The following is a 144179-nucleotide window of genomic DNA, read 5'->3' as shown; positions in this document are numbered from 1 at the left end:
TGAAACATGTATAATTGGTCATGCTTTTACCTACATCAGACATGTGAGTAGGTTATCTATATGTCTTAACAAAATTTCCAATATTAAATACACCTGCTACGCTCAGAAGGCGCTGCATTGTGTCTCCTTTTTTGTTGTTCTACAGATTGCTTCATCTGTCAGCTGGCAGCCATCTAAGCAAGGCATCTTTTGGTTATTTAGTGCTGTGGACATTTTATGGATGGACTATAGTAATTCCATATGAGCACTATATTTCACTTTTGGATACTAACTCAAAACTTGTTTGAGAGTTCTATAGTTCCCATCTCCTATCCTTTGTTTATTGTTTAAAGAGACATTTATAGGGAGTGCGCTTGATATTATGTTTTTTATATTCCTACGGATAAACTTTTTTGAATGGTATATAGATGCACTTTATGATTGATGAATTATAAATTGAAGCACTTTGTGATTGATGAATTATATATGAATGCACATTTTATATTTATTTATTGGTAAACAGGTAGCACTGTCTTATTATTTTCCTTTTATTTTTTGATTATTTTATCCTGTAGATAGCGGCTGCACTGAGTTAAAATGTTTATTTTTCTTGTTTTATTGGATTGTGGAGCAGTTCTAAAATATCTTTCAATACACTAGAATGTTAAGGTTTTGATTAAAAGTTGGCTGTTGTCTTTCCCGTTTAAAATGCAGCCAAGTACAAGTGCTTAAATACTGTGCACAAATTCACTATAATATTTCGTTTTTTTTCCTACTGAAATAAATACACTCTAATTTTTTTTTTATTAAAAGCTGACTAGTAATGCTTTTGTTTAAAATTGAGCCTTTTAAAAGTGCTTCAATACTATATGTACACATAGTCTGTTCAATATTTAAATTTTTTTTGTGAAGAAATATTTTATAATCTTGAATCATTAATTAAAGGTTGAGTGGTGCCCTATTCAAAACATGACCTACTACCTTTTTAATGGGAAATATAACTGTTCGTTTTTACACTGGAAACCTGCATGCTGTTTGCAATTTAGAAAATGTGACCTACGCCATGAGTTTAACCACTTGTCCACCGGGCCTATTTTGGCACTTCTCTCCTTCATGTAAAAATCAATTTTTTTTGCTAGAAAATTAATCAGAACCCCCAAATATTGTATATTGTTTTTTAGCAGACACCCTAGGGAATAAAATGGCGGTCATTGCAACTTTTTTTCTCGCACGGTATTTGCGCAATCATTTTTCAAACGTCTTTTTTGGGGAAGAAAAACGGTTTTATGAATTAAAAAATAACAAAACAGTAAAGTTAGCCCAATTTTTTTGTATAATGTGAAAGATGATGTTACGCCGAGTAAATAGATACCTAACATGTCACGCTTTAAAATTGCACACACTCATGGAATTGCACCAAACTTCGATACTTAAAAATCTCCATAGGTGACGCTTTAATGTTTTTTACAGGTTACTATTTTCTAGTTACAGAGAAGGTCTAGTGCTAGAATTGTTGCACACGCTCTAACACACGTGACAGTGCCTCACATGTGGGGTTTTAACTGCGTTTACATATTTGGGCGGGACTTGCATGCGTGTTCGCTTCTGCGCGCGAGATAACAGGGACATTTTTTTTTTTATCACTTTTATTCCTATAACAAGGAATGTAAACATCCCTTGTAATAGGAATCAGTGTGACAGGTCCTCTTTATGGAGAGATGTGGGGTCCATAAGACCCCACATCTCTCCTCCAGGCTTCCATGCATGAAATCGGTGAAAAAAAAATCACTGATCACATGCCAACAGCCGCGATTTCGGCTTTGTTTACTTCTGGGTACCGGGCGTGAGCCGACCGATTCGCTCTCCGGGCCCCCGATGGCACAGGAGACCCGGAGAAGCACCGGATAGCGGCGGGAGGGGGGACGTCCCATCCCGCTGCCTATAAGAACGATCAAGCGGTGGAACTGCCGCTTTGATCATTCTTATTGTGCACAGAATCGACAGGTGAAGACAGCGGTATCTGAATGATGCCTGTAGCTGCAGGCATCATTCAGATATCACCGCACAAATTCGAGGACGTCATATGGCGTCCTCCCATGGACAAGTGGTTAAATACTGTTTATGGAGTCTGTATAATATACCTTCCTTTTTTGCTGAGAAATACAGTGCCTTGAAAAAGTATTCATACCCCTTAATTTTCTACATTTTCTATGTAAATGTATTTTATGTAATAGACCAACACAGTGGCACATAATTGTGAAGTGGAAGGAAAATGATAAATAGTTTTCAATTTTTTTGACAAATAATAATATCTGAAAAGTGTGGCGTGCATTTGTTTTCAGCTCCCTTTTCTCTGCTACCCCTAACTAAAATCTAGTGGAACCAATTGCCTTCAGAAGTCACCTAATCAGTAAATAGAGTCCACCTGCATGCAATTAAATGTCAATATGTTCTGTGAGGTTTGTTAGAGAACCTTAGTGAACCATCATCATGAAGACCAAGGAATACACCAGACAGGTCAGGGATAAAGTTGTGGATAAGTTTAAAGCAGGGCTCGATTATAAAAATCCCAAGCTTTGAACATATCATGGAGCAATATTCAATCCATCATCTGAAAATGGAAAGAGTATGGCACAACTGCAAACCTACCAAGACATGGCTGTCCACCTAAACTGACAAGCCGGGCAAGGAGAACATTAATCAGAGAATCAGCCAAGAGGTGACTCTGGAGGAGCTGCAGAGATCCACAGCTCAGGTGGGAGAATATGTCCACAGGACAACTATTAGTCATGTATTAGTCATGTACTCCACAAATCTGGCCTTTATGGAAGAGTGGCAAGAAGAAAGCCATTGTTGAAAGAAGGTGCTCTGGTCAGTCGAGACCGAAACGTAATTTTTTGGCCTAAAAGCAAAATGCTATGTGTGAGGAAAACTAACACTGCATCACCCTGAACAAACCATCCCCACTATGAAACATGGTGGTGGTAGCATCATGTTATGGGGATGCTTTTCTTTAGCAGGAGAGCTGGTCAGAGTTGATGGGAAGATGGAGCCAAATACAGGGCAATCTTAGAAGAAAACCTGTTAGGCCTCGTACACACGACAGAGGAACTCGACGTGCCAAACACATCGAGTTCCTCGTCGAGTTCAGGGATGAAGCCGCCGAGGAGCTCGGCGGGCCGCCTTCTCCCATAGAACAACGCGAAAATAGAGAACATGTTCTCTATTTTCTCGACGAGTTCCTCGGCGGCTCCATCGGGCCAAAAGTGTACAGACGACAGAGTTTCTCGGCAGAATCCGGCTCTGACCGAGTTTCTCGCTGAATTCTGCCGAGAAACTCTGTTGTGTGTACGAGGCCTCAAGAGTCTGCAAAAGACTTGAGATGGAGGTTCACCTTCCAGCAGGACAGCGACCCTAAACATACAGCCAGAGCCACAATGAAATGGTTTAGATCAAAGCATATTTATGTGTTAGAATAGCCCAGTCAAAGTCCAGACCTAAATCCAATTGGGGATCTGTGGCAAGACTTGAAAATTGCTTGAAAATCGACTTGAAAAGACTTGAAAATCGCTCTCCATCCAATCTGACAGAGCTTGAGCTATTTTTACATTCCTTTCTACAGTATGTTCTAATGCTAGCAGAAAAAGGATTACGAATATTTAAACAGTAACTCCACTTTCGTTGGGGAAAAAAAACATTCCCCTCTAGGTGATCTATGTGCAAACTTTGTTGCAGATTACTACCTTTTGTCATTCGGAAGAAATATCTGTTTGCATGTATCCATGTGCTAAATCAAAATGCATGGGAGCGATTTTATAATTATCAATCAGTTGCTGCACCTAATGAGAAAAATTGTAGGGTCTGCATCCCTTTAGATGTGATTTTTCTATGGAAGTATGTTACAAAAAATGACATTTTTGTTGCAGGGGGTGTCAAAAATCTGACTTGTACCTTAGTGCAGATGTCAATATTCAATTACAATATGACTTGCAATTGTATATGCTATATTATTCTTTTTTTATTTGCTAGTGCTAGTGTTTAATCACTTGCTGACCTGCCACAGTATATTTACAGGTATGGAAAAATTGAGCTTTGGGTGTTGGTGGTGCCTTCACACCGTAACCCTATAGAGGTACTGTTGATGAAAGCAAGAATTGACTTTTTTGTAAAAAAATTCAATTATGTGCACCTGTCAAACAGGTGTGGAAAAATTGGTCCTTGGGTGTCAATTGTGCCCATGAAACCTATACCAAAAAATGTCTTCCAGATAAAATCAACACGCACAAAAGCTAGGCAGCCTAGACCGTCTTGCAGAGAGATTTCACATCACAAAACCACTTAATTGGCAACATCTGAATCAGGGGCATGATAGCGGCTGCTAATCCAGGAATCATTCATTTTGATAAATGTCAGAGGGTCAATGGAGTCTGTTGATGCGCTCTTTAATCTGACATCAAACCTCTGGCAGCAGTGAATGCCCTTTCGGAAAGCACGCTGGATGCAGGGCAATTCGGTAGCTCAATTGCATACTGGGCACGTTCTGGCCAGTGGTCTATTCTCATGACCCAGTAACCTAGTGGATCATTGACTGGAAAGCTCTCCGTGTCTGTTTTCGCCCCTAATAATCTCCCACCATTTGATGCAGATGCTGTCGATGGGATGTAGAAGCTGACAGCCCTGGGCGCAGAGGACTAAAAAAACATTGAGATGCCCCTCCTTAGACCAACAGAAGCCTCAAAGCTAGCTTTTCCACGAGACTGTAACTTACCAGAGTCTGGAAAAGCATTACAAACTCCTCTTTAAGGTGTCCTCAAGATATTTAATTCTCTGCTACCTTTGTGGGTATGGGATGAGTTCCGAGACATTCTCCTTGTAACGGTGGCCAAGGAGGGTTGCCAACCAATAATGATCCTTCTCCTTAATGCCATGATTTCTCAGGTCCTTTCGCAGGCTTTAAAGAATAAGGGAGGCCATGCACCGCAAGTTTGCGGAGGCATGAGAAGCAAAGTCGTCCTTGTGGTCACTGGGGACTACAATATCTGGAACTGTCTCCTCCCAGCCATGTATTACTCCCAAGGGTTCTGGAAAACCATCTCATAAGGATGATCCTATGAGTAAGTGGCGTGTGCGGCCACATAACGCGTAAGGAGGAAAGCCGGTGGTGACGTAATCTCTGCTCGCGGCCGAGAGCGGAGATATCTATACTACACGCTACATGCTATCTTTATCTAAGCCTGCTGTAAGTGTAATTGCTTTTATTTATTAAACATATCAATCAGTTTTACGCTATGGAGCTTTTATGTGTTTAATTGAGAGCCATCTACCCTGAGATCTTGACGTGGGAAATTAGGCTGACCGAGAGCCTTCCATCAGAAACGGAATCTGCTGTGCTATCAAGCCAGCAGCATTGGATATCTATAGGCTTTTTTTAAGCCTTTCTGAGGTGAGAGGCTTGGGGAAATGGAGCACTGGTTTTGCACATTATGCACCGTGGGACCTGCTGTGGAGTCAAGCACCTTATTGGAGCACATATGCACTTTGGAAAATACTGTTGATTGAAGCACCTTATTGTGATTTATTTTTGGACACTTGATTGTATTTTACATTTATGCACATATCTTGGAGTGTGGAGTGTGCACAGAGACTCACAATTTTGTTTATATAGAGAATATTTTTTATATATATTTCTTTTTATATACATCATTTTACTTATTAAGTCATCTTGTCATACACTTTATTTAGTGCACGTCTTGTCACTTTTATATCTTATTCTTAAGCACCTGAATTATTATTGGTTCACGGTGTTATATTATTTCACTTCACCTTGAACAGTGTTATTTTACATTATTTATCTGGTGGTTTCCTTCACACCACCTATTGGTTCACGTTTACATCAAACGTCACTCAGCCGTACCCCCCTCATCATCCCTTTGATTGGTGTTGGGTATTAATTGGGAGTGATACATCTTCCTTTGGCCCAGTTGGCTCGTTTTATTTGGATTTGGATTGCGATTTAAGCAATATTTTAGACCCTAGTTTTATTTATTATAATATTTTATTAAATCTTTGTCTAGTAGCAAGCGCCATTACTCCTCCCTTATTATCATCTCATAAGGATTGACGTATGTCTTCCTCTGCTTCAATGCTTCCAAAACTGCCAAAATCCTCCTCCTCCTCCCTCTCCTCTTGTGTGTTTTGTGGTGTCGCAAGAATTGTGTCTGCATAAAGCAGGCCTTGAGAGGAAAGGAAGTCCTCTTCTTCCTCCCGCTGCTTTGCCTCGAATGCCCTGTCCATAATACCATGTAGTGTCTGCTCCAGCAGGAACAGAAGAAGGATTGTGTCACTGATGCATGCATTGCCACAGCTCATCATCTTTGTCGCCTCCTGAAATGGTGACAGTACAGTGCATGCATACTTTATGAGAAGCCATTGGCGTGGGGAAAAAGGCCATGCCGCATTGAGCCTATGGTTTACAAAGTTGAGATCCACCTGGTGGGCATGTCACAAATCAGGCGGTTTATGGACAGGTGGAATTCTCGCAAAATTTTAGCCAATCGAACACTGTCTGTGTATGACCGCCTGAAATGCATAAAGACTCTTCTGGCCTGCTTCAGAAGATCTTGCAACCCTGGGTACTAGACATGTGCAATTCGTTTTTCGACGAAATTCAACAAATTTGTTAATTCAGAAATATTCAACAAAATATAGCCTCCTTGACCATGCTTTCTGGACCACAAGTCAGCAGTAAGGTGGACCTTGCGGCTGACTGTTTTGCCCAACCATGCCACAACATTGCCTCCCACGTGATGGTACCGAGCTGGAATGGCCTTAAAAATGTTAAAAATAAATTTTTAACATTACATTCAGCCGAGTTGTCCTAATGACAATCGGCTGTTTTTTTGTATTTTTTCCCCGTACATACCGTATTTTCACTGCCGCTTCCGGGTATGTCTTTTGCGGGACTGGGCGTTCCTAATTGATTGACAGGCTTCCGACCGTCGCATACAGTGCGTCACAAGTTGCCAAAAGAAGCCGGACTGCGAGTCGGCTCTATACGGCGCCTGCGCACCGACGTTCGGCTTTTTTAGGCAACTCGTGACGCGATGTATGCGACAGTCGGAAGCTGGTATTGTGGTACAGCCCATTCTGAAAATTCTTGCAAGGGGGTAGAATGCACCAGATGGAAAGGCAGGATTTGTAAAGCCAACAGCTTATACAAGCTGGAATTTAGATGCTGGGTATGTGGGTGACAGTGACTGTATTTTTTTTTTCCGATGCAGCAGCTGGGGCAGAAGATTTGCCTGCTAAACTCTGAAGCTGGTGGTGTGTTGCTGGCAGACGTGCTGCAAGGACTTGTGACACCCTTTTGCTATACCATCATCCCCGTCAGTCTAGGCTGCTGAGCGGTCATGAGATATAGCGGAGGGTAGACCTGAAAGGTGAGGAGCAAGCTGCAAGGTGAGGAAAAGAATTGCATCCCTTTTGTGTGGCCTTCAGATGCTCTTGCAAACAGGCTGAGTGGTGGGAGGTTAAATGCCTTGTCAAGCATGTGGTACCCAAATGGCTGGTGTTTTTGCACTGCTTAATCTGCTTGAGGCAAAGTTTGCAGTTTGCAATAGTGCGATCGTCTGCACATGTGCTAAAAAAGGCCCAGACAGCTGAACTGTGGGAAGTCGGTCGGGAGATAACAGCTCCACAATCTGATGGTATAGGATGGCTGCCCCCTGCTCTTCCATGATGGCTGCCACTGGAGGACACACTGCCTCATTGGGGTTGTGCCTCACCCTCACTCTCCTCCTCTGCTCTATTTGGCACCCAATTTGCATCAGTGACCTCATCATCCCCTCTATCTTCATCATCACTGGAGTCAACTTGGCAATACACTGCAGCTGGTTAAACATGACTGCCAATTTGTTGTTTATCAGTGTTCTCCCCTCTCTGTAGGGTCTTGTTTCTACATTCCTCAACCTCAGAGTCAGAACCAACATCAGAATCAAGTAATGGCTGTGCATCATCAAGGAGCAAGTGGCTGACGTTGTGTTCAAATAATTCAGCTGACTCCTCCATGCATGGTGTAAAACTGCCCAGACACACTACACTGACACACTTCAATATAATGCAGTAAAACTACTCTGACACACTTCAATATACTGCAGTAAAACTGCCCTGACTCACTCCACTGACACTAAAGTAAAAAAGGAAGGTCGCACTACACTGATGCTGTACTATCATTATATTTACACTGCACTAAAACTCTATACTCACAACAGAATTAAAATAGCAACCTATGATAGACTTACTCACTTGTAGCAATGAACAGAGCCCTGTTCTATCTATCTCCACATCACGCTGCAAATGGCTCCTCTGGGAAGGAACTTTATAATATCATTACTTTTTCATTTCAAATGCATTTTAATGAGTGAAATAAGTATTTGACCCCTTTGCAAAAAATTACTTTCTACTTCGTGGCAAAACCCTTGTTGGCAATCTACAGAGGTCAGATGTTTCTTGTAGTTGGCCATCAGGTTTGCACACATCTCAGGAGGGATTTTGTACCACTCCTCTTTGCAGATCCTCTCCAAGTCATTAAGGTTTTGAGGCTGACGTTTGGTAACTCGAACCTTCAGCTCCCTCCACATATTTTCTATGGGATTAAGGTCTGGAGACTGGCTAGGCCACTCCGGGACCTTAATGTGCTTCTTCTTGAGCCACTCCTTTGTTGCCTTGGACATGTTTTTTTGGCCATTGTCATGCTGGAATACCCATCCACGACCCATTTTTAATGCCCTGGCTGGGGGAAGGAGGTTCTCACCCAAGATTTTCATTCCAAGCCTCACTTTGGTATACAATGCTATACATGTAAGGTGAACCAAGCCTCTTTTTGAATCTGGCCGGAAATAGTGAATACTTCCTGTTCACCCTAATGAGAGCCAGATCCATGGTCGCCAAAATTACAATCAGTTCACTTCCTGTTTCCAAAGATGGCGCCTTGGTTTGCATTCCAAGCCTCACTTTGGTATACAATGCTTAACCATTTTATGGTGAACCAAGCCTCTTTTTGAATCTCTGGAAATAGTGATTGCTTCCTGTTCATCCTATATGGAACTAGCTTCCATAGACACCGAGTGTTAGAAAGTGCACAGTATTAAACAATAAAAAAATATAAAAAAATGTAAACTAAAGTCCAACTGAATCTTGGACTTATTTCCATAAAAAGCCCTGTGATCAAAAGAAAAGAAAAACTCATACCGAGGGACTTAGTGGCACTGGGCGTCAACAAAATGGCACTCAGAGCAGGAAAGACGGTTCTTTAGATGCAGCCACAGCAAATATGGCGCTTGGGCTGATAAATAGCGCGGTACAAGCCTCGCTTTGAGCGCAAGTCTAGTAGTTTCTGGGTGTCCGCATCATAATACTGAAACCGGAAGTGTCTCCAATCGGACCATCACAAATTTGACAGTGTCACGAACGTGACAGGAAAACTTTGAAGTGCCACAATCTTGAGAAAACCTTAATAGGGCCAAATGTAATGATAAATAAATAAAATTACCTAAAGGGTAAAGAAGTTATATATGACTATATACTTTGAAATGTTTAATAGGTATTTCTAGAACTACACAAATGAAAAGGAACTCGCCCTCACATTAAGAGTCTAGATATGAGATTGTATTATATATAACAAAGTGCAGCGCTAGAATACAATGGTCAATGACAATAATCGTGACCAATAGTGTGAAATAATGAAAAAAATTGAAGTCCAAATATTCAATCTCCAAACAAATTGATGGATCGCTCCAGCTGGTGAGTGGTGCACAGTTCAAATCAATGAAAGTGAGTGGATAATGATCTCATATGTCTGAAGTCATCATCCAAAACATCAAAGAAATAACTGGGTACTCTTACCGACAGGTGTGGACTCACATGTTAATATAAACAGTAAGTCTAGAAGGCATGATGGTCTCAACAGACCTGGAACTCTGCAATGATGGTCACTCCGGGCGGTGGTGGCTGTATCAATCCTTGTAGAATGAATACCTCCAATCCAGGAACCAGGCGGATGTGATTGAGTAATGCGGATCAGATGGCCTGCCTCAATGAACAGGCAGGACAAGTGTGGACATGGAAATGAAAAAGAGAGTGCTCCAGATGGTGCAAATCAAACTAAACCTTGGAAGGTTTCATTTGAAAAATAAACGATACATAAAATCACGTGAAAGTAAATAAAAACCAGGTAAGGATGCTCACATAGCAGTACCCGACGCGTTTCGGCTAAAAAAGCCATCAACAGGGGCATATCTTTGCACCCCCATACTGCTGGCTTTTAAATAGAACATAGCCTCCGGCCACACCTCCATGTGGGAGTGGACAGGAAGTTGTATAATAAAGCATGTATAAATAACATACACGATTATAATATTAAAATACAAACAATATACATATGATGCACAGTATAAAAATGCACAGCTCCATATATTGCAATAAATTAGTGGACTATATACATTTAACTTGAGTATACATATGTGCTGTTGTATGAGAGCTGTACCCGGAAGTTGCTACTGAAAGTGTATCCAGGGGACACCCTTATTGTATCAAGGCATCACACATGTGTAATAACCTATATATTATTGACATAGCTCTAAACGTCTCTAATGGGGGGAATGGAATGCAGTAATAAGGGGAAAGGATCACACGGGTTGCGCATAAATAGATGGGCAGAGGAGACACCGGGCCGAGTCAAGGCTTAATGTGTGCCGCGGGGACACTGGATTATTCATATGGCTACGTATGAGCCACAAAGAGCTGGGCGGCATAGATGTGATGGGCAGGCGGCGGACATCCAATGCGAGTGGTTCGTGACCATTACCCCTCCCGCAGACACGCCTGCACCTCTCAGTATGAGATTGTATTGCATAAACATACAAAGATCACATGAACCCTATCTTGTATAGCAAGATATAGAAGGTAAAATAAATAATATAAAAATTATAATGAATTATGGTGAACTTAAATTAAGTAAAACCAGAACAATTTGCACCTAAGCCTAGATTGCAAGCCCCCAAATTGAATATGTCCTATGAGGGGCGTTGGGGGGCTTGCAATCTAGGCTTAGGTGCAAATTTTTCTGGTTTTACTTAATTTAAGTTCATCATAATTCATTATAATTTTTTAGTTCATTTAGTTTTTTAGGCCATTCGTTTATGTGCTGACAAAAAGGTATGCTCATAGGAAGAGAAAACACAGTAACAAAAAAATTAGCTCATCACTATGCTCTTTGTACTTTCACTTGCCAGTAACAAGCTGGCACAGGACAACCTGGGCTCAGAGAAGTGGGATAAATGTTACTGGCCATCAGAAGACATATAGTTGAAGAAAAAAGACTGCAGTTGCATATTGCAGCAAAAGCTGTTTTTTCTGCTCTCTTTTTATTATTATTATTATTATTATTATTATTATTATTATTATTATTATTATTATTATCTGTTTATTTATTTGTTGGCTGGAGCTCTGCTTTAATTTGATCACATCTATATATTTTTTTATTGCAATGCTGATTTTTTTTATTCTGCTTGGAAACATTGTAAAAGCTGTAATTTCCCTTTAGATTACCAGGATTTCCCCCTAGCCTCCTGCCAGCAGTTAAATGCTATGGGGCAGCAGAAGCAATGTGCAGTGTCTGACGGTATCAGAAATGAACAGTTCAATGAAGACTGAGCTTTCATAGACTTGAATAATCCCGCTGTCATAAAACAATGAAAGCAATGGTGTGCAGCCACACACCTTGCAAGCAGCTCAATTGTTTGGCTATATGAGGAAAATGATGGCAGTTGTTTCTCAGAATAATATCATGAAAATAAACGATTGAAGAACTCAAAATAAGATTCCATGCAAGCTGGACACAATGGAGCTGATTCATACAAACTCGTGGAAAGAAAATAAGAACAAAGTTGAAATTTCAACCCATAAGGACCAATCAGATTTTGTGTAATGTTTCCAGAAAATGAAAAGTGAAACCTAATTGGTCACTATGGGAAATAACTCCAGTTTGTTTCTAATTTTGTTGAATCAGCCCCACATGATGATGTTCAAAAAGTTATAATTTTTGGCGTTAAGAAGACAGATTTGTGTTATACATTTAAACACACTTTTATCAAATTCTTGCCACATCAGTTTTTCCTCCAATGTTATCTGATTTTTATCCATGTTAAAGTGGAGGTTCAACCAAAAAATCATTTTTTACATTAGATTGAGGCTAAGTATGCGAAGCAGAATCGGGTGTTTATTTTAAAATCAATGCTGTACTTACCGTTTTAGAGATCGAAGTTCTCCCGCCACTTCCGGGTATGGGCTGCGGGACTGGGCATTCCTACTTGATTGACAGCCTTCCGACGGTCGCATACAGCGCGTCACGAGTTCCCGAAAGTAGCCGAACGTCGGTGCGCAGGCGCCGTATAGAGCCGCACCGACGTTCGGCTTCTTTCGGCAACTGGTGACGCTCTGTATGCGACCGTCGGAAGGCTGTCAATCAAATAGGAACGCCCATTCCCGAAGATCATACCCGGAAGCCACGGAGATCATCTATCTCTAAAACGGTAAGTACTGAATTTATTTTAAAATAAAAACCCGATTCTGCTTCGCATAATTAGCCTAAATCTAATGTTAAAAAAAAATTTCGGGTGAACTCCCGCTTTAATCACTGTTTGCTTGTTTTATTATTGCTAAAAAGAGTGATGGAGCAAAGAAGTTTAAGCATGGGTTGTCCTGCTTCTGCAATCTAAACACTGAAAGTATGATCTCTAAAACAGATCCCGTTGATAGCTTAAAGTGTTACTAAACCCACAACAGTAAAATATGACTGTATATGCAGAAAAAGCATGCTTGTTATACTCACTGGCCAGATAAGATACAGTGAGGGTAGTAAAGCTGCCCATGCTCAGTCTGGTCTCTATTGCTGGAGAGAACATTTCCTTGTTGGGCTTAGCTTTTCAGGTCACATGATATGACATCACACATTTGGGCATGCATACAGATCTTAAATGACAGCTCAGTCCCTCCCTCCTCCTTCACGCCCAGTAACTAAAAAAGAACACAGTGGGTGGGATGTCACATTTTGATTCATGGAAGCTCTGCCTCCCTTAACAGCATGAGTACACAGGCTGTAGTGGAAATCTCCTTCTACCTGAACACTCAGCACTCGGGCAAACCCTGCTGTTTATCACGTGACCGTGGTATACAGATCAGCGCAAAAGATATACAGTGGCCGTATTTTAATGTAAAAATAATATTTCTAAGTTAACGGCACTGCGGGGGCAGATAAACAATTTTCATATTACTGAGTTTAGTAACACTTTAACTTATATACAGTCTCAGTAGCTTGGCAGACAGTGGCTGGAGTTCCCAGGGCAAGGGATAATCTACAGGAAATACTTCAATACATCTCAGTCTTGACTTCAGTCTGATATTTTCAAGCCCTATTTAGAATTTAGAAGTTCTTTCTAAATCCCACGATAACTCGTGGCAGACCTCCGCAATGTCTCCTGGGAACAATGACAAAAGCTCCCAGGAGACATTGCGGCATCGAGGAAGTGACGGAATACCCGCACACTACCCAATGAATCCATATACAGGAAGCGGCCAGTAACATAAAGGATTACTAAGGTTCGCCTGCCCCTGACAGTGACTCAAGCTGGGCATCGCTGCTTAGTGAAGGATTGGCTCGGGCGGCTCGGCTGCTCTAGTCCTGCAAAGGGAACTGAGTTCCTACTGTGAAAAAAGTGCAGGAACTCCGTTCCCACTTGTTCCCGCAGGACTTGAGCCCTTGTTGAGATATTGAAATACCTAGGTATACATATAACAAGAGACCCAAATACATATATAAACAACAATATAGTCCCCCTTCTGGCTAAATTTAAAAGTAAAATCAAAATCTGGCGGCGTCTCCCACTATCGCTTGCAGGGAGATGCAACTTGATTAAAATGCTGTGGATGCCACAATTACTATATTTATTGCATAATTCCCCGATATGGATACACAAGAAATGATTTAAAAAAAAATGGTACACTGTTTAGAGAACATATATGGAAAGGAGGCCAGTCCAGGATAAGTTTACAAACCTTACAGTTATTAACAAGGGAGGGGAGTATGGCAGTGCTGCACCGACGGAGCTACTTTTTGACAGCCCAATTGCAACACTTAGGAGTGAGTAAGGACTCAGGAGGAGGTATAAATGGGGGATTAATGATATCAGGGGCACCCCGTAAGACAGTAGTGGAGGTATTGGAGGTGAACTCTTTTGTGAATAGAACCCCCACGGTAAGGCTAGCCTTGGAGGTATGGAAAGCAGTAAAGTCACTAAGGTGACAAGGTGGTGTGACAGAATATACCCCCCTTTGGAATAACAGGAACTTTCGGGAGCTGGAGACAATAGGAAAGATCAAAGAATGGGAAAAAAAGGGATATAGATAGGCTGGTCCAGCTGTACGAGGAAAGTATGTTAAAAACATTTACAGCATTGAGAGAGGAATATGACATACCCAAACACTCATTTTATAAATACCTACAAATTAGACAAGCTTTAAATGCTCAGTTTGAGAAACAAGGCCCGGTTTGGTGTAATACCCCTATTTACCAAAGAATAGGTAGCCTGAGTAGGACTGGGGGATTTATATCAGAAATGTACTCACATATATGAGGAGGAAGCATTAACCCCCCTGACGGTAAACCCGAGCGTGACTCGGGGTTGGTTTTACATGTTAGGATCGGCAAACCCGAGTCACGCTCGGGCTGGACGGGCTTACCTTTCGCTGGATCCACAGGCTTGGTTTACTCACCTTGTCCCTGGATCCAGCGATGCCACCCGCTGTGTGAGCGAGCGGGACCTCCTCGCTCGATTCACAGTCTCCCCGTGTGCCGCCGATCTCCGTTCCCTGCGACGTTACGACGCACGGGGACGGAGAACGGCGCCAAATTCAAAAAAGTAAACAAACACATTACATACAGTATACTGTAATCTTATAGATTACAGCACTGTATGTAAAAAATACACACCCCCCTTGTCCCTAGTGGTCTGCCCAGTGTCCTACATGTACTTTTATATAATAAAAAATGTCATTTCTGCCTAAAAACTGTAGATTGTCCAAAAGTGTCCCTTTATGTCAAAAATGGTTTTAGATCAGCTAGAAAACAGCGATAATAAATTATAATCACTTGCAGAAATGTGCGATAGCGATTTGCGGGGAAATTCGTCATAAAAAAAATAAAATAATGACAGCGACAATTCTGCAACTGCAAATTTCAGTGATTTTGAGTTGATTACATTATTGAATATTTTTTATTATAATTATATTATTATTTGTTATAATTATTTATAATTATTTATTATATTATAATTTATAATTTTGTTTTAAAAAAAAAATCATACCCGGGATGCCTACAAGACTCTTGCTTGGTCAGATTTAAGTGAGTTATTTCTAAAAATTACAGGCCTACAGTATAAAACGCCAATTTCCTTGCAAAATAAATGTACCGCTTTTGGTACGTAATTCCAGACAGAATCATACCGCCAGGGAGGTTAAGGGTCGGGAGTGGCTTAAAAGTAGGGGAAAATGGGAGGAGGTTCTAGGGACAATGGGCCAGATTCACAAAAGGGATACAACGGCGTTTCTCCTGATACGCCGTCGTATCTCTGTTTCTATCTATGCAACTGATTCATAGAATCAGTTACGCATAGATATCCCTAAGATCCGACAGGTGTAATTGTTTTACACTGTCGGATCTTAGGATGCAGTACCGCGGCCGCCGCTGGGGGGAGTTTGCGTCGTAAACCAGCGTCGGGTATGCAAATTAGGAGTTACGGCGGATCCACAACGGATTTTCGCGTTCGCTACGTCGCCGCTAGTCTAGTTTCCCGTCGCAAAGTTAGTCGTCGTTTTAGGTACCCTAACTTTAGTCAGCAAACATATTGCTGTCTAAAATATGGCTGTCGTTCCCGCGTCGAAATTTAAAAATGAACGTCGTTTGCATAAGCCGTCCAGGAATACGGAATTACGCTATGCGCGTCGCCGTTCGAAAAAATGATGTCACGGTGCGCAAAGCACGACGGGAATTGCGCAACTGAGCATGCGCAGTAGGTCCGGCACATGACGTGCCTAATTTAAATGGCACACGCCCATTTGAATTGGCCCGCCTTGCGCCGTAGGCCGCCGGCGTAGTTTTCATCGCAAGTGCTCTGTGAATCAGGCACTTGCGATGAAAACTTGCGGCGGTGTAACGTATCTACGATACGTTACGCCGCCGCTCCCCTACGTGAATCTGGCCCAATATCGGTTGGGCAATGGAAAAGGATATTAGAAAAAGGACACTTGGTATCGGTTTCACCCGCACAGAAGGTCTCATATTTGATGTTGATACACAGGAAATATTATACACCTACGAGACTGTTCAAGTGTCAGGATACAGGGGACTTGTTACACATGGTATGGAGATGCCCAAAGCTTTACCGATATTGGTCAGAGATCATCGACACCATAATTATGATATATGATAGGCTGGAAATGGACCCCAGATAATGTATTGGGGGAGGGAATAGGTGGAGAGGCTAGCAGTGATGAGGTCTCTTTTCCAGGCCAGAAAATTAATAGCGCAGAGATAGCAAGCAGAGAAGCCCCCCTGTAAGAGATTGGGTTAGTATAGTCGCAGAAATGGTATGGAGGGAAAAAGTAGCCTATACAAAGAGAGGAAACTGAAAAAATGTGGAAACTGTGGTTGGCGAAGATGGGATACCCTATGTAAAGCACAAAAAAGGGAGTAATAAGGAAGGCCCCATAGAAATAAATTCAACAAGGAAGAGAGCGAAGTTTAAAACATACACTAGGACAAAGGATGGGGGGAAGGGGGGAGGAGGGATAAGAAAGAAAAGAGTTATGGCGATAAAAGAGATAATAGAAAATTGTGAGAAAATGTCTTTCTTTTACTGGTTTCGTGATATATATTTATATGTATATAATTTTTATAAATATGAAGAAAATAGATTATATAAATAAAATAAAAAAAAGTATAAAAGAGAAGAGAGGCGCCTCTAAGTGTAGCAATATGGTTACATTTAATAAAGGTACAACATTTAGCAACATTTTGCTACACTTAGAGGCGCCTCTCTTCTCTTTTATACTCTGTAGCTCCTGCTGGATTTTGCTTCTAATCCCCTTGTGGATGGACATTTTATGGTTACACAACCCGGTCACATTGCTTTAGTCTTTTTATATGAACTATAAGCTGAAGGACTTATGAATAAATGGTTGTGGAACGAATCAATTGAGTTTCCATTATTTACTATGGGGAAATGTGCTTTGATATACAAGTGCTTTGGATTACAAACATGTTTCTGGAACGATTTATGCTTGCATTCCAAGGTCTTACTGTACCGGCGTAAAACACACTTTTTTACCCTGAAAACAGAGGGTAAACTGTGCCTGCGTCGATATCTGTTTTTTTTTTTTACCAAAGGGGGGGCGGGGAATCGGGTGGTGCGCCCACTGGGTGCCACCTATTGGGAGGGTGTCAGGCCAGTCGCATCTCCTGGCCCTGGGACAGCGCTGCCAGCATATTTTAAACTCCAGAAAACATTACTGCCAGTCCTTTCTCATATTTCCTGTTCCTCCTGTGTCACTATCAATGTAAATCTAAGATCTACATCTTTCTCTGTGACGCCGCAATGCGAGGACGGTCTTTCTCCATCTAACACCACAGCTAAAACGGGAGGGTATCCGCTGCGGTCGCACATACCGTAAGTGGGCTAGTTTCCTCCCCGTCTGTCTTTCGCTGTATGACATTCAGGCATGACGTTGGCGAGGACCCGTCCTGGACCGGTGGTATTTCAGCCAGGGCTAACTGACCGATCACTCCACATGATCCCACCGTGAGAAAGGTTCTCCACTCACGTCCAGATTTTTTGACTGTTTATCCCCATGCACACGGGATAAAAAAGCCTGTTTTGCTGGCTGAATTTCGCAGCGTTTTACCGCGTTTGCGTTTATTAGCGTTTAGTTAAGAAACATCATAAGACCCTCCCTAAGCTCAAAAAACATTTGTGAGACCAGAGTGAGTAGCAGCTGAGAGAGCAGCAGTGTACTTGTATTTAGCGTGTCACTTGCCACATCACCTGCCACAAGCTGCGGATTTTCCACTTGCCACGTCACCTGCCACAAGCTGTGAATTGTCCACTTGCCACGTCATCTGCCACGTCACCTGGCCACGCCACCTGCCAAAGGTTGTGGATTGTCCACCGGCCACGTCACCTGGCCACGTCACCTGCCATGTCACCTGGCCATGTCACCTACCACAAGTTGTGGATTGTCCACTGGCCACGCACCTGCCATGTCACCTGGCCACGTCACCTGCCACAAGTTGTGGATTGTCCACTGGCCACGTCACCTGCCACGTCAACTGGCCAAGTCACCTGCCACAAGTTGTGGATTGTCCACTTGCCATGTCACCTGACCACGACACCTGCCACAAGTTGTGGATTGTCCACTTGCCTTGTCACCTGGCCATGTCACCTGGTCACGTCACCTGCCACAAGTTGTGGATTATCCACTTGTCAAATCACCTGGCCACATCACCTGCCACAAGTTGTGGATTGTCCACTTGCCACGTCACCTGCCACAAGTTGCGGATTGTCCACTTGCCACGTCACCTGGCCATGCCACCTGCCACATCACCTGTTCACATCACCTGGCACGTCACCTGGCCACAAGTTGTTGATTGTCCACTGACCACGTCACCTGGCCACATCACCTGCCACAAGTTGTGGATTGTTTACTTGCTACATCACCTGGCCACGTTACTTGCCACGTCACCTGCCACAAGTTGTGGATTGTCCACTTGGCACATCACCAGGCCATATCACCTGCCCAGTCACCTGCCACGTCACCTGGCCACGTCACCTGACACAAGTTGTGGATTGTTCACTTGCCACATCACCTGGCCATGTCAGGTGCCACATCACCTGCCACAAGTTGTGGATTGTCCACTTGGCACATCACCAGGCCATGTCACCTGGCCACGTCACCTGTCCACGTCACCTGCCACAAGTTGTGGATTGTTCACTTGCCACATCACCTGGCCACGTCACTTGCCACGTCACCTGCCACAAGTTGTGGATTGTCCACTTGGAACATCACCAGGCCATGTCACCTGGCCACGTCACCTGCCACGTCACCTGCCACAAGTTGTGGATTGTCCACTTGCCACATCACCTAGCCACGTCACCTGGCCACAAGTTGTGGATTGTCCACTGGCCACGTCACCTGGCAATGTCATCTGGCCACGTCACCTGCCACAAGTTGTGGATTGGCCACTGACCACATCACCTGGCCATGTCACCTGCTCACAAGTTGTGGATTGTTCACTTGCCACATCACCTGGCCACATTACTTGCCACGTCACCTGCCACAAGTTGTGGATTGTCCACTTGCCACGTCACCAGGCCATGTCACCTGTCCACGTCACCTGGCCACATCGCCTACCACAAGCTGTGGATTGTCCACTTGTCACATGACCTGGCCACGTCACCTGCCACGTCACCTGGCCATGTCACCTGCTACAAGTTGTGGATTGTCTACTGGCCACGTCACCTGCCACGTCACCTGGCCACGTCACCTACCACAAGTTGTGGATTGTCCACTTGCCACGTCACCTGGCCATGTCACCTTTTACAAGTTGTGGATTGTCCATTGGCCACGTCACCTGGTCACGTCATCTGCCACAAGTTGTGGATTGTCCACAATGCAATTACAGGTTTTTTTATGTTTTTTTAATGGTTTTTCATCATTTGCCATAATTTTTGAGATTTCTAATGTAAAAAAATAGGTCACCTTTAAAAACGCCTATAAACTAAATCGCGGCAAAACGCCAGTACCGCGTTTTGCGTCTGAAACGCGAAAACTTTTGTGTCTGAACCCATTTTTTTGCTTCTGGAAAAACGAGGTTAAACGCAACTGCCTAAAAACGGCAATAAACGGGACTGTGTGCATGGACACATAGAATAACATTGCATGTGTTCAGGGGCAGTTGAAAAATCTGTCCAACTGCCTCTGAACACGCGTTTACCAGCGTCTCGTGTGCATGGGGCCTAAATTGTAAAGCCAGACAAATTACTTGTTATAGATATTGTTAATGTTTAATATTGTTTTTTATGTCATAAGTCATTGGGGGTTGGCAACTTTGGTTACAATTAGGGATAAACAAATTGATCTGCGCAAGTCCGTTTTTTCAGGGAATCTTCCCAGATCAAGTGTCCTGGAAAGTTGTGATATACTATGCTGAACCTGATTCCCTAGTGAATTGGTAATTTATATAGTAATCTGGGTGTATCCCTGTAAATAGGGATGAGCAAGTGATGGAAAATCTGTTCCACTGGAGAAGAAGGGTTGTGCTTCCCCGTCAGGTGCTATCCAGAGACGACACATAGGGAGAGCGGATTTTCTATTATTAGTTTATTCCTTCCTTCCTGCATTTACGTGTGCTGTGCAGTAACAATTTCTAAGTACCACTATACTCCAGGTATCACTACACTCACAGGGACTCCGAATGACACTGACTTGACAACTCAAACCTGACGTCAACAGTGTGTGCTCTATGGAAAAATAAACCAGAACATTTCATATAGACTTTTTTGGCAAGGAAAAGGTTAGTTGAACGTCTCCCTCACTCTCTGCCTGTCACTACTGCATTCTGGGAATGTATTCTTTGCCGTGCCTGGCACCGATTGTTGTGGAATAGGTATGATCAGAGTCCTCAGGGATCTGCTTTGTGCCAGATCTGTAAGGACTCTGAACTTACACCTCAATTGCAGACATGAGACCGGAAGAAGAAAAGGGATGTCTCCCTGGGACAAGTTAAAGGAAACCTGTCGTGAGAACAAACGTTGGCTGCCATTGCTATCCTTTTGAAAAATATTTGTTTAAAAAAAGGAGTCAGATCAGGAGTTCAATATCTGCATGCTTGTTACAGTTCTAGGATTCAGACAGTACTGAAACCGGAGAGTTAGCATTTAAAAATGAAAGGTCAGCAGTGGTAGCCCTATATGAATTCCATAGGACAGCATTCGGTTTCATGAAAAATCCCTCCCATGTTTTGGTGGACACCTCGCATATTTTAAGGCCTGAGTCGATGGACTTTTGTTTGTTTCTAATGCCGCGTACACACGATCAGTTCAACCAATGGGAATGGTCTGATGGACCGTTTTCATCGGTCAAAACCGATCGTGTGTGGGCGCCATCAGTTAGTTAACCATCGGTTAAAAAAAAGGCAACTTGTCTTAAAATTAACCGATGGATTCCTAACCGATAGGACAAAACCGATCGTTAGTAGGCACAACCATCGGTTAAAAATCCACGCATGCTCAGAATCAAGTCAACGCATGCTTTGAAGTATTGAACTTAGGTTTTTTCAGCACGTCGTGTGTTTTACGTCACCACGTTCTGACACGATCGTTTTTTTAACCGATGGTGTGTAGGCGTGACAGACCATCAGTCAGCTTCATCGGTTAACCGATGATAACGGTCCATCGGTCCGTTCTCATCGGATGGACTGATCGTGTGTACGCAGCATAAGAGGTTTTGCATTCGCATACATTTCTTGCAAAATATGTTTTTATTAATAAAGACAGTGAAAGTAATCACAAAACATCAATCAAAAGAAATAAAGATTGAATCTGCAATCCACGTGTACAGTTGAGAACTTGACAGTATTGTATGGTGTACAAAATAGTGCTCCCATGGGCCCACCATCGGCAAACATGACTGGACATTCCCCACACCCTGTCGCCCGCCGGCACCGGCGCAAGCGGAGGGGGGCCAAATAAGCCTCCAACAAACCTCCGCCCGCTCCTCCTCCAGCGAGCAACATACCCCAGCGCGAAGGCCGCGCCGGGGCGGGGCCGAGACGCCCGCACAGTCATGCCGTCCCTCTCAACATTCTCTGGACACTACAGCAGTGGGTCCGAGGTGAGCAAACCAGTAACTATAGCGTATTCTAAAACCCAACCTCCATACATTTATACAAAAAACATGAAAGTTTGTGGAGGGCAGAGACTAGGAGAGAACCACAGAGAGAGTAGTGGTGGAAAAGAAAAGAGAAGAAGAAGAAATAGGAAAAGAGAGGGGTGTCGGAGCATACCTGTTGTTCAGGTGATATATTGCGGGTCTGCATCGAGCGAGCCGAGTCCGAGGCCAGGTCTCTCCCCCAACCCAAGGCTTCAGGGCTTCCCCTTCAACCGCGATCTAAGGGATGGTTCAGCTAATTCTAGTATGGCCAGGTCTAAACTCGAGGACAGTTCCCCGTGGTCGTTCGTATGTGCCACCCACGGTGCCCACACTACATCAAAGCGGTCTAGGGTATCCTTACAAGTCGCTATCCAATGTTCAGCTTCCCTGATGTCATTTACCTTGGCCACCCATTCTTCCCTTGTCGGAATCTGCGGACGTTTCCAGTAGATGGGGATCACACGTCTAGCCGCGTTAAGGAGATGCGGCAGTGCACTTTTTTTATATTTACTGATTGGAATTTGAGGTACATGAAGGAAGAAATGTGTCGGGTCAAGGGGGATGTCAAGGTCCAGGACCTCTTTTATTTGGAGCTTAATGTCCTCCCAGAAAGGACGGATTCGGGGACAGTCCCACCATATGTGCAGGAGTGTGCCCCCGTGTCCGCAAGCTCGCCAACATTGGTCCGAAACGGAGGGGTAAATCCGCACCAAGTCAGCCGGCACCCTGTACCAGCGCGTCAAAACTTTATAATTTGTTTCTTGGGTTCTAGATTCCATCGAGCTGGAATGAGTGAGCCGGTACAGGCATACATTTCTATGTTGCGAAACGCCCGTGAATCGGGTTAAATGCAGGTCAGAATGCACCTGTCAATGAATTCTGAATGGTCTCAAAAGCATCTAAACCTGCTGTCAAACTGATGGCGTTGACACAAGCACAAAACCTGTCGACACAGACCCTTACTGAATCTTTACAAATATACTAAACCATGCTACAGCAGTACCATTGATTTTCTACTGTACATAGTGCACCCCCATAGGCGTGCGCACAGGGTGTGCTGGGTGTGCCTGGGCACACCATAATCACCCTGTGCAATGCAGATCCTCCCTGCTGAACCCTATGGCAGCTAATGCTACTGAGAAAGGGATTGGTGTATCTCTGTTCTCAGTTCCTTTCTCTGCTATTCCACCAAAGCCCCTCAATGGGGCTCCTAACAAATAAAAAAAAAATAATAAACCAAAATAATATTATAAAAAAAGAATAAGAAAATAAAATTTCAAAAACAAAATAACATAATAAAAACATAAAAACCATTGACACCAATCGCATCCCTACTGACACCGTCCTCTGCGCTGCTGACACCATCCACTGCTCTATTGATACCTTCCATTGCTTTACTGCGCATGTGTGTTTGAACGTTGAGGTGCACACCCTAATGCAATAGGCTGCACACACCTATGTGCACCCCATGTAGGAGCAGCTGGTGAAAAGGGATCCCCCACCCTGCACAGCCAGGCACACTGAATTTTCACAGGTTCACTTAAAGTCAGTGAACAGTCCAGCAGTTTGTTTTTGTATTGATTGAGGGGATAACATGTGGATAGAGATAAGGAAAATTATGGGATGCCCACTTGACTTAGAACAGTTCTTCAGGGACAATTCTTCCTATGTACAGCTATATACACTCCTCTTCCTCCAGGATTTACTTGCTTGCAGAAAACACAAACTCATCTGGGACACTTTAGTAAATCTGGCAAAAAACACTCAACCAGATTAGCAAAAGCTTTTTACAGGCAGGAACAGCAGGCCCCTTTGGTGTGTAGAGAAAAGTCCAGTGCCCAGCTACATCCCTGTGGCTACTGATCCAAATACCACCTCTTTAGGCATTGCCAACCCGCCTCATTGCAGCTACCTCCTTCACTAGCCTACCTGCCTACTTTCCAACGTCCTCCCAGACTGCACACTCACCAGCCACCTGGCTGTCTTCTCCCTGGAAATCTCCTGGATGAGCTGACTCTCTCCCGGTGTCCTCACACCTGATCCCTTGCACCCAGGACAGGACTCGTCCGTGTGTCATAAGAGTATCCCTCCAGCACCCAAGCCCCAGGCCCGAGGTCATCCCCCCCCCCCCCAGACTAGGGGGTTACCCTCAAGGGCCACCGACAGCCTCCTCAGCACTCTATCTCCAGCTTCCACCCAACTGCCGCTGCTGACCTGACTCAGAGCATTTAAAAGGTGCCCTCCCCCTGACAGCCCATTTGGCTGGGGATTGGTTGGGGCCCTCAACAACACTCCAGACAGCTCCTCCTAACCTCCCTCACATTCTTCTGGAAGCTTCTCCAAGGTTCCAGAAAGTAGGGGGAGGTACCAGAGGTGCTGCTTGATGAGTCATCCAGACTCCCTGAGTCACTCAGGGATTATTGCTAGCGGCTATAGAAATCGATCAATCACCTTGGTACATTCAGCCTGCCCACACACCATTTGAATATCGTCTATTGCCGGCCTAAGTATATTATAGACTGCAGAGGTCTAGACTATGCAACTTATAGAGTACAGCAGTCAAGACTATAAAGTGCATAGAGTGCAGAGGTCAGGAATAAGTAGAATATAGGGTGCAGAGGTCTAGATTATGTACAGTATAAAGTACAGTAGTCAGGTCTATATAGTGTATAGAGTGCAGAGCTCAGGACTATGTAGATTACCGTATTTATTGGGGTATAGCGCGCTCCTGCATATAGCGAGCACCCCTAAATTTGGCCAGAAATTCCTGTGAAAAAAAGACTTTTGTACTTACAGTTTGGTGTCTTGCACAGCGTCCATCGGCGGCCTCGTCGGGTTTGGCGTCCGTCTGCGGCTTCGGGTGTCCTCTACGTCGGGTCCGGCGTCCTTCTGCGGCGTCCTCCCCGCTCGTTTCCCCCTTTCCCGCGGCGAGTTTGAATACTGCGCCGGCATATACCAAACGCGCAGTACACTCGCGTATAGTCGGCAATGCTCGGCTACTCTCGCGCTGACGTCCTGGACGTACAGGACGTGAGCGCGAGTGTAGCCGAGACTGCCCGACTATACACGAGTGTACTGCGCTCGGTATATGCCGGCGCAGTATTCAAACTCGGCGCTGGAAAGCGGGTATCGGCGTATATCGCGCACCCACGATTTTGCCCTGATTTTCAGGGCAAAATAGTGCGCGGTATACGCCGATAAATACTGTATAAAGTGCAGAGGTCAGAACAATGTAGAGAAGCCATTCTCAATCACAATTCCATGGAATCCTAGGATCCCTCCAGAGGTTGCGAAGGATTCCTTGAACTGTGGCTGATAGACCTCTCGTTTGATGGTGCCTGCATAGCTCTAGAACCAATGTCACTTGGCAAAGCCAGCACCATGAAAGCAATGGTAAATGTAAGGGTTCCCCAAAATCTGAAAATTATTTTAGAAGCTCCTCTGGGGTAAAAAGGTTGAGAACGGTTGATACAGTATAGCAGTGGTCATCAACCCTGTCCTCAGGGCCCACTAACAGGCCAGGTTTGCAAGATAACTGAAATACATCACAGGTGATATCATTTGCTGCTCAGTGATTGCAGTATTCTAGTCTGCATCTCCCCAATGTAATGCATAAAACCTGGCCTGTTAAGCCCCATACACACTATCAGTTTTCCTGCAGGTTTTCTCTTCAGGTTTACCAAAACCATCTAATATGAGGTCAAACCTCAAGAGTTTCAATTTGTATGCAATCAGGCAGGCCCTTGCACTACATGGTTTTGGTAAACCTGAAGAGAAAACCTGCAGGAAAACTGATAGTGTGTATGGGGCTTGAGTGGGCCCTGAGGACAGGGTTGATGACCGCTGCAGTATAGAGTACAGTATTCAGGACTATATAGTGTAAAGGGTGTAGAGGTCAGGACTGAGTAGATTATACACTCACCGGACACTTTATTAGGTACACCTGGCTAGTACCGGGTTGGACCCCCTTTTGCCTTTTAGAACTGCCTTAATTCTTTGTGGCATAGATTCGACAAGGCGTTGGAAACATTACTCCGAGATTTTGGTCCATATTGATATGATAGCATCAAGCAGTTGCTGCAGAATTGTTGGCTGCACATCCATAATGCGAATCTCCCATTTCACCACATCACCAATCTATTGGATTTAGAATTTGGTGACTGTGGAGGCCATTGGAGTATTTTATGTTTGTAGCACTACCCCCGAAGGAGCTGCTGGTTTGTTTTGGGTGGCACATTTACCTCGTGGCTCTCCGAATTCCTAGGGGTGTATGGTGCATATAGCAGTAGTAAAGGAATGTCCACGACAGGTGTCTTTTTTGCTGTGCTCTTTATTACCCAGCCGGGTAAAAACAATAAAACTTTTGGTGAAGAAGGTAGAGTTGAAAGGAGAAGAATAGCAAATTCAGGCGTAGCAATAGGGAAACAGTCCTGCTCCCATGTGTAACACTTCTTGTGCCACTCCTGCTTGAGTGGCAATAGCGTACCCGGACAGGCCTCTTTCACTGACCTGGCAGCCAGAGTATCGCTCGAACCTTTAAGGAAAAGTCTCTGCCACAGACCCTACTGGAATGAACTGGAACCGTTTGGGAGAAGTCTCTGCCACAGACCCTCCTGGAATGGATTCCGTGAGAAACCTCTGCCACAGACCCTCCTGATTGTGATTACGGAGATAAACCTCCTTGGTAGAATTACGCCTGACTCTCCTTCAAGTTGCTTTCAGGTACCGACTGACAGGTGACCAGTCTCCCAGTGTCCGGATACCTCGATCCCCGGTGGTTTGTCGAGACCCTATTGGATCGCGAGCCTCTCATTGGCTCTCCTCAGATGGACTCCCCACAGAACAGCTATACCGCTTGAGATCTTCAGGATTGGGAACCCAGTCAACCACTGGATTCCCTGCCACAGCTCAAATGTTCCGGACCAACTTGGTCCCGGAACCAGGAACTCCGCGTGGCACGCGTGCCCCGGCCCGGTAGGCCATAATGCTGGGGCGCCGTGGTGCAGACACCCTAAAGGTGGATGCCGCACTTGAAGAAGAAGACCCAGAACTAATGGCATCTGCCCCATAAATACCCTCCCCCAGCATGCACAGCAAGGCTCAACCCTCCTGATTGGCTGCTGGGGAAGAGCACCCAAACCTTGACTCCACTGCTGCCACCTACTGTCCTGGGGTGGGAAGAGCACCCCAGCAACAACAGAGTGAGCCCACATCACAGACAAGCTGAGACAGAGACTCAATTTGAACACATTAACCAGATTAGAGTTTAATTAACACCCTGATCTTTCTCTAAATTGAAATAGCACCGGTACTTTGAAGTAACCATCTGAATGTCGCAGCTGAAAGCAAGACTCATCAGAGAAGGAAACGTTTTTCCAGTCTTCTATTGTCTAATTTTGGTGAGTCTGTGTGAATTGTAGCCTCAGTTTCCTTTTCTTAGCTGACAGGAGTGGCACTCGGTGTGGTCTTCTGCTGTAACCCATCTGCTTCAAGGTTCGATGTGTTGTGCATTCAGAGATGGAATTCTGCATACCTTGGTGGTAAAGAGTGGTTATTGTTACTGTTGCCTTTCTATCATGAACCCGTTGAAAGCCCGAGTGCTTTCACACTGGAGCGGTGCGCTTGTGGGACGTTAAAGAAAGTCCTGCAAGCAGCATCCTTGCAGTGCTTTAGGAGTGATGTATACACTGCTCTTAAAGTGCCCCTACCCATTGAAATCAATGGGCAGCGCCACCAAACCACCTGCGAAATGCCTCAGCAGTGGCGCGGGACGTTAAGTGCACTTGAAGTGCAAAGTGGATTTGCCTTTCCTAAATAACCCCCTATGTTATGCTTACCAGACAAAAAGGGAGAAAATAGGAAAAGTTAGTTGTTAGGGTTTAGTTATTTTAATTTAACCCATGAATACTGGGTTACAGCTTTCATTGTATAAATACAATTTAATGTCAGATCTTACTTTTATACATACAGTTGTGTTCAAAATAATAGCAGTCCAACATCACTAACCAGATCCATCACAGTTTTTGGTATGGTGCTGATTCTGTATAATTGAATTAATAATTGTTTCTTGTTTCTTCAGTCTGTGAAGCCAAGCTATCGGCAAGAAGCCCCTGCAAAGTCCCATTGTTGGAAAAAAAACAACATGTGCTGAGGTTACCATTGACTGGTCTATAGAGAAATGGTGCAACATTTTGTGGACTGATGAAAACAAGATTGTTCTTTTTGGGTTTAGGGGCCGCAGACAGTTTGTCAGATGACCCCCAAACCCTAAATTCAAGCCACCGTACACTGTGAAGACAGGGAAGCATGATGGTGCAAGCATCATTATATGGGGATGTTTCTCATACTATGATGTTGGGCCTATTTATCACATACTAGGGATCATGGATCAGTTTGAATACATAAAAATACTTGAAGAGGTCATGTTGCCTTATGTCGAAGAGGAAATGCCCTTAAAATGGGACAACAAGACAACGACTCCAAACACAACCGTAAGCGAGCAGCATCTTGGTTCCAGACCAACAAGGTTAACATTATGGAGTGGGCAGCCCAATCCCCGGACCTTAATCCAATCGAAAACAACTGGGGTGACATCAAAAATGTTGTTTCTGATGTAAAACCAAGTAGTGCAAAGGAATTGTGGAATGTAATGCAATTGTCCTGGGCTTGAATACCTGTTGGTAGGTGCCAGTAGTTGGTAGACTCCATGAAACACAGATGTGGAGCAGTTCTCAGTAACAGTGGTTATACAACTAAATATTAGTTCAGTGATTCACAGGTAAGCTAAATCTTCAAGCATTTTTCAGTTTATACAGTAAATGTTTGAGTTTGTAAAGAAAAATGCAGACTCTGCTAGTCTTTTGGAGAAGCCTGAGAGCCGGTTCACACAGAGGCGACTCAGCCGCTTGGCAAGTCGCGTCCCGTTCTGTTCAATGGAACCGTTCTAATAGGAGCGACTCAAGTCGCTCCGACTTAGAAAAAGGTTCTTGTACGACTTTGGGGGCGACTCGGGCAACTTGCATTGACTTTAATACAGAAGTCATTTTGCAAGTCGCCTCTGAAGTCGCCTTGAGATCGCCTTGCCGAGTCGCCCCCCAAAGTTGTGCCGCCCCTGTGTGAACCGGCTCTAACATTTCTTTTTCTTCGCTTTCTGTTAAGTAATACCAAGTTTGAAACATTTTCCTTCATGTTTTGATTTGGAATAGACTGTGCAGTGTTGCCAATACATTTGTGTGTATGGAAATAAAAACTATTCAAAGGATTTTGAGCTTTACTCACTTTTTTTAAACACACTGATATTATTTTGAACACAACTGTATACAGCAGTGGTCTCCAAACTGCGGCCCAAGGGCCAGATGCGGCCTATTACTTGCCTTTATTTGGCCCTTGGGGCACTATCTGTCCCACTGATTGGAGACACTATTCTGCCATCTGACACCAACAATGAAGCACCATTTTTTCCACTGACACCACGAATGGGCCACTATTCCTCCCTATGATACCAACGATGGGGCAGTATTCCTTCTCCTAATACCAGATGTTTACTCCCACTGATACAAGGACAATTTCCACTCCCGCTGGTCAAAGTCCGGCCCTCCTGGAGTCTAAAGAACAATAAACAGGCTTTTTGTTTAGAATGTTTGGAGACCCCTGTTATACAGTATAGGCACTTCATAGGGGAGGTAAATAGGAATAACAGCCATTTCCTTTCTACTGTAAATGAGAAATAACCAGAAACTGTCTTTTGTGTACATACTTTGATAAATCATGTGTATCTTCTGGATTTTTAAGCCCAAAACCTCCAATGAGATGAGGTATTGATAGGTAGATTCACAAAGAGTTAGGCCGGCTTATCAGTAGATAAGCCGACCTAACTCTGAATCTACGCCGGCGTTTGTTTAAGTGTATTCTCTAACAGAGATACACTTAAACAAAGCTAAGATAGGCCGGCTTGCGCCGTTCTATCTTAGCTTGCAATGTTTCTGTTGGCCGCTAGATGGCGCTTCCATTGCGGCCGGCGTAGATTATGTAAATGAGGGAATACGCCTAATCACGAACGTACGCCAGGCCTACACCGTCGCATTACGTCGTTTCCGTAAGGCCTTAGGCGGCCTAAAGTTATTCCACCTATGAGGTGGAATAACAATGTTAAAGTATGGCCGCCGTTCCCGCCGCGAGGTTCGAATTTTTTGAGGTCGTTTGCGTAAGTCGTCCGAGAATCGGAAGTTATGTCGTTTACGTCCGCGTCTAAATCAATAGGCCCGTACGGCCTACTTAGCCGCAATGCACACTGGGAAATGTAGTCGCCCGGCGCATGCACAGTGTCAAAAAACATCAAAAAATGTGAGGTCAAGCCTCATTTCCATACAACACGCCCCCCTCCAAGTCATTTGAATTAGGCGCCCTTACGCCCGCTCGTTTTAGGCTACACCGCCGTAGATTAGCAGGTAAGTAGATTGTGAATCACTACTAGCCTAACTAATTTACGGCGGTGTAGCCTAAAAAGGCTAGGCTAGGCCGCCCTAAAGTTAGGCCATTGTGTGTGAATCTACCTATGAGCATGCAAGCTATTTATTCTCACAGGTCTCACGACCAGTTACAAGGTCAAGCACCATTGTTATTTCACTCTCCGCTCCACAATACGGTGCTGATTGGTAAACGCCAGCATTACCTAACTTGACTTTGTCCATGACTCGCAGCAAACCGTAGAGTTTCTTATAAAAATGCACATGGCGTGCTGAATTACAAAGCAATTATAAATTGAATGCTGAAATATAAAATTGATGTCAAACAGCTGTGGTGTTACAGCTTTGGTTTGCTCTTTGTCTATATGATAATTTCATCTCTTGCTCATAACGTACCTTTATGTCATCTCTTTATCTTCTGCAGTGTGCATTGCAGAATCAATGTGATGCAGACCTTTCGCGGCAGGAAAAGGTAGGACGCTGTTGTACTGGCGTGTCTTCAGAAGGGATTAACTGCTGTGTCTGGGCTCTTTCAGATTTCTACTCTAAGACAGGAAGAGGATTAAAAAGGAAACATTTTTTGTGCACGTGTCTTTGAAAAATGCGTTAATGTCCTTTATTAGAGTATACATGACTGTTACTACCTGGGATATTATTATAAAATGTGGCAATCCACGTCGTAGCTAACACTACGTGCTTGTTTACATTTTTTTTTTTCTTAAAATAGTTACTCAGGACAAGAAAGTGCAAATTATCTCCACGCTTATATATTGCTAAACAGTGCCTCTTTATAAAAATGTGCCCTCCAAAAATTTGCATAACAATGGCCACTTTTTTTTGGTGCTTCTCTATTGTATAATGCATTCTGAAATGTGCTCTCGATAATAGGAAAAAAAATAGAATGAACAAGCTGCATTCAATATAATCATAGCACAGCTCACTGCTGCCCCCTGTGTTTCACTCTCTAGACTGCAGTTGCCTCTATTTTCCTTTCTCCAATGAATGTGTCTCTTTATAGCAAACCTTGTAGAGCAGGGGTCTTAAAGTGGTGGCCCTCCAGCTGTTGCCTGTGCCTGACAGAGTCATGTTTGTAACTGTCAACCTTGCAATGCCTCATGGGACCTCATGTAAAGGAAAAAGTTTTTTCACCTTAATGCATTCTATGCTGCCCCCCCCCCTCCCGTTATACTTACCTGACCCCTCGAAAGTCCTGTGCTCTGCCCCGACATCCTCTTCGCCGCTCGGCCCTGCCGTTGATTGGCTAGGGCGGATGGATTGAAAGCAGTGCAGCCATTGGCTGGCGCTGCTGTCAATCACATCCAATGACGCTGCGCGCCAAAGGGGCGGGGCCGAGTGATAAAGCGAGCGGCTATGACCTGCAAGGACTCCACACTATGCGAGCTCCCTCGCATAAATGTGTGGAGTTCTTGCAGGGAGGACCAGAGACAGCCACCGAGGAACCCCAGAAGACACGGATCAGGGCCACTCTGTGCAAAACGAGCTGCACAGTGGAGGTAAGTATTACATGTTTGTTATTTAAAAAAAAAAAAAAAAACGGCGAGTTATCAGCTATCAGCTGGGGGGGAGGGCAAGCCGTTTTGTTCACAATTCTTTTTTTTACATTCAGCTGAAAGTGGGGAACCGCCGCTGACAGCTCATCGGTTGTTAAGGATGTGGCAGCCGGCTTACGGCCCGCTCCTTAGCAACCAGCAATGTACAGTGTGTTAACAGTGGGCTAGATTCAGGTAGGGGCGCGCATAGTTACGGCGGCGCAGCGTATCGCATTTACGCTACGCCGCCGCAACTTACAGGAGCAAGTGCAGTATTCACAAAGCACTTGCTCCGTAAGTTGCGGCGGCGTAGCTTAAATGGGGCCGGCGTAAGCGCGCGTAATTCAAATGTGGAAGGGGGGCGTGTTTTATGTAAATCTATGACGACCTGACGTGATTGACGTTTTGTATGAACGGCGCATGCGCCGTCCGTGTACATATCCCAGTATGCATTGCTCCCAAGTACGCCGCAACGACGTATTGGTTTCGACGTGAACGTAAATTACGTCCAGCCCTATTCGCGAACGACGTAAAAAATAAAAAAATAAAAGCGGGAAGGACGTCCATACTTAACATTGCGTGCGCCTCATAGAAGCAGGAGCAACGTTACGCCGAAAAAGCCTTATGCAAACGACGTAAAAAACTACCGCCGGGCGCACGTATGTTTGTGAATCGGTGTATCTAGGTAATTTGCATACTCTACGCCGAAAACGACGGAAGTGCCACCTAGTGGCCAGCGTGAGAATGCACCCTAAGGTACAACGGCGTAAGAGACTTACGCCAGTCGGATCTTAGGCTAATGTCGGCGTATCTTGCTTTCTGAATACAGAAAGAAGATACGCCGGCGCAGCTTTAAATTTACGCAGCGAATCTATGGATACGCCGGCGTAAATCATTGCTGAATCTAGCCCAGTGTGTTTAAAGAGAAAAAAAAATGCATAAAAAATGCAAGGAAAAACACAAGGGTTTGAAAATGCAAAACGCGCCTGAAAAACATCAAGCCCAGCCGCATAAATGTGAACCTAAACTAATGGTATATTTAACAGGCCAAAAGATAGCAAATAAGAGAAATGTATATTTACTCTTAATTGTTATGCCGCGTACACACCATCACTTTATGTGATGAAAAAAAACGACGTTTTTAAAAACGTCACTTTAAATGACTGTGTGTGGGGGAAAATGTCGTTTTATGTCTTGTAAAAAACGACAAAAAAAAATTGAAGCATGCTTCAATTTTATGTGTCGTTTTTCAAAACGTCATTTTTTACTTCACAGAAAATGTCGTTTTTTTTCATCACATAAAGTGATGGTGTGTATGCGGCATTAGAGTTTACATACACTTTTAGGCCTCATTTCCATGGACCTTTTTACAGCCACTTTTTTTTAGCGTTTTTTACAGCTTAAAAACATCTGTCCATGTTATTCTATGGCTTCATAGGCATTTTGAGCTGCAAATGGCATAGGCGTTTTTGAGCTGTAAAAAAAAAACAGGACCAGGGCGTTCTGTGGCACCGATGCCACAGCTGTAAAAACGTCCGACGTTAAAAAACACGCAAAAACGCTTAAAGACACTTAAAAACGCTAAAAACCGCTACCGCAGCGTTTTTGAGCTCCATCGTTTTATCAGCAAAAATTTCATTGGTCACTGTAGCTTCTGTAAACACAGGAAATTCACAGTCGTGTGCTTGTGGGTATAGCACAGAGAAGAGAGAACTAAGATGGCAATGGCAAGTTCTGTATCCCAACTTTCTCTAATCACTGCTGTTCAAGCACATGCTGAACTGTGGGATGTGGCACATGCTCCTCATGAAGATCATATTAGGAAGGTGAAGACATGTGGATAATCCACAACTTGTGGCAGGTGACATGGCAAGTAGACAATTCACAACTTGAGGCAGGTGTCGTGGTCAGGTGACGTGGCAAGTGGACAATCCACAACTTGTGGCAGGTGACGTGGCCAGTTGACGTGGCAGGCAGGTGACGTGGCCAGTGGACAATACACAACTTGTGGCAGGTGATGTGGCTAGGTGATGTGGCCAGTGAACAATCCACAACTTGTGGCAGGTGACGTGGACAGGTGAGTTGGCAAGTGGACAATCCACAACTTGATAGGTGACGTGGCCAGTTGACGTGGCAGGTGACGTGGCCAGTGGACAATCCACAACTTGTGGCAGGTGACGTGGCCAGTTGATGTGGCAGGTGACGTGGCCAGTTGACATGGCAGGTGATGTGGCCAGTGGACAATCCACAACTTGTGGCAGGTGACGTGGCCAGTTGACGTGGCAGGTGACGTGGCAAGTGGACAATCCACAACTTGTGGCAGGTGATGTGGCCAGTTGATGTGGCAGGTGACGTGGCCAGTTGACATGGCAGGTGATGTGGCCAGTGGACAATCCACAACTTGTGGCAGGTGACGTGGCCAGTTGACGTGGCAGGTGACGTGGCAAGTGGACAATCCACAACTTGGAGCAGGTGACGTGGCCAGGTGATTTGGCAAGTGGACAATCCACAACTTGTGACAGGTGATGTGGCCAGTTGACGTGGCAGGTGACGTGGCCAGTGGACAATCCACAACTTGTGGCAGATGACGTGGCAAGTGGACAATCCGCAGCTTGTGGCAGGTGACGTGGCCAGGTGATTTGGCAAGTGGATAATCGACAACTTGTGGCAGGTAACGTGGCAAGGTGACAATCCACAACTTGTGGCAGGTGACGTGGCCAGGTGATTTGGCAAGTGGATAATCGACAACTTGTGGCAGGTGACGTGGCAAGGTGACAATCCACAACTTGTGGCAGGTGTCGTAGTCAGGTAAAGTGGCAAGTGGACAATCTACAACTTGTGACAGGTGACGTGGCCAGTTGATGTGGCAGGTGACGTGGCCAGTGGACAATCCACAACTTGTGGCAGGTGACGTGGCCAGTGGACAATCCACAACTTGTGGCAGGTGACGTGGCCAGGTGATTTGGCAAGTGGACAATCCACAACTTGTGGCAGGTGACGTGGCCAGTTGACGTGGCAGGTGATGTGGCCAGTTGACGTGGCCAGTGGACAATCCACAACTTGTGGCAGGTAACTTGGCCAGTTGACGTAGCAGGTGACATGGCCAGTTGACGTGGCCAGTGGACAATCCACAACTTGTGTCAGGTGACGTGGCCAGTGGACAATCCACAACTTGTGGCGGGTGACGTGGCCAGGTAATTTGGCAAGTGGACAATCCACAACTTGTGACAGGTGACGTGGCAGGTGACATGGCCAGTGGACAATCCACAACTTGTGACAGGTGATGTGGCAGGTGACGTGGCCAGTGGACAATCCACAACTTGTGGCAGGTGACGTGGCAGATGACGTGGCAAGTGGACAATCCGCAGCTTGTGGCAGGTGACGTGGCCAGGTGATTTGGCAAGTGGATAATCGACAACTTGTGGCAGGTGACATGGCAAGTGGACAATCCACAACTTGTGGCAGGTGTCGTAGTGAGGTAACGTGGCAAGTGGACAATCCACAACTTGTGACAGGTGACGTGGTCAGTTGATGTGGCAGGTGACGAGGCCAGTGGACAATCCACAACTTGTGGCAGGTGACGTGGCCAGTGGACAATCCACAACTTGTGGCAGGTGACGTGGCCAGTTGACGTGGCAAGTGGACAATCCACAACTTGTGGCAGGTGACGTGGCCAGTTGATGTGGCAGGTGACGTGGCCAGTTGACATGGCAGGTGATGTGGCCAGTGGACAATCCACAACTTGTGGCAGGTGACGTGGCCAGTTGACGTGGCAGGTGACGTGGCAAGTGGACAATCCACAACTTGTGGCAGGTGACATGGCCAGTGGACAATCCACAACTTGGAGCAGGTGACGTGGCCAGGTGATTTGGCAAGTGGACAATCCACAACTTGTGACAGGTGATGTGGCCAGTTGACGTGGCAGGTGACGTGGCCAGTGGACAATCCACAACTTGTGGCAGATGACGTGGCAGATGACGTGGCAAGTGGACAATCCACAACTTGTGGCAGGTGACGTGGCCAGGTGATTTGGCAAGTGGATAATCGACAACTTGTGGCAGGTGACGTGGCAAGGTGACAATCCACAACTTGTGGCAGGTGTCGTAGTCAGGTAACGTGGCAAGTGGACAATCTACAACTTGTGACAGGTGACGTGGCCAGTTGATGTGGCAGGTGACGTGGCCAGTGGACAATCCACAACTTGTGGCCAGTGGACAATCCACAACTTGTGGCAGGTGAAGTGGCCAGGTGATTTGGCAAGTGGACAATCCACAACTTGTGGCAGGTGACGTGGCCAGTTGACGTGGCAGGTGATGTGGCCAGTTGACGTGGCAGGTGACGTGGCCAGTGGACAATCCACAACTTGTGGCAGGTAACGTGGCCAGTTGACGTAGCAGGTGACATGGCCAGTTGACGTGGCCAGTGGACAATCCACAACTTGTGTCAGGTGACGTGGCCAGTGGACAGTCCACAACTTGTGGCGGGTGACGTGGCCAGGTAATTTGGCAAGTGGACAATCCACAACTTGTGACAGGTCACGTGGCCAGTGGACAATCCACAACTTGTGACAGGTGATGTGGCAGGTGACGTGGCCAGTGGACAATCCACAACTTGTGGCAGGTGACGTGACAGATGACGTGGCAAGTGGACAATCCGCAGCTTGTGGCAGGTGACGTGGCCAGGTGATTTGGCAAGTGGATAATCGACAACTTGTGGCAGGTGACATGGCCAGGTGACGTGGCAAGTGGACAATCCACAACTTGTGGCAGGTGTCGTAGTGAAGTAACGTGGCAAGTGGACAATCCACAACTTGTGACAGGTGACGTGGTCAGTTGATGTGGCAGGTGACGAGGCCAGTGGACAATCCACAACTTGTGGCAGGTGACGTGGCCAGTGGACAATCCACAACTTGTGGCAGGTGACGTGGCCAGTTGACGTGGCAAGTGGACAATCCACAACTTGTGGCAGGTGACGTGGCCAGTTGATGTGGCAGGTGACGTGGCCAGTTGACATGGCAGGTGATGTGGCCAGTGGACAATCCACAACTTGTGGCAGGTGACGTGGCCAGTTGACGTGGCAGGTGACGTGGCAAGTGGACAACCCACAACTTGTGGCAGGTGACATGGCCAGTGGACAATCCACAACTTGGAGCAGGTGACGTGGCCAGGTGATTTGGCAAGTGGACAATCCACAACTTGTGACAGGTGATGTGGCCAGTTGACGTGGCAGGTGACGTGGCCAGTGGACAATCCACAACTTGTGACAGGTGATGTGGCCAGTTGACGTGGCAGGTGACGTGGCAAGTGGACAATCCACAACTTGTGGCAGGTGACGTGGCCAGGTGATTTGGCAAGTGGATAATCGACAACTTGTGGCAGGTGACGTGGCAAGGTGACAATCCACAACTCATGGCAGGTGTCGTAGTCAGGTAACGTGGCAAGTGGACAATCTACAACTTGTGACAGGTGACGTGGCCAGTTGATGTGGCAGGTGACGTGGCCAGTGGACAATCCACAACTTGTGGCAGGTGACGTGGCCAGTGGACAATCCACAACTTGTGGCAGGTGACGTGGCCAGGTGATTTGGCAAGTGGACAATCCACAACTTGTGGCAGGTGACGTGGCCAGTTGACGTGGCAGGTGATGTGGCCAGTTGACGTGGCAGGTGACGTGGCCAGTGGACAATCCACAACTTGTGGCAGGTAACGTGGCCAGTTGACGTAGCAGGTGACATGGCCAGTTGACGTGGCCAGTGGACAATCCACAACTTGTGTCAGGTGACGTGGCCAGTGGACAATCCACAACTTGTGGCGGGTGACGTGGCCAGGTAATTTGGCAAGTGGACAATCCACAACTTGTGACAGGTGACGTGGCAGGTGACATGGCCAGTGGACAATCCACAACTTGTGACAGGTGATGTGGCAGGTGACGTGGCCAGTGGACAATCCACAACTTGTGGCAGGTGACGTGGCAGATGACGTGGCAAGTGGACAATCCGCAGCTTGTGGCAGGTGACGTGGCCAGGTGATTTGGCAAGTGGATAATCGACAACTTGTGGCAGGTGACATGGCCAGGTGACGTGGCAAGTGGACAATCCACAACTTGTGGCAGGTGTCGTAGTGAGGTAACGTGGCAAGTGGACAATCCACAACTTGTGACAGGTGACGTGGTCAGTTGATGTGGCAGGTGACGAGGCCAGTGGACAATCCACAACTTGTGGCAGGTGACGTGGCCAGTGGACAATCCACAACTTGTGGGAGGTGACGTTGGCGGCCAGGTGACGTGGCAAGTGGACAATCCGCAGCTTGTGGCAGGTGATGTGGCAAGTGACACGCTAAATACAAGTACACTGCTGCTCTCTCAGCTGCTACTCACAAAATGGCAGAAATGGTTAAATTATACTGTTTTAGCTTAGGGAGGATCTTATGATGTTTCACTGAAATTTGGGAGTGTATATAGCCTAGAGATGTGTTTTTCTTCAAAAAAATGTGCAAAAACGCTAATGCAAAACTCGGTAAAAAAAATCGAGTTTTTAACGCTGATTTTTCCAGGAGTCCTACTTAGCTTTACAGCTCGTTTTTAAAAACGTCCATGGAAATGAGGCCTAATTGCTGGTGATTTAAAGCTGAATTCCAATTGGATTGGATTTTCCGTGGACAAAGCGTATAACTTTTGTCCGAAGGGCGTTGGCCATGAACTTGTCTTGCATACAAACTGCAAATAATTGTCGGCCAACAAACACGAAACAACATGTTTTTTCAGCTCTTTAGCACCACCCTTTGGGCAACTTCTGCTAATGTTGAGTTATGGTTAGCATTGCTTCTGAGCATGCGTGTTTGTACTTTGGAGCTTTGCCTGGTACACACTAAGGGGGTCATTTACGAAAGGCAAATCCACTTTGTATTACAAGTGCAAACTACAAGTGTGAAGTGCGCTTAAAATTGCACTCAAAGTGCACTTGGAAGTGCAGTCGCTGTAAATCTGAGCGGTAGATCTAAAATGAGGGAAAGCACTGCTGATTTTATCATGCAATCATGTGCACGCCAAAATGCTGTTTTTAATTCTCCTTGCATGTCCTCCTCGGATCTACATCGACTGCACTTTCAGTGCAATTTCAAGTGCACTTTGCACTTGTAGTGCAATGTGGATTTGCCTTTAGTAAATAACCCCTTAAGTTTCTTTTCTTTTAGTCCAGCGGGCTGAAAAAAAAAACTGGAGGCACTCACAAGGAGCTTGCTGTACCAACTATGCCCCCCCCCCCCCCCGCGCCAGAACACACCGTTGGCTGCCAGTGCCGATCACATGCCAATGGGCTGCTGGTTTTCCAGCATGCCAATTCGACAGAAACAGGTCGTTATAGCCTTAAGGAGTTAGATTGGGCAGCTGCCAGGTACACCTGAAACATGCAAATAGTACAGCAGCAACTGTGGTACCATGCGGTTTTGCTGCAGCACTGCGCATGTGTACCCTAGATGCATTTGGGGTGCCATTAACAATTAATGGCACCAGCACATGTCTAACATGGGCAGAGCGTTCCCGTAAGGTGAGGGACGTGCACATGGAAACCCGCCCTTCTGAAACCGTAATTTCTATGAACGGGTCCTTAAAGGGACTACCAAAAGGGGTTGAGAAATCAGAAGTAAAGGGCAGGTGCACAAACTCCCAAAACCTTCCCTTGCACATGTCCAATAAGTACCCAAATCTGCCATAATATGAGCCTCTTGTAATCCCCCCTGCACAGCAGAATTTAGGAACGGGTGAGGGGTCTATATTGCTTGGCAGAGTGTTGTCAGCATCTCCTCCTGAATATCCTTATAACAAGAGAGAGCACAGGAAAGGCTTTACCGCCATGCAGTTTCTTTTTTTATTGTCCAGTTATTAGCTGGGGTTGTGGTAGCATCTCAAAATCCTAGCTGTTCTGTCTGGCAAGGGTACCTGGATCAAAAGTTGGCTCATGAGCATTACAATTTTTGTTGGCATAAATACAGATCTTTAATAAAATGTACCGTAAATATAAGCAGAGTTTTTCAGCACATTTTTTTGTGTGCTGAAAATGCCCCCATTCGGCTTATTCTCGAGTCACCTCTTTGTTCCTGATCTCCCGAACTTTGGGGACCGGGTACTTGGCACATATGTAGCCCCACTCTTCCTCTACAAGTGTGCAAAGTTTGTTGTCCGGGGGACCTACGGCTTTTTCAAAGCCGGGCACCCCTTCCATAGACTCCTATGTTAAATTGTCATTTCTCCTGTCCCGAAACTTGGCATACATTTAGCCCCATTTCTCATCCACAAATGTGTAAGATTTGTTGTCTGGGGAACCTACGGCTGAGAAGCACCGATTTTTCAAAGCCGGGCACCCCTTCCATAGACTCCCATGTTAAACATCAGTCTAGTCATGGACACAGTAAGACATGGGCACAGTGAGGCATGGACACAGTGAGGCATGCATATGGACACAGTGAGGCATGGACACAGTGAGGCATGCATATGGACACTTTGGGCCAGATTCACGTACAAATACGTTACGCTGCGGCGGCGTAACGTATCCCATTTACATTACACCGCCGCAGGTTTACAGCGTAAGTGCCTGATTCACAAAGCTCTTACCTGTAAACTTGCGGCGGTGTAACGTAAATCCGCTCGGCGCAAGCCCGCCTAATTCAAATGACGCGGCCATCATTTAAATTAGGCGCGTTCCCGCGCCGAACGTACTGCACATGCTCCGTCCGTAAAATTACCCGACGTGCATTGCGCTAAATGACGTCGCAAGGACGTCATTGGTTTCGACGTTAACGTAAATGGCGTCCAGCGCCATTCACGGACGACTTACACAAACGACGTGAAATTAAAAATTTCGACGCGGGAACGACGGCCATACTTAACATGGGTTACACCACCTAGAGGGCACCCTTAGTTTTACGCGACGCATCTCTACGGAAACAACGTAAATTTAGATCGACGGGCAAAGCGGACGTTCGTGAATCGGCGTAACTAGTCCTTTGCATATTCTACGCCGACCGCAATGGAATCGCCACCTAGCGGCTGGCCTAGAATTGCAGCCTAAGATCCTACGGTGTAACACAGTTACACCTGTCGGATCTTAGGGCTATCTATGCGTAACTGATTCTATGAATCAGCCGCATAGTTACGACGGGCGGATCACAGAGATACGACGGCGTATCAGGAGATACGCCGTTGTATCTCTTTTGTGAATCTGGCCCAGTGAGGCAAAGTGACGGACAGTGAGGCATGCACATGGACACCCTAGGCTTATACTCGAGTCAATACGTTTTCCCAGTTTTTTTGTGGTAAAATTAGGTACCTCGGCTTATATTCGGGTCGGCTTATACTCGAGTATATACAGTATTTTAGAGGCTTACCTGCACATCAGATTTATACAACCTTTACACATCTCGGTGAATTATAAAAAAACACATTGTCCATTTACCAAATGGTTTTATTGCCTTTTTAAGAAAAAAGTCTTGTAAAATATAAATACAAAGGCAGGTGGTTTACTTACAAAGTTTAGACACAGATCTCAAAACATTGCACACACATCTCAAGAAATGATTCAGTCTATATACAATTTAGCTGGACCTCAACACTTTATAATACAATTTTAATATTTTACATGAGAAAACAAAAATAGCTCAGTCTTCTTTTTTTTTTAAATTAGAGCATAAAACATTTGAACGTATGTATATATTTATATATGTATAGGAGGTGTGTGCACACATATATATAAATGCATACGTATATATACACACATATATGCACACACTCAATTTAAGTGTGAAATCTAACATTTCAGAGATCTTAAATTAGAATACAAAAATCCAAACAAATCTCTATGGATAATATATATATATTTATATTTATAGATTTAGAATTTTGTTTATATTACAAAACATTGGATCATATCCAACATCGCTTACCAAAAAACAGGTAATTTCTGTAAACATAAAAAAACGTCATGAAGTGCCAACAACTCCTCATAATCTGCATGACTTTCGAGTACAAATTATAAAGTATCTTTCGTGCCTTCAGTGCTTTGTAAAAGTCAAAAGTTTTAATAAAAAAAAAAAAATAGATAATATTAAAATAAAAGTAAAAACATAATTACATTTTCCCAAAGCAAATGTGCACTGAACCTTTCAGGACCATAGAAATTTATTTAGAGCTTTTGGGGAAAAAAAAAAAAAAAAAAAACAGTCCAATATAAGCGAATATATAATAATCTTCTTTTTTACACTTATTTATAGAATAGTGTTCTCTCTCTATAGCACATATTCACAAAATAAGCATCCGTTTTATATTACACCGTTAGGTAAGGGCCTGGCTTCTTAACAGCTGGCATACGACGTGTCTCCTTCAGGATCCAAGCACTCCATGAACGATCCAAGTAATGTTTGCAGTTCACTCATAAATTCCACAAGCTCGAGCAGTTCTTTGCTGTCTGGACTGAAGCCTTCAAGATCGTCTGGAGAGGAAAAGAGCTGGCTTAAAGATACTTGCTTGTAGAATTCTGCTTCGGTAATGCTAACTACTTCAAGGTGAGGGTACTCGCTTCGGAATGATTCCGAGGACGTCTTTAAACGCTTGGCCACATCTGACAGAAGCAACCAATTTCTGGGCCTAGAAGAAAAAATAACGTTCAATTATTATATCAATAATGTTTTTCTATATTATTAATATAAACAAGCCTCACAGGCAGACATGTCTACAAATAGTAGGACATAAAAGAGAACCAGTCACAATTAGGCCGATGTACAGAGGGTCAGGGGTCACCAGAAGACCTAGAGTAGCTGTTCTATCAACTGCCTGACCTAACACACTATGCACTCAGGAGACGGGTAGTGTGTGAGGGCGGGCAGTTGACAGGCTGGCATCTGTCAGATTTCAGGTGATCTCTGACACCTGGTAAAGAGGTAAAAGGGCTATCTGAGCCTAGACTATTGGAAAAAGAGTCTAATGGGGAAACGTTTGGCAAAAATTCAAGTTGCGGTATTAGCTAATGGGGTACAGCTGTCAGATCAGTTGATTCAGAAGTAGGCAATCTGTCTAGGTTTTATTTCTGGCACTAATATCTTGGGTATTTTATGCAGCAGCCAAATTGTTGCTAAGAATATATTACAGCATAGTTTATCTCTGGTATAAAAGGTAGTATCTCTGTTACGGTTCAGCTATTATGGTAATATGAGAAATTAATGTTTAGGTTTTGGTTGATGGTTAAAGGAGTTGTAAAGATTTGTTTTTTATTTTCTAAAAAGGTTCCTTTAAGCTAGTGCATTGTTGGTTCACTTACCTTTTCCTTTCTAAATGTTTTTTTCCTTTGTCTTAATTTCTCACTTCCTGTTTCTCCTCGGTAAGCTTGCCCCCATCATCCATGGGGGTTAGGCAGCCAGAATAGCTTACTGAGGAGGAACAGGAAGTGAAAAATTCAGACAAAGAAAAAAAACATTTAGAAGGGAAATCAAAGGAAAAGATGAGTGAACCAACAATGCACTAGCTTAAAGGACAAACCTTTACAACCCCTTTAAGAACTAGAGAAAAAGGGATGACATTTAAAGATGAAGTTCAGTCAAGGCCAAACCTACTCCCACCACCCCCATTGTAAGACTATTCTATCTACCTTGTGAAAGAAAAGATGCTCTACTTATCTATTCAGAAGTCGCTCTAGTTCGGTCACTTGATCTCTCCAGAGGTGGCTTTAGTGAAAAGGAGAGATCACAGACAACAGCTGCAAGTGTCTGTGCAGTGACGCCACCCAAAGGCTTACTATGGGGCATTCTGTGTCAGTTGTCCCTCCGCTAAAAGTGAAGCCTGGTCATGTGACCAGACTGGAGCGGCTTTAGAATAGGTAAGTATAGCATCTTTCCTTTCACAGGGTATATAGGCTTAGAATAGGCTTAGAATGGGGGTGAGAGTAGATTTACCATGAGTGAGTCCGACGGAAAGATAAAGAAAAGGTTCTCTATCTAAGGTCCTTCAGATTTCCGAGAAAAAAAAGTCAGATGGAGGCTACACATGGCCGGACTTTCCTAGAAAAAAAGCTGAATATTTTACTCGGAAAGTCCGACCAAAGTGTTTCCCGACCAAACTGTTTGCACTAGGTATATGTGAAAAAACAAACAAAAAAAATGATTTATGTCCACTAAACAATTTATCAGTGATTACATGATGGCACTATCCATTTGCTCTCACGGCCAAATATTTGTTTTTCAAAAATGGGTTCAAATGATTTTTCGGATAGTGTATTGCCAGCATAACAGAAGAAATCACTATTGAAGTCAGTGGGTAATACAGACCTCTAACCAGCAGAGATTGCTAAAGAAATTGTATGGTTCTGGAACTCCACATTGGAGCTGCCAAGATAGATCCATATATAGAGCCACCTCAATGCACTCCACACAAAACCAATACATTTTTTGTTGCAATTCTGCCCAGACCATCCAGATCCCCACCACCACCAATCCTACACTCGCACTCAGGATGCCTGGGTCCATATAAATGGGGTTATCTTTGTTTAAAAAGAAATCCTGTGGCAAACAACGTTTACTGATCAGGGGTGTGAGAAGTACAGCAAACAAAAGTGTGGCTCCTAAGGTGGCACCCCCCAGCCGTATTTCACCGTCTTTAATGATAGTATCCACGGCTCAAAGTAAATAAGAAACAAAAGTGAAGGGAAAAAGGAGACTGCACACTGAGAAGCCCTTTAGAAAGGCAATTACTAATCAGATTCCACACAAAAGATGACTAATCTTTGCTGCTGGCAAGATGAGATTTGTCTAAGGAAGCCAATTAAAGTATTTAGGATATTGCAAAATGTTTTATAGGGGCTTGAAGACACCGAGAACATTACAAGACAGTCACAGAGATACAGCACTTTCTGCAATCAGGCCTAGTAGGATCCGCAACTAGCAAATTGTGCTAACTAACAAAAATGACTCCCGAGTACCAGAAAGCCATTCACAAACAACTTGGGGAGAAACAAGAACAAAGCTTATACACCACAGACTTTCAATTGATTAACCTTTAATTAGCAGAACAAGGACATCACACTACAAAATGGAAATGGACAACACACCGTAATTACGCAAGGTTGTGAAAGTGAATAGACCTTAATCTAACTAGCAGATAACACAAAGCATCTTAAATGCGTATCTTGCAGCTTATTATACACGGAATATCACAAAAGTGCCATAACATTTTACCCTTAATGAGATAATAAAGCATGAAAGAGGAGCGACTCAAAAATGGTCTCTGCTTAATTGTGCCGTGAACAAGAGGACGGCTATACTATATATAATTTATTCCATCGATGTGTGCAGTCGGCGAGAAATATAGTCATGTTTCATTGCTGCTAAATTGCTGGCAGTAACATAGAACCCTCAGCCATGTGTATTCGAACCTATGGCAACAAACCTGGCTCACGCTGCTATGTGCATTCTATTGTTATATGGAAAGCGTGTCATATGTAGACATGCCAATTTTTCCATGCCATACCTACCTTTGTCTAGTGTGACCCTTGTTGGGACCTAAACAATATTTAGCTGTGCGTGTATGTAAACGCACACCTACAATACTGGTTTAGAAAACACCAAATAAAAAAACCCAAAAGCCCTTTTTCTGAAACCAGAATTATCCTCTTTAAACCTATGAACTACTAAATCTTAAAAATGTTAACTTACCCTTGTGAAAGGGAGACTTGGACGTTGTAGCAAGGCAGAAGAGGATTGTCAGAGAACTCAAATTCAAAGGCATCGACACAGTCATCCTCATCATCTGGACCCGGAGGATTAGCCAGGACATCAAACCCGCTTTCCTCTTTTGGATCTATGAGAGAGAGAATTGCATTAATAGGATCAAACTAAAACATACACATTGGAAATGATTAAAGTGGTCATAACAGGACCCCCATTATAGCTCCACAGATTGCACCTGTTAAATACTGGAGCGCAAAATCTTGTGCAGCTGTGCATGGTAGCCAATCAGATTGTACAATTAGGTTCTAACAAAAAAACTTGAAGCCGATTGGTTTCTATGCAGAGCACTCCCCAGTTTTAGTAAATCTCCCCCACTGTGACAGCATGCAGAATTATGTAAAAATCATTACATGTAGAAACCCTATCCTGTTTTCCTCACACAAACGCCTATGCTTAGGGGTTTCTTTTTGTTGGCGTTAAAGTGCATAGTAGAGCCCAGGGGTAGGCCACCTTAAAGAGGTGGAGATCTACCTGAACAACATGGGAGAAGTCAACGATAACCGGGCACAGTGTTGACTCCTCACACCCGATTTAAACCTCTGATTGCCATACTACCCGGTCGCAATCGCTTGCATTGCACGGCAATTATGGGTTTATATCAGGTGGTGAGAAAGCAACATATTGCCTCCTCACCACCTGTCCAAATGCAATCAAATCGCTTTTCTGAGGAGCTGCAGTGCTTTCTTCACTTGTGAATGAGCCCTTAGGATTCGGGAGCAGCACCCTTGGGGCTCATTCACATGTAAAGTTAAGGGGGGGGGTAAAACCCTGCAGTTGAGTCGCGGTTTTGGTTGGAGTTATGGTGTGCTTTCAGAAAGTCTGTGGCTAAGCACAGCAAACCCGCAGGAAAGCTTCAGGTACACTTCACTGCACCTGCGGTGTGGGTAAACCGCAGCACATCAGTGTGAAAGCAGCCCTATACTATTACACCCAGTGTATTGCCTCACACTGACCTGAAGATCTCTTCTATTCTGCTGCTGGCACCACTCTGGAGTCCGCTAGCTGGGATAAGAGATGGAGTGCAGTTGGTATCACTCCACATGGGACAGGAGCCGGAACTACAAAGGAGACATCGGCTTATGGGGCTCTTGCTCCCTACTACAGCTCCAACTTTACAAGTAGTTGGATCAGCAAGCCCAGACCGCGATCTACCAGTCACCTGTCTGTAGGGCCGCCATCAGGGGGGTACAGGCATTACACCTGTAAGGGGCCCGGCTGGCCTTCCTCCCCCCACAAATGCCTTATAAAAATAAAAGTCTCAAGTGCAAAGTCACAGGAATAAAGAAACTCAACAAAAAAGGAATGTTCTCTTTCCTTCCTCCATCAGTTAAAATTGAATTACAGAAAAGCACTTCAGACCTTCTAAACGTAGGTCAACTAACATGAAGTATATAACGTTCTGGTAATGCCTTTCTAAACGGTGTTCAGTATCTTTGATTTGTTAGTGACTTGGGAGGATTTATCCTCACCGGAAGCCGAGCAGGACAGAGATCGATAGACTACCCATAAATCAGGCACGGCGTATAAACACAGTTTTGTGACACTGGCACTGCAAATATGAAATAGTTAAGAGCTGCTGTTTATACTCACCACAGACAGAGCTGCCATAGAAATCCCAGGAAAGTCCAGGGTCGTCTCCATTTCGCCCTTGTAAGTCTGTGAGATATTCTAGATGAGAAAAAATAAATAAAAGAGTAAATAATCTGAAATTCATTAGCCCAAAAGAAAGCTTGTCACATGTGACTATTATTTCATATCATTATCATTACAGCAATATATATATATATATATATATATATATATATATATATATATATATATACACACATACATACATACACACACACACAAATATATACACTTATTTTTAGAGACAGATCCATATCGTTAGCTATTGTCATATAAACTTTCAATGTTGTAAAAAATTTGCTATTGATCTGCTGAAAACAAATTTTATAGAGACTGTGTAATAATGACACTTGACCAATAGGTATTTAGCATGCTTATGCATGGAGGTGAGTATGTATGTTAAGTAACCCAAACTTTCACTTGATGGTCTAAGCAGAGTATGTACACTACCTGTGCACATAAGCACTGGTGTGTTGCTCCAAGCTGACCCCTTGCTGGCACTAAGCCTGAGAACTGAGCAATCACATGAAGGAAAATCACTCAGTTCTGGGCCTTCTCGAAGCAGAGAGGGGTGACTGTCAGTCACCCCTCTCTGCTCTGCCCCTCCAGCGCTCATTGGAACACTGGGCTGGGGAGGAGGCCGACCCAGCTGGCTTCAGCTCTCAGCCACTTGCTGACAGCCAAAGCCAGCTGTCAATCAGGCAGCTGGGGGAATCCCGACAACATGGTTGGGATTCTCCAGAGCATGGAGCGGCTCTGTGACATCAGAGCTTTAGCTCACTGTCAGCTGATTTGCAGCACAGGAGAGCGAAAGTAAGTGCGCTGCCATTATTTATAAGATAAGAATGGGCAAAAGCGTGACAATACTTCTCTGTTAACACTGTTATTTAACTCGATCTACAAATTGAAATGAGGCAGCGTTTGCTCTATTAATGCAAGTAATAAAATATAGGCAATTAAATAGCTTTTCAGAAGATTTACTAGGAGTACATTAAGTGGTATCACTTTAGCCTGAATGAGTACTGCTAGCATTTATTTTGGTTGCAGGTAGACATTTCAGTGTCAAGTAAGAACCTTAGAAATCAGCATCTATAGCACTTCATAGTCTACAGGCAAGCTTTTGACAGCAGGGGCAGTGCAAGTGTCATGTGACAGCACGAGAGCTTCAGGTTAAACCAGATTTCAATCTGGTCCCTGGGATTTATTTTTTATTATGTGACAGCTAAGATCAGACTCTTGCTACCTAATTTAGCTGTCTTTAGCATGGTAAAAAGGGGGAAAAACAACCATCACATCTGCACAGCAAGGCTGCCAGCAACTGTCTCCTGCTGTCTTATAATCAGAAAATGCCCTTGATAAGAGGTAACATGCAAACCTTTTCTTCTTAGAGAGAAGGCGCTTAAATATACACAAGCCTTCCCTTTGTCACAGCAATCTGCAAATGTGAACCAAGCAAAAGGATGCAAGATTGCCAACTCTCTAAGAATAAAAAGAGCTTTGTCATTCATTCATTCATTAATAACCATTGAAAGCACAGAAGGGCGGCATGCTTTCACTGAAAGGCTGAGATACTTTCCTTTTGCGTAAATAGACATTCATTGTACACACAGTCTAAGAATAAAAGCCTGACCGGCTTGTAAGGACAGATGTAGGTGGTCACCTACATTGGGTTGGTCGGTTTTGATGAGCATACTATAAAGAATCTCAATAGGTCACAACCATAATGAGCCCAATAAACAGCGCTTTTGCTGCATAAACATATTAAGCCAATGTTCACAGGGCTCAATGAACCCAACAGGCCATGGTGGTATGGGTATGGGGGGTGGGTGGTATGGGGGGGGGGAATGGGTATGGGGGGTCTGGCTGCACTGATGTAGAAGGTGCTTGAGCAGCACCTTAAACATCCATCCAGTTTTTTGTTTGCAAACTTTTTTCTTTTTTAATTACTTCATTATGGACAAACATATGTTGATTTCCGATGTGACCAAGTCCAACTTGGGAGCCAGCAGCCTCTTAAGGGGAGCATGTGCTTCCACTTACAACAGAGCAGGCCTCTCTCCCGTGAAGATAAAACTATCTCCTTTCAAGCTTATTTGTGCAGTAAAAGGCTGCTCTCCGCAATCCCACTGCAGCAAAGTCACAATATTCAAAATGCTCGATAATGATAATCATATATGTGTAACACGCTAATGCATGTACATGTCAGAGCACGTAAATATTAACAAGCCTTCCTCACAATGAGGGAGAGTTATTAAATCTGGTGAAGCTGTGCATAGGAACCAATCAGTGACTTCATCTTGTTCAATTAAGCTTTGGCAATAAAAGCTGGAAGCCGATTGGTAACTATGCATAACTGCACCTGATTCTGCGTGCACTAGTTTTAGTAAATCCCCCCCCCCCCCCCCAATGAGTTACACTACAGAATGCCTTTCACTGCAAGAAAGAAAAACGTATTCACATACATGGAAGCAAGATGAAGTATGAAAATCATAAACGTTTGCAATTAATTAAAAAAACAAGAAATTACATAAATCTTTATTTAGCTCTTTTTTTTTTCTACATATTTTCACTTTGGCTACAAGCAGTGCCTGATAATAAAACTCACCAGTTAGGAAGGTTTCCATCACCTCACTGTGCGTCATTTTGGCAATTGTTCTCCCGGAGTAAGTTGCCAGAGTAGGATCAGCGCCATATGACAGTAATAATCGCACAATTTCCAAATGATCGTTCTCTACTGCATCATGGATTGGCCTGAAAGTAAAAAGAAACATTAATAAAATCATCCAGACATGCAGCAGTTATAAACTCTCAGGCTGTTCCCAGCACATGAGCCCCTGTGTAATACTAGGGGGGGGGGGGGAGAAGCACAGCAGATGCCCACCTGGTTCCATCTTGTGCGCTGCAATTAACATCTGCCCCGTGTTCCAGTAGATGCCGGACGATGGTCAACCAGCCTCTAGCACAAGCCTCATGTAATGCGCAGTACCCTGCATTATCTCGGTGGTTAACATCATAGGACTTGCATTCCAAGCAATAAAGGACGACTTCCTGTATAAGAAAGCAATACAGTTAGAGAGGCACAATCATTACTACTATGAGCTAAAAAATGACTGTGTGCACATGTACAACAAATACCGATCCAATGACTGCATACATATTTATATTGGTGCAATATAAACCATACAAAATAATAATAATAAAGCAATTGACATTGTGATACCCCAATTTTTTTTTTTTTCTGATGATACCCAACTGTCTCCTTAAATTCCTATCACATTGGTCAATTTATGACACACCCAGGATGCGGATGAATGCTGGTACCTCACCGTCCAGCACTAGGCATTGTTATCCTCCTGCAGCCTCTGAAACAACACATGAGCCCTAGAGAATACCAGGCATCTCTATCCTGAGCCAATATTCTCTATATCCAGACTATGCACAATATTTCACAGGCCTCTGGTGTGCTGGAGGTAGTAAACACTGCAATCATCTACTGTATATATATCTGTGGAACGTACTTACAATGATGAAATTTGATTAAAGGGGTTGTAAAGGTACAATTTTTTTCCTAAATAGCTTCCTTTACCTTGGCGCAGTCCTCCTTCACTTACCTCATCCTTCCATTTTGCTTTTAAATGTCCTTATTTCTTCTGAGAAATCCTCACTTCCTGTTCTTCTGTCTGTAACTCCACACAATAATGGGAGGCTTTCTCCCTGGTGTGGAGTGTCGCGCTCGCCCCCTCCCTTGGACTACGGGAGAGTCAGGACACTCTCTATGTTGCAGATAGAGAAAGAGTTGTGTGTTAGTGGGCGTCCTGACTCTCCTGTACCCCAAGAGAGGGGGCGAGCACGACACTCCACACCAGGGAGAAAGCCTTGCATTACTGTGTGGAGTTACAGACAGAAGAACAGGAAGTGAGGATTTCTCAGAAGAAATAAGGACATTTAAAAGCAAAATGGAAGGATGAGGTAAGTGAAGGAGGACTGCACTAAGGTACAGGAAGCTATTTAGGAAAACAAAACAAAAAAATTTACCTTTACAACCCCTTTAAAGTAGCAATGCAGTAGGAAATGTGCATTCCTTATGAGCAAAGAGACAAAAAACATATGGAATGGGCTCCTGAAATCTGTGACTTTGAACTGTACATTTGTTTGTATCAATTTGATACGGAAATCCCCCCTGGAGTTATGTAAAAATGATACATTGTATGGCAGCACAAAGCCTGCTTGAGCTGGAACACTCTGCATTTATGCAAAGCCGCCTGCACCAGGTAGGCCAGCACTACCGCAAATTACAGCCATTTGTATCAATATGAAAGGCTGTGCCATCATATCACATTTAATCAATGCAATCATCCGTAATGTCCTTAAATAACTAAATGGCGAGGCAAAGTACCCGCAAAAATGAAAATTAAAGGATTTGTAGATGACCGTCTGAGGTTGCATCAGGACATTAAAATTAATGAAAAGTCAATATCTTAAAACTAGTTACTGTAGGGAGGAAGCAATGTCAACTGCTTAAAAGTGAAAAATGTTCTGACTACATGAAGATTAAATCCCTTCATTTCTTGTTCCCAGTTCAGCATGTTTTTCAACACACTTTAGATATGGCCAATGATCAACACCTAAAGTAAGCACCAGAGACCAGCACTTTGAATTCATGAGCTGTCAGAGTACGGAGCCGACTGCTATACATGCTCTGCTGACGCATACAAAGGGGATTTCCCATTCAACAGGCAGACTCTGATCAAGACTAAAAATGAGCACAGCCATGTCAGCTTTTGTTCTAGAAATGACACCAACCCACTCCACACCTTTTACTTAACATCTTGTAATCTTAAAACCATCTTGTCACCAGTAAAAAAAAAAAAAAAAAAAAAAAAAAAAGACAGAATGTTTGAATCTCGGCCGGTTCAGCAGAGACCATCCGAGATTCCATCCATGCATGGGCAGGCCGATTGGATCCATCGATCAACTTGGGTACAACCAGCATTTGGGATTTCTAGCATGCGATTATTGCCAGCGGCTATGGCCACTAGCAAGTACTGTTTTCCCGGCAGGGACGGCTTTACATAACCCCAAGCCGGAAGAACACAATAGCTCTGCAGGAGGGATTCCCCAGCAACACTAAGAGCCGGTTCACACTGGGGCAGCACGGCTTGCCAAGCGACCCGGCAAGGCGATCTGCACACGGCTTCAGAGGCGACTTGCAAAATACCTTCTGTATTGTCAATGCAAGTCGTCCTGAAGTTGCCCCAAAGTCGTACAGGAACCTTTTTCTAAGTCTGAGCGACTTGAGTCACTCCTAATAGAACGGTTCCATAGTACAGAACGGAGCGCGACTTGTCACTTGACGAGTCGCCCCTGTGTGAACCGGCTCTGACTGTGTTGATGGGGAAATCGAGCAATTTTCTTTTCTGCAACCCACGGTTGCAAGAAAATCACATCATCACCTTATCTCCCCCATTCCCCCCAGTCCTTTTCTACCTATAAATCAAAAGGTTATACAGGCGGCCAAAGCCTCCGGTAGCAGTCATGGGACAAAACGGGTTGTATTATTTCTGACATGATGTTTCGATCATCTACAATCTACAATCCTGTTCTACTGATATTGACTAATGTAATACTTCCCTGTGTAGGATCGAATTAATGACAGATTTTCAATAGGTAGGTTTACAATGCTTACTGACCATACCATGTCGTATTGTGAAGTCTACTGGATTGATTAATTCATAGAGTAATAATAAAAAATAAAAAAAAACGCATAATTTATGGCTGGCCCGTCATCAGATTTTAAACCTGCCTGGGAAGTTTGAATGGGACAGGTAATGCAGGAAGCAGAGACAAGTGAAGGAGTGCTACACAAGAATAAGAATATACAGTAAAACCTTGGTTTGAGAGTAACTTGGTTTGAGAGCGTTTTGCAAGACAAGCAAAATGTTTTAAATACATTTTGCTTGATATACAAGCGATGTCTTGATATAAGAGTAGCGTCATGTCACAACTGAGTATAAAAAAAGAATAGAGGAGCCTCTAAGTGTAGCAATATGGTTACATTTAATAAAGGTACAATATGTATTGCTACACTTAGAGGCGCCTCTCTTCTCTTTTATACCCTGTAAAAAAAATGCTTTGATATACAAGTGCTTTGGATTACAAGCATGTTTCTGAAACAAATTATTCTCACAATCCAAGGTTTTACTGTAATCCTTTTGATTCTCCTTCTGGTGGTCTGTGAAATCTTATAGAAAAGCTGGAATCTTGGTATAATCCACAAGCAAGTATCCTTTATTAAAGTGGAAGTAAACCCTCCTATCATTTTCAGCCAAGGCAGCTGCCATCTTAGCCTCTGTTTCATTTGCAACTGCCATGATGCTGCACATGTACGCGGTTATGACACCAGCCATTGGATTGTTTGACAGTTTGGTTGAGAGCACAACCAATGTGACAGCTAGCATTTCTGGCATGCTGGAAATGTTAACTGTTTTTTTAAACTATCAAGTTTACTTCCGCTTTAAGTGGGACCAGTACACATGGGGTGCTGTTCCCAATTAATAAAGGATACTTGCTTCTGGATTGTACAGGGATGCTGGCTCTTCTTTAGGAGTGTCTCTGTTGGGCTTACAGCGGCTGTATGTTATCAAGCACATTCTGGAGTCGGGGTAGAAGTGCCGTTTGTTTGCATCAGCCTGTGAAATCTGGCAGCAAAGGGATTACTGACATTAAGGTAGACTGTAAGTGAGTGAACTTTCAAATGATTCCACAGTTAATTTTTTACCCAACAGCATTAGTAGCTCACTGACTGCTTTCACCTATTGCCTGGAACCGCTCTTTAACCACGAAATAAAACGTTTGCAAATGCGATCCTTCATACTGTGAAACAGCAAAATAAAATGATATAAAAGAGATGACCTTTTTATGGCTTCATGCTTATGAAAGCTACAGAACACAGCAGGTGTACAGACAGACAGGTAATTCAAAGTTTAGCATCTGCTGAGACGCTGCCATGAGCGACATCAAAGTACTCGTGAACCATCGCTTGGAGGTGGGGTGTATATATAGAACGTTCCAAACAGCCGACACACGCCGCTTGTTTTCAGGCACGAAAATATTTTCGGGTTAAAGCGCAAGGAGTGAAAATCAAGCAACGCTCTGGCTGAACTGTATTTTCTCGCTAGCCCGTCAATCTTCTCACGTAATGTGCAAGCACCGCCGTTGGTTTTCTAAATACGCGTAGCGACTGACATCACAGCGGACATTCTTTGCTTCACACGACTTTTATACACAGCTGTCCCACCAAGAGATGTTCCATTAGCCCGACTCTCTTGAGAAATGGCAACTACAGTAACAGATGTAAACTGCTTTGACTCAGAGGAAAAAAACGGGAGAATTTACGGCAGCCTATTTTCGGAGGCGGAATCTGCGTTTTAGGAATGCAGACAGCAGCGAGGGCTTCCACATGTGTTTGGAGCTAGACGGCAATTGCTTTCAGCAAGTTTTCAAAAGTGTCTCACAGCAACCAAGCAGAACAAAAAAAAAAAGTAGGAAAGTCCCCATAGCAGCAGCTGCATGCGAGTTGGATGATTTGCATGCAAGGCAAAGCGGTATCCAGGCGGCACATAAAGCGTATTGCCATTTCTCAGAAGCTGTAAGATCCAGGAAACCTGCTCTGCCGATCTATAAAGGTTAAGGAGACTGCTCAGAGATGCTGCGCATGTTGATTCACTGCCTGGCGTTCAAGCTTGTTATTAGTCAGCAGGCGGAGGGAGAGGGGGGGGGGGAGGGGGGCGAGGAATAGCTCGAGAGCATTTTATTCATTCTGATTCAAACCAAGCAGGGAGAGAGCACGCTAATCTGTGCTCTGGGCGCGCCTGACCTAAGGAGACGGTCGCTAGGATACAGCATGAAGCCTTTTCGTTTAGTCGGGGCTGCACATATTAGACCAAAGCAAGAGGCTGAAAGCTAATGAGATGCTCGTACAAGCGAGGGAACGATACCCGTGTGTCACGTGGATGGATCAGATGCGGGCAACTGCATGGTACCAGCTTAGAGATCAGCTTTCTGACACGCAGGAGGCCAAGCAAGCATGCTCCAGTAACTCTACAATCTATTGTAAATGGCACAAGCTACCATATAACGTTACAGGTCTGCAGGAAAGCCTGAGATGAACCAGAGAAGTGAACTCCGGGGACATGCAAATAACTCTCGTGCCTTATTAGCCCATTGTACATAAAAACGTATACTTTGATATTTATTTTTGATTTATAGAGGGAGATTTATGGCCAGTTCACACCACGTGCGGGTTTTTTTCTGCATCAAAAATCTACTCTGCACTACAAGTGCACTGCAAGTGCAGTCGCTCTAGATCTGAGGGGTAGATCTGAAATGAGGGGAAGCTCTGCTGATTTTATCATCCAAACGTGTGCAAGCTAAAATACTGTTTATTTTCCTTGCATGTTCCCCTCAGATCTACAGCGACTGCACTTGTAGTGCAAAGTGGATTTTCTTTTAGTAAATTAACCCCATAGAGATGAAACAAATCTCCCTACATCTATTGTACCTGTGTAACTACAGCTGTCTTTCCCTACATCCTTTAAAGTGCAGACTTTATACAGGATCTCTCAGCTCTGAATAGCAGGGGGCGGAGAGTTGAAGTTACAGAGCTCTGAGGGCTGATTGGAGGGGACACCTCCTCCACACAGCACAAAGGAACAGAGCTGAGGCTGTCAATCTGCTGGAGATCCCTCCCCTGTCACCATGTATCTCTTGGTGTAGGTAAAACTTGTCAGAAGTGGCTCATGCTTAAAGCAGAGGAAATGCACAGAAATGACACTTAGTGCTCTGGATTGAGACAAGTACACACTATAGAGGGTTATGCTTTGTTCATATTTAATTTCTGAAGTTTACAACCACTTTAAAATTGAACTTAATGAGCAGAGCCCTCCGAACACTCCTGTATTAAATCGTATTGCAACAGTACAGTCTCCTTTTAGTCAGAAAAGCACTGCACAAACTCTATAAAATGCTATATGAATCTTGTATAATAGTAATAAAAATAAATAATAATAACTTGTTTGTAAAAATACATTGGTACTTCAAGTTGAAGTACATAGGGGTCTGGAACACACCAGAGGAAGAGCTTATGGCAGTTTTCAGAATGAACAGGTATCTGATGGAAATTCTATCCATGGACTTGTTTATCTATAAAGCTTCTCATACACATTGCCTACGAATGACGGAAGTGCTATTGCAGGCAAACTAAATACAGATATGTACATTTCTGCCCAATAGAAGACATCTGTAATGCGGTGAAGCGAGATTACGCCAGCCGATTCCGATTCAAAAACGTTCAAGATAAAGTAGGATTTCAAACTAATGGAAATTTATCTGGAAACTACCTCTGTGTGTATTCTGGGTAATGAAGAAAAACGTCTACATAGCACGCATTTCTCTGAAAATGAAAACCACCAGAAGAGGTTTCACAATGAGGTTTCAGAATGAGAAAGTACAATTTTTTTTAGAACTTACATTAGCAAGGTTAAATAAAAAATGAAAAAAAGTTTTAGGCCACCAAATTTCCACACCACAAACCCAGGAGCCCCAAATGCTAAATTATCACACAAGTAGTTAGTACAAAGGGTATTGATACAGACAAAACAATACAAAGCTCGTACCTCATAGCCTAGTCGAGCTGCCCTCTGTAACAATGTCTCCCCTGCGTTCTTGTTAACAATGAGGCGGCGTGCCTCTGGCGGCATGGGGCGGCAAGGCGTGGAATCTTGAAGGTGGTTGTTCAGTGGAGATAGCTGTGATGAAGTCTGTAGGAAACTTATCTGCTCTGCAATCCTTAATGGAGAGTTCTCTGGCGAGAGTTCAATCTGTTTCCTAAATCCCTTTAGGATGACCTGTAATTAGATAGTTTGGATTAAAGAGGACCTATCATTAGAAGGCAGACCTCACATCAATCTGTAGGACATCTGTCGGCATTAACAATTCATGTTATTTTGAGTGAGAAATGAATTTTTATGGACAGGTAGAGCTTTTATTGCAAAAGAGACATACCGGTACTTTGGGATTGATTTACTAATACTTGAGTGCAAAATCTGGTGCAGCTCTGCATAGAATTCAATCAGCTTCCAGTTTTTTTGTCAAAGCTTAATTGAATGAGGTGAAGTTAGAAGCCGATTGGCTACCATGCACAGCTGCACCACACAACAGTAAAATTATGTTTTAGTGGCAATAATAATTAACCCTAAAGTTTTATATAAAAACATTAAAGTCCTTTATAGTCGGTCACCTATATCATTTTAAAACAAACCTGATATAAATTTGCTAACGCATTCATGTAAGCACAAGCAATCAATACAGTACGGAGGCTATATATAAAGAAAATAAAGGGACAGTGAGCGCAAGCGTAAAGCCAGCAGACTTCGCACAATGCCACTGAATGAATGACTTCAAGATGTCTACACAGAAGCAGGAAATATTAGAAATCTATAAGCTGGTGACCTCTTTGTTGCACCGCAATGTAGTTAGCACAGAACCAGCTATTAATCCTTTCAGTTGTGAAATGATGCCTGTCGCACAGAATAAAATGTTGCGGACCTCTCTGGCGTAATTCTTCAGGCGCTGCATTTCAGGCAATTAAAGATGAGAGAAAATAAACATATAGAGCAAATGGCTCAACATGCACACAATCTCTTTCTGGATTTGCAGAACAATACGCGTTCAGCGACCCAACAAAGCAGAAGGCATCCTTGGTTTATGAGGAGCATGCCGAGGCACATGACACTCCGTGGCAAAACGTATGACCCTGCCAAAGAGTTCTAGGCTGAGAACCGAAATACGTAAACATTACTTCTATCTTCAGGTTTCAATTTCAAAGGGCTGCATTGAGAGCTTCGGTTTCTACCGCATGATCAGCTTGACTGGAGTATCCAAGATACCCAGCTGAGATAAATAGGAAAATCATCTGACATTCCCTTTTCCCTAAAGACAGACACTACTAGTGGTGGGGAGCACGGGGGTTTACCTATTCCCTTTCATCCCAAATGTTTAAAGGAAACTCTGCTGGAGAACAAATCTCTCCTGTGAAAAACAAGATTGCCACTGCTGACCTCTCCTTCTGAAAATGTTAGTTGATTGGCTGCCATGTGGATCCTATGGCTTCAGTATTTTCAGATTAACTTTTCACTGACTCGGAACAAGTAGTTTAGAAGCTCTGACCTCATCTGCCGAATTGCTCATTTCATTGACCTGTTCACAAAGCAAACACAGAATGAACAGGAACAGGAAATGACTGTTCTGTAAACTGCAATGCTTTCTGCAGCCTTCCTCTTCTATACCATGCACCTAATACTGTGCAGTGTATTTACTAAAACTGGAGAGTGCAACATCTGATGCAACTCTGCACAGAAACCAACACGTTTTTGTTACTAAACCCACAACAGTAAAATCAGTCTGTATATGCAGTAAAGCATGCTTGTTATACAAACTGTGGAACCTAAGGGGTTAATCCTCTGCATTGTGTAAAAAGGCTGTTTGATCCTCTCCTCCTTCTACTGTCCCCAACATATTTCCTGATAGCACAGAGCCAGGGGACAGGCTGCACATGCATAGTTTGGTGTGTATTGCTAGTGAGCTTCCCTTTTTTTTTTTTTTATCTCTGGAGGGTTCATGTGATCAGCATAGGGCTAATCAGCACTGTCCAGATAGAGGGTCAGGGGACCTGCATCCTGATAGGAATGAAAAGTCGTCCTACAAGCTTTAACCAGACACTGACAGACGTCACAAGACTGCTATATACTGCTGCTGAGAAAATATATTTAGCAGTTTATATTTACTAAAATAATGGCATTTCCATGTTCTGTGCACTGTGGGAGACCAGATATAGTGAGTGCAGGTTTCGGGGTTTAGTAACACTAACTGAACAAGCTGAAGTTAGAAGCCGATTGACTACCATGCACAGCTGCACGTTCCATACAATGGGGTAGATTTACTAAAGCTTGAGCTGCACGCTCCAGTTTTAGTTAATCTACCCCATTGTATTTTTGGCAAAGCTAGCCCAACAGGGTGTGAACCTGGCATAATACGATGTGGGGATCAAAGTAAACAAAACATGAATGGTTTCTAAAAAGCAATAATTTGCATTTCAGAAAGCAATCCAAGAGTGTTCACATTTTGCTTCCACTTTCCACTTAAATGATAATGCTTGAAAACCTGAAATAAGGCTTGCCGGAATACATGACTGTAGCCACATTAAATAACACAATCCGAAAACAATACCTTCTCGTCTGTGCTTCCTATATCCATGCTGTCATCAAGAGCCAGCAGCAATCTTTTCCTCTTCCTTTCCTGTGGAGTCATGTGCTTTGTCTTGCACTGCCGTTTTCCAGAGGGCTTCTCACAGTCTGTGTAATCCTCAGGCAATGACGTGACTTGGAGACCCCCCTCTTCATCTGTGCTCGGCACGTACGCCTTGCGGCCCTCTCTAATCTTCTGCGGCTTGGCTGCTAACCTGGGGGCTTGGGCGGGGTTTGGCTGACTCTGCCGTTTGCTGCTTGGGCAGCCAGGTGGAAAGCCTTTCACATGCGGAGATGTTGGAACGTCTGAAGACAGGGAACGAGGGAATAAAGGGAAGGAAATGAGGAGGGAGAGAAAAAAAAAATATGTCGAGAAGTTAAATTCCGCACAGCTGGAAAACAGAAATGATTATGGATTCTTACTGAAAAAAAAAAAAACCTTTCCAACCCAGCTAGTCCCATCCTATTAAAAATTAAACAGCAATTATCTCCCTTCAAAAGCATAAATAAATAGACATTAAATCAGTCTGAGATCCCGAAAGGCAGCGCAGTACCTTGTGCAGAATTGCAGTTTTTAACATAGTCAGGGCCTCCTTTGCTTTCACACTTAGTCTTGAGTAGCTCCTCTCGTAAACTTCTCTGTTTGTCCTCAATGTCTGTAATATCGCGGCTATCGCACAGCTCCTTACGATTAAGCTGCCCCAGCTCTCGGAGGTGCTGCAAGTGGCGTTGCTTTTTGGGGTGCAGCCCTGTTAATTCAATGCAGACTTTCAGGTTTGTGACTTCACTACAGTGGGACTCTTCAGTAGACTTTGGAACATCTTTAAGATCCCTTTCTGACCAGTCATCTAAAAAAGAAAAATGTTACCTGTTAAGCTTCCTCCACTCATTCAACGGGGCTGCACAACCCACTGGCTTTATTTAAAGCAGTGTCGTACCCAACTAAGAACCATGTCCCTATTGGTAGCTATTGCTTCTGTCTAAAATAATTTGAAAATGTTTTTTTTTTTGGCATAAAGTACCCTTTTTTCAGAAAACATTCCCGCCACTTCCAGATCCTCATCGCCACACTGATGTAGGTCAACTCTGGTTTCCCATTGACTCCTGGGATACTGGTGTCATCAATCCCAAAAGTCAACGGGTAGCCTCCACTGTGTGAGATCGGACTGTGCATGCTGGGTAACCAGTACAGGAATAGAACGACTAGTGGCTTCAGATGCCAGTAGCTGCCTTGGCCGCTGCCAGCCGTTCAAGAGTACCAGTTCGGGAAGGGATTTAAATATTTGACATTTCAATACTATTAATAACAATACCCAATGTAGGCAGAGTGATAATTAAGAAGAACAAACATGTTTATTTAAAATTCTTCTGGAAGTCTTTAGCTCCTTTTTACTAACACAGACAAATACTGAAGTATTACAGGTCTTGGCAGACAATTAAACATCGAATTTCTGAACTAAAAGAGGAGCTTCAGTCTCCCTCCAAAAAATTTAAGGTCAGCAGCTACAAATACTGTAGCTGCTGACTTTTAATATAAAAAGGACACTTACCTGTCCAGGGATACAGCACTGTCCTCCCCTGTGCCAATTTATCAATAGGCTTTGGGTCCAGGCACCGTTATCTTAACTAAGGGAAACTGGCAGTGAAGCCTTGCGGCTTCTCGCTGCGCATGTGCAAGCCGCAATGAGCTTTGAGAATGGTCCGGCAGTCTTCTGGGACTTGTGATGTGTCCCAGAAGGCTGCGGGTGAGGAGGGGGTAAACTTCCGCTTGGATTGCCGCAGCGATCTGGGTGGAAGTGGGAGCGGGTACCTTTCAAAACCAGAGGAGGCAAACAAGTGGATCTTCCCCTTTTGTCTGGAGAATGAGAATACATTCCTGATTTTACAATAGTAAGCCGCATATGTCTGGTCTTTGTATGTTATCAAAAAAGATAAACTTACTTGCACACCACACATATGTTCTGTTTCTTACTTGCACACCTGCCTGCTTCATTGATGAATTACAGCACTTACATCTTCTAAATCTCTTACTTATACCATAAGTTACATACAGTCTTTGAATTTTGGATTGCAATGAGCCCCATGGAGATTTCCCCTCACTTACTGTACAACTCCTTTCAATGGGGACAGAGACATTATCAGAGGTTCTGACCTTCAAATTTAAAATAAAAAGGCTTAGGATAAAGAGATCACTTTAAAGTGTATGTACAACCAATAAATATACTATCGTTTTGGCTACAGTAGGGAAGAATTAGAACCCCTGCAAGGTTTTTATGCTGTCAAAGGCTCAATTTAAGAGATTCCTTCACTTCCTCTCTGATAAAAAAAGTTGTTCCAAGGACAGTAAATGGGGGAACCTCCCTAACCCCAACATAAAGACAAGTTAAAATCTTTTTTTCTTTCAGATAAGGGAATAAACATCAACTTTTTATTGTTGTCGTTTGCCTGTTGCAAATTTTCTCTTACTTCCTGTCTGGGTAAATGTTGTTCCCAGAACAGTAAGTAAGGGGAAATCTCTCTAGCGGCGCTCTGAATAGCACTGAAACCTGACATGAGTGCCAAGCTTTCCCCAGCCCATCCCCGACTTGGGTATAGATGCAATTTAAACATGTTTGGAAGAAAGCATAACCAGTTCTGAACGGCAGAAAAAACATGCTGCCACAAAAAATGGTTGCCAACGTTTGCTTCCGGATATAGAAAATGCAGTTGGTGCAATGATCAGTTCTCCAAAAGGTCACAGAATTTCAAGAAATGAAATAATGTAAAAAAAGGAAGTGGTATCTTCTGCCGGTTATCTCCTGGTTGCAAAACCTCACCGACGTCTGCTTTGGTCTCCCTCAAAAGACATTACATCTGCCATAATCTGCTGCTACACGTCCCGGAAGCTTACTCACCAGTCTTTTTCCTTTTTATTCTAGTGTCCTCCTGCGTCTCGCTTCTGCAGTTAGACCGTTTGTCTAGATCTTCTGTCAAGGTCTCCCCGGGGTGTTTGCGCTTCAATCCCACGCTGTGCCCTTGGTTGACTGTGTCTGTGGTGTCTTCTGGTATCAGTTTCAAGGCATCGGAGGAAATTAGTTTTTCTGAAGGACAGTCCTCTTTGGGGGCCTCTTTTTCTTGAAAATGTGAGGTTTCAATCACGCTGGCACTACAAAGCGTCACATCACCTGGAAAATACAGATATTGTGATTAAAATTAAATGCATTCATTAATTTTATTCAATAAGCATTTAGGGCAAGGCTGATCAAATTGCAGAAGTCGCGTAAATGGAAATTAAGATTTGAGCTTTCATAGCAATATGAGAACAAGTCTGTGCTGACAATTTTTTTATAGCAAGGAAACCCTATCACATGGGGCAGACCTGCCAAGATCTCTCCGCTGATCCCCACTGAACAGGTGGATGGTGTGTCCGTGTCCGCTTTGCTCATACAGAGCAGACACAGTCCACTGTCCTCTATGCGTGATCAAATGTAAATGGCCCACCTGTCTCATACACACAACAGATAGGGAATTGATCCCCCATCTGTTTTTAGTGGATAGGATCAATTCAGATGTCGGGGTACATTGACATCCGTCGCTCCATATAGGGCAATAGATGGACCGAGTTCGCCTAAAAAAAAACTGACAGGTGGACCGTTTGAAAGGGGCATTAGTAAAAGTCACAGAACATGACATTCATAGGAAATTGGGTTTTAGATACACACCGATGATCAAGCCTGTTGGAAAAGGAACCTTCAATCGTGCACATGAGACAGCCAACAGATTACAACAGTTTTCCTGACTTGGATAGATTTGTATCAAAAGATCATAAAGATCATAGTGCACTAGTTTATATCTAGATCCTAGAAAGAGCAAGATGTCTTGTCCCAAAGTAAAAAAAACACACACACACACACACACACACACTGCAAATCAAATATTGATAAATTTATTATGGAATGTATAGATAGATCAAAGGTGCCAAACACACAGCCCGCGGGCCGAATCGGGCCCTCCAGGCCATTTCATGCGGCCCTCGCACCTCTCCTACAGCTGCAGGAGAGCTCCAGCCCTCCTCCAAACCCCTACTTTCTGCTTTCAAGCAATGCATCCAGCTTCTTCCCAGCAGCAGCATAAGTAAAGGGGGGTTCACTGTGATGTAAGGGAGAGTGGGGGACTCAACTTCTGATGTGGGGTGGCTCTTGACATCTAATGTAAGGTGAGGGGATGCGCTGGACATCTAATCTTACAGATACAACGGGCCCTTTTGAGGGCAATCATTATGCTGATGCGGCCCACAATGAAATTGAGTTTGCCACCCCTGAGATAGATGATCCCCCCCCTCCTTCCAAAAAATGAATCTGTGTTGCTAGTACTAGGTCATAATGTGGGGTCTTATTAAATATTACTCCAGGGGATATAAATTAAGTTCTTAGCCAAAAGGTGGGTCATGGGACGGAGCTGGGCACCCATTTATGAACAATGAACTTTATGTACTGTACTTTCTATAGCCGCAGCCTAAGAAAGCTTTACTCCTGACAACCATTTGTCATCAGGTGCAGATGACACAGATGATTATGGTTTATTCTTTGCTTACTCTGTGATCTGCCTATCTTAAGACAGCAGAATTCCACTGCTTCCTGCTTTAAAAAGCAACACACCAATACATATCATACTCCCTTTCTGTAGGCTGGGGTGGAAAGCATGTTTGTGGTTTTCTTGCTGAATACCGCACTAGACAAGTCCCGCTTCACAAAGCTCTTCTGCTATCTCAGCATTATCTTTTACTGGCAGGGGAGAAAAAAAAAAACAGACACTTTCCACTCGCACACCACATCATATACCAGAAATGCAGAAAGCACACCATCAGTTCCACTCTGACTACAAACAGCTTTCTTCTGTGCCACTAAAAAATATGTGCGCATTACAAGTCCCCTTCGTTACTGAGTGACAAGTCAGGAAACTCCCGGCTGAAGCAACACGTACGCGAAATAATGCTATCAAATCTGTCTCCGGGAAAATAACGCGATGCACAGAAGGCCTGTGCGTCTTCGCTGACTACATTTCTGCGTCGCTGGAGAGAAAACAGAAATGAGATCACACAAAACTCCTCTGCAACTGCAAGTCACTTGCTGGCGTCTCAGGATTTCAAATTTGCCTGTTGCTTCATTATCTCTCTGTGCCGAGCGCTCACGTGACTCGCACAGATGTGATGCTTGCACGCCAGTCGCTTAGATCATTCGATCATTTGATCTGAGAACAATCATATGACTCATGCGGCACATGCATCCCATAATCTCTCGTTCATACCGGGGAACGGCTCCGCACACTCAGTGCCATAGCAACATTTACAAGTCTCCTGGGCAACCAGAAAAGCTGTGCTGCCGCTCTTGCAGTGGCCCCCCCAATCCACAAACTGCCTAGAATAATGTGGAAGCACTTAAGGAGGATGATCCAGTTACATCCCTTATTTGTTTGGGCAAGCTGGGGAACTGGTAGCAGATATAGCAGATATAGCTATATATTCATTCACACACACACACACACACACAAATGCTTGTGAAAAGAAAATATATATAAAAAAAAAATCGAAACTCTTCGCTCTTGCAAAGGGAGGCTGCTCAGCGATTTACTGCTTGCGGCCTGCAGCTCATTAACTTCTGCAAGAGTGATGAGGGCTGTGTGACGTCCGAGTCCGGCTCAAATTAGTCGTGTTGAGACCGTTGGATAGGGGAGGTGCTGCCATGTTTGGAGGACAATCCAGTTCTATGAATATTTATGGCCAGACTTTCCACACTGTTTGAGAAAAATAGCCACAGCCACACTAGTACTGCAATATCCAATGCAAGGATCTTTCCATTCCCTCAAAGCATAATAGGACAATATTCAAACACTGCTATTTTTTTAATACACTGAAATATTTAGCTATAATACAGGTCCAGGACGACAAAGAAATCCCCCTGCGCTGGTTAAAGAAAGGAGACTTTGCTTTGTATCCTGTTGTGTTGTATACTATCCTCCTTTGACATCTTGTCTTACCATCTCCATTGTTTTAGCATTGCCTCCAGCAGAGCCTGGGACTTCACACAGCCCCAAGCTCTATCCTAGAAGTTAATAAGCTGGGAGGTGTGAATCACTAAACAGACCCCTTTATGGACTTTAGCTCCGTCACTAAGAAAGTCTACAATAGAACAGGTTAGACAATAACCATTCAGACAGAAAATATCTATTCATGGCTTCATAACTGCATACCTGGCAGTAATTACCCAGAGAACTTACATCCCCTAAAAAAAGCCCACAGTGTCATATATATATATATATATATATATATATATATATATATACACACACACACACACAACTTATTATAGATTATTCTCCTTTACAACACATATGGGTAATCCTTGACAGTGCCTTTGGGGCTTTCTGCTACCTAATAGAATATAAATGTTTTAATAGTCATTTGTTATTATTCAGAATGCTTTGGCCCCAGAATCAATGCTTAATAGGTACCAGTAAGAAAGATACAGCTTTGGCGTGTGTATATATATATATATATATATATATATATATATATATATATATATATATATATATACACACACACACACACACATACACAGTAAAACCATGGTTTGCAAGCATAATTCTTTCCAGAAACATGCTTGTAATGCAAAGCACTTGTATATCAAAGCATTTTTTTTTTACAGAGTATAAAAGAGAAGAGAGGCACGTAAGTGTAGCGAAAGGTGGTAAATGTTGTACCTTCATTAAATGTAACCATATTGCTACACTTAGAGGCTCCTCTCTTCTTTTTTATACTCGCTACTCTTATATCACAACATCGCTTGTATATCAAGGCACAATTTATTAAAACATTTTGCTTGTCTTGCAAAACACTCTCAAACCAAGGTATTACTGTGTGTGTGTGTGTATATATATATATATATATATATATATATATATATATATATATATATATATATACACACACACACATACACACACACCCACTTTAGGTAGTTATATTTTTTCTTATTAAGGGCACAGAAATAAATATTCGGCCTACAGTAACCACTGAAGAATAGTAGCAGCCTGGTTGTTTAGCCAGGCAAGCATCGCCATAGGACGCCCTTGGGTATAGAAGAAGCAGGATGTATGCACTTTAAAATGTCTTCATACAAACTCCCTTCTCACTTTTGGGAGGGCTGAAGCTAGGCTAAAGGAAGATGAATCAGGGGTTAACAGTGGTGGAATCACAGGGAAAAAAATTTGCATCTATATTAAGCGCCAGGATCTTATTACGCCTCATCCCATGAGGTTTCGCTGCATAAAGCAGCACAGGAAAGAGTTAAAACCTGTGAAGGGAAAACATTGGCAAGCAGCTGTTTCACACTGCAGAGCTGCGAGGTGGTAATGAAACGGAAAATATTCCGCTCTACACATTGAAGCGGCGTACACAGGTTGAGACGATTTCAGCTACAATCGCAAAATAGCACACGGGCTTCTGAATAGGACGCACAGCGGGGATTCGCAGCGCCCAGCGATCCAGGCTCGAGTGGCAATTAACACAGATGGAGCGCCAATACCCATTAACCAGGCATTGTACAGTAACCCTAACCCCTATTGTGCCACTAATGTGCACTCAACATTAATAGACACACCGGAAATTGTGCAGACACGGAGGGATATCCGTGACATAAGTGGCTGCATATTCACAGCCTTAAAGGTCCGTTTTAATGGGACAACGCCGCTTTTATACATGCATGGCGCTTTGTTCTAAACTCACTTCCATGCATACACATAGAAGTTTATCAAACAAAATTTTGTTCAAGATTAAATATTCTTCTTCAGGCTGCCTAATTTCAAGGAGTATATATATATATATTTATTTGTCGTCATAGTTTTGTGCCTTGCCCCTGTTATTTGCTGTCCGTTCTTATTTTTGGGTGTGTATTTCTAGCAGACAATGCCAAAGACATCGCTGGAATAAGAACCACAGGGCACGGCTAGGCTAGATAGATTTCTTAAAGAGCAACTTCTCTTTTGTTGAGAAAAAAAACATTCCCCTCTGGGTGATCTATGTACACTGCAGGGATTGTAACAAACTTTGTTGCAGATTCCTACTTTTTGTTATTCTGAAGGAATAGCCTTTTGTTTGTCTGTGTCCATGTGCAAATGAATCTGAACACAGTGTCTGCTGGGAAACTGAGTCCGAGGATGAGAGGACCTCCGTGATAGGCGGTAGCGGAACACAGTGTCAAACGCCTATCACGGACCAGGAGGAAGCCGCGACTTTTGAAAAATGGACGCTTGCGACCCGACAGGTACACTGACTATCACGGAACGGGACCAGGAGGAAGCCGCGACTTTTGAAAAATGGATGCCCGCAGCCTGTCAAGAATACAGGTACACTGAGGCTGCAATGGGCACAGTGAGAATAGGCACAGTAAGGTGGCAATGGGCACAGTGAGAATGGGCACAGTGAGGCTACAATGGGCACAGTGAGAATGGGAACAGTATGGCTGCAATGGGCACAGTAAGGCTGCTTTGACTAAACACTAATATAGTGTGAAACGCGTCAACTTTACCGGTGTGCTGTGACTTGTAGTGCTGTTTTGATTTTTTTTGTTTTTTTACAATAAAGGCAATTTTTATTCGGTGTGCGGCTGTCCAGAAGAATCTGTTCTTTAGTTTTACAATCTCACATGCATTGCCTGCACCCGTGGTTCTGGGAGTAATCGCCTTGAAGATCTCCACACCTGAGTGGTTTTCTCTCCAAGGCTGCAATGGGCACAGTGAGAATGGGCACAGTAAGGCTGCAATGGGCACAGTAAGGCTGCAATGGGCACAGTAAGGCTGCAATGGGCACAGTGAGGTTTCAATGGGCATTGTTGACCCTCTTTTCCGCCTACAGTAGCTCCTGCATTCTCACCGTAGGCTTATACTCGAGTCAATACGTTTTCCCAGTTTTTTGTGGTGAAATTAGGGCCTCGGCTTATACTCGGGTCGGCTTAATTTCGAGTATATATGGTATACACATTACATAATAGATGCTTTTTGGAATATTAGCATCCCCTTAAGTACCGAGACCCAGCTGGATTTAAATATCAGATGAAATCGCCTCTGGAATTAATACCTTGTTACATTATACTAGCTGTGTAATGATAAGCTTCAGGCTCAATAGGGTCTGCAACCCCAAATACGCACATTTTAGGTACAAGCGAGATACATTTAACTCCGGTCTATTCACCAAATAGATTTAGACTCTATCCACAGCATATAGTCACAAAACATTGAAGAATTATCTATAAACCAGCTTCCAGCATTTACAGAAAACTCACAAACAGCAGGATGCAGCTAACCAGAGTGGATTATATGAGGCTTTGGTGAACACTACTGAGGTCTTAAAGAAAACCTCAAGACACTGACGTCTGGCTATTGGCAGGATGCCCACATGCTCAATATCACCTAATCCCCCAGCTCCAGTATCTTTATTGTACCAGTGCCTGGAAAACGCCAAGTTAAATGAAACACACATTCAATTCGTACTCGAGCCCCAAATGTCAGCGGCTTCAAACCAACGTTTCCTAGTGGACTAGCGGACTCCTTGATAACGCTCTGCATTCTGTTTTCCTCACCTTCCGTTTGACTGATGATGGATTCTCCCAGCACTGTAGAGATTGGCTTGTTATAGTCTATGTGAAGCCTTGCATCGTCTCGCTCGGACTGATTGTATTTGCAAGTTTCCAAGTCTTTGGTAGGCGTGTGGTCCTCTCGTTCTCTCATTTCAAGCTCAGAGAATCGCATCATAGCACGCTAAAAAGAAAAGGGTAATGAACAAACAAATTCCTTCGCTACAAATGTTAATAAAAAAATAAAAAAATCGAATAACAATGTAAAATAATGAATATGCACTAGGTTTATTTTATAAGGTAAAGAGCAACGTGCAATAGCCAACAGCAACCAATCTGCAGTCACATTTTATTCACTGGCTGTGCCATTTTGCCGCTATGGGCAACATCTCTGTTCTATTCCGTAGCGAAATATTGATTGCACCAGGTTGGTTTGTTGTGACTATATGCAGACTATAACCATAAAAATGAGGGGAGCTTAAAACACAGAAAGGTAGAAAATATGTACTAATTAACAAATATTCACTAATCAGAACTAATATACTCCTGTGAAAGTCTGCCACATAGTAGAACCGCTCTGCTTGTGGTCCCAACAGGGCAACACGTTCTACACACTTTGGAGTTGATTTACTAAAACTGGAGAGAGCAAAATCTGGTGTAGCGCTGCATGGTAGCCAATCGGCTTCTAACCAGAGCTGCACCAGAGTTTTCACACTCCAGTTTTAGATCAACCCCAATGTGTCAGACTTTTCTGGACCCGCTTTTAATGCAGTCTGCTTTCTGGGCCCCATGTATGTGTAAATGTTGTGTTGTCTCCTCTTAAAACAATTACAGGGGTTCTGAACGCCTGCCTGGCCTACGGTCATGGCTGATTTGTGCGACACTAAGACCAAATGGACTGCACGATATGTACCTACCAATAAACTGAACAGTTATTGTGCTTTAGCTGATATTTCCATTTTAGGTAGGCCATGGAGAACTAAAGCTACCTAAGGCCTCTTACACACGATTGGAATTTCCGATGAAAAAAGTCAGACGGACTTTTTCCATCCGAAATTCCGACCGTGTGTATGCCCATCGGAAAATCCGATAAATTCCATTGGAAATTACGTAGAGAACATGTTCTCGTTTCCTCCAATGGAACTCCGTCGGAGTTCAAATGTGAGTTTGGTCGGGCTAAAGCCCAATCGTGTGTACGGGGCATAACAGTATCTTTGGCACTCTGGCGGCAAGATCTGTGCGGTCAAGTTCCCAGGCCGGTACATCTTCTATGGTAATTACAAGACGTCCTTATTTTTATTTGTTTTATATTCTAGAGCAGGGGTCTCCATACTTTTCAAGCAAAGGGCCAGTTTATTGTCTTTCAGACTTTAGGGGGGCCAGATTCTGACCAGTGGGGGGTAGAAAATACCCCAAGGGCTGAGCATCAGTGAGAATAAACACGCCCCCAATGCTGCTGGGCAGTTGGAGGAGGAAAAGTGCTCCATCATTGCTATTAGTGGAAGAAATAGTGCCCCAGTGTTGTCATTATGAGGAATAGTGCCTCATATCGTTGTGAGCAATACTGCCCCAAGGGCCGGATGAAGGCTCACAAAGGGCCACATCCGGCCCTCTGGCCGCAGTTTGGAGACCCCTGTTCTAGAACAAGGGGCTTCATAATTTTTAAACAAATGCTCGGTTTCCTGACCTTCAGACATTAGGGGAGCCGAATTTTGGCTATTGGGGTTAGAAAATGTCCCAGCGAAGTAAGTAAACAACGCCTCAGGTGAATGAGAATAATATATATCGAGCTGTAATAAATAATGAAATAAATCTGTGACCAATTCAACAAGGGCGAGAAGTAACCACTCCGTACTATATTGGATCTGTTTTGATGTATGAGAATATTTGCTGGTAGATTAAGATATCGCTATGTGTGCTTGGCTGTTGACAGAACCGTTTACAATGGTACAGCCAACAACATAATTGTACACTACTATATTCTGACTTCTTTAATTACGTCTACAGAGGCAACCTATGTCCTTCACCCGGAACTTGGAATACTCTTTAAAAACTGATCGATTTGTTACCGTTACAGCAAAAAAGAGCAGTCTCGTTAAAATTCAATATCAAAAAGGAGTAAAAGGAGTTAACCCGCAGCTCAAGTCCAACTCATTTGCACAGGTATAGTTGCCTTTAAACAGGACGGCAGTTATGAATTTGTGATGCGACTCCTGACATTGGAGAATTAATACTGCAGCTGCCCGGTCATTCTCTGGAAATTATTCATGAAAAGCACACTTCTGCCCTCTCTTCACGCTGCCAGCGGCTCCGCAATGGAGGAGGGGCTGAGCGTTAACTCTTCATGAGCAGAGTGGTGCAGAAGTGGGTACAAAATGATTTTCAGCAGCATACGTGAAGATCCATCATTTATTCAGGTTTAATCTTTCCAGAATGACCTGCAGCATGCAGAATGGGTTTCGTAAGAGGTAGCTGAAGAAACACAATACCTGTAGCTGTTTATGTGAGGATCATGAAGTTTTTGTCAAAAGACACTCATAGTCAACGTTATGTGGGTCTGTCCACCATACCAAGCTTAGCTTTGTGTAGATTTCGGCAATAGCTACCCGATTCACAGAAGTTACAATAGTGGCACCCCTCTACTAGGCTCATCACCATGGTGCACCAATTAAGTCTAGGCAAGGCAGTCTCCCTCCGAATGTGCCTTAAAGTGGTTGAAAAACCTCAGTCTTGAAACATGAACAAAGCATATCCCTCTATAGTGAGTACTTGTCTAAATTAAGAGCACCAAGTGTCATTTTTGTCTGTTGCTTTGTTCCTCTGCTATCAGCATGAATCACTTCTGACACCAAGAGAAAAAAGGTGACAGGGGAGGGACCTCCAGCTGATTGGAAGCCTCAGCTCTGTTCCTGTGTGAGAGGGGTGTGTCCCTTCCCTCCATACATCTGTCAGAGCTCTCCTTACTGAGCTCTGCAGAGTGTAATTTCAGCTCTCCACCCCCTTTTTTCTGAACTTTCAGACAAGCTTTAAAATTCAGGTGTGATTTCTAAACTCATACACTACAACAGGGGTGCCTAACCAGTGGCCCGCGGAGCCCCCTGATGTGGCCCGCGACCTCCTGCTCTGGGATGGTTGGTTGGCAAGCCCAGATTGCAGGTTGCCAACCTGCCATCTCAGAGCATCAGTGTTGTGAATGAAGCCAGCAGTAGAGGAAGCAAGCAGCTTTTCAGAAAGTGAAACACACCTGCAGCATATAATAGACGTCTATGGCAAAGTCCAGCTAACTGGCGGGAAAACCACAGGAACACTGCGCTGCACCCACGGTGTGGGTAGACCACAGACATTCAGTGTAAAAGCAGCCTTTGGCCCCTTTCACATGAACAGTCTGACCCAATCGGACCCTCCATTCACCTCTATGGAGCGGCAGATGTAAACAGACTTTTATCCTATTACACCCGCCTACCTCCAATCCGATCTGCTAAAAAACAGAAGTCCATCTGATTGGATCAGAGGGCCCATAGGTAGATTGGTCTGTGCCTGTGTCTGCTTTGCTAATGCAGACTGGACACAGACCTGTCATCTGCCCACTCCACTCACTGTGGTCCGCGACTGGTTACTAAGTGGCCTTAAGTGGCCCTCGGTCTTCAAAAGGTTGGGCACCCCTGCACTACAATTTGCATTGCAATCCCACCTGAACGAAATTGAACCTGACTGGGCTTTGAAATTACTCTGCAAACTGGCCGACAAATATGTGACCCGAGTCTAAAGGTATCAGATCCAGATTCGGAGCATTTACACGAGTACTTGTGCAAATGCTTACTATCAGACTTATGAGGCCACCCTGTCCCTAGCAAACAGACTAAATATTTATGCAAACGGCTGCTTTTGGTATGGTTGACAGATACACATCAAACGATCAGCCGGTAAACATGGCAGCAGTATATGTAATAGCCAATTTCATGCATGAACTGTCAGGTGGACGCCTATAAATGAACGGGACCACGAATGACATCACAAATCCATGGTGACCTGCTGACCTATTGTACAAGATTGAGCCTCACGGTGCAGCCATTTAAAATGCATACGCATGCTTATATTATCCAGGCAATGTTGATCTTAAAATAGAACAGTTAACAAAGCACATTCGTCTGCCACATTTCATCCCCACAAACACAAAATTTACATGGAACAGAGCAAAAAGAAAAAAAAAGAAAAATGAAAGTTAAGAATGTGTAAATTAAAGTAGAAGAATATTTGGATGCACCGTCACATGCAAGGGAAGTATTCCAATTCGCCAAACGCACGTGTGTGGCAATCAAACACAATGACCATGGCTCATCACATACTTATAAAGGAAGGAAGAATGCAGAAGCGTCTAAATAATTAAAATTTGAAAGACTGACCTCACTGTAAGCAGCAGGTGGACTTAAAATACTGTCCTCTTGTAAGCCTTCCATCTAAGTAATTAAAATGGGTACTTAATACATTTTCTAGATAATCACCCAATTTCAATGCAGCAAATACATTTAATAAGAACAGTTTAATACAGCTTGCCTCAAATTGGCCAACTTGCTACAGAAGCAGTACTTACTATAAACAATTTTAACTTTGTGCGAAGTTTTGCGGCAAACATTAAAGCCAATTTAGCAGTCGGTGAAACACAATATTATTTCAATTAACTTTCAGCTCTTATGGAAACTTAGGTTTCAGATAATTAAGATTTAAAAAAAAAAAAAAAAAAAGCAAACACACTGACCAACAGGCCAACAAATCAGCAAGTCTATTAAGCAGAAAGCGAGCCATTTTGTGCTTCGGTAATATATTAGAAGGCTTTATGCATATATCAAAACTAGAGACTACAAAACTCTACGACATTCATTAGTGCAAGCTCCTAAACACATTGCTAGGTGGTCAAAAGCAGACAGCCTGGCAGGAATTCAAGTTTAAGCACCGGGCAAACATTGTACCAGGGGGAAGACAGAGACGCCATCGTTATTAGGCAAACAGCATGTGAGTTTGGGCTTTTCTCAGAAAGGAAGTCAAAACTCACATAGTGCTAACCGTATATTCTTCAGCCATGGCAGATCAGGTTTTCTACTTTCATTTTTTTTTTTGAACAATTATAAATAATCTCCCATTTATACAGGGCCTGGTCTTAAAAAGCAAAGTCCAACTACAATGGATCCCCTGCAACATCCTGGAAAATGTTTGCCATTTGAGTCTGAGGCTAATTACATTTTAATGTAATGGATCACAAATCTATTAACTGGAGAATTCAATCTAATGAATACATTTTGGAGAATTGGTAAAATTCAATTATTTTTTTCTAGATAAAAAAAAAGCAAACATTAAATACGAGACCTGCCAGTGCAGAATTATTATTGCGAGCATCAGGCCTTACACTCTAGTGCAGTGTTTCTCACCTCCAGTCCTCAAGGCGCCCCAACAGGTCATGTTTTCAGGTTTTCCATTATTTTGCACAGGTGATTTGATCAGTTTCGCTGCCTTAGTAATTACCACAGCCGTGGAAAATCCTGAAAACATGACCTGTTGGGGCGCCTTGAAACACTGCTCTAGTGGACTACCAACTCTGAACAAGCAAGTGCATATCTGGTATCCTGACATGCACACGCTTGTTCCACGTTTCACCAAGTAGAGAAACAAAGATAGGTAAGACAAGCTCTGTTGCATCTTTTAGAATAAGTCAGAAATGGCAGCTCTCGTATTTCTATCTCTTAAGAGGATCTGCCATGATTACAGTTCCTAAATTTAGACCTAATTTTTCATCCAGCTTTAAACAATGATATGAACGTGAATATCTGATTGGTTGAGGTTGCGTGTACACGGTCATAAAAAAAAATGCCATACGTTAAGGAGGCATGAAAACGCATGAACTCACCTGCAAAGCCCTTTGTTCACGACTTAGTTGGCTGGAGTCGGCATACAATTCAGTAGTCATGCATTTAAACCGGTCCCCCACGTAGCCGGAAGAGTTTGCTATCCTTTTAGTCAATTTTGAGGACTTTTTCACAAGTTTCCCATTTATAGTTTCAAATTCCTCGCAAGTATCTTTCATGGCTCTTTCTGCCATTTCGGAATCTAAATGGCCATTTGTCAAAACAAACTGATGCAGTTTTTCCTGTTGCTGGCCGTAAAATCCAGCTGGTGAATCTCGATTTTGACTGGGAACCATGAAGCGAGCGCAGGGCTCAACTGCAGTGCAATCCATGCTTTGGTTTCCTGAAAGGTTCTCCTGTCTAAATGGAAAAATGGGTGAGCTCTGAGATGGTCTGGGAGCCTGAAAAGATTCATGAAAGTCGCTCTTTCTTGAAATGTCATCTCTGACCATTTCATCCCCATGTACCACCATATCCCGCTGTTGTGAGACCTGCTCCGATTTCTGCTGATCGTTCATTACAGGCTTTTCAGGCACAAAACCATTGACAGAGAAATGATTGTCAGCCTTTGTGTCTTTTTCCCCATTAGAACTCAACATGTCTGGTTTCGAAGAATGCTTTATGGTTACTACAGATGGCTGGTGGGATTTCACAGTCTTATCTGCTGTAACCTCAAAATGTTGCTTTGGAGTTGAATCAGATATATCCAACAATCTACTCCGGCCAACAGGTTCTTCATATCGGGGTCTCTCGTGTGACCTTGATCTCCTCTCTGCTTTGTCATCTTTACTTAATTCCATAGAGGGGGGTGGTAGCAAAATTGGATGGACCATACCCAAGGTATCTTGGTAGGTCATGTAATCCCTGGTAGTTGGTATGCTGTAGGGAATTCCTGGCTTTGGTCCCATTGGACTGGAGAAAAGGCTTCCACCTGGCAACAAGACAGGGTGAGGATACACAGGAGCTTTGCCATGTAAGTGTAAATGAGATAGCGCAAGACTCTCAGAAACTTGGTATGGGATAAAACTGCTTGGATAAGCCAAAGGTGTAGAGCAGAAGGGTTCATTCTGAGGCAAGAACATGGGAGTAGGAGGTAGACCACTCTCACTCACTTTTAAGGTTGACTCTAGGACAGAAGACTTTGGTGCCTTGCTGCTCTTACTTGGTGTACTTGTAGGCTGAACCTGTTGTGAGACAGACTTACTGTTGTCTGCAGAGCTTTTGTTTTCCCCATTGGCATTGGGAGCAGGTGAAGCAGATGCTGGACGACCTGCACTGGACACACAACCGGTAGTGCTACTGATAACTCCTTCTGAGCTCCCCATACGAGGACATGAGGAACTTCTTTGCTGTGGCATCACCCTCTCCAATGCTTTGTTTTTAAGTGGCATCATCATGCCATTCATGTCTTCTGTGCTAGTCATGCCAGGCACTACCCATGATGATGAAGCAGTGCTAATTATTTCAGGTCGATATACAGAGCTGCCACTCCCAGACGGTGAAATAGCAGCTTTCTGAATTTCCCTGGGGCTCATTCCCAAAGTAGTCCCTGAATGCCCTGAAAGCAACATGGCAGACATCTCTACGTCACCAAGCTTTGAAGACAAATCAAGTGGCTTCTCTGCTCCATCTTTGTGAGGTGGTGCCTGCTTTTCCACCAAGCTAGGAGACCTGCTTTCTTTTCTTTCCTTCAAATGCTTTTTAGGGGGTGCTGGTATATGCGCAATGTCACTTTCGACACATTTGTTGTTTTTTGTGCTGGATGGCCTTAACTCATTGATCACACTATTGTGTGATTTGGTGTGGACAACAGAAGTAGGCGGTGTTGAGATTTTAACATAGGTTTGGTAATCTGTATAGCTGTCCCCAACGGGTTGACCCGTCTGGTGAAGTCTTGGTGATGGTCTCCGAGAAGGTGTCAGCAACATTGAGGCTTCTGGAGAGATACTGTTTGCTACAGATTTTGGACAGGGAACCCTTGGTTGTTTATTCGTCTGGATGTGTGAATATCCATGTGGATCAACAGTGGACCCTGTGCCAACTCCCATTTTCCACTGTAAATTCTTTTCTAGACAGTGAACACTAGTGGGTGCTGAAGGTGCAGGAATTCTCATGGGAGGTGCCAAAGTTGATGGAATGTGGGGGCTTACATAATGGGTAGGTGGAAGGTATACAAAACGCTCACCATTTGTACAGACAGGTGAGTAGGCCAAATGCTGGGGCAAACTGTAAGCAGACTGCTGAGGTAGAAACGCTTTATACATGTTTAGAGAATACTTATTTGGTGAGTCGATGAAGGGGTACATAGCTGGAGAAGTATTGTCCATATAGGGGTGCATCCATGGAATCCGTAAGTAGTTAGCACCATTAACACCCAACTGACTCTGCTTGTCATTTGCTGTTCTGTCCAAAACGAGTGCCTCACTGGTAGGGACAGATGTCTTTTGCAGTCCTGGTGGGGTTTTAAACAACGAGTTAAAGCCGTTTGGCTGTTTTCCAGTTATAGAAGAGCTTTCCATTGTATCAGCAGCATTTGGCTTAAACTGAAGATCAGAATTTCGGTCAGGTGCATATCCCAGGCCTGGAATTTGGTTGGAAGGTTCTCTGACTTTATCAGCGCCAAGACCACATAAACTAGAATAGATCATGCCACCTGGTACTCGCAAACCCTCCTGCATAAGTCCAGTTCGGTCCATGCCAAGAGCTGATAAGCCATCCATTCTGTGTACAGCTGCCGCATCCACCTTTATAACAAAATGAGAAAAACAAGAAAAAAAGAGAATCAAATATCTAAAAAAATTACCAGTGACTGTTCTATTAAATTGGAAGTATAAAAGAAATAGATCACTTTAAAAGGGCATTTCCACTTAAAAATAAACATTGAACCATGTTGTAAATTAAATTGTTGGCGCTAAATAAACCCTGTATTATAATAATAATAATAATAATAATAATAAAAAAATAATAATAATTATATTAGCCGAGCCAGATAACTCTCCATGTTGCTGCACAGGGGGGTTATCAATTTTGGTAGGTTACAGAATGGTGGGTTACAGTGAATGTAAAATCCAGCAGGCTGGTTGGACACAACTTAATTGATCGATCAACTTGGGTACATTCAGCCTGCCCACACATGGTTTGAATCTCAGCCAGTTGCTGGAACCTGGCTTGAGGCTGGCTATAGACTAGGCTTTTTTTTCCCATTCAAAAGAAAATGACTCCATTCCACACATTCGATGAGTAAACCCCTCCCGCTGAGCCTGACAGCAGGAAGACTACCCCACCATTGGAATACACTGATCAGCACTGCCAACTATAGCTGGCAGTGCTGATCAAGAGGCTGGTTGTACACAAGTAGATCTATCAACTCAACCAGCCTTCCCATACATGGATCGAAATTTGGCTGGTCCCTGCTGCACTGGTTGAATTTCAATCCATGTATGGCTGGCATAAGAAAGCACAATGTGTGGCTAGCCAGACCGATAACCCTGCAATACACTTCACAACAAAACAAACACAAAGTAAGCCATGTACGAAATACTTTAATCATGTTTTGGCTGATGTCATAACTTGTATTTGGAGTGATTTTTCCCTGGACTAGTCAAAAATTTCCAGGATGGCGCTGCGTATTTATTCTTTGCTTACCAAGCTGTGACCAAGGTGATCCTCTCTCAGTTCAAGTCTGGCTTTCTGAATGTCGCCATCATTAATTAGAATTTTCCTGAAAAGAGAAAATCTGTAATCATGAACAATGTAGACCATAAGCCGGTACAAACCCTTGCGCTGGTTCACTATAGAAAAACAGCACAAATTCATGTCATATGGGGAAAAATCTAAGAATAAGCCTACTAATGGCACACAACATTCCTAAAACCTAAGCACAAATTCCACTGCCATTTTCTTCCAGTTACATTAAGATCAGTGATTAAGAATAATACTACACCTACTAGTGTAGTATTAGTATAGTGGGCAGTTACTATTTGAGTCTAAAGCCGTGTAAACACGATTGGAATTTCCGATAAAAAAAAGTCCAGAAATTCCAATCGTGTGTAGGCCCCATCAGACTTTTTTCCATCTGTGTTTAAAAATTTCCGATGGGAAAAAAAAAAAAAACTATCGGAAATTCCTATCATCTGTGTGCAACTCCGACGGAGAAAAAACCCACGCATGCTCAGAATCAAGTCGACGCATGCTTGGAAGCATTGAACTTAATTTTTCTCTATTCGTCGTAATGTTTTACATCACCGCGTTTTGGACGGCCGGAATTTAGTCTGACAGTGTGTATGCAAGACTGATGGAAGTCAGCTTCATCGGAATTCAGATGGAAAATTCCATCGGAAATTCCGATCGTGTGTACGCGGCATAAGGCCCCTTTCACATGGTTGGACCGTTCCACGGAACGCCCACTCCATACATGTCTATGGAGCGTCGGATGTCAGCGGAGACATGTCCGCTGACATCCGACCCGATCCGCTAAAATCAGACGGATGGCGATATGTCCCCATCCATCCATGGCAGATCGGATTGGGTGAGATCTGATGAAAATGGACAGCATGCAAGCCCCTCCCTGCTCAGTGAGCAGAGAGGGACCTTTCATCTGCCGGCTCAGCGGAGAGATCTCCTGCTGAAAGCAGATCTGTACCTGTGTGGAAAGGGCCTAAATAAAAATTAAAAACACTTTTTTTTCCTTGTGCTGTATAAAAATATCAAAAATAAAAGAAACTCCTTTTTGTCACTGAACACATAAGTATTTTTATGCTTTGTTTCCAGAATACTTTTTTCAAATTGAGTAGTTCCTAGTTTAGCCTGCAGGTGTCACTACTGCTGCCTGTATGGCTAATTGCAGAATAACAGCTGCCACCCTGAGGGCCCCTTCACACTAGTCCATGGGCTTATACTGAATGGGTTTACACTGCACTCTCAAGGAACAAACAAAAAAAAAAACATGCCTGCTGCGTTTTCGACAAGGCAGCACACCACTGTGCATTAATGGACATTGTGGTAAAATGTGTCTTTTATTGCTCGCTGCCACAATGAGCAAATGTAAAGCCAGCCTACAAACAGGGCGATGTTGGAAGGAAAAAAAAAATAGATCAGAACGCTGCTAAGACCATTTACACGTTTTTGGAAAGACCTTTTATTGGAAAGACCTCTTGGCAGTCAGCTGACCTTTGTATGGCCATACACCGCCCCATATTGGCAGACCAACCGAAGCACCAATTCCAATAATTAGGCTGTCGGGGATAATGAGCGCTCCCAAGTGTCTGCCAATGCACCCAGTCTGGAAAATGTCTGCAATGGCCACACTATTCTAACAAAAAATATTGTTCATTTATAATAAAATGATGGTTGTGTAAAGGGGGGATACTAGTGACGGGGCTACAGCCTTCAGGGTCGCTAAAGCTGCCACATATGTGGCAATCTGATTGTACAATCTACTGAAGAAGAAATAAAGAGGGTTCTAATGAATGGCCTATTATACCCATGACGTGTGTGTGCAGAATGTGTACCCAGGCTCAAGGTCTGGCAGGAGGTGGCAGCAAGGGGTTACATGTGATGTGTGGTACTTTCTATTATTATCTAATAGCATGAGCCAAATATTCAAGCACTTGTGCTAATGCTCTACATTTACAGTTCTTCTAGAACGTACACCATTACCATAGTGCTGTGTAACCAATTGCTTTTATTTATTTGGTGCATGGGGCTCATTCACATGAGTACAGAGATGTAGAGCGGCAGCCTGTGATTGGTGTGAATGAGCCCTAATGATGGGTGGATTAGTCTTTGGGAGTGTGGGGGTGAGAGGAGCTCTTCCCAGCATTCATCAGGCACAGGGCGCGATGTGATGATCGGTGTCTCTGGAGGACAGGAAGCCGCCTTCCATATGCGGGGCTCCTCGGGGCTGATGAATGGAGGCGGCTCAGCAGATGCTGTAATTTAGATTAATTAGGGCCATTACCTGTCTTCATTGATGCCACACATGCGGACTCTCTCATTGCTCATCCAGCTATGTACGTTCCCATACAGGGGGGTTGCCGAAAGCATGTCGCCCCCTTCCTAGCAAAGCCTTCTCGCGTCCGGTCAATGTGTCCCCTGTGTGGAAACATGAAAGGAAGAACGTGAGATTGGGGCACACATCGGGCAATGTCACAGTAGGCACACATCGGGCAATATTACAGTAGGCACACATCGGGCAATGTCACACTAGGCACACATTGGACAATGTCACAGTAGGCACAAATTGGGCAATGTCACACATCGGGCGATGTGACACTAGGCACAGATTGGGAGATGTAACACTGGTCCCACTTTGGACAATTTCACACATTGTCAATGTCACACATCTGACAATGTCACACTTGGCACACATCGGGTAATGTCACACTAGGCACAGATTGGGAGATGTCACACTAGGCACACATCGGGTAATGTCACACTAGGCACAAATCGGGTAATGTCACACTAGGCACAAATCGGGTAATGTCACACTAGGCACAGATTGGGAGATGTCACACTAGGCACAGATTGGGAGATGTCACACTAGGCACAAATCGGGCAATGTCACACATCGGACAATGTCACACTAGGCACACATCGGGCAATGTTACACTAGGCACACATCGGGCAATGTTACACTAGGCACACATCGGGCAATGTTACACATCGGGCAATGTTACACTAGGCACACATCGGGCAATGTTACACTAGCACACATCGGGCAATGTTACACTGGACACAGATCGAGCAATGTCACAATGTATAAAGGCAGCCCCCTTCAGAGTCCCCGATCATCCATAATACAGCGCTGGGAGGTGGGAGATCGGCTGCTGCTACAGGGAATTTCCCAGCAATAAAAAAAAGGGGGGGAGGGGGAGATGCAAATTGGGGTCGTTTATAGGTCACCAGCCGATCTCATTAACCCACCGAGACCCGCAGCCATTTGTCAGCGACGATCTTCTGTCAGCGATCCCGGCACGGTGCGGGCGGCGATCACTGAGCCGGAGTATCGCAGAGAGTTGTCATCATTCCAGACTGAACCCCCGATGGGCACATCCCCCCCCCCCCGCCTCCCCTCCCCCCAGACATCAGAGCGTTCCCCGCTCCGTCCTGGCGGCTCTATCCTTCTTACAGAGTCCCGGGAGAGAAGAGGAGATGGAGGGAGGGGAGAGGAGCGGAGATCTGTGCGGAGGGCTCTGTCATTGTATATGGAGAGAGAGAGAGAGCCCCGATCACCGCACTCCATCCCCTAGGAGGATTATAGAGATATACAAATATTATACCATATAAACCCCCCTATATATATATACACATTACCAACATATATATATATCCGATTTCTCCCTGTATACCGGACGCACCACTAACCCCATTTATATCACAGCAGTGACCCTATAAATAATCACCCGAACCTCATATAACCCCAATATATAATGACCGGAACTCATCGCATATCTATATAATCACCCAACCTCAAAATATATCACCCGGATCCCGCAAAGGTCCTATATAATCACCGGCACTCAAAGCAACCTCATATATATATAACCGGAACTCATAGAAATCCTATATAATCACCCTGATCACTGTGAACCCCAAATATATCACCCGGACTCATAAGAACCCTGTATATAATCACCCAGTCACAAAAGAACCCCAATATATCACCCGGATTCATAGGAGTCCTATATATAGAATTACCGGACTCATAATATCCTATATAACCACCGGTACGCAAAGCAACCTCATATATAAATTACCGGAACGCATAGAAATCCTATATAACCCCAAATATATATCACCCGGACTCTCAGGGACTGTGTATAATTAACCGGAGTCATATATAATTACCGGGACTCATGGATCACCCTATATAATTACCGGAGCTCATAGGAATCCTGTATATTCTCCCGGAATCATAGGAACACCTTATATAATCGCCCGGACTCATATTATTACCGGGACTCGTAGGAATCCTAGATCATTTCTCGGATTCGTGGTAAACAAACTATGTTATCCGGACTCATAGCAACCCTATATATAATCACCCCAATATATATATATCTCACCCGTCCATAGGGTCTGTATATAATCAGCCGGACACAAAGTAACCCCCGTACAGAATTACCGGACTCACGGCAGCAGCAGATATAAGAGCGGACACGCGTGTCTCCGATGTAGAATACACGATCGTATCATCCAGATACATTACACGGACACATCTACTATACATCGTATTTGTACAATCTATCACCGGGAACATCGTCCGTGTCCATATATCACCCTGTATGATCCTATCAGACACATAGTGCCCCCCATACATTACCTGATCTCCCGGCTATATACCGCGCGGACACATCGCTTCCCAACTACAGCTGGAGAATACCATCTATGTGTCTGTATACCGCGAGGACGTGCTACACAATGCCGCGTGTCCTCTATGATTCCATAGCACGGGCATTATATACAAATATACCACGGGCACAGCGTCCATATATAGCACGGGCACATCGTACATATATGCCACGGCACATCGTCCTTATATACATATATACCACGGGCACATCGTCCTTATATACATATATACCACGGGCACATCGTCCTTATATACATATATACCACGGGCACATCGTCCTTATATACATATATAGCACGGGCACATCGTCCATATATAGCACGGGCACATCGTCCTTATATACATATATACCACGGGCACATCGTCCTTATATACATATATATCACGGGCACATCGTCCTTATATACATATATAGCACGGGCACATCGTCCTTATATACATATATAGCACGGGCACATCGTCCATATATAGCACGGGCACATCGTCCTTATATACCACGGGCACATCGTCCTTATATACATATATATCACGGGCACATCGTCCTTATATACATATATATCACGGGCACATCGTCCTTATATACATATATATCACGGGCACATCGTCCTTATATACATATATAGCACGGGCACATCGTCCATATATAGCACGGGCACATCGTCCTTATATACCACGGGCACATCGTCCTTATATACCTATATACCACGGGCACATCGTCCTTATATACATATATAGCACGGGCACATCGTCCATATATAGCACGGGCACATCGTCCTTATATACATATATACCACGGGCACATCGTCCTTATATACATATATACCACGGGCACATCGTCCTTATATACATATATACCACGGGCACATCGTCCTTATACATATATACCACGGGCACATCGTCCTTATATACATATATACCACGGGCACATCGTCCTTATATACATATATACCACGGGCACATCGTCCTTATATACATATATACCACGGGCACATCGTCCTTATATACATATATACCACGGGCACATCGTCCTTATATACATATATACCACGGGCACATCGTCCTTATATACATATATACCACGGGCACATCGTCCCAATGAACTGTATTGATATATATCGTCCCTATATATCCATAGATATATCTCACGGACACATCGTTGTCATACACTAAACATTCTATCCCACGATAAATAACATCGGCACATTTTATATGGCCAGATAGAGATACAATGTGTCATTTGTCTGGGAATATAAAATGCTTAGTGCATTAGGACGATGTGGATTTATAGGGACGATATGTCTGTTATATATTGTATATATCTCACGGACACGTCGCCCCACACATTGTATAGCAGCAGTACATCGCCCCCCGTCATCCCGGAGATATCGTAGCTGTAAGTTATCGTATCATCCCGACTGTAATATCACATCGGAGCTCTCCATCTCACTATATCGCAACCACAATTATACTCCATATTACATGGGCCATTCCCATCATATACTGAGCCCATCTCTATATACGGATACATCGGAGTTCTCTCATTACATATCTCCCCTATACATGACACATCACATCTCCCCCTATACACTATATGACATATCACATCACATCTCCCCTATACACTATACATGACATATCACATCTCCCCTATACACTATACACGACATATCACATCTCCCCTATACACTATACATGACATATCACATCACCCCCTATACACTATACACGACATATCACATCTCCCCTATACACTATACACGACATATCACATCTCCCCTATACACTATACACGACATATCACATCTCCCCTATACACTATACATGACATATCACATCTCCCCTATACACTATACATGACATATCACATCACCCCTATACACTATACATGACATATCACATCTCCCCTATACATGACATATCACATCACCCCTATACATGACATATCACATCACCCCTATACACGACATATCACATCACCACTATACATGACATATCACATCACCCCCTATACACTATACACGACATATCACATCACCACTATACATGACATATGACATCACCCCCTATACACTATACACGACATATCACATCACCACTATACATGACATATGACATCTCCCCTATACACTATACACGACATATCACATCACCCCTATACACGACATATCACATCTCCCCTATACACGACATATCACATCACCCCTATACACGACATATCACATCACCCCTATACACGACATATCACATCTCCCCTATACATGATATATCACATCTCCCCTATACACTATACACGACATATCACATCACCCCTATACACTATACACGACATATCACATCTCCCCTATACACTATACACGACATATCACATCTCCCCTATACACGACATATCACATCACCCCTATACACTATATATCACATCTCCCCTATACACTATACATGACATATCACATCTTCCCCTATACACGACATATCACATCTCCCCTATACACTATACATAACATATCACATCTCCCCTATACATGGACATAGCGCCCCTCTAAGACTGATTTATCACCCCAGTTATACTCCGCACAGACCCCGAGGGCACATCGCACGCCATTATATATAATCCAGTAGGTCGTTCTCACACACCATTATACATCGTACAGGGTAGAAGGCGATAATATTCATGTATCCTGCTCTCCTCATCTCAGTGATTGTACCGACGTGCTCTCCCATACACACACGATCATTATGGAAGACTCTTCCAAGCCTCGGATCACATAGGAGACATTAAATCGAACGGCTAAACCCCGGGGAGAATGTTGGGGGGGCCCCTGTATCAATCATTAGCAGGCGCTGTGCGCTCCGCTCCAGGCGGCAGGTGAAAGGTGACAGGCAGATGCGGGAGAGCCCTTAATTTCCTGCCTCCGGCACCCGCTCAGGGGCCACAATCACCATCACTCCGTGACCTACATACACAGGGGCCACAATCACCATCACTCCGTGACCTACATACACAGGGGCCACAATCACCATCACTCAATGACCTACATACAGAGCTTCCTAGACAGCGTCCGTCGCATTACATGGAGCCTGCGACTCCGCGATCTATAGTCCGATGGACACACAGTGTACAATATAGTCTGTATCCCGATAATCAGGGGGTGATTGTACAATATAGTCTGTATCCCGATAATCAGTGGTGATTGTACAATATAGTCTGCACCCCGATAATTGGGAGGTGAATGTACAATATAGTCTGTACCCCGATAATCAGGGGGTGATTGTACAATATAGTCTGTATCCCGATAATCGGGAGGTGATTGTACAATATAGTCTGTATCCCGATAATCAGGGGGTGATTGTACAATATAGTCTGTATCCCGATAATCAGGGGGTGACTGTACAATATAGTCTGTACCCCGATAATCGGGAGGTGATTGTACAATATAGTCTGTACCCCGATAATAGTTAATGTGGCGGTGTTGGGGATCCCCCGGATGTCAGAATCCGGTGACTGGCTGACTATTGCCGCACACGATCGATCGTTAGTAAATCCGATCGCACGGTGTACGTGACCTTGAGGACTGGAGTCCGGGGGAGCGGCGCAGCAGATGGCCCTTCCCGGCGGAGGAATGCGATCATCTCCGATCAGGAGAGGGGGACAGGTCCGCTTTGCCATGAGCGGCTCCGGCAGCGCAGGGGTTACACGGGAAGAAGTGTCAGGGAACAAGCTGCGTTTTATTAACAGGATTATCGCGGCGGATGATTTATTCCAGGGCCGCATTTTAATTGCTCTGGGGGGAGAGCCGTCTTCTCGTCACTGCGCCAGCGCCGCGTCCTGCTGCTAAATGCCGGGGGAGGGGGCGCCGCCGCCGCGCGATCTCAAATTGATGGCAGGAAGAGAGAGGAGGAGGAGGAGGGGGGTTTACAAAGAACTCCGATAGTCTGTGTGGGGTAATAGGCGCCCTGATAATACTATAGGGTACACTGAGCTCTGATAAACTTGGGGGGGGGGGGGGGTACACTGAGCTCTGATGGGAGGACGGGGTACACTGAGCTCTGGTTATGGCGGGGTACACTGAGCTCTGGTGGGAGGAGGGGGTACACTGAGCTCTGGTGGGGGTACACTGAGCTCTTGTGGGAGGAGGGGGTACACTGAGCTCTGGTTATGGCGGGGTACACTGAGCTCTTGTGGGAGGAGGGGGTACACTGAGCTCTGGTGGGAGGAGGGGGTACACTGAGCTCTGGTGGGAGGAGGGGGTACACTGAGCTCTGGTGGGAGGAGGGGGTACACTGAGCTCTGGGAGGGGGTACATTGAGCTCTGGTGGGAGGAGGGGGTACACTGAGCTCTGGTGGGAGGAGGGGGTACACTGAGCTCTGGTGGGAGGAGGGGGTACCCTGAGCTCTGGTGGGGGGAGAAGGGGGTACACTGAGCTCTGGTGGGAGGAGGAGAGGGTACACTGAGCTCTGGTGGGAGGAGGGGGTACCCTGAGCTCTGGTGGGAGGAGGGGGTACCCTGAGCTCTGGTGAGGGGAGAAGGGGGTACCCTGAGCTCTGGTGGGAGGAGGGGGTACACTGAGCTCTGGTGGGAGGAGGGGGTACACTGAGCTCTGGTGGGAGGAGGGGGTACACTGAGCTCTGGTGGGAGGAGGGGGTACCCTGAGCTCTGGTGGGGGTACGCTGAGCTCTGGTGGGAGGAGGGGGTACACTGAGCTCTGGTGGGGGGAGGAGGGGGTACACTGAGCTCTGGTGGGAGGAGGGGGTACCCTGAGCTCTGGTGGGGGGAGGAGGGGGTACACTGAGCTCTGGTGGGAGGAGGGGGTACCCTGAGCTCTGGTGGGGGGAGGAGGGGGTACACTGAGCTCTGGTGGGAGGAGGGGGGTACACTGAGCTCTGGTGGGGGGAGGGGGGTACCCTGAGCTCTGGTGGGGGGAGGAGGGGGTACACTGAGCTTTGGTGGGAGGAGGGGGGTACACTGAGCTCTGGTGGGGGGAGAAGGTGGTACACTGAGCTCTGTTGGGGGGAGAAGGGGGTACACTGAGCTCTGGTGGGGGGAGGAGGGGGTACACTGAGCTCTGGTGGGGGAGGTACACTGAGCTCTGGGGGGAGGAGGGGGTACCCTGAGCTCTGGTGGGGGGAGGAGGGGATACACTGAGCTCTGGTGGGGGGAGGGGGGGTACCCTGAGCTCTGGTGGGGGAAGGAGGGGGTACACTCGCCCCGGATGCGGGCACTAGCAGAGCTCGGGCTGATTTAGGACACATCGGGGAGACGTGGCGCTCATGTTAAGCAGGCGGCTCCTTTTGTTTTATAGCAGCTGCTCCGTCCTGCCTCCCCCGAGGCTCCCCAGCGCCGATCGATGCCATAGATTAAGATAAACCGATTTTTCTCTCTACATTTCCGCTCGCAGTCAGTAAGACGGCGTGTCAGGAGCGGAGCGGATCGGCGCTCGCCCAGCGCCATGCTAATTATGTGGGGGGGTCAGCTCAGTGCCCGGGGGCGATCCCAAACAAAGGATCCAGTGACGGGCGGCACACATTCCAACAAACACAAAGCCTTCAATTTACACCCGCCTGGGGGCCATCCGCCCCCACCAGCACCAGGCTCCTCTATAGAAGCCGCCATCGCCTTGTTTGGCACTTCTCTCTGTCACCTGTGATGTGCCCGCTGCCCACCAGCCTGGCTCCGCTCCCCCTGCCATGTCCCCGCTGTGCCCAGACGCGATGGGAGAATTAAACAGCCTCCTATTATTACCTCAGACACTCTATACGGCTATAGCGCCACCGAGGACGGCTCCGAACCCTTTCATCGCCGGAATTCTATCCATCGTCACTGCAACCGTACAATCACACCGCCACATTGTAACAGCCATTGCCCAATATAGAATACGAAACACATTACTGCTCATTTTCTCATGCAAAGTACACATAAATGGTTACCATTGCAAGGATGTTACAATATTTCCCGTTCTTATCTGAGGATGGAGTAGAAATAGGTTCGGGCTTTTCATTGCTGTGTGTCCCGCTGAGGAGATTTCCCTTCACGTTTCCCCCTCATGTATGTCTCCCCAGTGAGGAGGACACCCCTGCTTTAGTGACATTTCCCCCTCATTTATGTCTCCCAAGTGAGAAGGACACCCCTGCTTTGGTGACATGTCACATTCCCCCCTCATTTATGTCTCCCCAGTGAGGAGGACACCCCTGCTTTGGTGACATGTCACATTCCCCCCTCATTTATGTCTCCCCAGTGAGGAGGACACCCCTGCTTTGGTGACATGTCACATTTCCCCCTCATTTATGTCTCCCCAGTGAGGGGGACACCCCTGCTTTGGTGACATGTCACGTTTCCCCCTCATGTCTCCCCAGTGAGAAGGACACCCCTGCTTTGGTGACATGTCACATTCCCCCCTCATTTATGTCTCCCCAGTGAGGAGGACACCCCTGCTTTGGTGACATGTCACATTTCCCCCTCATTTATGTCTCCCCAGTGAGGGGGGACACCCCTGCTTTGGTGACATGTCACGTTTCCCCCTCATGTCTCCCCAGTGAGGAGGACACCCCTGCTTTGGTGACATTTCCCCCTCATTTATGTCTCCCCAGTGAGGAGGACACCCCTGCTTTGGTGACATGTCACATTTCCCCCTCATTTATATCTCCCCAGTGAGGGGGACACCCCTGCTTTGGTGACATGTCACGTTTCCCCCTCATGTCTCCCCAGTGAGGGGGACACCCCTGCTTTGGTGACATGTCACGTTTCCCCCTCATTTATGTCTCCCCAGTGAGGGGGACACCCCTGCTTTGGTGACATGTCACGTTTCCCCCTCATTTATGTCTCCCCAGTGAGGGGGACACCCCTGCTTTGGTGACATGTCACGTTTCCCCCTCATGTCTCCCCAGTGAGGGGGACACCCCTGGTTTGGTGACATGTCACGTTTCCCCCTCATTTATGTCTCCCTGACAGTGAAGACCGCAATAAGAACCTGACAGGGGATAAGCAAACTTTAGATTTCTGTCGGCCTCTGAAAAGCAGTCAGCAACCAGAACCTTTCAGAGGCGTATGACAGGTGGTGAGAAAACAATATGAGGCCTCTTCATTAACCCCATAATTGCCCATTTTAATTAAAACCCCCCATAAATTTGCCTTTACATACATTTTGAAGTGCAGACAAAACCTTGCTTGTGATAGGGTGGGTTAATGTTAGACCTCATCCCCCTTTATTTGTCTTGTCCTGGTGTCACAGGGGCAAAACGTGAGGAGAACTCTCACTAATGGGGAATAGTTAAATCACAATGTGCAGGTTTGTTCTGCCAAGTGCTCTGGAACCACCTGATTAGTGGGCACTGAGCCAAATGCCCAAGTACAAATGTTGCAGTTGGGAGTGGGGGAGAATTTCATGGCTACAGGATAAGCTTTGAGGCCTTGTCTTCTATGGTGGGCCTGCTGGGAGGAGAATCCAGCTGTGTTCAAAATGTTACCCCCCATGACACACCATGCTGGATTGTTTTCTGCATCCAACACATTGTGAATGACCCCATAGAGAAAAATAACACTTCAACCCTTTGTTACCCGCAACAAAGAGTAAGTACCAGCCTTTCCTTGTGCCCACCCTGCTGAACAACACCCAGGTCCCAAAATTCCTGATCTGCACTGGAAAATCAACATTTTTGGTAGTGTCAGTCTACTGGGCTGCAGCAGACAACTGGTCCTACCTCTGACCTCGGGTCACAAGTTTGTGAATAGACCCCAGACCTAGATCACATACCTGGGAATGGACCCAGACCACATACCTGGGAATGGACCCAGACCACATACCTGGGAATGGACCCAGACCACATACCTGGGAATGGACCCAGACCTAGATCACATACCCAAGAATGGACCCAGACCTAGATCACATACCTAAGAATAGACCCAGAACTAGATCACATACCTAAAAATGAACCCAGACCTAGATCACATACCTAAGAATGGACCCAGACCTAGACCACATGCCTAAGAATGGACCCAGACCTAGATCACATACCCAAGAATGGACCCAGACCTAGATCACATACCTAAGAATAGACCCAGAACTAGATCACATACCTAAAAATGAACCCAGACCTAGATCACATACCTAAGAATGGACCCAGACCTAGACCACATGCCTAAGAATGGACCCAGACATAGATCACATACCCGTGAATGCACCCCCTTTACTTTGTAATAAAAGTGCTCTGCAGTTACTTGAGGTTTAAATGCAAACAAGGCCAACATCTTCACCTAATATTTATTGCGTACATTTTGCTGAACACACATGTGGCCGGGCGCCAGTGAAGGGTTAATGTGGGTTGCGGTGCTAGGCACAGTGCAGGGGAACTACCAGCACACAACAGCTGCTTCCACACAATGATCGCATTTCTTCCAGCACTCTGAACTTCAGCCAAGCCGTGCTATGACTTGCTCCGGCAAGTTGGCTTTTTATGTGTTGCTACATCACAAGAGCCCTATAGGAAGGACACAGACCTCTAATCTCACAGATTACACAACTGTCATAAATACGGCGTGACAGATAAACGTGGCGACGTGTGTGATGTCCGTGTCTGGAGGATCGTGACACATCGCCCTCCACCGCCTCCCTCCCCCCCATATAGAAGATCGATTCCAGCCTTGGCAATCCTTGCGGCCCTCAACTCACATGGAACCAATCAGGGCCGGCCTGATGTACACCAGCTGGCCGGAGATCGCTCTACATTACAATCATCCCGAATACTAGATCTGGCCGGGAGATCGTTCTTTTTATCATCACCGAATAAAAGATTTTATGTACATGCGGTGCGATTCCCGACATACAACATGAATCGCACTGTAACGTGATGCGTTTCTTTGCCACACCTCAATAGTTTAGAAAATAAATTGCATCAAAACATTCTAAAAACACTGCAAATGTATTGAAAACAAAGGCGAGCCCGCAGAGATAATGAGCCCCGGCCGGGTAATGTCATAGATTTACAATCGTCTGGGGGATCGCTCTACGATCACTAGCCCGAAATCTGATCGCTCTACGATCTCCAACCCGAAATCTGATCGCTCTACAATCACCAGCCTGAAATCTGATCGCTCTACGATCACCAACCCGAAATCTGATTGCTCTACAATCACCAACCCGAAATCTGATCGCTCTACAATCACCAGCCTGAAATCTGATCGCTCTACAATCACCAACCCGAAATCTGATCGCTCTACAATCACCAACCCGAAATCTGATCGCTCTACAATCACTAACACGAAATCTGATCGCTCTACAATCACTAACACAAAATCTGATCGCTCTACAATCACCAACCCGAAATCTGATCGCTCTACGATCACTAGCCCGAAATCTGATCGCTCTACAATCACCAGCCTGAAATCTGATCGCTCTACAATCACCAACCCGAAATCTGATCGCTCTACGATCACTAGCCCGAAATCTGATCGCTCTACAATCACCAGCCTGAAATCTGATCGCTCTACAATCACCAACCCGAAATCTGATCGCTCTACGATCACTAGCCCGAAATCTGATCGCTCTACAATCACCAACCCGAAATCTGATCGCTCTACGATCTCCAACCCGAAATCTGATCGCTTCACGATCACTAGCCCGAAATCTGATCGCTCTACGATATGACCGCTCTAGAAATATAATTTAGATTTGGTGTGTGATCGCCTTAGATCTATTATTTAGATCGGATGTGTGATCGCTCTAGATCTATTATTTAGATTAGGTATGTGATCGCTCTAGAGTTTATATTCATCGTTTAGAGCACGGGTATATATATATATATGATCGTCCTACAATCACCGCTCAGATTAATCGTCCTACAATGATCGCTCAGAACGGGTGATCGCTATATATCCATTATTCAGAATGGGTATGATCGCTGTACACAGTAAGTGGGCGATCCTGGTCGGCCGAGCCATTGTCACTCTGATCTCCCCGTGTCTAGTTGTATCTTCCTGTGTGTATTTGGATAATTGTGGGAGCAGCTCGGGCTGTACGATGTGTCTGCCTGCAGCTGAGCCGCGCACATATTAAATGGAGGCTTTTATTTCCTGGAGCCGGGGCTGCGAGCGCAAGCCTTTTATTATTCCTATTAATCACGCCTAACGCTTCCAGCTGTCCCTGCAGGGCTCGGCTCGTTGTGGAGACAGCCCTCTGCTTTATCTCTGCTTCTCCCTGAGCAGGTTGTCTCCTTCTCTGAGGGCTCTCCGCATCCAGCCTAATGTTTGGATTGTGCATCAGATGGAGACAGACTGGGGGAGGGGATGTGCGATAAGATAACCCTTTGTAGGCAGGATTGTGTTTACTGCACAGCCACGGAAGCCTGTCCTCCATATAGGTGACAAGCCAATTCATTGCTGATGTATGCCCCTATATCTCCTCCACAGGGCACCCTTCCCAGACTCTGATCTCCATCCACAAACCAATGAGACAGATGAGATGGCATTGTGCCATTTACTTGCCCCTAGATCTGACCTTCATCCACACGCCGGCTATTCCAAAATGTTAGACGTATAACTGGCATCCCATGGTATGCCAACAAGGCCATTCTCCAATCCTGATCCCCAAAGCCTGCCTATCACCCAGATAACATGTTACCCATTCCAGTACCTTGGTCCTACAATCTGATCTTCATCCTCCTACCATCCTGCCAACCCAAAGCCTACCTACCACACAGAAGATGTGCCACCCAGTTCTGAATCCAATATACTGAACACCCAGAAGTTGCCGATGACACTTGTTATTCATGCCATTTACCTGCCCCCCATCTGCACAGTCTAAAACCCATATACCATGGAGGTGCCATCCATACCAGAGTCCCGGACCTATGGGTTCTCACCATTCTGCACACCCAGTGGCACAGAGGGCATGCCTACACAGTCCGGGACCTAGATCTGATCTCCATCGACCAAGCATTCGTGCCATTCACCTGCAACTCCTAAAGCCTGTCTATGGCACAGAGGGCATGCCATCCATTGGAGTTATGGGCCTAAATATATGATCCCGATCAGATCGTACTATCACCGATTGTCACGGTTAGGTGTCGTAGCACCGCTTAGGACAGGCGGGCCTCGGTGGGTAATAGAAGCAGAAAACAGTGCCAAGCTCAATTTAGCGCTGTTTGTGGCATTATTTTTCTCGCGTACCGAGTTTATTATAAATCAGGGAAAGAAAACACGTATTGGTGAGCCCGATGTAAACCAGCACTGGAAGTGTTACCCACAACATGCCCGAATCCCAGGGGAGCCATCCTCAGATAAGCCATTAAAACGTGTCTTAATGATGCCATCCAGCAATTGTATTGTGCGGATCGCTATCAGCGCACTACACGCCATTCATAGCACGATGGGCATGACTCGCAGCGCACTACACGGCATTCATAGCACGATGGGCATGACTGGCAGCGCACTACACGGCATCCATAGCACTATGGGCATGACTGGCAGCGCACTACACGGCATTCATAGCACGATGGGCATGACTCGCAGAGCACGGCATTCATAGCACGATGGGCATGACTCGCACTACACGGCATTCATAGCACGATGGGCATGACTGGCAATACACGGCATTCATAGCACGATGGGCATGACTCGCAATACACGGCATTCATAGCACGATGGGCATGACTCGCAGCGCAGGATCGGCCTCCACTTCGGGATTTTAGTCAGTAATTGTCAAGTGTCTGAGTCATCGGCAGCCTTTGTATGTCCCCCTCCCCCGGGCTCACTAATTATCACCAATCCCTATCCAACTGATCAGTGTTTGTTTAGCGCTAGGCTGCTTCCTGCCGCTCAATAGGAAGGAGAACACAGGCAAGACTTGCTATTCACACAAAGAACATTCCCTGATGGGAACATACATACACCGACCCCCACCACTACCTACCTACCACTGGAGGAGAATGCCCGATCATACATCACTGCTATATATGACTAATACACAACATTTTCCCCAATCCCAATCTATACAACTGAAAATTGTCCCGATCCCCGTCTATAGATGACTATATATAGCTGGAGAATAATTCCCGATCCCCATAGCTTTCTATAGAGAACTATACAACTGAAAAATATCCCCGATCCCCAGCGCTGTGTATAGATGACTATATAAAACTGAAAATTGTCCCCGATCCCCGTCTATAGCTGACTATACAACTGGAAAGTAATCCCCGATCCCCATCGCTGTCTATAGAGAACAATACAATTTAAAAATAGTCCCGATCCCCATCGCTGTCTATAAATGACTATACCTATACCACTGAAAAATAGTCCCGATCCCCGTCTATAGGGAACTATACAACTGGAAAATAGTCCCGATCCCCAGCGCTGTCTATAGAGAACGATAGCCCCGATCCCTCTCTATAAACAGTTGACTTGTAGTACTTGTCATGTGTATGGTGGGGATTGGGGGTTATCCTCCAGCTTTGTACTAGTCTTCTATAGACAGTGATGGGGGATCGGGATTATTTTCCTGTTGCGTACTAATCTGCTATAGACGGCAATGGGAGATTTAGGGTTATCCTCTAGTTGTATAGTAGTCATCTAAAAAAGTGATCGGGATAGGGGGTTATACTAAAGTTATATAATAGCCATCTAAAAAAGTACTAGGGGTCAAGGGTTAGCCCCCAGCTTTGTATTAGTCATCTATTATGGTGAGGGATCGGGGTTATCCTTCAATTGTATAGTAGTCATCCATAGACAGTGATGGGGGATCGGGGATTATTCCTCTTGTGCAGTAGTCATCTATAGACACCGATGGGGGATCGGGATTTATCCTCCAGTTCTATAGTAGTCATTTAGAGCAGTGATGGAGATCGGGGTTATCCTCCAGCTGTGTACTAGTCTAGTAGTATAGAGGGCTACTATACAACTGGAGAATTACACCGATCCTCACCATAATAGATGACTAGTACAAAGCTGGAGGATAACCTCCGATCCCCATAGAAGACTGCTATACAACAGGAGGATAACCCCCATCACTGCCTATGTATAACTGGAGGATAACCCACAATCCCTATCACTGCTATAGATGACTAGTACACAACTGGAGGATAACCCCGATCCCTGCCTATACACAACTGGAGGATAACCCCCATCACTGCCTACACTCAACTGGAGGATAACCCCCATCACTGCCTACGCAACTGGAGGATAACCCCCATCACTGCCTACAAAACTGGAGGATAACCCCCATCACTGCCTACACAACTGGAGGATAACCCCCATCACTTCCTATATACACAACTGGAGGATAACCCCCATCACTGTCTATGTACAACTGGAGGATAACCCCCATCACTGCTTATACACAACTGGAGGATAACCCCCATCACTGTCTATGTACAACTGGAGGATAACCCCCATCACTGCTTATACACAACTGGAGGATAACCCCCATCACTGCCTATACACAACTGGAGGATAACCCCCATCACTGCCTATGTACAACTGGAGGATAACCCCCATCACTGCCTATGTACAACTGAAGGATAGCCCCCATCACTGCCTATGTACAACTGGAGGATAACCCCCATCACTGCCTATGTACAACTGAAGGATAACCCCCATCACTGCCTATGTACAACTGGAGGATAACCCCCATCACTGCCTATGTACAACTGGAGGATAACCCCCATCACTGCCTACACACAACTGGAGGATAACTCCCATCACTGCCTACACACAACTGGAGGATAACTCCTGAGCCCTCATGAAAATAAAGGGCTGCTACCCAATTGGAGGATAACCCCCGAAGGCTGCTACCCAAATAGAGGATAACACCGATCTTCCATGACTAAAGGACTCGTACACAAGTGGAAGATAACCCGCTCAGTAGTAATGGTGGAGGAGTCACATGTGGACTTTTTATTTCAATGTATTTGTGTTCAGACGATGTATGGCTCAGTATCGAGGGGTGTAGAGATCGGAAGATGTCCCCGTACTCCGATCATTGGGAAGGAAGGGGTTAATGGAGCAGACATGTCACGCTCGGTAGGAGCCTCTAGCTGAGCATTAAAGCTGTCACTTCGCAGCCCGCGCTGCTTTATTGCTCTTATGAAATGGCCCATCTTGCCTAATTGCTTCCATATTCATATCTTTCCCGAGACAGCTTTTACTGTCCTCCCCCGATCGTCCCCGGCACATCGCACGAGAAGATCGCCTAACTGAGGACCAATATAAAGAAGGTCACACCGAGACCATTTGAAAAAGCTGCAATAAAAGCCACCAATTAGTGTTTTACAATCGCAGAGGCTCCGCCGGGGAAGCACAATTGCCTTCAATAATAAGCCGGGCTTATCGGAAAGTCGGCGCGGCCAGGGTTAATGGAGGGGGAGGGGCGGCCCGCAGGGACAAGGGCCAGCACGAACACTCCTCGTAACCTCGCCGTGCCCCGAGCAGGAAGAGAAATCAGCAGCGAGGAGTCGGCTGAACAAACAAGCGGCTGCCAGGAGTCCTTATTTGATCGCTAGAGAGCGAGACTTAACCCCTTGTCATCCCCGTCCGTCCATCCCATAGAAAGAATCCATGTGTGCGATCTCATCTCCTATACATCGCTACCGGATCGCCGACATCCACCGAAACCTCTATACATAAGATACGCAAAGTACGGAGACCTCCGTATATGAGAACTTCTATACATAAGATACACAGCGAGAAGTACGGAGACCTCCGTATATTAGAACGTTCTATACCGCCTGGCCACACAGCGATACCATTATTCCCGCATCGCAAGGCTTCCAAATTTAATTATCAGAGGTTTCATATATATATATATATATATATATATATATATATATATATATATATATATATATATATCATTTTGGAAACCTTGAGATGTGGGTATGTTTTATTTTTTTAAATCCTGAAAACTTTATATATATATATATTCATTCATGTAGAGATAGGTAGTTATATAATATATAAACAACTAAAAACATAACTGAAAACTATCCGAATATATATACACCCATATGTAAAGATATGTAGTTTATATATATATATATATATATAACAAAAAAAATTAAAAAACATAACTCTGAAAACTATCCGAATATATATATATATATAATGTATATCAGACTTTCCCGATCACAGCACAGTACACACACACGGAGCCCCTATATTTATGTATATAGAAAATAAAAACAACTCTGAAAACTATCCGAATATTTATATATTGATATACATGTAGACATATGTAAACATAACTCTGAAAACTATCCGAAAATGTATAAATATATATCGGTCTTCCCCCGATCACAGCACAGTACACACACGGAGCCTATATATATATATATATATATATATATATATATATAAAAACAACTCTGAAAACTATCTGAATATATATATATATATATATATATATATATATTTATTGTCAAGCGTTGCGCAAACTGTTCGCGCTATATAAAACCTGTATAATAATAATAATAATAATAAAATAATACACACATATATATCTTATATGGACATATTACATTGAATAGCATCCGATCGCCGTGTTCTACTATAGACCCCCCATACACACAAAGCAAGGCTCATAAAACACAACTGTGATCAGCATCCGATGACAGATTGACATTTCTAGTAATACGTAGATTCGAAAACGGAACTCCGAACGAACAGAAGCAGATCGGTGTGCGATGTGCCGATCATCTCACATTATTATTATTATACACTCCGCTCCGTCTTATTGTATAGCGGAGAATTATTCCCGATCACATAGATGTACAATATAAATTCCGTATTATCAGACTTGTTCCAGATCCGCGCCGCGCACCCGGCGCTATACACTCCGCTCCCAGTACTTGTATATCCATCTGTATACATTGTCATCACCCCGATCTATACACACTCGCTCCTCCATTGTATAGCACACTTTCCCCGATCACACACACGGAGCCCTTCATATATCAGTAGACAATATAAATTCCATTCAGTCTGATCGTTGTACAGCAGGCTTGTCCCGATCTACTCTGCGCTATACACTCCGATCACAGCGCTCTATAGACTCTTTCCTCCAGTCTCATTGTGTATCAGACTTCCCCGATCACAGCACCAGGAGCCCCTCATATCGGTACACAATTGTATATCAGACTTCCCCGATCACAGCACAGTATATACACACGGGGCCCCTCATATCGGCACAAAACTGTATATCAGACTTCCCCGATCACAGTATATACACACACGGAGCCCTTCATATCGGTACACAATTGTATATCAGACTTCCCCGATCACAGTATATACACACGGAGCCCCTCATATATCGATATACATTCCGTTCAGTGTCATTGTATATCAGACTTCCCCGATCACAGTATATACACACGGAGCCCCTCATATAGCGATATACATTTCGTTCAGTCTCATTGTATATCAGACTTCCCCGATCCCTTTCCTCCAGTGTCATTGTATATGAGACTTATCCCCGATCACAGTATATACACACGGAGCCCCTCATATCGGTACACAATTGTATATCAGACTTCCCCGATCACAGTATATACACACGGAGCCCCTCATATATCGATATACATTCCGTTCAGTGTCATTGTATATCAGACTTCCCCGATCACAGTATATACACACGGAGCCCCTCATATAGCGATATACATTTCGTTCAGTCTCATTGTATATCAGACTTCCCCGATCCCTTTCCTCCAGTGTCATTGTATATGAGACTTATCCCCGATCACAGTATATACACACGGAGCCCCTCATATCGGTACACAATTGTATATGAGACTTCCCCGATCACAGTATATACACACGGAGCCCCTCATATATCGATATACATTCCGTTCAGTCTCATTGTATATCAGACTTCCCCGATCCCTTTCCTCCAGTGTCATTGTATCTCCGATCACCGTATATACATACACACGGAGCCGCTAACAGACAATATATACATTGCACTCCGTCCCATCAATGTATAGTATACTTCCCCCCGATCTGCTCTGTGTATATAGCTCGTCCTCCCCCCGAATATATATATATATAGGATGATGAGCCGCCTTTCCCGGTGATCGGGACTCACCTACAGTCCGGGGTGATCGCAGTGTCTGTCTCGGATAACGTGTCCCCCCGATCAGTGTATCAGGCGGCGCTCCTCCGTGTAAATCCTAGTAGGAGATCGGGCAGCCATCCTTCCTTCCCCGCAGAGATCGTAGTAATAAATCCCGTGTGGTGACGGTTAAGTCCCGGCGCTGTGGCTCCTTCCCTGTCTGTAGCGATCGCAGCAAAGTTTATTATTGTTATTTGCAGGCTGGTGTACACGCAGTGGAGCCGCGGCTGAGCGATGCGGTCCCTCCCCTGGCTGGGAGGAGGGGGAGGCGCCGGGTGGGGGGTGGGTTAGCGAGGTCAATCTCCGGAGCCCCCAGGAAAGAAGAAAGATGAGCGGTGGGAGGCGGCAGCGGGACGAGCGCCAGCTCCACCCCCTCCTTCCTTCTCCTCCTCCCCCGGTGTTAGCTCTGTGCAGTGTGTGTGTGCCGCCCGGCTAGGGAAGGTGATTGCAGAGGGGAAGCCCGGCACCGTGTACACCTGTGACCTGGCCGCACAGTGCCGGCTCTTGTGAAGGTGCCAGGCTATGCCCCCGGAAAGACGACGAGCCGCCGATGTGTCATGTCCAAGTGACAGCGCCGAGACAGGCGGCAATTACCCCTCCCCTCCCCCCTCCATGTCCTCATTACCGATCTCCCGCGCTCCCCGCTTCTGCCGTCTCGTGCTCTTCCTCCGTGTAATCTGTTTGTAATTCTGGATCGTATCTCTCTTCCTGTGGAACGGGCTCCTTCCTCTCTCTGGAACCATTCCTGTCTCGTTCTCTTTATCTCAGTGCGTGCATCTCTGCTCTTCTCCTACACAACCTCCCCACATTAGGTGCTGGAAGACATACCAACACCCCACTTCCACATCTATTCATGGAAATGCACAACCTCCCCACATTAGGTGCTGGAAGACATACCAACACCCCACTTCCACATCTATTCATGGAAATACACAACCTCCCCACATTAGGTGCTGGAAGACATACCAACACCCCACTTCCACATCTATTCATGGAAATACACAACCTCCCCACATTAGGTGCTGGAAGACATACCAACACCCCACTTCCACATCTATTCATGGAAATACACAACCTCCCCACATTAGGTGCTGGAAGACATACCAACACCCCACTTCCACATCTATTCATGGAAATACACAACCTCCCCACATTAGGTGCTGGAAGACATACCAACACCCCACTTCCACATCTATTCATGGAAATACACAACCTCCCCACATTAGGTGCTGGAAGACATACCAACACCCCACTTCCACATCTATTCATGGAAATACACAACACCCCCACATTAGGTGCTGGAAGACCTACCAACACCCCACTTCCACATCTATTCATGGAAATACACAACCTCCCCACATTAGGTGCTGGAAGACATACCAACACCCCACTTCCACATCTATTCATGGAAATACACAACACCCCCACATTAGGTGCTGGAAGACATACCAACACCCCACTTCCACATCTATTCATGGAAATACACAACACCCCCACATTAGGTGCTGGAAGACATACCAACACCCCACTTCCACATCTATTCATGGAAATACACAACCTCCCCACATTAGGTGCTGGAAGACATACCAACACCCCACTTCCACATCTATTCATGGAAATACACAACCTCCCCACATTAGGTGCTGGAAGACATACCAACACCCCACTTCCACATCTATTCATGGAAATACACAACCCCCCCACATTAGGTGCTGGAAGACATACCAACACCCCACTTCCACATCTATTCATGGAAATACACAACCTCCCCACATTAGGTGCTGGAAGACATACCAACACCCCACTTCCACATCTATTCATGGAAATACACAACACCCCCACATTAGGTGCTGGAAGACCTACCAACACCCCACTTCCACATCTATTCATGGAAATACACAACCTCCCCACATTAGGTGCTGGAAGACATACCAACACCCCACTTCCACATCTATTCATGGAAATACACAACCCCCCCACATTAGGTGCTGGAAGACATACCAACACCCCACTTCCACATCTATTCATGGAAATACACAACCCCCCCACATTAGGTGCTGGAAGACATACCAACACCCCACTTCCACATCTATTCATGGAAATACACAACACCCCCACATTAGGTGCTGGAAGACCTACCAACACCCCACTTCCACATCTATTCATGGAAATACACAACCCCCCCACATTAGGTGCTGGAAGACATACCAACACCCCACTTCCACATCTATTCATGGAAATACACAACACCCCCACATTAGGTGCTGGAAGACATACCAACACCCCACTTCCACATCTATTCATGGAAATACACAACACCCCCACATTAGGTGCTGGAAGACATACCAACACCCCACTTCCACATCTATTCATGGAAATACACAACCTCCCCACATTAGGTGCTGGAAGACAAACCAACACCCCACTTCCACATCTATTCATGGAAATACACAACCCCCCCACATTAGGTGCTGGAAGACATACCAACACCCCACTTCCACATCTATTCATGGAAATACACAACCTCCCCACATTAGGTGCTGGAAGACATACCAACACCCCACTTCCACATCTATTCATGGAAATACACAACCTCCCCACATTAGGTGCTGGAAGACATACCAACACCCCACTTCCACATCTATTCATGGAAATACACAACCCCCCCACATTAGGTGCTGGAAGACCTACCAACACCCCACTTCCACATCTATTCATGGAAATACACAACCTCCCCACATTAGGTGCTGGAAGACATACCAACACCCCACTTCCACATCTATTCATGGAAATACACAACCTCCCCACATTAGGTGCTGGAAGACATACCAACACCCCACTTCCACATCTATTCATGGAAATACACAACACCCCCACATTAGGTGCTGGAAGACCTACCAACACCCCACTTCCACATCTATTCATGGAAATACACAACCTCCCCACATTAGGTGCTGGAAGACATACCAACACCCCACTTCCACATCTATTCATGGAAATACACAACCTCCCCACATTAGGTGCTGGAAGACATACCAACACCCCACTTCCACATCTATTCATGGAAATACACAACACCCCCACATTAGGTGCTGGAAGACATACCAACACCCCACTTCCACATCTATTCATGGAAATACACAACACCCCCACATTAGGTGCTGGAAGACCTACCAACACCCCACTTCCACATCTATTCATGGAAATACACAACCTCCCCACATTAGGTGCTGGAAGACATACCAACACCCCACTTCCACATCTATTCATGGAAATACACAACCCCCCCACATTAGGTGCTGGAAGACATACCAACACCCCACTTCCACATCTATTCATGGAAATACACAACACCCCCACATTAGGTGCTGGAAGACATACCAACACCCCACTTCCACATCTATTCATGGAAATACACAACACCCCCACATTAGGTGCTGGAAGACCTACCAACACCCCACTTCCACATCTATTCATGGAAATACACAACCTCCCCACATTAGGTGCTGGAAGACATACCAACACCCCACTTCCACATCTATTCATGGAAATACACAACCTCCCCACATTAGGTGCTGGAAGACATACCAACACCCCACTTCCACATCTATTCATGGAAATACACAACACCCCCACATTAGGTGCTGGAAGACCTACCAACACCCCACTTCCACATCTATTCATGGAAATACACAACCTCCCCACATTAGGTGCTGGAAGACATACCAACACCCCACTTCCACATCTATTCATGGAAATACACAACACCCCCACATTAGGTGCTGGAAGACATACCAACACCCCACTTCCACATCTATTCATGGAAATACACAACCCCCCCACATTAGGTGCTGGAAGACATACCAACACCCCACTTCCACATCTATTCATGGAAATACACAACACCCCCACATTAGGTGCTGGAAGACATACCAACACCCCACTTCCACATCTATTCATGGAAATACACAACACCCCCACATTAGGTGCTGGAAGACATACCAACACCCCACTTCCACATCTATTCATGGAAATACACAACCTCCCCACATTAGGTGCTGGAAGACATACCAACACCCCACTTCCACATCTATTCATGGAAATACACAACCTCCCCACATTAGGTGCTGGAAGACATACCAACACCCCACTTCCACATCTATTCATGGAAATACACAACCCCCCCACATTAGGTGCTGGAAGACCTACCAACACCCCACTTCCACATCTATTCATGGAAATACACAACCCCCCCACATTAGGTGCTGGAAGACATACCAACACCCCACTTCCACATCTATTCATGGAAATACACAACCTCCCCACATTAGGTGCTGGAAGACATACCAACACCCCACTTCCACATCTATTCATGGAAATACACAACCTCCCCACATTAGGTGCTGGAAGACATACCAACACCCCACTTCCACATCTATTCATGGAAATACACAACACCCCCACATTAGGTGCTGGAAGACATACCAACACCCCACTTCCACATCTATTCATGGAAATACACAACACCCCCACATTAGGTGCTGGAAGACCTACCAACACCCCACTTCCACATCTATTCATGGAAATACACAACCCCCCCACATTAGGTGCTGGAAGACATACCAACACCCCACTTCCACATCTATTCATGGAAATACACAACCTCCCCACATTAGGTGCTGGAAGACATACCAACACCCCACTTCCACATCTATTCATGGAAATACACAACACCCCCACATTAGGTGCTGGAAGACATACCAACACCCCACTTCCACATCTATTCATGGAAATACACAACACCCCCACATTAGGTGCTGGAAGACCTACCAACACCCCACTTCCACATCTATTCATGGAAATACACAACCTCCCCACATTAGGTGCTGGAAGACATACCAACACCCCACTTCCACATCTATTCATGGAAATACACAACCTCCCCACATTAGGTGCTGGAAGACATACCAACACCCCACTTCCACATCTATTCATGGAAATACACAACACCCCCACATTAGGTGCTGGAAGACCTACCAACACCCCACTTCCACATCTATTCATGGAAATACACAACCTCCCCACATTAGGTGCTGGAAGACATACCAACACCCCACTTCCACATCTATTCATGGAAATACACAACCCCCCCACATTAGGTGCTGGAAGACCTACCAACACCCCACTTCCACATCTATTCATGGAAATACACAACCTCCCCACATTAGGTGCTGGAAGACATACCAACACCCCACTTCCACATCTATTCATGGAAATACACAACACCCCCACATTAGGTGCTGGAAGACATACCAACACCCCACTTCCACATCTATTCATGGAAATACACAACACCCCCACATTAGGTGCTGGAAGACATACCAACACCCCACTTCCACATCTATTCATGGAAATACACAACACCCCCACATTAGGTGCTGGAAGACATACCAACACCCCACTTCCACATCTATTCATGGAAATACACAATGGTCTCCCTTATCGTCCATAAAGGGTATCAATCACCTTCCTTGGTTATCTCCATATTTAGGGCATCACCTTCCTGGCATGTTACCATCTTTAGGGTATTACCTTCCTTGGCTATCTCCATATTTAGGGTATCGCATTCCTGGCATATTCTTTAGGGTATCGACTTCCTTGGGAATCCCCTTTCTTGAGTATCTTAGCCTTTTTATAGGGCATCACCTTCCTTGGGTATCTCCATTTTTTTTTTTTAGGGCATCATCTTCCTTTTGGTATCTCCCCTTTTTTTTAGGGTATCACCTTCCTTGGGTATCCCCCCTTCTTTAGGTCATCAACTTCCATGGGTGTCACCTTCCTTGGGTATCTCCTTTAGGGCATCAAATTTCTGGGTTTTTGCCTGCTTTAGGGCATTGTTTTCCTTAGGTATCGCCTTCTTTGGGGCATAACCTTCTTTGGGTATCTCCTTTAGCGCATTACCCTCTTTAGGGCCTCATCTTCCTTGGGTATCTCCTCCTCTAGGGCTTCACCTTCCTTGGGTATTCCCTTTTTTTAGGGCATTATCTTCCTTGGGTATCTTCTTCTTTAGTGCATCACCTTCTTTTTACCTTCTTTGGGTATCACCTTCTTTAGGTACCTTCCTTGGGTATCGCCTACTTTAGGGCATCACGTTCCTTGAGTATCGCCTTCTGTAGGGCATCATCTTCCTTGGGTATCTTTCTTTAGGGCATCACCTTCCATGAGTATCACCTTCCTTAATGATGACCTTTTTTAGGGAATAAGCTTCTTTGGGCATCCCCCTTTTTAGGGCATCACCTTCCATGGGTATATTCTTCTGTAGGGCACACCTTGCTTGGGTATCTCCTTTCTGGGGATCACTTTCCTGGGTTATCTCCTTCATTAGGGGGATCACGTTCCTGGGGTATCACCTGAAGTCTGAATTTCACCCTACCGTCTTGGCTTCCCAATGTGGCACCATGTTCAGAAAATAGGATCATCCAGACCAGTCCAATCCAGACTCTCAATTTTTTTATTTTACTCCAGAGAAACCATTGAAATAATATTTTGGTCTCAGGGAACCTTTCTAAAACCGATTCCTTCATCTCACAGTACAGTTCCATTGTGATCGTTAAGTTTTAAAGAATGAAATTGGCATACCTTGAACGTTTGACACCTGGGGCAGCCCATTTTAACATTTGCCTGATGTACAGGAGAACATTATTGTTAGTTGTAATCTTGAAACTAAATAAGAGAAATAGATTGCAAAGAATGAAAATAGTGTTTTCCTCTATCATTAGTGGTCAGTGCAGGTAAAAAAAAAAACAATCGGCCACTGCTTAAGGAACCCTTAGCAACCTCTGGAGGAATCCTGGATAGAAAGACAGAACTATATGTTCTTTTTTGGCAGGTAATGTGGTAGATGGTGTGGAAATGTACATCACCAAGCTCCCTTCACCTGTGTGCAGAGCAATGTGTTTCCCGCACCTTTTATCGTTCATACAATTAAAGCGAAGTGCTGAATTTATACTAAACTATGTGAAAAATATATTTGTTATAGCTCCTTCCCGTATATATACATAATTCATACATTTTATGTTCTTCACACATGGGCCATTCCTGCCATAAGTGAAGAAAGCGAGTACCTCCATCAATGTTTCATGATGCTGGTGATGGCTTTGCCCTGACTACATTCAGGTCAGACTCTTTTCAGCATTACTGGGCGGAATGTCCAGGCTGCCAGAATCCAGCACTGACCAATCGCCATCACCCAAGTAATTGGGCCTAGTAACAATTGTATTGCTCAGGCTTGGCACTTGAGTGTGGTGGTTGCTTACAGGCAGGGCTGGACTGGGACAACAATTTGTCCCTGGACTTCATCCAGACTGGCCCACTTTTACAGGTCTCTCCCATGGCAACCGGACAACTCCCGCCCCCCCCCCCCTCCCCGGCCACCCAAGCCCCCTTTTCCCCTTCACTAGCTGTTCTACTTTATTAGAGTAGAATGGCTGGTACTGCTACTCTTATAGGCAGTACCAGTGGGGAAGCTAGACATTATTTCACCCGGGGCAAAGAATCAGTTTGGTGCCCCCACCTTATGGGATAAGATTGGGCAGAAGTGAGAAACTCCCAGGCCATAGCTGTTGAGTCAGATGTCTGTCCCCTCCCCCATGCTCCTCTGTCGTCCCCCTGCTCCTCTGGTCCTCTCCCTGCATCTTTGTTCCCCCCAGGTGAGCGCTGCGGGGAGGGAGAGGAGGTGAGTGCTGCGGGAAGGGAGAGACAGAGGAGCGGAGGGGGGTGGTGGTCCGCTGTCACTGAAGCCGGCCCACTGAGCCATCGGCCGACCGGGAAACTCCCTGTAGTCCCAATGGCCAGTCCATCCTTGCTTACAGGTCATGTGATATTGTAATATTTCCCAATAATATTGCACCATGTGGTAAACACCAATGACATTGTTTGTTCCCATTATGAGTGCTGCAGCCTTAGTACTTATAAACTACGATGGTGTTGATAGTCCATGCAACTACCTCAGTGTATGCAGCAGAGGGGAAACTGCCAATCAGCCCTATAGGGGTGCAAGCTGCTGGACCCCCTTCAGATCTACTCAGAATACCAAACGATGCTTTGCGATTATCGCTACAGTTTAAGATATATCTTTCAGGCCTATAATTGAACTAAGTTCCTGAAAATGTCAGAAAGGCGAGTGATATGAATATCTTTAAACAGATTCTCAATAGATAACAATTGACCAAGTCTTACTGTCTACCTACAATAACATGTCCTTTAAAGGAAACCTTTCTTAAACTGGCCATAGATGGGTCTTTTTTTTAATTTTATTTTTTTCAACCAGTGGGTTGAAAGGGAAAAAAACTGACTTGATTTCCCCATCCATTTTGATAGGGAGTCTCCTCCCCCTCCCTGTCAGAACACAATGTTCAGTGCCAGTGGCATTCATCCAACATGGCGGTTGTACAGAAATCAATTGGTAGATCTACTTCTCTACAACCAGGTGCCCAGACAAAGCAGAACTTCACTCAAAAGGGGAATTCCTGCTTTTCGGACTTCCCCCGGACACAATTTCTTTGGGATTGAGGTGAGCAGGTACCTAGTTTTGATAGGTACCCGTTCCAATTTCCGCTCGGATTTCTTAGGTGATCCAAGTAGAAGTTTCCCCCCCCCCCTTGCCCACTGCCTTCTGGGACACATCACACATCCCAGGAGCCTGTGGGACCATTCACAAAGCTCAGCGAGAATCTGACTGTGAAGCCACACTAAGTCACAGCCATCTTCCCATGGTAAAAAGGCCAGGGACCCAAAGTCTGGCGAAGAACCGGCTTGGGAGAGGATGGTGCTGCATCCCTAGACAGGTAAGTGTCCTTTTAATAAATGTCAGCAGCTACAGTATTTGTAGATGCTGACTTTTTTTATTTGGGTTGGTGAGACTGAAGATCCTCTTTAAGAGGATATGGGGGGTGATGTTGTTTGTTGGTTCTCATGTTTACCCTTTTGCTTCTGTGTATCTTAACTGGAACAAGTGTGAAAGTAAGGATGCCTGACTTTACAAATATACTTGTTGCAGGTCCGTGCCCATCCTTATTGATCCCAGTTGGTCAGTTTACAAGCACCTTCAGGAAGTGGATCAGTAATGGCATCCCCAATGTGTATTTAAGGAAAGGTTTGATTTACGATGAATTATAGTTTAATATAAAATGACTACCTTAATGCCAAACTCCAGGAATTAGAAAAAAAACTACCCTTGCAGTGCCCCTCCACCTTCCACACTGCACAGACTAGGGCAGGGGTCTCCAAACTGCGGCCCGAGGGCCGAATGTGGCCCTTTGATAGCCTTCATCACTTTTGCTCTCAATGATATGAGGCACTATTCCTCCCAATGACACCAACAATGGGGCACTATTTCTTCCACTAACACCAATGATGGAGCACTATTCCTGCTCCTACTGACCACCAACACTGAGGCCGTGTTTAGTCTCATAGATGCTTGGCCCGAGGCATTTTCTACCCCCACTGGTCGAAATCCGCCCCCCCCCCCCTGAAGTCTGAAGGACAGTAAACTGGCCCTTTGCTTGAAAAGTTTGGTTGGAGACCCCTGGACTAGGGTAAGTAATACACCTTATCCTTTCACCCCTAGACTAAACAAGCATTTAAACCCCACAGTGCCAGGGGACCCCATGGCAAAGGTCAGCTTTAGGAGCTGTTGACATCAACATCATTCCAATAAAAATGTTCCTTGTATTAAAAAGTATCCCAGAGACATTAGCATAATGTTTTATTCCCCCCTTCCATCTGCGGCTTTTCTGCAGAGATCTACGACAGCAGCATATCAGCCTACCTACTTTATCTATCTAGAGATCCATACTAGGCTTACGATTTTTTTTTTTATGGTCTGCATTGATCCAGCTCGATTTCTTAGCAGAAGAATTTGCATTCGCACAATCCTTGAACTTCCTTGCTCGGCTTCCAGATTTGTTTGAATGTGACAGCGGAGAGTACCGTATTCTACCAAGTAGAAGGACACGCTTGATGTAGAAATTGTAGTGAAAAGCAAAGCTGGCTTTTACTGCCGATACGAGCAAGCCTTCGCCTTAGGACAGAATAGGTAATCTTACATTTTGGCACTTATTACAGTGAGCCACTATTGCATCCATTTTTTTTTCAGATGATTAAAAACAGAGAGCAGCAGGCACAATACCAGATCTTTTATTCACGACCATTTCAAATGGTTTCAATAGGATATCTTTGAGGAAATATATGAGGATAGAATATAGGGCTGTCAGTGCTATTTTTTTTTTTTAATGTACAGGTTCCAGGGCTGTCACGTTGATCCTGGCTTTCCTACATAATTAGGCACTGGCCTAGGACAAGCACACCAAATGGGAGATTAGGGCAGCAATGGCTGCTCTTATATTTCTCTAATTACATGTTCACTTATGCCGCGTACACACGATCAGTCCATCCGATGAGAATGGACCGTTTTCATCAGTTAACCGATGAAGCTGACTGATGGTCCGTCGCGCCTACACACCATCGATTAAAAAAACGATTGTGTCAGAACGTGGTGACGTAAAACACAATGACGTGCTGAAAAAAACGAAGTTCAATGCTTCCAAGCATGCGTTGACTTGATTCTGAGCATGCGTGGATTTTTAACCGATGGACGTGCCTACTAACGATCGTTTTTTTCCCATCGGTTAGGAATCCATCGTTTAAATTTAAAGCAAGTTGGCTTTTTTTTAATCGATGGTTAAATAACCTATGGAGCCCACACATGAAAACGGTCCATCAGATCGTTGTTCTGTTTAACCTATCGTGTGTACGAGGTCTTACAGGTATATCATTTATGCTATATACGTTTACATCATTTGTACAAACAAATCAGTTTTTTGTCTACTTCTACAAATTCATGGACATAGATAACTGTCTAACAATAGTCGCCTTACTGACCGCTCACCACAATCTTTGTGAGCCTAAACCTGTATTGTTCTTTTCAAATCTGGTAAATATTTGCAATACTAAAGGGGGCGATTTACTAATCTGTGACGCTTGTGTATAAGAAATGAAGTTTTACTAATGGCTAGAATGTTACAAATTCTAATGAGTCTCTGCCGAAATTAGACAAGGACAGAATACAAAGGGTGACTCTGTGGTCACCCACATGTAAGCATTTCATGCAGTAAAGGCCCTGCTTTCATGTCTCTGTGGCCTCAGCCCTCTCCTTCACTTTTCATTAAGCTCCTCTTTTCCCACAACCCCTGCATTCATCAGTCCTCCGTTGGACCTTCATCTCTCATTCTTGTATTTCTGTGTTAGAACTATGACCTAAATTGGTATCAAAACCACTAAATGTACTTTTATATAGTCCAATTTATGAGTGATGCATGTCCTATCTGACTCTCATGGATTTTGTTTCTTTCTTGATCATGGTATGAGTCTAATTTTCAGGTTTGAGGCAGCCCACAAATCTAAGTATGGGTAGTGGATAAAGAACAGTTGGAGAATATGGCAGGTAGGTAAAGATGATGAGTAGGTAGAGGTGATGGAGATCATGGGTATGCAGAGTTCATGAGCAGGTGGAGATGTTGGGCGGGTAGAGGTGATGGAGTGCATGGGTATATAGAAGTCATGGGTAGGTAGAGATGATGAGCAGGTGGAGATGTGGGTTAGGTAGAAATCATGGGTAGGCCAATGCTATATCCTGGGGCACCACGGAAAGAGTCACTGCCAGCTACTTCTAATTTTGACTGTCCTATCATCCTGGACCATGATCGGTGGAGATCATGGGCAGTTAGAGTTTAAGGGTAGGTGGAGATGATGGGCAAGTGTAGATGACGGATAGGTAGAGGTGATGGGTAGGTTTAGATGATGGATAGGAAAGTTTAAGTAGGTGGAGATGATGGGCAGCTAGGGGTAATGGGTAGATGGAGACAGTGCTAAGAAAAGTTGCTTTTGCAGATTCTGCTCTTTTTGCAACCCCCTTCTGCTAAAGTACTCAAGGTGGCTGGCTCATCTGCCTCTCCTTTACCCAGTGCTGTGTTGAGATGGTCCCTTTTAGATTGGTTGTGCCCTACCTACCTCTACTCTGGCTTCATCTCTGTCTAAGCTGGAGCCAGAGCCAGACTTTCCTCCACTAGGGTTTACAGAACTCCCAACGTGATCAGCAATGTTTAGTTGTCTTGCCAAACACTGTGAAGGAGAACATATATTCTGATTCCTCTAATTTGAGACTTTCTATGGCCATGATGGTGGTGTAGACCACCCAGTGGCAATGCAGTGTTTGGCACCGTTCTGATGACATTTCCCCCCATTGGCTGTAATGTTAGACCAGTTTTTGTGCCTTCACTCAGGGCCAGCACCATGCTGTGTGGGTTCCTGTGGCTCTGTGGAAGGAGATGGTGGGTGCAGGCAGTGTGTGTGTGTGTGTGTGTGTGTGTTCTCCTTCCTCTCTCAGTGCCTGTCATTCACTCTCTCTTCCTGTGTTCGCATATCTTTCTATTTCTGACTGGCCTCTGCAGGCGTCTGACTGCTGCTTACGGAAGACGTGTCTGGATGTGTCACATGTGGGGGATTGTGTCGTGTCCCCTACACGATTGCCGTGTTTTTTAACCTTAAGATCTGCGTGTGTCCTCTGTGTCTGATCCCATCTGCTGCTCTTTGCTGTGTCTTGGAGGCAGGGAGCCTATCTGTATTCAAGCTTCGGCGGCTCTCTGTCTCCTCTCTAGAAGCGGCCCTCCTTTGGCTCCCCTCCTCCCCCTCTATCCTGGCTCGCTGCCACTTTCCACTGTCTACGGCCTCCGAGTCCTCACAAGAGCTGCAGGCAGCTAAGCTTCCAACACCTCTCCCTGTTCTGTACATGAGCGCTTCACTCCCGTTAACCCTCTCACACTGAGCTCGCAGCCTGAGGCTCATAACCACCTCCGAATTCTGCTCCGCCGCCCTCCGGACTCCTTCCGAGAGAGCGGACAGAGCCGCCCTCCGCGCCTCACAGTCACAGGAGGCGAGAGCCTTTGATGTGGTGAGGAGAGGCTTATGTTCCACAACGGCTTCCCCCAACCGAAACCCTATCTCCTCCACCTCAGCCGTCTTCCCAGAAATCCCTCTGGAGCGGAAAACGCTTCGCCATCAGCCCTGAGGTGTCTGGAACGTGCGTTCCGCGCCTTTTTATGAGGAAGAATCCCTCAATCATTACACTGAGGCTAAAAACCAAATAATGAGAAGAAAGCTAGCTGTAGACACGAGGGAGGTCGAAAGCGCCAGACCTGACCGCCGTCACACATCAGCGCTGGACCGCGCATCCCTCAAGGCTCATTCGCACGGGCACTCAGCCCCATATAGCGTGAAGAGTCGTGTGTTTATGTATTTGTGGCGAACTGCGTGCAGATTGGAAGCGCATTTCCTGTACTGGCTCAGCTGCGCAGCCAATTTTGTCGAGTACGCAAGGGCAGGGGTTCGGCCCTCGACACAGAGCCCGCGTCTCCAGCTCTGTGCCCCCTTACCGATACGCAAGGGCAGGGGTACGGCCCTCGACACAGAGCCCGCGTCTCCAGCTCTGTGCCCCCGTACCCGATAGGTCCATTGCACACAGACGAAATCATTTACTGAGGATCATACTCAGGATCTTGTTGACTGACCAAGGATAAAATGTTAGGTAAAGACTGCATGAACACATGTACGCATATAATTCTACTCCATTGCCAGTGTTGGACCATACACGTATATAGATGCATATACACGGAAATTACTGCACTCAAATGTAACATTTGTTATTTTTGTTTAGTGGCTCTGTACTCGTTCCTGTATTACTGACGTTTACGCAGCTGTGGACAGTGTTTCATAGACAACGATGCATCTACACTTACCGGCCACTTTATTAGGTACACCTTGCTAGTACTGGGTTGGACCCCCTTTTGTCTTCAGAACTGCCTTAATTCTTCGTGACATAGGTTCAACAAGGTGTTGGAAACATTTCTCAGAGATTTTGGTCCATAGTGACATGCTAGCATCACACAGTTGCTGCTGATTTGTTGGTTGTACTTCCATGATACGAATTTCCCTTTCCACCACATCCAAAAGGTGCTTTATTGGATTGAGAATGGTGACTGTGGAGGCCATTAGAGTACAGCAATGTCATTGTTATGTTCAAGAAACCAGTTTGAGATAACCTGAGCTTTGTGACATGGTGCATTTTCCTGCTGGAAGTAGCCATCATAAGTTGGGTACACTAGTCATAAAGGGATGGACATGGTCAGCAACAATACTCGGGTAGTCTGTGGTGTTTAAACGATGCTCATTTGGTACTAAGAGGCCCAAAGTGTGCCAAGAGAATATCCCTACACCATTGCACTACCACCGCCAGCCTGAACCATTGACACAAGGCAGGATGGATTCATGCTTTCATGTTGTTTATACCAAATTCTGACCCTACCTTCTGAATGTTGCAGCTGAAATCGAGACTCTTCAGATCAGGCATCGTTTTTCCAATCTTCTATTGTCCAATTTTGGTGAGCCTGTACGAATTGTAGCCTCAGTTTGCTGCTCTTAGCTGACAGGAGTGGCACCCGGTATGGTCTTCTGCTGTGGCCCATCTGCTTCAAGGTTTGATGTGTTGTGCTTTCAGAGATGGTATTCTGCATACCTTGGTTGTAACGAGTGTTTTTTTTTTTTTAGTTACTGTTGCCTTTCTATCCTCTCAAAGTCTGCTCATTCTCCTCTAACATCAATCAACAAGGTATTTGTCCACACAGCTGCCGATCACTGGATATTTTCTTTTTTTCTGACTATTCTTTGTAAACCCCAGAGACGGTCATGTGTGAAAATCCCAGTTGCTCCGCAGTTTGTAAAATACTCAGACCAGCCCATCTGGCACCAACAACCATGCCATGTTCAAAGTCCCTTAAATCCCCTTTCTTTCCCATTCTGATGCTCCGTTTTAATTTCAGCAAGTCGTCTTCACCACGTCTAGATGCTTAAATGCATTGAGTGTGATTGGCTGATTAGCAATTTGTGTTACCAAGCAATTGAACAGGCATACCTAAAAAAAATGTCCGGTGTGCAAGGGGCCTGAAACTTGGTGGAATGTCTATGTAAATGAGCCCATAAGTTAGCCATACACGGCCTGAATTTTGTCCACCTCCTGCTGGATTACTAAAATTCGAGCCATGGGTGACACTGTCGGCACCACCCAGCTCAACAAAAGTATTTTTTATTTTTTTTGGTGAACTTGAGTACCCTACAATGCTCCTACGACAGGACCTTGGAATCTTGCTTGGAGGCTCTAAACAGGCAGCACAGCTACTCCGATACACAAAAGAGCCGAGTACACTGAAGAGCTTCATCTACCAGGGATGACCACCCTTTTTGACCAAATTACATATATTGAGCAGTGAGGGTGGAAGGAGACACAGGCCTTGCCAGTCAGAAAAGCCGAATTAAACTCCGAGATCAATGGGGTGAAATATGTCACAGTCGGATTGCTCTCACATCCAGAAAAAATACATAAAAAAAAAACGAAGGAGCCTGGTGGAACATCATGGCTACATTCACACACCGGCAATTTAGACCGATGCAAATTGTAGTGGCAGGAATCTTCTGATTTCTGCTGCGACTCTGAGGCAAGGTGTGATTGCCAGCCCAGTTTACTATAGTGATGGGCCATTGATGATCACAGCTATTCTCGGCTGTCTGCACAGCCATTGACTCCCTAAAGGCATTTTTATAGCGCCGACGCAGACCTTTTTATATTTATATATTGTACATTCACATCAGTCTTTGCCCTAAAGCTTACAATCGAATGGCAGTCATAAGTGTGTCAAATTCCAAATTTTTCTTTCGAAAATCGCACCTTTGAATATTCAATCGTTGGGCCACAGCAACGACCGATTTTCGTGCGGACATCAAATTTAAGTGATCGGGCATGTTGGAAATTTTTTGAAAAACAAATTTCTAACCAATGATGGGAGAATTGTGTAAGAAATATAATCAAAAAAGGAATGCGTGTGAACTGTGACTGCGTGTGAACTGCGACCTGCAAAGACCACAACATAAGATGAAATTGAAGGCTTGGTTGGTCCAGCTGAAATCAATAGTGGCACCATTGAATTACAAAACGCACATGTTTTCTATTTCCGATGCACAAATTGTTCAGCATTCAATCCATGTATGGCCTGCATTAGGTCCTATCTCGCGTGCATACATACTAGGACCAATTCAGACAGGAGCCAGCTATTCTACCAGCATAACTTTGGAATGTGGGAGGAAACCAGAGTGCCCAGGGGAAACCCACACAAGCAAGGGGAGAACATCCAAATTTCATGTAAGTGGTCACGGTTGGATACAAACCAATGACCCTTGTGATGCAAGGCAGAAGTACTAACCACTATGCTGCTCATCTATAGGCTAAAGCTGGCCATACACGTGGGCTTAATGAGGGAAAATCAATTAATTCCCCAATCCACACTTTATAAATTACTAGATTTCTCTGGTTCAGCTTGCGGGCTGAACCAGGGAAATCTTTAGCCTCGGGCAGGCCTTAGACGATGCAATTTTCTTTCCTACAACCTTTGGTTATGGATGGTTCTCTGAATAGGCCAGTATACTTCTGTTCCCTGACACTTTGTAGAAATCCCTGTGTAGGTCAGTTGTTAGTGTGTCGGGTTTAGCAAGGAGAACAATGGTTCAGAGACCACCTCACAGATAGTCCTTGCTCAAATAACCTAGACTCCGTTTTACTTGTCTACAGCACATTTTCCTCCTCAGGCTCTTAGTTTTTCATTAGCCAGAAAGCATATATATTAGCCTAGGTCTACTAAAAATGACAGGCACCAGGACATCTGCTCATTCTACAACCTTCAGTGTGTCCCACAAAATCAAAGTGTGAATGAAGTAAGAGCTGCCTTATTCTATGCAGAAAGTCGAAGGATTGGGCCTGCTCTTCTAAAGCCGACCGAAGATGGTTCAAATCTCGGCCGGTTTAGCAAAGACTGGATGAGATTCAAACCACATTAAGGCAGGCTGTTTGTACCCAAGTCGATTAATCAATCGGCGATAATCGCTGTGTTCTCCCAGCAGGGATGGCTCCCCACGCAACCCCACCCCGCGCGGGAGAACTTAATAGCTTTGTGGAAGGCATTTCCCTTATCAACACTAACGGTTTATGTGGGAATCAAGTGATTTTCTTTCCTGCAACCATAGGTTGTAAGAAAGAAAATTGCATCGTCTAAAGCCTGCCCAAGGCTAGAGATTTCCCTGGTTCAGCCCGCAAGCTGAACCAGAGAAATCTAGTAGATTCCTTCATCTACATTTAAAAGCATGGATGGGGAAATCTCATTTGCCAGCTATTGTATTAAAGCAGAATACCCAATTGACTGATGATTTTCCATCTGGCTCCTTTAAATTTGCGAACAAAGTTTGTTAAACTGCCAGTTGGAACCTTTCTCTGTCATGAAATATACATGCTTGTTCCAGGTTAGTTACTCATCAATGGAGGATGAAGATGACAGCTCTAGGGTATACATCTCCAATACCACATCAGCAATGGCAGCTTCATGTTTCTGTCCTGATCGGTTTGTTGTAAACCAGCATTACGATTGTACTGTAAACATTGTGGTTTTACCGCCATAAAATAAAGTGGCTTTTCTCTTTTAAAGCATGGTTCTACAGTGGTGGTATTGCAATGCTTTTAAATAATCAGTTGAACCTAACCTCATTGCTGTGTGTACCAGAGATAAGAAACTACCAGGACCAGGAAACAGATAATAGGCTTTTGGTGATACTAACAGGAATTGCACCACATGCCCTCCAACAAGGTTTCTGCTAAGGGGGTAAGACAAATGACGCCACATCTGTAACTTACAGCAAAGTCATTCCTTCAGTGTTGTAGTATTTAAGTAAAGGGTCTTCATTCCTATACAAAAGTGTCCAGTGTACACAGGCTTTCCTATGTGTACACATCATCCTCTCTTTAAAATTAATCTCTAATTGTTGCAATCAAATATTGTTGTTATGTCAATCCACACAGCATTTCATGGGTCTTAGAGCCGGTTCACACTCCCGCGGCAGGACTCTGCAAGTCGTCCTGAGGACGACTTCAGAGGCGACCAGCAAAACGACTTCCGTATAGAACTCAATGCAGGTCGCCCCTGAGCCTCCCCCGAAGTCGTGCAGGAACCTTTTTCTAAGTCGGAGCGACTTGCGTCGCTCCTATTAGAATGGATCCATTGCATTGAATGGGACGCGACTCGTCAGGCGGCTCTTATGTATAACCGGCTCTTATGTATAACATCTATAGAAGAATGACAATCAATACTTGGATTAAGTTTCAGCCGATTCCTTCTGAAGTGGTCGAAATTCATTCTGTGAGTGGCCCTGTTGACACTACAGCGTTTAACAAAAGTCCATTTTTTAATTGACTATTGTCGAAGGAGCCAGGCATAAAATTCTCAGCCTAATATGCCTTTATCCAATCAGATGCAGGCATTGTTTTAGGACTGTGACAGCTGCGGGTGCTGGACCTCAGAATACAACAGTATCTCAAGACAACCGGTCTGTCACTAAATAGTTCAGAGGAAAATGAAAGTGAGATGCCTCTCCACTTTTTCCTTCTAGTTTACATGAGGCCCAACATTTCTTTCATTGTGACCATAATTAGAAACAATGGAACACATGGGGCCAGATTCACGTAGAATCACCCTACGCTGCGGCGTCGTAACGTATTACATTTACGTTACACCGCCGCAAGTTTTCAGCATAAGTGCTTGATTCACAAAGCACTTGCCTGTAAACTTGCGGCGGCGTAGCGTAAATCCGCCCGGCGCAAGCCCGCCTAATTCAAATGGGGTGGGGACCATTTAAATTAGGCGCGTTCCCGCGCCGAACGTACTGCGCATGCTCCGTCCCTAACATTTCCCGACGTGCATTGGCGCTAAATGATGTCCCAAGGAAGTCATTGGCTTCGAGGTTAACGTAAATGGCGTCCAGCGCCATTCACGGACGACCTACGCAAACGAGATGAAATTTCAAATTTAGACGCGGGAACGACGGACATACTTAACATTGGCTAGACCACCTAGAGGGCAGCTTTAGTTTTACGCGGCGTATGTCTACGAAAACTACGTAAATTTACAGGGACAGGCAAAGCGGATGTTCGTGAATCGGCGTAACTAGTCATTTGCATATTCTACGCCAACCGCAATGGAATCGCCACCTAGCGGCCGGCCTAGAATTGCAGCCTAAGATCCGACGGTGTAAGTCACTTACACCTGTCGGATCTTAGGGCTATCTATGCGTAACCTGATTCTATGAATCAGGCGCATAGATACGACAATCGTATCTCAGAGATACGCCGGCGTATCAGGAGATTCACCGTCGTATCTCTTTTGTGAATCTGGCCCAAGGTTTTTATCTGCCCCACATCTTTCTGCCATAATATGTATCCTTCAGTCCCAGTACAACTGAACACCATGTATGCACCAAATGAAGAAGTGCTCCAAGTGCTAAGCTAGCCATACAACAAGAGAAATCCACAGATTCCTCCATCCATTTTATTCCCTGACAGCCAGGGCCAATCCTCACTATAGGCTCACTATGCAAGCCGCTTAGGGCCCCGCAAAGCCGCGAAGGGCCCCCAAAGTACTAGAGGCCCCGCCTTGTGAGAAGTCACTTTCGCCCCGCATCTAAACTCGCTGGCTGAGTCATTTCCGACAACAGAACACCCCCTCCCCCCGCTTCTCAACTTTCTTTAATGTGACATGTCACTGTCGTCAGGGCCCCCCCGCTTCTCATTTTTAATGTGCCATGTCATTTTGCTTAGGGCCCCAGGGAGGTCAGGATAGGCACTGCTGACAGCTACTGTATTCTGAAAGCCAGCACCCACCACTGTCCGCATACCCAATTACAGCTGATTGGCTGCAGTCACTGTTAGGCTGACTTTTTTTTCTGCCCAGCTGGGTGGTGGTATCAGCAAAACCACCCTCAAATTTTGTCACAGAAATTGGATGAAATTTGAGCCGTGTATGGCCAGCTTTAATAACTCCTCTTGCCTATTAGGCTGCTTTCACACTGAGGCACATTGCAGACACTATAGCGCTTGCAAAGCGCCTTGAAAGAGCCCGAGGGCTTTCACAATGGAGCGGGCACTGGCAGGGTGGTAAAAAAAAGTCCTGCTAGCCGCATCTTTGCAGCGCTGTAGGAGCCGCCCTTAAGCGCCCCTGCCTATTGAAATTAATGGGCAGCAGCACTTTGCAGGCAGTTTTAACCTTTTTTCAGCCACTAGTGTGGGTTAAAAGCGGGCGAAAAGCGTTGCAAAAAAAGATGGTAAAACGGCGCTAAAAATACGCCCCTATTGCCCAAATGTGAAAGCAGCCTAAATGTAGGGGTTGCACTGTGCTATTATGGCTGCCATAGCTGTAACAGGACCGCACTGCTAAAAGAGGATCTTCACTTCCCATAATATACTGGAGCCCAATGCAATAGTGTGAACTAGCACGGATTAGTATTTTCAGGCCATTCCTGTGAAGTTTTTTTTTTTTGTCTTTTTTTTTGTTTTGTTTTTTAAACACAAGACCCTATAGAGGTGCACTTTTATTATGGATTTAATGGAAAGAGAAAATGTTATTAAAAAAATGCTACATGCAGGAATATTTTACAGCAGCTAGGCACAATGTGATGGGGATGAGGAGGGCTTCAATATGTTATAATTATATGTACTTCTTTTACTGCTTCCTTCAGCATGCTTGGCAAAGTCACATTCATTGAAAAGACAACTTAAAACCAAGGGAAGATTAGTAGGTAGATTCAGAGAGAAGTGCCTAAACTTGCGGCGGCGTAGCTTAGCCTGTTTAGGCTACGCCGCCGTAAGTTAGCCAGGCAAGTACATGATTCTCAATGTACTTGCCTGCTAATATACGGCGGCGTAGCCTAAAGCGGGCGGGTGTAAGGGCGCCGAATTCAAATGTCTTGGAGGGGGGCGTGTTTGATGGTAATGAGGCTTGACCTCACGTTTTTGACTTTTTTTTACTGCGCATGCGCCGGGCGACTACATTTCCCAGGGTGCATTGTGGCTAAGTACGCCGCACGGGCCTATTGATTTCGAAGTGGATGTAAACAACGTAAATCCCGATTCGCGGACGACTTACGCAAACGACGTAAAAAATTCGAATCTCGCGGCGGGAACGGCGGCCATACTTTAACATTGTTATTCCACCTAATAGATGGAATAACTTTAGACCTGCTAATGCCTTACGGTAACGGCGTAAAACTACTGCGGCGGCCGGGCGTACGTTCGTGAATCGGCGTATCAACTCATTTACATATTCTACGCCGACCGCAATAGAAACGCCACCTAGCGGCCATCCGAAATATTGCAATCTAAGATAGGACGGCGCAAGCCGTCGTATCTTAGATATGTTTAAGCGTATCTCTGTTTGAGCATACGCTTAAACATAGGTCGGCGTAGATTCTGAGTTAGGTCGACTTATCTACTGATAAGTCGGCCTAACTCTACCTGAATCTACCTACATGTGTATTAGCAGATTCAAGTGGTTGCAAAGGTTAAAAGTTTTTTACCCCAAAGCATTCTGCATTAGCATAAAAAACCTTTTAGGTAAAGCTTCCCCACAGCCCCCTAAATACTTACCTGAACCCGATCTCGGTCCAACGCTGTGCCCCAGAGCTGTGCTGCTCTCTCTCCCTCATCACTGGACTCAGTGAGAGCAGCGAAATCCATTGGTTTCTGCTGCTATCAATCAGGTCCAGTGACAGGGGAGCAGGGGGTGGGGCTGAGCCACAGTGTGTGCATCCATAGACACACACAGTGAAGCTTGGGAGCATGCCCGCACAAGTACAGGGAGTCCCCGAGTTACGAACATCCTACTTCCGAACGGGAGGCTGTGTGGCCACTTTGACGGCGGGCACATTCGGCGGGACCTTTTTGACGGCGAGCACATTCGACTGAACCTTTTTGACAGGGGGCACATTCGACTGAACCTTTTTGACGGCGGGCACATTCGATGGAACCTTTTCAATGGCGAGCACATCCGACTGAATCTTTTCGACGGCGGGCACATTTGACGGAACATCGGAAGACGACGTATCTGCCGTTCTGCGAATGCTGTTCCGACTTACGAACATATTCGACTTAAGAACAAACCTACAGTCCCTAACCCGTTCGTAACTCGGGACTGCCTGTATCCTCCCCAGCAAGTGGCTTGCTAGGAAGTGTACTTGAAAGCAGGAGGAGCCAGGAGTGCCGGCAGGGGACCCCAGAAGAGGAGGATTGGGGCTGTTCTGTGCAAAACTATTGCACAGAACAGGTAAGTATCACATGTTTGTTATTTTAAAAAAAATTATCCTTTTATATCACTTTAACTCAAAGTCCAAGGTAAAATGGCAGCTAACTGCAGATAAAGGCTCACAGGCAAAACATTATTCATTAACAATTTCATGAAGGAAATTATAGTGATATGGCCTGCCTTTCATTTATTCATATGACCTCCTTCCATATCGCTTTTTTTCCTTTCTGTGAATTTGCATTACTGCACACAACAAAATGTTTTATACGTAGCATGGTTCCGATTTCAATTTTATCCTTAAAACAAATTAGCCTGCCAGGTGACAGATGAAGGTTTTTCTTTTTTTTTCCCCAGGACAAAGTGGAAAGTAATTCCAGTGACTTGTGGTGGATTTGTTCCTTGAATGACCTCAAATTGTTCGCATGGATATTGACATCTAGAGCAGCACTTGTTGGAGGGTGGAGGGGGAGCGAGGGGTGGGGTTGTTTTTAGAAACGTCTGTGCAGGCGGCTGTTGACCTGCTTTATTCCGCTGCCTGTTTGGAGAGGAGGAGGTTTCAAGGTTCCCTCAGCTTGGCTCATCGTGCTAGCGAAGAGGTGACACATCCTAGTTCCGCAGAAAGCGGCGGCTTCTACTGGAATTAATGCGGGCCTTTCCAAATCGTTACGTCTTCTCGTGTATAGATGGGGACACAGTATTTCCAAGTTACTAATACGACAGTTTGGATAATAATGACATAATCAATGTCAGATTCACTTGTGATTGGACCCAAGGTCTGATTTACACCTCTGCAAAAAAAAAATATATATAATCTGCAGTTTATAGTACATTTTATATGTTTTTTTTTTATGCATTTTAGAAGCATCTTATACGGACCCAGTCCTTAGGAGACTTGATCAAAACCAGTCACCGCAAGGGCACATCCATGAGCCTGATTCACACAACAACGCTGTTGTGATAAGTGGTGCGCAAAAATGCAGACATGCTGCATTTTTCTACAGAGCATAAAATTATACCACAGGTCACTGAAGTGCAAAGGGTTGCAGTGCAAAGACTTGAATGGAGTAAAAAAAAAAAAAATTAAATAGCAAGTAAGGTAAAAAAAAGTAAATGGAGCGTTTCAGGGCTCACCCACATGAGGGAAGAGAGCTGTACATCAAAAAATGTATGTATCTCTGTGTTCTGGAGTGATGGGCATTTGCGTACAGTCGCCAGTACAAATCGATGACAAGTTGCAGCTGTACACTGATAACCATACATCTGAGCATACAGTTGTGCTCATAAGTTTACATACCCTGGCAGAATTTATGATTTCTAGCCCATTTTTCAGAGAATATGAATGATAACACAAAAACTTTTCTTTCACTCATGGTTAGTGTTTGGCTAAAGCCATTTATTATCAACCAGCTGTGTTTACTCTTTTTATATCATAATGGCAACAGAAATTTACCCAAATGACCCTGACCAAAAGTTTACATACCCTAGTGATTTTGAGTAACATGCACACAAGTTGCCACAAAAGGGTTTCAATGGGTATTAAGAGCCGGTTCACACTGGGGCGACTTGGGATCCGACTTGAAGTCGCCTCAAGTCGTCCCAAGTTGCGCTGTCGAGAAAAACAATGCAAGTGAATGGGAGCGGTGTTAAAACACACGACTCGAGTCGCTCCGACTTCAAAAGAAGTTCCTGTACTACTTCAATCCGACTTGTAGGCGATTTGTACCCATTGATTTCAATGGAAGTCGCATCCAAGTCTGATCACTGCCTTAACTGAAGCGACTTTCCAGGAAGATAACATACATTTCTCAGGCAAACCTCTCCCTCCCTCCCCTAGAGCTGATTGTTGTTTGATTGGCCACTGGAAAGTCTCCTGTCCTGGAGACGACTTCAAGTCGTGTTGTAAATCGCCCCAGATCGCCCTGTGGTTCATGCTCAAGTTGTGTCGGAGTCGCCTCTGAAAGTCGCGCTGGAAGTCGTGTCGCCCTAGTGTGAACCGACTCTAAAAGGTAACCATCCTCACCTGTGATCTGTTTGCTTGTAATTAGTGTGTGTGTAAAAGGACAATGAGTTTCTGGACTTGACAGACCCTTGCATCTTTCATCCAGTGCTGCACTGACGTTTCTGGATTCTGAGTCATGGGGAAAGCAAAAGAATTGTCAAAGGATCTGTGGGAAAAGGCAGTTGAACTGTATAAAACAGGAAAGGGATATAAAAATATATCCAAGGAATTGAGAATGCCAATCAGCAGTGTTCAAACTCTAATCAAGAAGTGGAAAATTAGAACTTTTGTTGTCGGAAAAATTGAGAACCAACTCTCAAACATTTGTTGTCTGAAATTCCGAAAGCAAATGTCCGATGGAGCCTACACACGGTCGGAATATCCAACCAAAAGCTCACAACGAACATTTGTTATCGGAAATTCCGACCGTGTGTATGCGGCATAAGTGTGTACCAGGCTTTCGTATGGACTGGTGTTTCCACAGGCTTTTTTTCCCCCCTCTTCTTGCTCGGATGGTGAATGGATGCTAGATGCCCATAATGATAGGATGCTGCTCTCTGCAGCATTCTGCTGTGAGTTCGGGGGTGTTAGAGCCAGAAAGTAAAATGATGTTGGGCCTTGATGCTTTTTGGTTAAATGTAGACAGTTGCCAGCATACCACCGGCACCGATCATCGAATAGTGTCCAAAATCTTTTTTTGCAGAACGATCACATTACAAGGGACAGAGTGCAGCGTTTTAGAGCCACACAGGACCCCTTCGTCAGGCATATGACCAAAGTGCAAAGGGCTGCCGTGCAAAGACTTGAACGGAGTAAAAAAGAAAAGTAACTTAAATAGCATCACTGACTGATGAAGGGTTCCTGCGTGGCTCCGAAATAGGGTTGCACCGATACTAGTACTTGCAAATGCTCCTGGTGCCTAATCCGATACCTGGACACAAGCCAATGACTTCTGGGGGTAGGATCCCTAAGCTTGCACATCATGAGGAGGGGCGCGGTTTGGCATCTTTGCCCTGGGTGCTGGATGACCTTGTACCGGTACTGAACGCAGCTGTTTGAAAAGGTTTACTTACTTTGGAGAGTTTAACAGAAAGCAGGACAGCTGCAGCCATCCTGTGCTGTAAGAATACAATGCAGGGTATAGATATACTTTAAATAAATAAGTTGGAATACAATTCTTTGAAGGGACATGGAGATCTGTAATAAACACCTAACAGTGCTCCTAGCTCTCTGCCGTTCATGGGAGGCCATACACAGCCTACACACACCTAAAATTCATAAATCTAACTCTCACATTGCATCTGACAATCAGCCAGTACGCCTTAACTCCTGAGCAATAAGAAGCTCTGACAAGTGCCAGAAGTGCTCATCATTGCACACAGAACTTCCAACATTTTGATAAATCACTGAAATCAATCAGCAATCCTTCCCTCTCCTCTGAAAAAATAGAATAATCCCTTCACCCACAATATGTCCTAGTCTGGGGGATGACAGACAGATCTGCCAGCTCCCGTCCATGGACACTCTCACCTTGGGCTAAATAACGAAAAACTGATTGTCCTGGATTACCGCACTCCACTGCTGTTTGCTTTATAAAGACACAGGTATCATTTAATCTGCATCAAATCATCTTTTAACGACCATACTCCCCTTTCACATATGCCCCCCGTGTGATACAAAGGGCTTGTAGCCCACCCAGCACAGCGAGCGAAGGATATCTCACAGACTTGAGAATCTGTAAAGCTGCGGCTTCCCAAGAACGTGGGATTACAAGCACACGCCACTGCACCCGGATACAATGACTGCACTTGAAAGCCATATAAATATTTCATTTCTTTCTATAAATCAGGTATGAATCCTCCACTGGTTTAGCCCCAATCATGCATCTGGGAGAATCCGAAATTTGGTTAGCTAGGCTACTCACCCTGCAAGGTCTTCTATAATAATGAACTGCCTAATATACAAGAAGCATAACAATAAAAACCAGAGAGAAGAGCTCTTCTTCTTTTTCAGACATTTTATTGTCACTAAAACACGCGCGATCATAACCGGCAAACGTTCTTGTTTCAGTTCCTTTAGCCGGAGCCTTTGCTTTTACAATCGTACTCGTGACTCTGATGATCAGTGAAAAAAAAAAAAACAACCTTAGACACATCTATTTCATTTAGATTACCCTTTCACCATCAAAAGCCAATGTTTTTTTGCTTTTGAAAGAACCCGTGAAACTAGTGAAGAAGACCCCTAAAGACTAATGGTAGACTCGTCATTATGACATACAGTATATGGCAAGCTACTGGTGAAATAATAATAATATATATATATATTTTTTTATTGTACACCATTTATATAGCGGCAACAGTTATAGAGGAAGACAATAAAGTTCCAATACAAGACGGTTAGGAGGACCCTTGTCGGAGGAGCTTGTGAAGAACTCATTGGAGCTTACAATCTTAAAAGCATGGGCAAGTTATACAAAAAATGTAATGACTATAAAGGGATGTGTTAATGGAGTAATTATAGGTCTAGTTGTCAGGTACAGATGGGACAGGCTTCCCCAAAGGGATGAGTTTTCAGGGATTGCCCAAAGGCGGACAGAGTATGAGATAGAGGGAAAAACAGAGGTAGGAAGTTCAAGGGGATGGGGACTCTGAGGCCCCGTACACACGACCGAGTTTCTCGGCAGAATTCAGCCAGAAACTCGATCGGAGCCGTATTCTGCCGAGAAACCCGGTCATGTGTACACTTTTGGCCGAGGAAACCGACGAGGATCTCGTTGGGCCAAATAGAGAACATGTTCTCTATTTCCTCGTTAGTCAATGAGGAAACTTGGCTCGCCGAGATCCTCGGCGGCTTCACAAGGAACTCGACGAGCAAAACGATGTGTTTTGCTCGTCGAGTTTCTCGGACGTGTGTACAGGGCATGAAGCTTGCAAAGAATGAGATAACGAGGGAACTTGAGATGTTGGGAGAATCTAATGCTGGCCATACACTATACGAAAAATCGGCCAAACCCATTTTTGAAAAACGATGGTGCCATCATGTAATGACCGATAAATTGTTCAGAGGACACAAATAAAAAAAAACTGGTTAGTTTTTTTTACATATATCTAGTGCAGACAGTTCGGACGGGAAACACATTAACCTTTCAATTTATCATTCAATTGGCAGAAAATTTCCAAACTTTATTTTTTTTGGCTAAAAAACATCCAAACGATTATCGATTTTGTGCCCATTAACTGTCTGAAAAATGAACGAACTGTCTAAAAGACCGAATTGTGGCCGTATGGCCAGCATAAGAGTTTGGGCGATATTTTGAAATGAGGATGTTGATGAAGCTCAGGGCAGAGTTGTGAATGGCTCTGTATGTTGTTAGTATTTAGAATTGTATTCATTAATCAAGTGAAAGCCAATGAAGAGATTGGCCAAGAGGGTCAGTGGACACAATAGATGGTGTGGAGGATGGTCTGGCAGCAGCATTCATGATAGACTGAAGGGGGATTGGCCAACGAGGAGGACTTTGCTGAAGTCAGATAAAAAAATAAGAAGTGAGGGGTTTATTTACTAAAGGCAAATCCACTTTGCACTACAAGTGCATTGCAGGTGCACTAGGAAGTGCAGTCGCTGTAGATCCGAAAAGGACATGCAAGGAAAATAAAAAACAGCATTGTGCTTGTAGATGATTGGATGATAACATCAGCAGAGCTTCCCATCATTTCAGATCTTCCCCTCAGATCTACAGTAAGTGGACTTCCAAGTGCTCTTAGAAGTGCACTTGCAGTGATCTTGTAGTGCAAAGTGGATTTGCCTTTAGTAAATAAACCCTTGAGGAATGTGTATATTAACAGATGTTTTTGACCAAATCTGACCAAGTCTAGTGACAGTCTATAGGGGATATACTCAAAAACCATGTACAGTAAAAACTTGGTTTGAGAGCGTTTTGCAACATTTTTTAAATAAAATTTGACTTGATATTCAAGCGATGTCTTGATATAAGAGTAGCGGCATGTCTAAGTGTAGTAATATGGTTACATTTAATGAAGGTACAACATATTGCTACACTTAGCGGCACCTCTCTTCTCTTTTATACTCTGTAGCTCCTGCTGGATTTGGCTTCTAATCCTCTTGGGGAAGCTTCCATTTGTGGATGGACATTTTATGGTTACACAACCTGGTCACATTGCTATAATCTTTTTATATGGACTACAGACTGAAGGGCCTATGAATAAATGTTTGCGGAACGAATCATCTGAGTTTCCATTATTTCTTATGGGGAAATTTGATATAAGAGTGCTTTGGATTACAAGCATGTTTCCGGAACGAATTATGCTCGCAATCCAAGGTTTTACTGTATTTACTTGTATTAACATTTAAAATCTCATCAGATACTGGTGTTAAAATATTTATTTTTTGGAGTTGTCCTCTTTGTATTCCTCGCTGTTATATATTTTTCTGGGGATTTGAACTGGTCTATGTAATGCATTGCCTTATTACTTTTTGCATCATGTTTCACTAACTATAAAATGAGTATGGATCAAGCTTTTATTCATTCATGTGCCTCTGCTACTGTTTATCCTTTTTTTTTTATTTTTTCTGAAAATAATTAAAAAGGTACACGATACAAAAATCGGAAGTACAATTTCATCTGACGAACGATCTGCCGATTTTCAGATCGTTAGTATGGTGCTTTTCGACAGCCAATTACGATTTTTCGTCCGACAAAAGCTGTGCAGAATTTTTATTGGATGTGAACTCAATGTCCGATTTTCGTTTAATTAGTACGGGTTTTGTCTGAAAAAAATCGTAAGAAAGAATACATACAAAACGATTCAACGTATTACGTCACTTCTGAAGTTGTATTCTGTCGTACGAAAATGTTTGTATTGTGAGTAACTTCTTCACTTTCGACATGAGACTTTGCAACAAAAAACGGACATACGGTTCTCCGAAAATCAGATTGTGTGTACGCGGTAAAATCTCATCTGAGGAGAGATGACTGAATTTGTTACAATACATGCTGGCTTTTAGGCTGCATTTCCACTGTTCTGTGGGCCTTTGTGCAGGTATTTTGTGCACTGAAGACAGTACAAAGGCACACTACGCATGCATGCTAAAGTGCATTGCTATACATTTTCAATCACATTCTTTACCTGCATTTTATAAAGCAAACAAACAAACTTGCCCCCCCCCTCCAACTCTCAACTAGTGCTTTAAAAGCCATGTAGTAAAGAACCTCCCTTCCAGTGCGTTGGAAAATAAAATGAGGCAGGTAGGTACCTATATCAAGGACCCATTGATAGTTAATGAGCAATGCACTGCAGTGTGCAATGACGCACCACAAAACAGCACAAATTAGAGATTGACCGATATCGTTTTTTCGGTACCGATACGATCTGAATATTTCGGCTACCTCTAGTGTCGATAATTGTACATTTAATTTTTTTTTTTTTTTTTACACTGTACTTTTTACATTTTTTTTTTAATACGTTATTGCTGCCACAAGGAATGTAAACATCCCTTGTGACAGTAATAGGCATGTGAGAGGTACTCTTTATGGAGAGATCGGGGTCTGTAGGACCCCAAACCCCTCCTCTGTACCTCAAAGTATTCAACACCTCAAGATCTGCGTTTTCGAATACTTTATTTTTTAAAACTGGTGCCTTTAAAATGCCAATAATCTGGGAAGTGACGTCATGACATTGCTTCTGGATTACTATATGCGAGACCCGAATGAAGCATCAGCTTTGTTCGGGTCTTCGGCCAGGCGGCAGATGTGCAACTGGTTGCTCGGGCCTCCCGGTGGGACAGGAGAACCCGGGCGAGCGCCGGAAAGGGGGGGGGGTAATGTCCCCTCCTGCTGCTTATAATAACAGTAGAGCGGCTGCTGAGCCACATTGACTGTTATTAAAATAAAGCCGACTGTCCGCTCTAAAGAACGGTACCAGGGTGAGCTGCATGCGTCACCCCAGTAAAACCCCTTCAAGCAATAATGGTAATATCGGTCAGTTTTTTGACCGATACTTCTAAAAAAAAGTGTATATCGGCCGCAGATAATCGCCCGCACAGATAATCGATCGATCCCTAGCACAAATTATGAATGGGCCCTCGAAATTATGAACAGTTCACAGTGAAAAACTGGCATCAACTGAAGCAATATATGGAATATGTGGAAACCTTATGTTTGGGTCACCAATCATGCCCCAAAAGCCCATAGATAACACCCACACCTCCAGCAACAATGAAAGTTCTTCTAACTCTGCATTTAACACTAGCTACTAAATGCAGCAGTGAGCTCCCCAGAATCCTCCCCAAACACAAGAATAGCATGCAGCTCCCTAGAGCGGATGCCGGATAAATCAACCGTGCCTCCATCCAACATTAGGGGCCCGAGTCTTACCACATCCTTTTCAAGCCGTAGGTCTTCCTCTGCTCACTCACAGTTTCCAGAACGTAGAATGAAACCGTTTGTGTAGTGCTAGTGAACAGAAAAGTGCAAATACACCATGGGGACATGTAAAATATTCAAGGCACTGTGCTTTATAAGGACACTTATGACGAGAATCCAATAGAAATATGGAAAACCACTTTGTTTTGGCCTCTAGTGTGCTCATCACAAATGATTGTTGAAATGCTGTTTACAGTAAAAAATGTGATCAAAGTCTGAATCTTATAACTGCTGCAAATAGAATAAATACATAAAGACGACTGGCGCCAAACTGAAGATCCCAATAAAAGTTGTAGATGTAAAGCGAAACGTAAGTACAAAGGACTCTAGAGCTCTCTTCTGCTGTCTGATGCTCCAGGATATGAGCAGGCCCTCACCGCCCGCCCATACAATTCTATACGTGATGGTGTCAGAGACAGGCAGCCTAATCAAGTGGCTTCAGGGGACTGCTTGGGCAGAGGCAATGAAGCCTGCGGAAACGAGGAACAAGGTTAGTGCTTTTTCCTTCCCCCTAGTCAAATGAGCATTTAACCCTTGCAGTGTGGGGCTTTAATGATTTTGTTACTGTCCATTTTTTAGTTCTAGGTCTAGTTTACACTTGTTGTTGGGGGGCAGTAAAGAAAGAAGCCGCGTAGTGTTTTTAACAGCCCCCCCAAGTATGCACATGCTACAGCCAGGATGCTTTACAACAGGGCAAAATGCTCCATCCTGACCAAATCAAGTGAATGGGGTTGTGTCGCAATGCATGCAATTGGGTGGGCTTTTAGTGGTTAAAACAAACAGTAAAGAGACAACACATTGCCCCCTCATGGCCTGTCAAATGCCTTTTGAAAAGCAATCCACTAAAGATGTTTTTCAGAGGGTAACACTTGTTTAGACAAACCATTAAAGTATGATGCTATTTATTTGGATGTATTACTTAAAGCGGAGTTCCACCCAAAATTGGAACTTCCGCTTATCCCACTCCTCACCCCCTTACATGCCACATTTGGCATGTAATTTTTTTGGGGGGGGGAGTGGGGGCTTCAGGAGGAGTGGGACTTCCTGTCCCACTTCCTCCTTCCACCGAGAGGCTGGTTAGGCGATTAAGCTTAATCGCCTACAGCAGCCCCTCCCTGTAGGCGATCGCCTAGGACACGTCACAGGTCCTAGGCGATCTCCTGTCCAATCAGACGGCGCAGCGCCGGGCAGCGCACATGCGCAGTGGGTGCCCGGCCGTGAAGCCGAAAGCTGTCACGGCCGGGTGCCCACAGTTGAAATGAAGACGCCGGCCGGGGAGGGGGGGAGAGGAGCGGAGCCCCGGCCGGCGTGTCGCTGGAACCATGGAGCAGGTAAGTGTATGTTTATTAAAAGCCAGCAGCTACACTTTTTGTAGCAGCTGGCTTTTAATAAACATAAAAATTGTCTGGAACACCCCTTTAATGCAGAGTTCCACTCTAAAGTGGAACGTCCGCTCATCGGACTCCCCCCCTCCCCTCCAGTGCCACAATTGGCACCTTTCAGGGGGGAGGGGGTGCAGATACCTGTATAATACAGGTATTTGCACCTACTTCCGGGGAGAGAGATATCCGCAGAATCCCGCCCCCGCTGTGTTCTGGGAAACACACAGTTCCCCGAACACAGCGGGACCAATAAAAATGTGCGGCGCGACTCGTGCATGCGCAGTAGGGAACTGGGCAGTGAAGCCGCAGCGCTTCACTTCCTGGTTCCCTCAGCGAGGATGGCGGCTGGGGCAGCAGAAATACGAGCAATTGCTCGTCTTCGGCTGCCGACATCGCGGGCACCCTGGACAGGTAAGTGTCCATTTATTAAAAGTCAGCAGCTGCAGTATTTGTAGCTGCTGGCTTTTAATATTTTTTGTTTAGGTGGACCTCCGCTTTAAAGTGTTACTAAACCCACAACAGTAAAATCGGTCTGTATATGCAATAAAGCTTGCTTGTTATACTCACTGTGGAACATAAGGGGTTAATCCTCTGCATTGTGTAAGGCTGGGTTCAAACTTGCTGTGGCTGCAGCTTGCAGCCGGAGGTCTGCTGCGTCCCTGTTCTTTGTTTCAGGGGCAAATCAGGTTCGAATTTTTGCCTGAATTCGGACCTGAAACAGAGCTAAGGACGCACAGGACTTTTTTCCAGTGTGGACTGCGGCCGCCCCGAAGCTGTGTGAATCGGCTCAATTGAGAGCCGGTCATAGTCTCCTGTCATGCAAATGGGATGTGGAGAAACCCGCATTCAATTCACATAAAGTGTGAACCTAGCCTAAAAAGGCTGTTGGATCCTGTCTACTCTGTTCCTCCCCTTCTTTCACTGTCCCCAATTCATCGGTTGACAGAACATAGGCTAGGGGACAAGCTGCAGATGCTCAGTTTGGTGTGTATTGCTAGAGAGTTTTTTATTACTATTTTTTTCCTTGGGAGAATGCATGTGATCAGTATAGGGCCAACCAGCACTGTCCAGACAGAGGGTCAGGGGTCATGCAGCCTTATAGGACAGTTAGAGCAGAATGAAAAGCTTTAACCAGACACTGATAGAAGTCACGCAGTTGCTTTATACTGCTGATGAGAAAGGGTATTTAGCAGTTTATATTTACTAAAACTGTTGCATTTCTTTGTTTTGTGTACTATGGGAGACCCGATATAGTGAATTGAGGGTCCTGGATTTAGTAACACTTTAACCCCTTCAATACAGGGCTTCTATACCCACTTCCATACTGGGCCTATTCTGGCACTTCTCTCCTACATGTACAAATCATCATTCTTTTGGTAGAAAATTACTCAGAACACCCAAACATTATATATGTTTTTTTAGCAGACACCCTAGGAAATAAAATGGCGGTCATTGCAAAAAAAAATTTGATCACTTTTATTCCTATTACAAGGAATGTAAACATCCCTTGTAATAGGAAAGGTGTGTGACAGGTCCTCTTTAAGGAGAGATGCGGGGTCAATAAGACCCCACAGCTTTCCTCCAGGCCGGAAAGCATGAGATTGTAAAAAAAAATTCACCAATCTCATTCTTACTAGCCGCAATTGCGGCTTTGTTTACTTCCGGGTACTCCTTACTTCCGGGCCTCCGACGGACTTAGAGATGACTGGTGACCATCTGGTCACTAGTCATCTCTATGCTTCCTAGCCGGCGCTGGGCGATTCTTTCTCCGGGCCCCCGATGGCATGGGAGAGCCCGGAGAAGCACCGGATGGCAGCGGGAGGGGGGATGTCCCCTCCCGCCGCCTATAAGAACGATCAAGCGGCGGAACCGCTGCTATGATCATTCTTATGGTGCACAGGATCGCCGCCGGAACACAATGATATCTGAATGATGCCTCTAGCTGCAGGCATCATTCAGATATCACCGCACAAAGCCCAGGACGTCATATGACGTCCATCCGGGATGGGAGATCCCCTTTGTGGACGTCATATGTCTATGTGCGGTATTGAAGTGGTTAAAACCAGTAATAACTGGCTGCAGCTATTTGTATGCTTTCAGCGGGTTTACTAATCTTAATATTCTTTTAGTATATAAACCCTAACTGGATGAAATCTTTAGTTTTCTAAAGCCCTGTGTAACATAAACAATTGTAATTTTTATGAGGGGTCTTCAAAAAGTTTACGCACTTTTATATTTTTGTTGCAAGGGTGGGAAGAGTTTTGCTGATGGCATTAAAAAGTTGGTAGACCGGAGTGTTCTGGCTGGGGGGCCGTCCCCCTGTCAGAACACAGCTCAGAGAGGGAGATCGCTGTACTAACATTGGATTGTTAGTACAGCGGCTCCGACCGGAGCTGTCAGTTTTTTTTCTAGCAGGTTGAACAAAACAAAAAAATTATAGTGTTTACTAGGCTTTAAATTCTCCTCCCTGCTTTGCTGTGAAGAGAAACAGAGATGATTGTCAACACAGAGCTCTGGGCTGTGATTGCACACAGCCGATCAGCAGATCCTGGCTGTGAATCATAGGCTGGGACTTGCTGACAGGCTTCCACTGTGTACATTCTCAGTGGAGAACTGCATTAAGTGTGTCTATTGGCCCGTACACACGATCCGGATATCGTACGGAAAATGTCGTCTGAGGAAGAATTGTACGATAATCGGATTGTTAGTACAGAGCTTTCGAGAGCCGATCATGACAGTTCATCCGATATTATTTTATCGGACAAGCACGAAATTTGTTCTCGTACGTTACAAGATCGTCTGATTTTCATTTAGTCAGTACAGTTGTCGTCCGAAAATACAATACAAATACATTACAACACATGACATCACTTCCGACGTCGTATGAGAATTTTCGTGACTTTAATAACCTATTTAATTTCTACTTGCGACTATTAAGCGAAAAAAGTCGATATTCGGATCGTGTGTACGGGGCATATGTTTTAACGGCAATAAAGGATTCTTACCTGCCTGTTCACCTTCCTATTGACAATGTATTCTGTCTGATATGAAATGTTGCTTTGCACACCAGAATATTACTAGACAAGTCTAGACCGGCAGCGAGCTAGTTAAGTCTAGGGAAACAAGTGGCGGACTCAGCAGCTGCACAACGACACGCCCATCAGTCCTTATCAGGTCAATCAATGGCCGCACACAGGCACGCCCATCGGTCCTTATCAGGTCAATCAAGGGCTGTGTCCATGGCGAGGGCCCAGGGAGAAAGTACGCATCACTTCATGAATCACTCCCGCCACATATGTGTCAGGTGCAAGAAAAAAAAGAACTAGAACAGTGTATGAAATCACCAGTGGCCGTCACTTCACAGGAAACCGTTCACACGCACAACGTGTCAGCCACAAATAGCAGAGCATTGCTCCATTACTAATAGGTTAAATGGCTAATGGTCACTCAACGCAAAGCATAAATCAGTGGTGTCAAACAACATTCCTGGGTGACACCGTGTTTTTATAAAGAATGATTAGAAGGTTACTGCTCTGAGGACATCGATTAGAGCAGCGGACAGCTGCATTACACAAATGCGTCCCCCAAATCTTCTTACTGAGGTCACCGTGTAAATATGTTCTAGGACTGTTGTATAGGGAGGGATTAAGGTCATCGAGCATAGATATTATAGAGGAAAACAAATGTTGTATAGGAACATAACTGACATCAACGTGCATACATATTATAGAGGAATACAAGGACTGTTATATAGGAATACGATGAGATCAACGTACCATGTATACATATCATAGGGGGATAGAAGGACTATTACAGTATCTCACAAAAGTAAGTAAACCCCTAAGTGAAAATGTCCAAATTGGGCCCAATTAGCCATTTCCCTCCCCTGTGTCATGTGACTCCTAAGTGTAATGCCGCGTACAGACGGTCGTTTTATGCGATGTAAAAAAACGACGTTTTTAAAAACGTCACTTTAAATGACCATGTGTGGGAGAAAACGTCGTTTTATGTCTTCTGAAAAACGACCAAAAAAAATTGAAGCATGCTTCAATTTTATGTGTCGTTTTTCAAAACGTTGTTTTTTACTTCACAGAAATTGACCGTGTGTAGCAAAAAACGACGTTTCAAACGACGTTTTTACACCCGCGCATGCCCAGAAGCTAGTTATGAAGCGAGCTTCAATGGAAAAACGTGGTGAACGTAACCTCGCTTTGCTAGAGCACTGTGAAAAAACGATGGTGTGTAGGCAACATCGTTTTTGAAAATTGAAGTTTCAAAAACGTTGTTTTTTACTTCACAGAAAACGTCGTTTTTTTACATCGCATAAAACGACCTTCTGTACGTGGCATAACAAGGGGATTTATTTACTAAAATCCACTTTGCACTAAAAATGCACTGCAAGTGCACTTGGAAGTGCAGTCACTGTAGATCTGAAGGGGACATGAAAGGTAAATAAAAAAAAAGCATTTTTGCTTACACATGATTAGATGATAGAAATCAGCAGAGCCTCCCCTCATTTTGATCTTTCCCTCAGATCTTGTAGTGCAAAGTGGATTTGCCTTTAGTAAATCCACCCCATGGCCGTGAATGGGGAGCAGTGTGTTAAATTTGGTGTTAGCGCTCTTACTGTTATACTGGTCACTGGAGTTCAACATGGCACCTCAGGGCAAAGAACTTTCTGAAAAAAGAATTGTTGCTCTACACGAATATAGCCTAGGCCAGTGATGGCGAACCTTGGCACCCCAGATGTTTTGGAACTACATTTCCCATGATGCTCATGCCCTCTGCAGTGTAGGTGAGCATCATGGGAAATGTAGTTCCAAAACATCTGGGGTGTCAAGGTTCGCCATCACTGGCCTAGGCTATAAGAAGATTGCAAAGACCCTAGAAACTGAGCTGCAGGATGGTGGTCAAAACCATACAGCGGTTTAACCGGACAGGTTCCACTCAGAACAGGCCTCGCCATGGTCGACCAAAGAAGTTGACTTGCATGTGCTCAGCATCATATCCAGAGGTTGTCTTTGGAAAATAGACGTATGAGTGCTGCCAGCATTGCTGCAGGGGTTGAAGCCTGTCAGTGCTCAGACCATACATTGCACGCTGCATCAAATTGGTCTGCATGGCTGTCCTCCCAGAAGGAAGCCTCTTCTAAAGATGATGCACCAGAAAGCCTGCAAACAGTTTGCTGAAGACAAGCAGACTAAGGACATGGATTACTGGAACCATGTCCTGTGGTCTGATGGGACCAAGGTAAACTTATTTGGTTCAGATGGTGTCAAGCATGTGTGGCAGCAGCCAGGTGAGGAGTACAAAGACAAGTGTGTCTTGCCTACAGCCAAGCATGGTGGTGGGAGTGTCATGGTCTGGGGCTGCATGAGTGCTGCTGGCACCGGGGAGCTACAGGCCATTGAGGGAACCATGAATGCCAATGTGTACTGTGACATACTGAAGCAGAGCATGATCCCCTCCCTTCAAGGACTGGCCCGCAGGGCATTATTCCAACATGATAACAACCCCAAACACACGTCCAAGATGGCCACTGCCTTGCTAAAGAAGCTGAGGGTAAAGGTGATGGACTGGCCAAGCATGTCTCCAGACCTAAACCCTATTGAGCATCTGTAGGGCATCCTCAAAACAGAAGGCGGAGGAGCGCAAGGTCTCTAACATCCACCACCTCCGTGATGGCCTCATGGAGAAATGGCAGAGCACTCCAGTGGCAACCTGTGAAGCTCTGGTGAACTCCATGCCCAAGAGGGTTAAGGTAGTGCTGGAAAATAATGGTGGCCACACAATTGACATTTTGGGCCCAATTTGGACATTTTCATTTAAAGGTGTACTCACTTTTGTTGCCAGCAGTTTAGATATTAATGGCTGCGTGTTGAGTTATTTTGAGGGGACAGCAAATTTACACTGTTATACAAGCTGTACACTCACTACTTTACATTGTAGCAAACTGTAATTTCTTCAGGGTTGTCACATGAAAAGATATAATAAAATATTTACAAAAATGTGAGGGGTGTACTCACTTTTGTGAGATACTGTATATCAGGGGTCTCCAAACTTTCTAAACAAAGGGCCAGTTCACCGTCCTTCAGTCTTTAAGAGGGCCGTATCGTGGCCAGCGGGAGTGGAAATTTTTCTTGCATTAGTAGGAGTAAACATTACCACATTTGGTATTAGGCCACTATTCCTTATAACCTATCTTTGGTATCATAGGGAGTAATTGTGCTCCATTATTGGTGACCGTAGACTAAATGGTGCCCCATTGTTGGTGTTAGAAGTCAGAATAGTGTCTCATATCAGTGGGAGGATTAGTGCCCCAAGGGCCGGATAAAGGCAAGGAAAGGGCCGCATCCGGCCCCCGGGCCCCAGTTTGGAGATCACTGCTGTATATAGAAAGAAGATTAGATCGAGGAACTCTGTATACATATTATACAGGAAAACAATGAATATTACAACCCTTTTTCCAAAAAAGTTGGAACACTGTAAAAAAAATCGACATTAAAATAGAATGTAATGATTTGCAAATATGATAAACCCATATTTCATTCACAATAGAAAATAGTCTATTGTTATATTAGAAAATAGAAAACATATCAAAAATTTAAACTGAAAAATGTATTATTTTAAGAAAACAAATAAGGTAATTTTGAAATTGTTGGCAGCAACACATCTCAAAAAAGTTGGTACAGGGCCATGTTTTCCACACTATAGTATCCACCCTTCATTTACCAACACTCTGTAAACACCTGGGAACAGAGGAGACAAGTTGATGGAATTTTGGGAGAGGAGTGTTGTCCCATTTATGCCTGATATTGGATTCTAACTGCTCAACAGTCCTGGATCTTCTTTGTTATATTTTTATTTTCAAGAAGCGCCAAATATTTTCACTTGATGAAAAGTCTAGACTGCAGGCAGGCCAGTTAATCACCTGGACTCTTCTACTATGAAGCCATGCTGTTGTCATGCCTTATGCCGAGTACACACGATCGGTTCGTCTGATGAAAACGGTCTGATGGACCGTTTTCATCAGACGAACCGACCGTGTGTGGGCCCCATCGTTTTTTTATCCATCGGTGAAAAAACTAGAAACTGGTTTTAAAATTATCTGATGGTTAACCATCGGTTAAAAATCCACGCATGATTGGAAGCATTGAACTTCATTTTTCTCAGCACGTCTTGTGTTTTACGTCACCGCGTTCTGACACGATCGTTTTTTTAACTGATGGTGTGTAGGCAAGACTGATGAAGGTCAGCTTCATCGGATATCTGATGAAAAAATCCATCAGACCGTTTTCATCGGATGAACCGATCGTGCGTACAGGGCATTAGAGCCAAAGCTCAGCAACAATCAGACCAGGCTTGTATTTTCATCTATTAGCTGTGTAGAGCCAGTTTTGTCCACTGCCAAAAATCATTGTCTTTGAACACAGTTTGCCGTGACATCTAAAAATGCAAGCTAAAGCTATATCATGCAAAGAAAAAGCCATATCTAGACATTATCCAGAGAAGCTGCTATCTTCTCTGGGCCAAAGCTCATTTAAAATGGTCTGTTGCAAAGTGGAAAACTGTTCTATGGTCAGACGAGCCACATCCTAAAGACTAAAGAGGGGAGGGACCTTCTGGATTGTTATCCGTACTACTGTAGGTTCAAAAGCCCTTCATATCTGATGGTATTAGGTTACATTAGTGTTTATGGAATGGACAGCTTACACATCTGGAAAGGCACCATCAATATTGAAATATATATCCAGGTTTTAAAACAGCATATGCTCCCATCTAGACCAGGGGTCTCCATACTTTTCAAGCAAAGGGCCAGTTTACAGTCTTTCAAACTTCAGGGGGGCCGAGCATCAGTGAGAAAAAACATGGCCCCAGTGTTGGTGGGCAGTAGGAATAGTGCTCCATCATTGCTATTAGTCTAAGAAATAGTGCCCCATTGTTGGTGCCATTGGGAGGAATAATGCCTAATATCATTGGAAGCAATACTGCCCCAAGGGCCGGTTGAAGACTAGCAAAGGGCCACATCCGGCCCTCGGGCCACAGTTTGGAGACCCCTGATCTAGACAATGGTGGTTTAACACACTGCTCCCCATTCACACCTGAGACCATGGGGTGGATTTACTAAAGGCAAGTCCACTTTGCAGTGCAAGTGCACATAGAAGAGCAGTCGCTCTAGATTTGAGGGGGACATCCATGATTGGATGATAAAATCAGCAGAGCTTCCCCTAATTTCAGATCTTCCTCTCTGATTTACAGCAACTGCACCTGTAGTGCAGAGTGCATTTGTCTTTAGTAAATCAATTTTTCAGCAGGACAACGCTAAACCACATACCGCATCTATGACAACAGTATGGCTTAGTAGAAGAAGAGTCCGGGTGCTTAACTAGCCTGCCTGTGGTCCAGACCTTCACCAATTGAGAATATTTGGAACATCTTGAAAAGGATAATAAGACAAAAACAACCCAGACTGTAGAATCCTATATTAGACAGGAATGGGACATTCCTCTCCCAAAACTTCGGCAACTGGTTTCCTCAGTTCCCAGACATCGAGGCTGGATTCACACCTATGCATTTTTAGTGCATTTTGCAGATTTGCACTGCAGTTCATTTAACATGGTTTTCTATGGAACACGTTCTGTAGTGCAAATCTGCAAAATCAAAAAGCACTAAAAATGCATAGATGGGAATCCAGCCTAACAAAGTGTTGAAAGAAGAAAGAATGCTACACTATGGTAAACATGGCCCTATATCAACTTTTTTGAGACGTGTTGCTGCCATCAAGTTCAAAATGAGCATATTATTTTCTTAATATGGTACATTTTCTCAGTAAAACATTTAATGTGTTTTTATTTTTATATTTTCTATTGTGAATAAAATATGGGTTTATGAGATTTGCAAATTGCATCCTGTTTTTATGTAGATTTTACACAATGGGATTTATTTACTTGGAAGTGCAGTCGCTGTAGATCTGCGGGGAAGATCTGAAATGAGGGGAAGCTCTGCTGATTTAATCATCCAATCATGTGTAAGCTAAAATGCTGGTTTATATTTCCCTTGCGTGTCCCCCTCAGATCTACAGCAACTACAATTCCAAGTGCACTTGTAGTGCAAAGTGGATTTGCTTTTAGTAAATAACCTCCAATGTCCCAACTTGTTTAGAACTAGGGTTGTAGGAATAAGGTCACTGTGCATACATAATATACAAGAACATAAGTGTTCTAAAGGAATAAGGTAATTCAGCACACATTCTATGGAGGAACAACAGTGTCATACAGGAATAAGGTCACTATGCATACATATTGTAGAGGTTATAAGTGTCATACAGGAATAAGGTCACTATGCATACATATTGTAGAGGTTATAAGTGTTATATAGGAATAAAAGCGCTTTATAGTAATAAAGTCACCATGTATACATATTGTAAAGCAATGCAAAGTCTAGTATAAAGGAATAGAACTATGGGCATTGAGCATGCATACATGTTGTAAAGGAATACAAATGTTATATAGGAATAGGACTAAGCTTACATATTATAGAGAAATACAGGTGATCTGTAAGTACCGTATTTATCGCGGTATAACGCACTCCTGCGTATACCGCGCACCCCTAAAGTGGCCCCCAATCCTGTGGAAAAAAAGTTTTTTTTGTACTTACAGTTTTGGTGTCTTGCGCGGCGTCCATCGGGTGTCCTCTTCGTCGGGTCCGGGGTCCGTCTGCGGGCTTCGGGTGTCCTCTTTGTCGGGTCCGGGCTCCGTCTGCGGCTTCGGGTGTCGTCGGGTCCGGCGTCCTTCTGCGGCGTCCTCCCCGCTCGTTTCCCGCGCCGAGTTTGAATACTGCGCCGACATATACAGAGCTCAGTACACTCGTGTATTGTCGGGCAGGCTCGGCAACACTCGCGCTCACGTCCTGTACGTCCAGGACGTGAGCGTGGAAGGAGCCGAGACTGGCCGACTATACCCGAGTGTTCTGCGCTCGGTATATGTCGGCGCAGTATTCAAAACTTGGCGCGGGAAAGCGGGTATCGCCGTATACCGCGCACCCACGATTTTGCCCTGATTTTCAGGGGAAAAAAGTGCGCGGTGTACGCCGATAAATACGGTATAAGGTTTTTACTTTCACTCAACGCAAATCAGAGTAGTAAATGATCTTATGTGTACGAGGCGTCCTATGGAACCTTTGTGGCACCTTTGGGCTATGTCGATGAACTTGCCTTTGACATCAGCTTGAGATGGTTTTGAAATCATTCAGAATTCATTGACCGGGTGAATTTTACCTGCGGTTGGCCTCTTTTCATACCTCCCAACTTTTTGACATGGGAATGAGGGACACCTATCAGCAAATGTATGCAGGCATAGGACACACCCTTTGTCACGCCCCTTAAAGGAGAATTGTACAAAAAAACAAGGATTGGTTAAACCCATATGTCCTTTTTTTTTACCACTACTATTATTTTATATTGGCTTTTGGAATTTACAAATGCAGCAATTTAGAAATCAGATGAAAGATTTAGTGCTAGAAAACACTTTTTGAAAGATAAAAAGTGCTTTTTTTTATACATCTATATAGATCAGACCAAAATGAGGGACAAATGAGGAGGAATGAGGGACAGAGGGACATTGTTTTCAAATCGGGGACAGTCACTCAAAATCAAGGACAGTTGGGAGCTATGCTCTTTTGACTTACATTTGACCTGCTAAGAGCTGCTTTTGCACTCTTATGGGCGAATTGAAACAGTTCTGGCACAAATAAAAGCCCTGCGAAACAGTCCTTAGACCGTCCCGCACAAGCGTTTTCAGATTGAAAAAGCTGATCTTATAGCTATTGTTCTTCCTGATAAAAGCCAGCACCAGGACTGTCTGCTGCCTATGAGGCCGCGACCCCTTTCCTATTCCACAACCTGACAAGGAACACTCATGTATGCCAAGCAGTGGCGGCTGGTGCTCAAAATTTTGGGGGGGTGCAAACAAACGAAAAAAAAAAAAACAATTGCAGCCTCACTGTGCCCATCAAACGCAGCTACTGTGCCCATCAATTGCAACCACTGTGCCCATCAAATGCAGCCACTGTGCCCATCAAATGCAGCCACTGTGCCCATCAAATGCAGCCACTGTGCCCATCAATTGTCGCCACTGTGCCATTAATTTTCGCCACTGTGTCATCAATTGTTGCCACTGTGCCATCAATTGTCGCCACTGTGCCATGCCATCAAATGCAGCCACTGTGCCATGCCATTAAACGCAGCCACTGTGCCATCATTTATTGCCACTGCGCCCATCAATTGTCACCACTGTGCCCATCAATTGTTACCACTGTGCCATCAATTGTTACCACTGTGCCATCAATTGTTACCACTGTGCCCATCAATTGTTACCACTGTGCCCATCAATTGTTACCAC

General features: G+C 44.7%; 1 protein-coding gene across 3 annotated transcripts; it reads right to left on the bottom strand.

Moving 5' to 3' along the window:
* Positions 1–42089: 42089 nt before the first annotated feature.
* BCOR (BCL6 corepressor) lies at positions 42090–100928 on the bottom strand. Of its 3 annotated transcripts, none has more exons than XM_040338112.1 (15): positions 100651–100928; positions 81199–81332; positions 78885–78960; positions 75242–77983; positions 73746–73799; positions 69349–69526; positions 62626–62895; positions 60286–60579; positions 59715–60037; positions 57104–57334; positions 50311–50477; positions 50035–50180; positions 47391–47468; positions 45726–45870; positions 42090–42669 (listed from the first exon to the last, which is right to left on the bottom strand). In XM_040338112.1, exons 2-15 carry the CDS (start codon positions 81282–81284, stop codon positions 42378–42380), a joined length of 5082 nt encoding a protein of 1693 aa, XP_040194046.1. In that variant the 5' UTR covers positions 81285–81332; positions 100651–100928; the 3' UTR covers positions 42090–42377. The 3 variants fall into 3 exon arrangements, with proteins under 3 accessions (XP_040194046.1, XP_040194047.1, XP_040194048.1); XM_040338113.1 differs by lacking the exon at positions 100651–100928 and adding an exon at positions 83563–83704; XM_040338114.1 differs by lacking the exon at positions 73746–73799.
* Positions 100929–144179: the final 43251 nt, after the last annotated feature.

This window comes from Rana temporaria, chromosome 2 (assembly GCF_905171775.1).
Source record: "Rana temporaria chromosome 2, aRanTem1.1, whole genome shotgun sequence".
Lineage (NCBI taxonomy): Eukaryota > Metazoa > Chordata > Amphibia > Anura > Ranidae > Rana > Rana temporaria.
This window is presented reverse-complemented; position numbering and strand designations above follow the sequence as displayed.

What these genes read in the sequence shown, in the direction of transcription:
- BCOR (XM_040338112.1), bottom strand. Translation starts at nt 81,284, where the DNA reads ATGCTTTCGGCAACCCCCCTGTATGGGAACGTACATAGCTGGATGAGC. An exon ending in ATCACCTTGGTCACAGCTTG is followed by an intron (nt 77,984 to 78,884) that starts GTAAGCAAAGAA and finishes TTTGTTATAAAG; the next exon opens with GTGGATGCGGCAGCTGTACA. An exon ending in TAGGAAGCACAGACGAGAAG is followed by an intron (nt 57,335 to 59,714) that starts GTATTGTTTTCG and finishes ATCTAATTACAG; the next exon opens with GTCATCCTAAAGGGATTTAG.